Below are 141,674 nucleotides of genomic sequence, written 5' to 3' on the forward strand. Positions count from 1 at the left end.
CTGCACTCCACAGGTCAGGGAGTGGAGTGAACACAGAGGTGAGAAGAGGCAGGAGGGAATACGAAGGAGAGAAAAAGAAGAGGCTTGGGAGGGAAACTTTGAGCTGCTGACCTCTGAGAAATGAAGTCAAGTGATGGAGAGGGGGGCATGAAGCAGTTTATTTTAAAACCAAGAGGTGGCGCTAGGGTACGGGCTCCAGCGTGTGACACGGCCCGGAGGTCCCCTCTGCCCTCACTGGTCATCACATCCTCAGGCCGCTTGCCTCGGAGCAGGGTTCCTGCACGGGCCCTGAAGACCCTGGACAAGCCTCCCCCATGACGTTGCTGCACTGTAGATGCTCAGAAGCTCGGGGTCCCCAGCCGGGACGCACACAGCCAGGCCCTGCCTCGTTCACAACCGCGTCCACTCCCCACCCACAAAGGGCCCGGAGAGGTGAGGGGATGAAGAAGCAGTTATACAATGGAGGACGTGGGTCTGGGGGCGAGGGGGGAGGCCCCATTTGGGGTTGTGGACGCTCCCCCCTTGGCCTCACAGGCTGCTGCTCTCTGACCCAGGAGAGCCCAGACCCAGAGCCAGGAAAGGAGCTTCCCTCCCTGTCATTTTCTTATCCTAGTGCGAGGGGTTGAATGGCAGCCCTGCAAAAGGTAAGTCCGCCCAGAACCTGTGAAGGTGACCTTATTGGAAGAAGGGTCTTTGCAGATGTAGTTAAGGATATCAAGACGAGATCACCCCAGATGACCCAGGTGGGACCTAAATCCAATGACGAGCAGCCTTATCAGAGAAAGGAGAGGGAGACAGAGACACACAGGAGGAGGCCGGGGAAGACGGGGCCGGAGGGATGCAGCCACGAGCTACGGAGTGCCTGCAGCCACCAGGAGCAGAGGAGGCAGGAAGGACTTTCCCCTGGAGCCTTCGGAGGGAGTGCGGCCCTGCGACACCTTGGTTCTAGGATCTCTGGCCTCCGGGACCATGAGAGTACACAATTCTATAGTCTTAAGCCTCCCCAGTATGTGGCACTTGCCACGGCAGCCCCAGGACACTCATGAAACTTCACAGGCACGTCCAGCTCAGGCCACACACAGGTAGCGAGACTCTCCTGAGTATCCCTGGCCCGGGCACGTCCCCCCGACACTCAGCCCAGGCAGGAGCTGATGTGAGAGCAGAGGAACCCGCTAGAGAGGGTCTGGCATCGGCTGAGGGCACCTGGCCCGGGAGCAGCAGGAATGGCATAGGTGACCTGCCCGGAGGCCGAGAGGGTTTCTCGGCGGAGCTGCTGCCCGGTCAGGCCTTGGATGAGGTCCTTTGGGGCCAGGGTGGGGCTCCGAGGCCGAGAGAGGGTGGGAACCAGATGTTGGTCTGTTCCGGCACCGCTGGGGCTGGCTCGGCCCACTCACCTCGTGCAGGAAGCCCATGAGGTAGCTGAGGACGGTGTAGCTGTGTTCTGGAAGGCTCTGCAGAATCTGGCGGCAGCGGGTCACTCGCAGGCTGCTCTCCACACCTGCCACAGCATGAGGGTCCTTCCTGAGCCCGCCCTTCCTGCGTCCCTCCGAGGGCGGGCAGGGGTGAGGGCCGGGGAACAGACTGTCCCTCGTCTGGGCCCGGGGCTCCCACTTCCTTCCTGGCCGCATGGCTGTTCTCAGCAAACCCCCCTTCTCTGAGCTCCGCTCCATTGTCTGCCCCGGGCACTGTCACGGCTCCCCCGCAGGCAGCCCAGGGAGCCAGAACCCTTATGCGTGGGATGGTCTAGGCAGACTACAGGCGAGGGCCAGCGGCCCACTTCTGTCAGTAAAGCCTCATTGGCCCAGACCCACACCCATTGATCCATCCACGAATGAATGGCTGCTTTGCATGACAGGTGAGTCCGTGACAGGAGTCCGGCGCGCACAGCCTAAAATATTTACTATCGGGCTCTTTAGAGCGAAAGCGTGCTGACCCTGCTCTAGACTAACAACCTGCTTAGATTCACAGCTCAGGGGCCACCCCGACCAGGGCCTGGATGTACGTGAGCAGACTGAGCGCCCCCAGAGCTGCCACAACTCCAGCCCTCACTGAGCTCCACAAACTGCAAGTCCAAACGCGCTTCAACACGCATTCACCGAGCTCCCGCTGCAGACACACACGTACACACGTACACACACTCACACCTCAACCCTCCAGCATACCAACCTCCTCCCACTAAACCCTGGGCTTTACAAACACAGCCACTGCCGAAAGACACAGAATTCCCTGATGTGAACGTTCTTGCTGGTTTTTTAATAAAAGTCATTCTTTCCTGAACTCAAGCTGTTGCTGGCTAATTTGAGTGGACCAGGAATTCCCTTGGAATTAATATTTCTGAGGAACCAACAAGCTTGGAGGCCGCCATCTAGTTGCCCTGGATCTCTGCTTTCCAGCCTCGACATCTTTCTAAGGACTGTGGTCCCAGAGTAGATACTGGTGTAATGTCCACCTCCAGCTCTCACTATGGTTCCTTCGAAAAAGAGCACTCACTGGTGAGCAGGGAGGACCAGCTCACTGTCGCAAAGCCACCACGTACAAAGCACTTACTGTGTGCCAGGAACCATGCCAAGCATTTTATGCACATTTAATCCTCAAAGCAGCCCCAATTTTATATAGATGAGGGAGGTGAGCTCAGAGAGGTTAAGTGACTTGCCCAAGGTCACACAGCTAATGTGTGACGCAGCCCAGACTTGAGTCCAAATCTGTTCAGCTCTGAGCCGGTGCTCTTAACCTTGCTATACATTGGGCGATGGTCCCTGTAGCAGTCTCCTTTTTCCCTGGACACCACAGGCCACCTGGAAAGTCCATTTCCTCTAGAGCGTGCCCTGCAAGGACTTGCTTTTGCATCAATTCAAGGAGTCACGCACCCCACCTGAGCAGGGTTGCCAGATAAAACAGAGGACATCCAGTTAAATGTGAATTTCAGATAAACAGCAAATATTTTTTAGTATAGGTATGTCCTGTGCAATATTTGGAACACACTTATACTAAAAAGGTATTTGTTGTTTATTTGAAATTCACATTTAACTGGGGCTCCTGTATTTTTTAACTGCTGAATCTGGCAACCCTATGCCTGAGTCACGATTCAGCCAGGTTGAGCTGTCGGGTGGCAGCTCAGAAGGCAGGGTCTGTATGCTTCAGAATAATAAAGTTGATGGAATGCTAGGCAGCCATTAGAAAGAATGAGTAGAGATGCAAATGAAAAGGAAAGAACTAACTCATAATTGCAAACTTTCTAAAATAACTGCTCTAAGACAGGGTTGGGCATCTCTGCCTATCACCAGGTTTTGGCTGGAATGAAAAGTACTTCCTTGGGCAGGAACTTATTTGGGTTGGAGTCACCATCCTAGGGGTGCAACCTTGAGCTGTTAGAAACAATGCTAGTGCTTAGTCTCTTAGTGTGTGTGTGTGTATGTGGTGGTGGGGACCTTGGTTATGTCTTTTGGCTCGACACCCACCAAGAAGCACACCCAGTTTTCGGGGAACACTGGGGCCAGAGGTCGCCCCATTTGAAAGCGACAATGTTTGATTACGTTGCTTTCCTAGCGTCCTCCAGCATCTCTGATGTGTCATTACTGGGCTGTTAGGAGTGATCAGTGTCATGGCCAAGTGTGTACCTGACCCACCCCAGAGCATCTGCATCTCCATGCCCTAGAGCTGCAGCTTGCGTCACAGCTCGTTGGCATTCTCTACCAGTTTGGGGAGAACTCTAGTCAGTCTCTTCTGAGTTCTTTTTTAACAAGCCCTCAGCTTTTGGGCTTCTATGTTTATCTCTGCATTGTCCAACTTTACCAAGAACCCTAAGTTAGTTTAACAAGAACCCTGATCACCCTTGATATCTGATCGGGTCCTCATCCCCCCCATCCCCTATCCCTCAGCGGATGTTGGACCACTTGGCCTGCCTGCAGCAAGAATCCTGTTGGATCAGTTTAGCCAGAATCCATCCCCCACCCCTGATGCTGCCTCTCAGTAATTTTCCATCCATGGGCCACGCCCCCCCCGCCCCCGTCCCCGACCTGCTCCTTGGCTGTAAACCCCTCCTTCTGCTTGTTGTATTTGGAGTTGAGCCCAAACTGTCTCCCCACTGCCAAACCCCACTGCAGTGGTGCCTACACCTCTCACAATCTCCCCCGCCCCAGATAAGGGCTGCCTCACTGTGCTTTCACAAGGGTCATGAGTAGCTTTTTCTGTAACAGCAGGTGGGTGGCTACGCCCTTTTAGATGAGGGAGCTGAGCTGCTGGAGGTGGGAGTTCCTCCAGAGCAGCACGGGGTGGGGCACTATGACCAGGGAGACGTGCCCCAAATCTAAGATGCCTTCCGAGACCCCCCTCTCGGCCCAGCGGCAGCTGACAACCCCTGACCCCTGTGCCCCGACCACAGACAGTGGTGGCCTGGCTGAGGCCAGCAGGGGTGCAGGTGGGGACAGCCCCTCTCCTGGCCCGCAGTGCCAGCGCCCGCCCCGCCTGGTCCTCGGCCGGCACCCACGTCGGTTACGTACTGGTGATCCCGAGAATCTGCTCGACGGTCTCGAAGGTCAGCAGCGGCTGGGGCAGCTCCCACAGGAAGGTCTTCAGGATCACAGCAGGGAGGTAGATGTTGCCATAGTCGTCAAAGTTCACAGGCTTCCCTAGGCACAGAACATCGGACGTCTGAGTTCTGACTCTGGGCAGGGGATTCCTGCTTTAAAACAGGCTCTGCCACGAAATGGCTGTAAACCTCCTGAGGGGAACAGCCCGACACTGGGACACAGCTGTCCTGTCCTGGAAATAGGGTGTCGCCCGCCCTCCCCTGCCTCTCCAGGGCGTCCGGCCGAGGCTGGGGGACACTACTGATTCTCTGCCCTGTGGCTTAGCCCCGCCTGGGACGAGAGCGCTCTGAGGTCAGGGCCCGGCTTCCACTGTCCCCGGTACCTGGCACGCAGGGCTGAGACGGGAGTCTGGGGTCCGGGCACAGGACTCATCTGGGCCGCTGGCCCCGGCCCTGGGCTATTCTGGGGTCGGGGGGTGACGGGGCTTGGAGGCGCCCGAGCGCTGTGTGGCTGGCCGGGCAGGAGGCTCAGAGTGGGGGTCTCGGGGGAGCCCATCCACCTTGGTTGTAGAGCCGCTGGATCTCGCGGACGGTCTGGACGCTGGCCGATCTCCGGAACAGGCCCTCGGCGTGGAGTCCTGCAGGGGGAGAGCCTCCAGGCATCTCACAGGGCCCAGCACCTGAGGTTTCTAGATGTCCCGTGACTCCCCGCTGCCCACGCATCACCCCGCTGTGGCTGGCAGGAAATGCTCACCAGCCTGGCTCGTCTTTCCCCCCACTATCCTCCACCCCTACCTGTATTTATTCCTCTTAAATCAAACCTTCCATATTCCCCAATCCCACCTGATTCCCCACCTCTGTGGGCCCCAGAGAGGGAGCATGGAAGAGAATGACACTTAAGGCAGACAGCTGGGGTCTGCCCGATGCTGTCTCGTGCCAGCTGTGTGACCTCAGAGAAAGCACTTAGCCTCTCTGAGCCTCAGCTGCCTCATCCGTTGAGTAAGGCCGGGGGCCCCTGCCTCCAAGGGCTGCAGGAAAGATGGACGGATAATGCATGGCACGAGCCCGGCCCCCAGGACACCCCCAAACATGCTGCTTCCTTTTCTTCCCGCGAGTGTCTAGAGCTGACCTGTCCAATACAGTGGCTACTAGCGGCACATGGTGATTTAAATTTTTTCAGTTAAAATTAAATAAAATAGGGACTTCCCTGCTGGTCCAGTGGTTAAGACTCCACCTTCCGATGCAGGGGACATGGGTTCGATCCCTGGTCGGGGAACTAAGATCCCACATGCCGCGTGGTGCAGCCAAAAAAAAGAAATTAAATTAAAAAGAATCAAGTTATCCATACTCAACACACAAGCCACATATTAAGTGCTCTGTTGGGCGACTGCCACAAGTGGCCAGTGGTTACCACCCTGGACAGTGCAGACATAGAACATTTCCAGGTTCTATGGGACCGTGCTGGGCCCCAGACGCCCATGCTTGCCCCTCACCTCGTCCCCAGTCTCTTTTCCACTCTGAAGCTGGGTGAGCTATCCAACACATAACTCATCAGCTCCGGCACGGAGCCCTTCCTGTCTCCATCAGCCAAGGGACAGCTGCCCGTGGCCCCGTACCCCAGACCTACGGGTCTGGCTACTGCCGCCCGCTCTCCTGCCCCACTGCCCCTCTAACCCCTCCGTCCAGCCTCTAGTTGGCTCCATGCTCCTTCCTACCTTCAGCCTTTGCACATGCCGTTCACTCTGCCTGGGGTGGGGGGGGGGGAGGGGCTGGTCCCTCTCTTTTTTGCTGAGTGACTGTAGTAGGCAGAATTCTGAGACGGCCCCCAGATTCCCAGACCCTGGGGTCCCAGGTATTCACTCAAACACTAATCTAGATACTGCAGTGAAGGGACTTTGGAGATGGAATTCAGTTCCAGTGCCGTTGACCTCAAGATATGGAGATTATCTAGGGTGGGCCTGACCTAATCAGGTGAGCTTCTTTAAAGGGACTGGGGTCTTCCTGGCAACAGAGATTCACAGCATGGGGGCAGGGATTCCAGGTGTGGGAATTTCTCCAGGGAGGGGGTCACACGGCAAGGAAAGCAAGCGGCCTTTAGGAACAGAAATAGGCCCCTGGCTGACAGCCAACAAGGAAGCAGGCATCTTGGAAGTACAACTACAAAGAACTGAATTTGGCCAACGATCTGAACGAGCGAGGAAGTGGGTTCTTGCCCAGAGCCTCCAGAAGGGAACACAGCCTGGTCAACACCTTGAGTTTAGCCCTGTGAGACCCTGAGCAGAAAATCCAACCCCCGTGCGCCCGGACTGCTGACCTCCAGACACTTTAGAAATAATAAATTCATGCTGTTTTAAGCTCCTAAGTTTGTGTCTATTTGTTATGCAGCACAGGAAACTAATACAGGGACCTCCGGCCCAGGCGTCAGAGCTCAGGTTCCCCTGACCTCTATGACCAGCCATCCCTGTCCTTGTGAGTTTGTGGTTGTCACACTTACAGCCCCCTGGAAGGCAGAGGTTATGTGTTGCGGTCACCATGGCAAGCCCAGTGCCTAGACCCGGGCTGGATACAGCTGAGTGCCCAGTGAATACCTGTTTAATTCACATATTCATCCAACAAGTATATAGTGAGTTGCTACTATGGGCTGTTTTTTTGTTTTGTTAAGTTTTTTTAAATAAATAAAGGAATTAATATGTTAAAAAAAAAAAAAAAGGAAGACTCCCTTTCACAGTTTCTGTGAAACTGTTTATACACTAGCTTTTTGTCCATTCCTGAAATACATAACAGAACGGGCAGTACTACAAATGAAAAGTAGAAACAAATGTCAAAGGAGAGACAGCTCCAAATGACAACCACAGACCCTCCAGCCCGACAGCCGTTGTCTCAGAGAACTTTTTACGCCTTGAACATACAGTTCTTGGGGCACACTGGGAACCACCCCCAGGGACCCCACTTCCTGCCTGATGCACCACCCCCTGCAGCTCCCGCACCTGCACCTGCAGGGGGCCACTCGTCCCTGGATGCCCATTCCTCCGAGAGAATCATCTTCCTCCTGTTAGGGTAAAAGCAGCCTCCATGCACCTGCCCTGTGGATCTGAGCTCTGGCCTCAGGAGTCTTGGAGGAGCCACAAGGCTCACTTCCAAGTCACTGAGTGCACCCACCCCACTGGCAATGGCATCTACAAACCAAGCTTATCTCTCAGGCCAAAGGAGTCCCTTTCATGGTGGGCCTCTTGCAGACTAGTGCTGTGCGAAGCAACACACACGCTTCACCTCATTTAGGCCCCATGACAACCCCGTGCACCAGATACTGTTATTAACCCCATTGGACAGATGAGGAAACAGAGGCCCAGAGAAGGTAAGTAACTCACCTGAGGCCACACAGCTAGCACACAGTGGAGCCAGGATTCAAACCCAGACAGTCGGGTCAGAGCCCCTGGCTGGAGCCACTGTGCCCGAGCCCTGCCCATCCCGATTACCCTCCCTGCCCAGGTTCCAGCTCCTCCAATTCCCTGGCCTGTGGGGCGCTCAGGATCCCAGAGAGGCCTCCTGGGGAGGTGTACCTGGCAGCCCTCACCTCCCCAGGCTGGAGCCAGCTCTTACTCACCTTCCTCTCTCAGGTATGTCACTGTGTACCTCAGCACAGGGGGGTGAGTTCACCTTGATTTTTGTCTTTGAGACTGAGGGGAGAGAAAAGAAAGCAACAGTTTTCACCTGGGTATGATGGGTGATCGTGACAAGCACAGGGCTCTGGTCCTCACCACACCTTTGTGAAAACACAGGACCAAGATGCCATACAGGGAGAGAGAGATGCAGCCTGGACCCTAATGAAGTAGGTGACCAAAAGAGAGGCAGAAATAATAAAAATGATAATGCATCGTCTGAGCGTTCCACCAGAAGGATGCACGTGCTATGGGGGAGATCTGGAGTTGGGAAGGGCTCCACATGGGGCAACTTCAGAGGTGGGTTTTGAGGGATGAGTAGGAGCTTGCAGAGGACAAAAGAGGGAAGGGCATTCCAGACAGAAGGAAACATACAAAGGAAGGCCCATGGGCCTGAGAAGATCTGGCCATGAGAGCAGAACCAGGAGACCTGATCAATCAAAAAAGATGCTTCGGGAATTCCTAGGGGTCCAGTGGTTAGGACTTGGCACTTTCACTGCTGTGGCCCGGGTTCAATCCCTGGATGGGGAACTAAGATCTTGCAAGCCGTGCAGCGTGTACCAAAAAAAAAAAAAAAAAAAAAAAAAGATGCTTCGTGAAAACCCAATATGTTGCCTCAGACAGGCTGTTAACACTCAGTCTCTTATGTGCTCATTTGATACAGAGATTCACGTAAGGAAACTTGAAAACACAGGTACTAATATAAAAGAATGACCTTCCCAGCCGCATCCCACCACACCCCTCCCCAGCTGGCAGAGTCAGGATCTGAAGCCAGAGCTGCCCACAGGGATCCATTCTACGGACCCCTGGGCTCCCACTAAACACGTCTGTTTCTCTTTCCTCATCTGCTGGATTTTCTTGCCCCGAAGGCAGCATATTTGAGGACTATGCTAGACTGAGGGACAAGGGCTCTGAAGTCAGACATACCTGGCTGGGATCCTGCTCCGCCACTTTTTAATTGAGCAGAATATGTTTTGCTGTTCTTTTTTTTTTTTTAACAGATTTGAACACAATGAAGTATCATTTTCTAGTAGTGCTGAGTGTACAATTTCTTTTTTTTTAATTTTTTAAATTTATTTTTGGCTGCGTTGGGTCTTCGTTGCTGCACTCAGGCTTTCTCTAGTTGCGGCGAGCAAGGGCTACACTTCACTGCGGTGCACAGGCTTCTCACTGCAGTGGCTTCTCTAGTTGTGGAGCACGGGCTCTAGGCACGCGGGCATCAGTAGTTGTGGCTCACGGGCTCTAGAGCGCAGGCTCAGTAGTTGTGGCACACGGGCTTAGTTGCTCTGCGGCATGTGGGATCTTCCCAGACCAGGGCTCGAACCTGTGTCCCCTGCAGTGGCAGGCAGATTCTTAACCACTGCGCCACCAGGGAAGCCCTGTTTTGCTGTTCTTAGGGTGCGTGTTCTTTAAATGTCAGTTAGGTTAATTTGATTGATTGTGTTTCTAGAGTGTTGGTTTTCTGTCTGCTTGTTCCTTCAACTCTACAGAGAAGGGTACTGAGGTTTCCCACTAGGATCGTGTATCTGTTTTTCCTTTGGTTCTACCAGATTTTGCTGCATGTATTTTAAAGCTGTTACTGGTCCATAAATTCTGAGGGTTATTTTGTCTTCTTTATTATTACAAAATGTCCCTCTTTATCCCACAGAAATCAGGATACACTTCAAAATGGTTGTTGTTTGAAGCTGTTAAGTGCTAGGGGAGTTTATGACGCAGCAAGAGATTACGGTAAAACATGGTCACAAATGGACAGAGCCAGGACTCAGACCCTCGAGTCTGAGTCTAGAACCTTCATTCTTGTATATTATCTATTTAAGTTCCACTGTACTTCTGTTAGCCCAAATCAGGGATCGGAGATGGACACTGGGAAAGTCCAGGTGACCAGCTTGAGGACCCGCAGCTGGGAGGTGGCAGAGTTGGAGGCAAGGCCGGCCATGACCCAGATCTATGCTCCTTCTGTAGCGATTCATCGGCTGGACGTGGTATCAGTCCTGCTTTCCATTTTACTCCGAAATTTACAGAGCGCCCAAAATCTGGTCCACATGAATACAATTAAAACTGTATCACCAGTAATGACAGGCCTTTGCATGTCCCAATCTCCATGGAAAGCTGGGTTTCCTGGTGATTTCTCCTATATTATCTTCTAGAAGTTTTATAGTTCTGAATTTTACATTTAGGTTTATGGTTCGTTTTGTTTGTTTGTTGGGATGCGCGGCTTTCGGGATCTTAGTTCCCCGACCAGGGATTGAACCTGTGCCTTCAGCAGAAAGTGGCTTTACCATCTTGGCTTTAGTAGGTATAGAAGACAATGGATTACCATCTTTATTGCTGTAATGTGTTAAGCATTATATGCTCGTAGTATCTAGTTTAATTGTTTCAGGTGGAAAGGATTCTTTGAGTTTCCATTTTGAATGTGTTTGGACTAAACAAACAATAAACTACTGACGTCTGCGCAAAAAAAAAAAAAAAAGTCCTAACCACTGGACCACCAGGGAAGTCCCTCCTGGTGATTTCACCGAAGCTGCCCGTCCAGGACACCAAACAACAGTCCATTTGGCAAAGGGGCCCTGGGGACCGTCACTGCCTTCACGAGGCCATGCTACCACAGGAATGTGACCTGGACCCTCCCTACCCCTGCCCCAACGTGATTTCCTGTGTGTCCCCTCTGAGAGGGAGAAGGTGGCCTGGGGCCCAAGCAGCGTCCAGGTGGTCTCCCTCTGCACCCCTGGGAAGGAGGAACATGGCAGATGGGTCCTCTTCTCCCAGGACGCTCCAAAGCTGCAGTATCTCTTTCTCCTCTGTTTCCTTGGGAACCACACAGACTGCACAAGTCCTGGCCCTGTCCTAGGAGCTGGGTGACCCGCAGCCTGTCTCTGAGCCTCCCCAGCCTCAGTTTTCCCACATGGAAAGTGGAGATGGTGGCAACCTTCCTCTAGGGAGCTGCAAGTCATAAACAGTGAACGATGGGAAAGGTTTTTAAGCTGTAAGTCAAAGGCACTAATAACTAAAATCACTGGAATGCCAAGGGCTGGGCGACGTCCCAGGCCAGACACAGGTGGCCCATTTCATGGATAAAGAATTGGGCCCAGTGTGCTGCAGTGACCTACCCAAGGTCACACAGCCAGAGAGCCTGGGTCTATTGATTCTGAAGCCCAGGTTAGTTGCTATAACTAACCTGGGGAGGGGGCTCTACTGAGACCTTCCCAAAGGCTGGACACCCGTGAGTTACTGAAAGACCTCTTTGCCTATAGCTTAGTCCACATTTTGTTTCTGAAAGCAGACTTCCAGAGCAGGAAGGGGCCTGGAGGATCAGGGGCAGACTGAGGTCGCAGAAGGGGAGGGATGTGTCCACAGACGCAGGGCTCCCAGCTGAGCACGCTCTCTGCCCAAGCACTTAAGGAGCCGACATCCAGCTCACTGCAGAATGGGGGCCCTGGCATAAAATCACTGCTTTCAATAGAGCAGAAACCCTCAATTTGGGTTTCTCCTCCCCTCCCCATCCCCTGCTTGCTGGCTGAGAGACAGGCTTGTTCAATGGACTGACAGAGTCAGTGCAGAGAATGGCAATTACCCCAGGAACTCTGGATTAAAAACAGGGTGTGCGTCCTGGCTGTGTGGGGATGCCCAGGGCAGGGGTGAATCCTAACACACCGCAGCCCTCCTGTGCATCTGTCTCCACGTGTGCGGCCCAGGGCCAGACCCTGAACTGAAGTTCCGAGGTACGCACTGGGCAGGGGTGCTCTCGGAGACGGAGCGCAAATCACCGTGAGCCGAGCTCGCTCTCGGCCAGTCGGCCGCCCCCAGAGGGCACTGGGGATTCTTGACACATCTCCTTGTTTGTATGCCCCAACTTGGGAGACGCGCTTACAATAATTCACAGCATGTTCCTTCTCTGGTTGTGCATGCAAGGAATACAAGTAAGGAGGGACTGTGGGGGCTTCCCTGGTGGCGCAGTGGTTGAGAATCTGCCTGCCAATGCAGGGGACGCGGGTTCCCTGGTCTGGGAAGATCCCACATGCCGCGGAGCAACTGGGCCCGCGAGCCACAACTACTGAGCCTGCGCGTCTGGAGCCTGTGCCCCGCAACGGGAGGGGCCGCGATAGTGAGAGGCCCGCGCACCGCGATGAAGAGCGGTCCCTGCACCGCGATGAAGAGTGGCCCCCACTTGCCGTAACTAGAGAAAGCCCTCGCACGAACCGAAGACCCAACACAGCCAAAAATAAAGAAAGAAATAAATAAAGTAGCTATTAAAAAAAAAAAAAAAAAAAAAAGGAGGGACTGTGGTTTTTAGAGACAGTAGGGACAGGGAGGGGGGACCAGCAACCTGAAATCGCAGTGGTAACAGGGAGTGTGGGCCAGGCTTGCCTTGCTGGGCACCCCAGCTCTTCCCAGCCCTCTGAGATGGTCATTCGTCTCACATCCCCTCCCAGCAGCTCATGTGGACAATCACAGGAAGACTGTGTGCTGAGGACCTACTGTGCGCTGGCCGCACTCCTAAGCCCACTAGCTTCATCACTGTGCCCCTGTTTGTATAGAGGACAAAACTGAAACTCAGATGCAAATTATTTTATCTGAAGTCACACAGCTAGGGCTCAAATCAAAATCTGACTCCGAAGCCCTTGTTGTACCTGGAGCAGACCACAGCCCTTCTTTCTGAGTTGGGGGCTTGGTGTGAGATGGGGGTGCTAGGGTCATCTGTGGTGACAAGGCCCAGGAAGTCTGCAACCCCACCTCTGCACAGCTGGCCCTCTCTGGGGGGTGAATGAAGAATAAGAAACCGCTTTGTATCATCAGCTAGACCAGTCCCCAAAACGCTAATGGGATTGGGAGTTCTGGCAAGTCAGGCTGGCTCACATGACCTAGAACCAGAGCCTGGGGAAGCCTGCTCCCCACCCGAGGCCATTCACAAGTGCCAGGAGCTTATGCTCTCTGGACAGACAGACACCCATGCAGGAGACCACAGATGAGTGTATCTCGAGCTGGCAGGGAAAGAGAACAGAAAGTCAGATGCCCATCTTCTCCTTCTTTGCAAAAGTGGGCCCTGGCCCAGCTGAAGACTTCAGCTCTGGGAGAGACACAGAAGCAGAAAGAGCCGTGCGGCCCTGCTCGTTAATGAACAGCCCAGAGTATTCCTGAATCGGTCACCATCAGATGTTTCCTCCAAACAGGAAGGAAGAAGGGGAGGTGTGGGGAGGGGGACACACACCCACTTCTCCAAAGTGTTTGAAAATTCCACAATCCTTCTATTTCTTTCTTCTCCTCCAACCCACCCTCACACCTCTGCATGAAGAAATAAAAAGCACAGGTAAAGGAAACTCCAGAGGTAAACATAAAAGACAGTGTACATGTTTTATTGTTTGCAACTCTATTTTCCCCCCTCATCTGATATAAAAGACCACTGCATAGAGCAAGAATTGTAAATTGGTGTCAGTGGTCATAAAATAAAGATGTAATTTGTATGACAATAACGGCACAAAGGAGGGGAGATGGAATGGAGCACAATTTTTTTTGTATCCTACTGAAGTTATTATTCATCAGAACTAGACTGTTATAAATTAAGATGTCAATTCTAATCACTGGGGCAACACTAAGAATACTAAAAAATATATAGCAAAAGAAACAGGAGAATTAAAATGGCACACTAGAAAGGTAGTAATGGAGGAACTAGAGGAACAAAAAAGACAAGACATAGAGATAAGTAGTAAAATGGCAGATGTAAACCTACCTTACCAGCAATCACATTAAATGTAAATGGGTTAAATACTCTAATCAAAAGGCAAAATGGGGCAAAAACATGATCCAATTATATGTTGCCTACAAGCAACACACTTGTCATTAAAAGCCACAGATAGATTGTAAGTAAAAGGATGAAAAAGATACAACATGCCAATAGTAACTAAAAAGAGCTGGAGTAGCTATACTAATATCAGACAAAATAGACTTGAGGTCAAAAATTGTGACAATTTTTAAACATTATAAAATGGTATTCTAGTGACAATGAATACCATTTTATAATGGCAAAAAGGGTCAATCAATGAAGAAAACATAAGAATTATAAAAATTTATGCAACTCACAACAGAGCCCCAAAATATCAATATATGAAACAAAAACTGTCAGAAATGAAGGGAGAAATAATTTAACAATAATAGTTGGAGACTTCGCTCCCCCACTTCCAATAGTGAATAGAACAATTGGTCAGAATATCAACAAAGAAACAGAAGATTTGAACCACACTGTAAACCAATAAGACCTAATGGACATCTACAGACCACTCCACCCAACAACAGAGTATACATTCTTCTCAAGGCCCATGGAACATTCCCTAGGATAGGCCATATGTTGGATCATACAGATCTCAATACATTTAAAAGGAATTAAATCATACAAAGTAAGTTCTCCAACTACAATGAAATGAAGTGAGAAATCAATAACAAATACGTGAAAATTTAACAACAGACTGCTAAAAGCCAATGGGTCAAAGAAAAAAAATCACAAAGGAAATTAGAAAACCCCTTAAGATTAATTAAAATAGAAAGACAACATACTAGCACTGATGGGATGCATCTGAAGCAGGACTCAGAGAAATTTATAGCTCTAAACACCTATACTGAAAAGAAAAAAGATCTCAAATCAATAACCAAAACTTCCACCTTAAGAAACTAGAAACAGAAGATCAAATTAAACCCAAAACAAGCAGAAGGAAGGAAATATTAAAGATGAGACTGGAAATTAATAGGGAATAGAAAAACAATAGAGAAAAATCAATCAAACCAAAAGTTGATTCCTTGAAAAGATCACTGAAATTGATAAGCCTTCAGCGAGACTAAGAAAAAAAGGGAGGAGATTCAAATTACGACAGTCAGGAATGAAAGGGGGCACATTACCAGTGATGTTACAGAAATGAAGGATTACAAAGGAGTACTAAGAACAACTGCACACCAACCAATTAGATAACCTAGATGAAATGGACAAACTCCTAGAAAAACACAAACTACCAAAACTGAGTCAAGAAGAAATATAAGATCTGAATAGATTGACAAGTAAACAGATTGAATTAGTAGTCAAAAAAACTTCCTGCAAAGAAAAACTCAAGATCAGATGGCTTCACTGGTGATTTTTACCAAATGTAAAAAGAAGAATTAACTGTAATCCTGCACAAACCCTTCCAAAAAATAGAACAGGAGGGAACATTTTCCAATTCATTCTATGAGGCTAGTATTACCAAAACCAGACAAGGACACCAGAAGACAAGATGACTACAGATCAGTATTTCTTATGAATAGACACAAAATCCTCAATGAAATATTAGCAAAGCAAATCCAGCAGCATATAAAAAGATTACATACCATGAACATGTGTGATTTATCCCAAGAATACAAGGTTTGTTCAACATATGCAAATCAATCAGTGTAACACCATATTAATAGAATAAGGGACAAAAGCAATGTGATCATCTCAATAGAGCAAAAAAAGCATTTGACAAAATCTAACACCCTTTCATGAAAGAAAAAATCCCACACTCAACAAAGTAGGAACAGAAGGGATTTTCCTCAACCTGATCAAGGGTAGCTATGAAAAACCCACAGCTAGCATCATACTTAATGCTAGAAGACTGAAATCTTCTCCCTAAGATCAGGAACAAAACAAGGATGTCCGCCCTCATCACTTCTATTCGACATTGTACTAGACAGTACAGCCAGTGCAACCAGGCAAGAAAAGGAAATAAAAGGCATCCAGGTTGGAAAAGAATAACTATCTCTATTTGCAGATGGCATGCTCTTAGATATAGAAAATACTAAAAAAAAAAATTCACAAAAACCTATTAGAACTAATAAATGAATTCAGCTAGGTTGCAGGATATAAGATCAGTATACAAAAATCAATTGTATTTCTATACACTAGCAATGAACAATCAAAAAATAAAATTAAGAAAACAATTTGATTTACAATAGCATCACAAAGAATAAAATACTTAATAAATTTAACAAAAAAGTGCAAAACTGGTACACTGAAAACTATAAAACATTATTGAAAGAAATTTAAAACATTCAAAAAATTGGCAAGATATCCATGCTCTTGAATTGGAAGGCAATATTGTTAAAATGGCAATACTTCCCAAATTGGCCTACAGAGACAGCACAATCCCTATTGAAATCCCAGTTGCTTTTTTTTTTTTTTTTGCAGACATGGACGAGCTGATTCTAAAATTAATATGGAAATTCAAGGGACCCAGAAGAGCTGAAACAATCTTGAAAAAGAAGAACAAAGTTGGAAGAATCACACTTCCCAATTGCGAAACTCACTGTAAAGCTGTAGCAATAAAGATCATGTGACACCAGCATACAAATCAGTGGAATAGAATTGAGAGTCCAGAAATAAACCCTTACGTGTATGGTCAGTTAGTTCTTTATAAGTGTCCCAGGGCAATTCAATGGGGGAAAGAATAGTCTTTTCAACAGATGATTCCCTTCTGTGTGGAGCCATCAGGGAAGGCTTCCTGGAGGAGGGGATCAGAAGGAGGAACAAGAGCAGGAAAAGCACTGGGCAGCAGGAACTGGCTCACGTTGTCTGCACACCCTATTAAGACCCCATGGCCCTGGAGGGTGCGGAGGGCAGGGTTATACCTACGGTTACACAGGAAGAGACTCGGGTGAGAAGTTAAGCCACAAGACTGCCTTCCCAGAGCTGGAAAGAGCTAGAGCTAGGATGTGAGCTGCCTCCGCTCCCCTGCCCTAAGGAGGCCCCTCCCTCTTTCCACTTCCCCGCAGCTGCCCAGGTGGGGCTGTGCAAAATGCACATGTCCGTTTCCATTGTCCCTCTTCAGGGATGGCAGGCAGGCAAAGACCTCTTGAATCTCTGACTTCCCCTTAATATTTTGCCTTAATTAGCTTCTTCTAAGGTGATGGCTTTCTGTTGTGTGCCTTTGAACTTAACTCAGCGAATTAACACTTGTGAATAGGATTTGCTTATGAATTTTAATGACTTTCATTCATTCATAGTCCAAACAAATTACATATTTGGTGCTTTATTTAATATGTTTATTGCAATTTTATGATAGTCATTTGCAATGAAACAGCATAAAATATTAATTTAAAGAGGCAATCGCGGGGACTTCCCTGGTGGCACAGTGGTTGGGAATCCGCCTGCCAGTGTAGGGGACACGGGTTCGAGTCCTGGTCTGGGATATCTCACGTGCCGCGGAGCAACTAAGCCCGTGCATCACAACTAAGCCCGTGCATCACAACTACTGAGCCTGCGCTCTAGAGCCCGCGAGCCACAACTATTGAACCTGGGCGCCTAGAGCCCGTGCTCCGCAACAAGAGAAGGCACCAGAATGAGAAGCCCGCGCACCACAACGAAGAGTGGTCCCCGCTCACTGCAACTAGAGAAAGCCCATGCGCAGCAACGAAGACCCAACGTAGCCAAAAATAAATAAATACATAAATAATTTATTTTTTTAAAAAAAGAGGTGATCACATGGATTATTTCTCAAAGTGGCACATGTAGAATGTTTTTCAAAGGTTGCCCAATGATACTCTTCATCCCCAAAAGACATAATGAACTGACGTGTACAGTTACAACTGGTCCTGGAATAGGGCTGGACCGCAGCCTTTATAATGGACATTCCTAACACCTGCCTTCCATCTGCTGACAGCTTTGGAGTTCAAATGCTGCGTCAGAACCTTCCGGAAGGCACCTGCTCAAAACACAAGGCCAAAGGTGCCCTGGTGAACCTCATAGGCCCGAGGACGCCCGAATTACAGCCCCCAGCCCTGCAGCCCACGCTGTACTCAGGTGGACGGCTTCAGAAGTCCATGAGTTGGGTGAGTTTTGGGTTTTTTGTTTTTCATTTTTAAAGTTTTGTTAGGGAGACAGAAGTGGTTCTGAACAACGAGACAGGCAACCCAGAAGGCGCTGCTCGTTCTCGGGCTAAGGCACTGATGATAGACATGCCAGTGGCCTCGCATGGTCACCCTGGATCCCTAGGTATCAGATCACACCCAGCCAGGACCAGGGCAGCGAACCTCAGTGATGGGCTCACAGCACAGAGCCGACGGCAGAAGCCTCAGCAACTTTGGTAAAACAGTCACACATGGCTTGAAAATCCTGAGCCTGCTGGCTAGGCCTCCCTAGGACTGTCCTCTGAGAGCCGACTTCTCACCAGCACCCCCCAGAGGGGCCCAGAGGCACCGCAGGTGTGTTCCTGGCCCTGCCTTCCTAGGGCTGCTGGGGGACCAGGTTGTCACACCATACACATGAGTGGGTCACACCAGCACATTTTTACAACGTTTAGAAAAGGAAAAGGACGTGCTGTTTGGGAAACTTTGCTCCAGATGTATTTAGGGAGACCACATTGGACATACACAATATTCACTAAGTGCTTACAAAAATCCTCTTTGAGGGAACACCACTGTGTGTGCCTCGCTTGGGAGGCGGGGCTGAAACCCCACAGTCTACACAGTCTAAGGCTTCACTGTCCACCAGGCAGCCAGTGGCCATCTAAATTCAAATCAGTTAAAGGTAAATAAAATTAGAAATTCAGTACCTCACCTGCACTGCTCAATCCTCACATGTGGACAGTCCAGATCATGGCCATCATCACAGAAAGTTCTGGAAAACAACCATCCATTTTTGCCTGCTGGACACACCCAAGGTGCCACTCCCACCTCCTTACCTGGCCTGGGTGCCACCCAGAGCCTCCTCAGCTCCTAACCTTTCTGTGTTTCAAGATCCAGCATGGGGGGGAAAAAAGCAGAAGGAATTCCCTGGCGATCCAGTGGTTAGGACTCTGTGCTTTCACTGCTGAGGGCCTGGGTTTGATCCCTGGTCAGGGAACTAAGATCTCACATACCGCATGGCGTGGCCAAAAAAAAAAAAAGATCCAGGGACTTCCCTGGTGGCGCAGTGGTTAAGAGTCCGCCTGCCAATGCAGGGGACACGGGTTCAAGTCCTGGTCCGGGAAGATCCCACATGCCGCGGAGCAACTAAGCCTGTGCACCACAACTACTGAGCCTGCGCTCTAGAGCCCGTGCGCCACAACTACTGAGCCTGCGCTCTAGAGCCCGTGCGCCACAACTACTGAGCCTGTGCTCTAGAGCCCGTGCGCCACAACTACTGAGCCTGCGCTCTAGAGCCCATGTGCTGCAACTACTGAAGCCCATGTGCCTAGAGCCCATGCTCCACAACAAGAGAAGCCACCACAATGAGAATCCCGTGCACTGCAACGAAGAGTAGGCCCCACTCGCCGCAACTAGAGACAGCCCGCACGCAGCATCAAAGACCCAGTGCAGCCAAAAAAAAAAAAAAAAAAAAATCCAACATGGGTCTTAAAGATCATCAGATTTTTATGTAGAAACAGATCACATGCAAGTTTCTAACAAGAAACTACTAACAAATGAAATTGAGCATACGCCTCTCCGGGATCCACCACCCTCCAGGCCCTGTACATCGTGTAGCTCAGACCCAAGTGCCCAACGGTGGTTGTATGGTTAAAACAACCCCTTCATCTTCCATCATTTCAGGTGCCTCAGCGCCTGGCCTGGTGCCAGAAGCAGAGAATAGGAGGAGGACAAGGCGCTCGCCGCTGAGCAGGGAAACAGCCGGAGGGAAGCCCCACAGCAGCCTGCTCAGATCCGGGTTGCGATAGAGGCGGGCCCTGTATGCAGTCTAGAGCATCAGGGAAGGCTTCCTGGAGGAGGTGAGATGAGTCTTAAAAGAGACAAAGTTGGCGTGGACAGTTGGCCCAGAATCGTTTCCAGGGAGTGAAGAGTAAAGATCACATCATCCAACTTGCTGATTTTAGAAATAAGGAAACAAGCTGAGAGGGGGAGTGAGTTCAAGGTCATGTGGCCTAATAAGGGTAAGATCAGGCAGGAAGGGTAGGACACACCATGGTAACAAGAGTCCCTAAATCCCAGCAGCTGAACCCCACAGAAGTTCACCCCTCACCCGTGCCCTCCCACAGCGTGGGTGTCAGCGGGAGGCACTCTGTGGTCACACAGGGACGCAGGCCAGCGAGGCACCATCTCCACCCGGCTTCCGTCACCACGAGAGGCGAACTATGAACTGGCCCCTGAAGCTCCCTCCAGGACGTGACCCGCCCTGCGGCCACTCCTGTCTCCTTGGCCAGAGCAAAGCACGTGGCCACACTTCACGTGGAAGGTGGTGGGAGGTGTCCCAGCGTGGCCTGGGGGTCGGGGCCCAGAACCGCCCGGTGAGCAGTGGTGACGAAAGCTGGGCCGAGGACCCCAGGCCCCCAGTCCCCTCTCTGCCCACGGCTGGGTCCTCTGCACACAGACACACACAGCGGCTGGCACTCCGGCCTCAGTGCCAAGCTCACACTTCAGTTTTCCTGCAGGGTTAAGCTCGGTTGCAGAGGCCAAGGTCTGGAGAGAACTCCCCGGCACATGGAAGCATCCCACTGTCCCAGGAAACAAGGGCAGACCACGTGGAGGCGCACTTACTATTGCAGACTGACACCAAACTGCTGGGTGGGCAGAGGGGGCCGCGGCGGGGGCGTCTTTGTGGGAGGGGGCAGCCTGCCCGCCTGCGGGTTCTGAAGCTCCTCGTCGTATCTGTGGGCACAGCGGAAGCACAGCTGTCACCATGCAGGGGAGAAGCCTCGGGCCACAAGGGACCGGCTCCAGGTGCTGTTGGGGGCAGATGCCCCACAAAGGTCTGCAGGATACCTGAGTGTCCTGTCCTTCTGGGCCCACATGCCTTATGGCTGTCTTGCACATGCACACACAGGAACACACACAAGCCAGCAAGGGTCATCCAACCTCTGTCAAATGTCCAGGCTCTCCTACCAGCCCCTGGCCAATACTTCACCCACGTGTCTATGCAAGAGCTTCCCTCTGCAGGAAGCACCTTTCCCTGGACTCTCGATCTAGCCACAGTCCCTTTGAAACTCACTTCAGAAGTCACCTCCTCATGGAAGCCTTCCCTGATATCCCCTCTTCACCAGTCCCCTCCCTAGCTGGGTTCAGCCCCTCTTTCGGCTCCTACTGTCACCAACTCGTGGTCCCACTCCCTGCGAGCGTCCTGTGGGCAGACACACTCCCTACACGGCTCTAATATCCCCAGCGCCTGTGACTTGGTGCCCAGAGGGAGCGTGACACCTCCACTCCCCCTGCGGGGCTGCCGGCCTCACCTGCATGCAGCTTGGCGAGGGCCCTGCTCCCTCAGTGGAGCCCCCAGAGAGGGTGATGGAAAGGGCAGAGGGCGCTCAGGCAGGGCTCAGAGACTGAGCTCCACCCGGAGCTAATGGTGGGCCCGGGACCGACCACACACCTTCCTGGGCTCCCTCCGCCCACCTGACGCCCTGTCCAAGGGGGGGAACCACTGCTGTATAAAACAAAGCAGCAGACACATTAACTAGGCTTCTAGCGGGAAGCACCAGGTTGGCTGTCCTCCAGAACACCTGCAATGGGCCTGGGAACATTTCATGCTGTCCATGGTGTCACCCACACACCCGAGAAATCCCCCCCGTTCTCTGCTCCAAAGCAAGAATGGTAAACACCAAGGCAGCAAACAGCAGTTACCACCGTGGCTGATTTTTTGTTGTTAATCAGTCTTGCAGTGGTGGGTGAGAAAAGCATCTTATCCGTGTACACAACCATCCTCAGCCTTGTTTCTCTGAGTCAGCAGTTAGCATCTTTTACTGCGAATCTTTGTTGAGGCCGCAGATTTCGGAACCAGATCTGGCCGGGCACACGTCTGAAAATTAAGCCTTCAGCGTGAACGGGATGGGACGGAGGCCCAAGGAAGCTCGAGGGCGTAGCCCACGCCTCCCAGGACAGGGTCTCACTCACTGCAGAACCTCCGGCGGGGGGATGATCAGCCGGTCGTATTTGAGGTGTTCACGGAGCTCACTCAGATAGTTGAAATAGGTGACTTTTTTCCCCGAACTTGTGACTAAAAAAAAACAGAAGCAAGAGAATAAAAAAAATGATTAGACGGCAGGAAAGAGGCCCGGGGGCCCGGGGGTAGGGGGCTGGCAGCAGGAGCCCTGGAAGAACAGTGCAGGCATTTCTCATGTTAAGGGAACATAAATGCTGACACAGCCTAAACCCAGAACATAATGGAGGCAGCGCACGTCTGCAGATGTTCCGCTTTCATGAGATCTCAGATGCATCAAACACTCTTGAGAATCTCATCTGCATAAAAATAAATATCTGCCTCCAGTCTGAATGGCCGTGAATTTGCACAGATGTAGGAGAGCGCAGAGCCGGGAAGCCCTGTGCCCACGGCTCCCGGAGGGGCACGCAGAGGGGCTTGCGGGGCCCGGTTTCTGGGGTCGGCAGTGGCTTCACTTTTTTTTTTTTTTTTTTTTTTAAAGGATTTTCTTATTTATTTATTTATTTATTTATTTATTTATTTTTGGCTGTGTTGGGTCTTCGGTTCGTGCGAGGGCTTTCTCCAGTTGCGGCAAGCGGGGGCCACTCTTCATCGCGGTGCGGGGACCGCTCTTCATCGCGGTGCGCGGGCCTTTCTCTATCGCGGCCCCTCCCGTCGCGGGGCACAGGCTCCAGACGCGCAGGCTCAGCAGTTGTGGCTCACGGGCCCAGCTGCTCCGTGGCATGTGGGATCTTCCCAGACCAGGGCTCGAACCCGTGTCCCCTGCATTAGCAGGCAGATTCTCAACCACTGCGCCACCAGGGAGTGGCTTCACTTTTGAACGTCTCTCTGCGAGGGTGGAGTCACATCTTCATGACTGTGGGGACCAAGCAAGACACCCTCTGATTCCTCTCCAGGACGGTCACCCTGGGGCCCACGAAGGAGCGCAAGGCAGGCAAGTCCTGGCCGAATCCACTCACATCCCCTTGAAAGCAGGGGTTCTCCTACACAAGTAGTGAGACTATTTACATACACTGGTCCACTGTCTGACACCTGGTAGACATCACGGCCCGGGACGATTACTAGTAAGGAGCCTCAGTTTCCCCAGCTGCAAAGTGGGGAGAAGAACAGGAGGCTCAGCTGGGTGAGAAGTTCGACGCCAGGCCCAGCCTGCGCCTCGTAAACGACCCACCACCTGACTGCTCCGCTGTTTACAGCTTCACTGACGTATCACTGACACACACGCAGCTGGATGTGTTTCATGTGCACCGTTCGATGAGTTTGGACACGTGCGTACACTGTGATACCATCGCCACCACCAGGTAACAGGCATAACCATAGCCTCTAAAGGTTTCCTTGTGCCCCTTCGCTGTATGTGCACGCGTGCGTGTGTGTGTGCGTGTGTGCGTGTGCAAGAACACGACACGAGATGCACCCTCTCCAGGACGTCTCGAGCGCGTGACGCCGGGTCGTCAGCCCAGGCTCTCCGCTGCCCTGCAGGTTCTCTACAACCCCCTCACCTCGCGTAACCAAAACAGCTGTCTTGTCTCAGAAGCACTGGAGCCCAGAGCCCACGGGAGGCCGAACCGCGGGCACCGGCTCCCCCTAGTGGCCGAGGGGGAGTCAGACCGGGTGCCCAGGCCCCTAGCCACCAGCACTGACAGAGGGGGCCTGGCATGAGCCGGCTGCGGGGACAGAGGGGTCGCCTTTAGAGCTGCAGGGAAGCCCCTCGTGCAAACTCCCGCCCACACAGGAGCCCCCTTCAGCTTTCTCTCTGCGTTTCTGCCTGTTTCCCCTCCGACCCCAAGCCAGCCAGGCATTTGCTGGACACCAGGTTCTGCAGATGCAGGCAGGGCCGCCTTCCTGCCTCTCACACCCAGAGAAGGGCCTCTTCGCAGCCCATCCAGGAGATCCCAATGCGGGTGTGCGGTGGAATCGTCAGCCCCTCCTCCAGAGGGTCTGTGTCAGGCGGCGGTTGGGCAGTGGAGAGCCACTGGGCTCGTCCACTTCTTCTTCCACTGTCAGTGAAGGACTCCAGGGCTCAGGTGGGGAGTCATATGACAGCCAACAGGCAGGGGAGTCCCAGGACCCCCAACCCTCATCCCTGCAGTCCCCTCATGGCAGGATAAGAGGGAGAAGCACACAGGCTTCAGTTGGAATGCCAACCAAGCCCTGACTTGCTGTGTGACCTCAGGCAAACTCCTTAACCTCTCTGAGCATCAATCTCCTCTCCTGTGGAAGAGGGAAAATATAACTGACTTCATAGGATTGTTTTGGGGTGTCTGGCACATAAGGTACATTAATTAATCACAGATATTGTAATTAATACTGTAATTAATCACAAAAAGATAATAAAAAATTTTAAAACAACACTAGCAGCTAACAGTGAACATCTGCCATCAGGCCCTGCTCTAAACATTCCACGTGTAGTAAGTCAGTGAACTGTTACAGGGATAAAGTGACTTAAGTGGCATCGTCAGCCACAAGGGGAAACCAAGGCAGAGAGGGGTGGCATCTATTGCCCAGGGCGACGGATGGTCGAGGGCAGCCCACAGGCAAGCCCGGGAGGTCTGGCTCCAGACCCACCATGTCACCTAGGCTGCCACGCTGCAACACAGCAAAAAGCAGCTGGTTTTTTCCCCAAGAACTTTACAGGTTTCTAGGAACCTTGGAGCTTTTCTAAGGTGAATAACAGCTCCAGTAAACAGAAGAACATCTGAGCTATCTTCTTGGGCAGCAGGGTAACCAGGACGGGCTTTCTCCCTTCGTCCGCTACGGCACCAGCGTGCTGGTCCTGGTTAAACTAAACAGAACAAAAGTCCACCTTCCCAGCAGGTGTGTGTCTGCAGCGCAGGCACCCGGGTGGGAAAGCGGGCAGGGAATTCTAGTGAAACGAAACGAGCTCTCTGGACACAAAAATTGCTCCCCGTGTTAAACAGGAGCTGACTCAAGTCCGCTGTTCCAGGAATTCCCCGAGTGGAGCCTGTAGATCCCAGAATCGTGTGACCCTCTCTTGGGACCACGCGGCCAGGCTCTCTGGGATAAGGACGGGCTCAGACCCCTGGCGGGGCAGCCCTCGGACCTCGACTGCACCACCTCCTAAGAAGCTTCAGTTCCAGAAGGAGATCGGACTTAAGCCTTCCACGGCTTCCTGATCTGGCCTGAGGGTTGCAGCAGGATTTATTAACAGGAAGAGCATCTCAGAGCTCCCCAGAAGCCCTTCCTCAAAGCGGGGATTCTGCGTAGCCTGGAAAATACACACCTGCTCGCATGGGCAGGGCTCAGGAGTCTGCATGTTGAAGGGGGCAGTGGGGGGCACGGGGTTCCTCTCGTAAGTCCCTGCTCCAGTCCCAGAGCTGGCCCAGAGAGCGGAGGGGGCTCGGGAGGCAGCTTCGGGCCCTGGACAGCGATCTGGGGTCACAGAAGGGGTGTGTGCGCACGTGTGAGCGCGGGTACGTGTGTACTCGCTCGCTAAGTGAGAAGCGAGCGGGTCGATGAGACCCTGAGCGGTGCCGGAGTGCGAATGCTGCGAGAGTGGCCCGCGGAGAGGCCAGGTGCGTGAGGGTCCTGGGGCCACCGTAACAACCACAAACCTAACAGCTTAAAGCAACACAAGCTTATCCTACAGGCTTGGGGGTCAGAACTCCAACACAGGGCTCACCTGAGTGTCCCAACCTCCCTCATGCCCCCCTGGGGCCTCCTGCACTGGGAGCCCCTCCCTCTGGCAGGCACAGGGCCAGAGCCACTGTGCGAAAACCACGTCTGTGGGCCTCGTTATCATGGCGCGGTGACGTGCAAACAGTTTGTACCAGGTGCATACAGTCAAAATGGAGGGAAAAGGGACTTCCCTGGTGGTGCAGTGGTTAGGAATCCGCCTGCCAATGCAGGGGACACGGGTTCAAGCCCTGGTCTGGGAAGATCCCACATGCCGCGGAGCAACTAAGCCTGTGCACTACAACTACTGAGCCTGCGCTCTAGAGCCCGTGAGCCACAACTACTGAGCCCACGCGCCACAACTACTGAGCCCGAGCGCCTAGAGCCCGTGCTCTGCAGCAAGAGAAGCCACCGCAGTGAGAAGCCCGTGCACCGCAACGAAGAGTGGCCCCCACTCGACACAACTAGAGAAAGCCCATGCGCAGCAATGAAGACCCAACACAGCCAAAAAAAAAATACATAAATAAATTTATAAAAAAAAAAAAATGGAGGGAAAGAGGAGGTTCCGTGTGGCCCTGGCAGAGCCCCTGTGGCCTCACCACCCCCGCCGCTGCTTCCTGACTCTGAGGAAGAAATCGCCCCGAGGAAAGAGTCAGGATGCGAAGGAAGCAGATTGAAACCACGGCTCAGGCTTTCTGTCGGGCGTGTGTGGGGAAGGGCCGACTCAGCGGGCCTGGGCTGCCCAAACTCGCTCGTCTCAAAGAGAGGACGACCCCTGACCAGCTCCCGGGAGGTGACCCCTATGCCCCTGGGATGTCCTGGCTGATGACAGCATCTCTGTACCTGGGCCTGGGGTTGTTTGTGCCAATGTGACTTATGGCGGGGCCCTGGGCCACACTGTAGCCGTCTAAGTGACGGGACACAGGGCTCAGGCCGGCTTCCGGGGTGAGCAACACCCTGCTCCAGAGGCACGTCGTGGCCAGGGGACTGAGGCGGCCTGCGCGATCCCCCCCGGCCCCCGCAGAAGACGGGGAGCAGCGGGGAACAGGGCCCGGGCTGCCCGCACGCCACCACGTGCCTTTCCCAGATTCTACCCGGATCCTGTCTCTGTAAAGACCAGAACTGTGAGTGGGACAGCTTTCCCGAGTCCTGGGAGTCCTCGTGGGGAGTCCCTGAACCTGAGGGTGGTCTCAGGACCCCCGACACAGGTGCATACATAACGTGGGTGCTCAGGCCGTGGGGGGATTTAAAATACCAGGCGCAGGAGCTGGTGCTCCTGTCCATGACCATCAGCCCTGTGACCCGCCATAGCCACGGGGTAGGCGGGTACCCAGAGACAGAACTCCCCCAGTGCCCGGATGGGGAAGGCCGTCCCCCGCCCCCTGGCCAGATCCCCACGGAGAGTGGCCCGTACCTGATGAGGGGTTTGAGGATGTCCCACAGGACTTTGATGAAGTTGGTGGGCTGCACGACACAGAGGGCCTTCAAGTTCTTTTTGTACCTAAGGTGGGAGAGTGAGATGGTTTCAGAGCACGAAGACACAGACACACCCTGAGCTGAATAACCGCAAAGCCGTGGCCTCAACAGTGAGTCTCAGAACCTTCCGTTTCTTGACAGCCAATTTAAGGACATAGAACCAAAAACAGAAGGAGAAAATCAGGACCCCATGCCCGCCACTGGCAGTGTGCACACGGCACTTTACAGTTTGCAAAGTGTGCAGAGCCCCCACTGACAGGCGCTCACGCTGGGGCCGGGGGCAGGGACCAACTCAGCGGCAACCTGGCAACAGTCCCTCCTCTGCTGGGAATTGACCCCAGGCGAGGGTGGAGCCATGGCCAACAGCACTAGGCAGCCACTTCAACAAGTCCCATCTTAGCTTGCTTCCCTCCCTCCTTCCTGAATAATTGAGTCCAGAGCCATCAGGCCAAGCCAAGAAGGCTGGCATCCACCAGGGCAGGAAGGAGGCAGTGGGCACGTCGGGGCCTGCTAGGGCCAGCAGGGGGCCGGTGGCCTGGCAGGGAGGGAGTCCTTGTCCAAGGAGGGCGGAGGGCGTCCACACTGGGGTCAGCCAGGGACACCCTCAAGCCAGCCCTTCCCACTTACAAGAGCCGACTGTCAGAATTTCTGCAATTTGGGGAGCCAGTTGTGAAAAACAGCCGTCATTCAATAATATCAACTTATGGGACTTCCCTGGTGGTGCAGTGGTTAAGAATCCACCTGCCAATGCAGGGGACACAGGTTTGAGCCCTGGTCCGGGAAGATCCCACATGCCGTGGGGCAACTAAGCCCGTGCGCCACAACTACTGAAGCTTGCACGCCTACAGCCCGTGCTCCGCAACAAGAGAAGCCCCGCAGTGAGAAGCCCACACACTGCAATGAAGAGTAGCCCCCGCTCGCTGCAACTTGAGAAAGCCTGCGCGCAGCAACGAAGACCCAACGCAGCCAAAAATAAATAAATAAATAAATTTATAAAAAAATAATAATAATATCAACTTACAATTAAGTAAATCATATTGAACACAAAGGTCATAAATGTTCCAACCTCATCAATTCCTGACTGTCATTTCCTGACTACATTTACTACTCCCTGTGCCCCTGAGCTGTTTTTTCTGTTGCATCCAAGGGACGGAAGCCCCGCTAAGGGGATGGCCACCCATTTCCTGTCAGTCTCTGTCCAGTGGGGTCATGCTGGCTGCTTGGAACTGGCCACAGTGGCAGAAGTGAGACCATGGAAATCTGCAAACGTTACAGATCGGTCTCCCCAACCCCCCAGGAACTGGTTAGTAAGCCAGACTGGGGAAGGGGGGTGGCAGGGAGTGGCAAAGCCCCAGCAAGAGGCTTCTGGGCCCAGGCAGGGTGAGGACGGTGGTGGCCGAGCCATGGAGCCAGAGGGCTGAGAGGGGACCCAACGTTCGCAGCCACGTGTGGGAGCAGGAAGGTGGCGGTGACAGTGGCCTGGCACGGGCGTCAGCGCAGGGGGCGTGGGCAGGAGCTGTGAGGGGCAGGGCAGCCCGAGCGGTGACAGAGCCTCAGTGAGTGAGAGGCGGCTACGCAGATTAGTCAAATGTGGGCCAAGTAAGGGCAGCGGGAGGCAGTCTCAGAGAAGAGACGTTCCAAATGCAGGAAGGGAGAAAACCAGAACGAGCCCACCCTGCAGGGCAGCACACGAACTAGTATAGATGTCGGTGTGAACGCACAGGTACCAGTAGGAATAGGTGTGAACATGAAGACCAGTGCTGATGTGTGTGTGTACGTATGTCTATGTATGTATACACACACACCCACGCACGCACATGCACACACACACACCAACTGTCCACTGACCAGCCTGGGAGCCCTAAGGCCCCGACAGCAGCTAACACACTGCTTCCAGGGCCAGGTCCCTAGGAGCAACTTCCCCTAAGAGGAACCAGGGCCCCAGAGAAATGGCGGATTCCCAGGCTGGGTGAGGACAATGTAAGGTGTGCCTGGAGCATCTTGTTGTTCTAGAAAGTAAAGGAAGTGCTCGGAGGGACGGGGACATGTCTGAGGGACACAGGAGCCAGGCTGGAGCCCACTTGGCCAAATCTGAACAATTAGAGCATTAAGATAAATATAGTCATGGATTATAACCCATTGAATAAAATGGGAAATCACCTGTCCATATTGACATAAATAAACCAGAAGGGAAAGCTCTTCCTTACAGTAAAATGCCAATTAAGAGTCCCAATCACCGTTTGGCACCCATCTTAGCAATACTTAAGCCAAGAAATGGCAATGGAGGCGACAGCTAGCACATAAGACTTTGATGAGGACTATTTATATAGTCTCAAAGTATCTTCCAAATGAATACTAATTAATTACAAAAAGAAAAGCTTGCGATTCGGAGGAGGGCAGTTTCAGTGACTTCCGGGTGGTCCAGGGACCCAGAGCACAGCTGCCGCAAAGTCCATCCCTACAGGAAGGTGGCCTCCCTCAGGCGCCACCCATGGCAGGAGCTCCTTAGCAAAGGCGAGCACTCCTGGAAGGGGGTCACGTACGTTCCTGTGTGGATGGTTCTCTCTTAAAGGAGCAACCTGGCAGAACAGTCAATGAGAACAGAAGATGAGAGGTCAGCAGCAGAGAGAACAGAAAAGGATGCAGGAAACCCCCCGGGGTGCAGTGATGGCGGATGGAAAATCCTTGCTGTATAAAGCTCATCAAATTCGATTTGGAGCGCCGCTTACATACCTTCACTGATGGGGAACTCACTTCCTCCAGCAGATACTCCACTGTTAGATGGTTTTGAAGCCTAGGATTCCCCTCCTCTTGGCTTCCATCAAGCCAAGGTCTGTAATCCTACCCCGGCCCCCAGACCACCTTTGAGGGGTGTGGGAGAGACACAGAACAAATTCGCCTCCTTCCATTTGAAAATGTATCTGTTTCAGCTCAAGACAGGGCTACATACACATGTCTTTCTGCTGGCAGGCTGAGCTTCTGGAAAGGGCCACTTTGAACATGTCATTTGCTTTTCCTCAAGAACCTTGCTTGGCTCCCCACTGCCTCCCGAACAAAACCTGGCATCCTTAGCACGCCCCCTACCCCTTGCCGCCTCCCTCCATGCTTCCCCGTGTGAATCCTCCAGTCTAGCCCTCCCACCCACAGAGCCTCAGCCCACCTTCCTCTTTCTTGTGTCTGCCACTTAGCAACGGCCTGCCCATTACTCTAGGGGCCACTCAAAGGCTGCCTCCGCCATGCAGCCTCTCTGATTGTCCCAGCTGGAAGGCTGGTACTCACTGCTGGCCCCACCTCTCTCCTCCATCCTTCCTTCCAACATTTAACGAGAGGCTGCCATGTGCAGACCCTTTTCCACGTCCAAGGGATGCAGAGATGGGTCAGGGGGTTGCAGCCAGACACAGGAGGCAGACTTGTTCACAAACGCACTGTTTTGCAGGTACATTGTCTGCTCAGGGACAGTGAGGCCGCAGGGGAGGGGCCATTGATTCTCCTGGGACAACCCAGGAAGGCTTCATGGGGGAGGCCAGAGCTGGGGCCTGGTCGTCTCTGACTGCCCCTCAGGGCCAGCACATACAGTGCCAGATACGTGACTGCAAAGTGAAGCAACAAAACTTTCCCTATGACAGAGGACAGAAAACCAAGAAATTCCTCTAAAGGTTTGATCGACAGTGACAGCAGGACCCGAAAGGCAGTCAGGAGGCAGGGCTTTGGGAAATCAGGCACTGCCTGCCACTGTTTCACTGACTCAAATGTCTGTTAGGAAGATTTCCCATACAGGTTTGAAAGGACTTGGAAGAAGGTAAAGCCAGAGGAATCCAGGATTTCAACATTAACGCCCAGCAGGGCCACCTATTAGCCAAATACACTGCAAAGTTGACTGCCATGCAAGACGTCACTCGGGAAAAACCCCACCAGCTCCAGGCTGTCCCCAGGTGGTGTGGAGCACGGGGTGAGAGAGTAGGAGGGGGGACGGGGTCTCGGCTGGGGTCCCAGCCCTGCTGCACTCCTGCTGAGGGACCTGGGGGAGATACCTGCCGCCTGGGGCCCGTGTATCCTCATCTGTAACACGTGTCCACCTCACTGACACGAGACACCAGAAAGCCCCTTGCAAACTGTAAAGTGCTGCGCAGGTGGAAAGGTACTTGAAGGACAGTGTACTGTTGTATTTCTTTGCCAACAAGTCACTGGGCCAGGGTCAGTAATTTAGGGTACCTGAGCCCAATCCAGCCTGCGCCTACTTTTGTACAGCCCACAAGCTGAGAATGGCTTTACATTTTTAACGGTTGAAAAAAATTAAAAGAATAATATTTCATGATATGTGAAAATGACATGACATTCACATTGCAGTGTCCATAAATAAATAGTTCAGCCTATTTGTTTATGTATGGTCTTCCGCTGCTTCCAGACGTTACGGCAGAGTCGAGAGGTTGCGACAGAGATGCGGTGGTCCCCAAAGCCAAGACGCTGACTGTCTAGCCCTTTCAGAATGTGTGTGCCCACCCTGCCCCAGATGACAATGGTGGACAGAGGCCCCTGGCCCTGAAGGGAGGTCAACCTAACACCCCTCCTGGCCCTCGGTATCCCGCCCTCCCCCACTGCACAGCCGTGACCCGTCCTGTCACCTGAGCCTCCCCCTCACTCGGCCTGCACCCTGATGTCCCCCCCAAAGCTGGAGGGCACCCACCTCCTGTCAAACTCTTTGTAGGCGCTCTGGAGCCAGCCCAGGGACGGCTTGTTCTGGCTGTTCAGCCCATAGTGGAAGTAGACGATGGTATAATCGCTCTCCACGTACTGGTCCAGCGTGTGCTTCAAATACCTGGGCACAAAGCACAGGATGCAGTTATGAAAATCTCACCATCGCTGAAACCAAATATGCCTTCCCCATAATGGAAGCTATGGTCACCCAGTGGGTGCCAGCACCAGGCCATGTGGAGACATGTCCCCACATCCACATGCGGGGGGGCCCAGTCCTCATTTCTTAGATGACAGCTGAGGCTCAGAGACATTAAGTAACTTACCTAAGGTCACACAGCCAGTGAGTGGATGTGGTAGTCTGAATACGGCCCCCGAAAGACATCCTCGTCAAATCCCCAGAACCCATGAATGTGGCCTTACTTGGAAAAGGGTCTTAGTAGATGTGATTAAGATAAGGATCTGGAGAGGAGGCGTTTATCCTGGATTATACCGGAGGGTGCTAACTGCCATCGCTCGTATCCTGAGAAGATGGCTGTAACGAGGGAAAGTCACGGAGGGGAGACGGCCATGTGAAGACAGAGGCAGAGTACAGAGGGATGCGGCCACCAGCCCGGGAGGGTGAAGGGTGGCCGACAGCCACCAGAAGCTAGAAGGGACAAGGAAGGATCCGCCCCTGGAGGCGGAGCTCCCTCTAGGACTGCAGGCCTGAGGACACCTTGCTTTCAGACTCCTGGCTCCCAGGACCGTGGGAGAATAAATTTGGTGTTTCACGCCACCCAGTTTTGGGTAATTTATTATAATGGCCGCAGGAAACTAACACAGAGGATGAACTGGAATTCAAACCCGGGACTAACTCAGTCCCTCCACCTCAGACTCCCTGCTGTTCTGCTGTATTTCTAGAAGCAAGCAATTCCCTCTCTCCAGATTAGCTAACGTTTTTTTATTTTTACTGGAAAGCAGATCCTGGCTCTGCTCGGCTTCTGTCATTTGACCTCACAGGATAAGCTCTACAAATCCAGTGATCATTTCTCAGGGCTGCAGAGCCCTGCTCCTTCCCGGCCACGCCTACGTGACCCGCTTAAAAAGGCCTCGTCCGGCCACCTGTAGCTGAGCTGCAGAAGGGCCATTCCTGAGCCCATCAGCACTCTGGCTCCCGACCTCCAGCTGGTCGGGCCAAGTTCTCGCATGTCATGTCGCCCCCGAGTCATTCATTACCTAGAAGCGCGCATCCGTAATTAATCCGGCCTGGCGCTCCAGGAATTCAGGCCTGGCTTCTCCAAGTCTGTGGCGGGACCACAGCTGCCTTCACTGTGAGCCGTGCAAACGCGGCCCGCCGGAGCTCTGGGGTCCACAGTGTGGGCTGGGTGCTCGGGTGGACCAGCACCCCCAGAACTGCTTGAGGAGAAGACCCCAGCAGCCTCCGCCGTCTGCCAGCATTCGGCCGCCTGCACGGCCGGGACAACGCAGTGGGATCGTTTCCTTGCTCAAAAGGATGTCAGCGTCTCCTTAGCTGGTTTGATTTCTAAACAACGTCAGAGTACCCTCCATCCAAAGCACTGACTATGTGACCTGCAGGCCCTTGCACGTATTTACCCATTTATTTAATCCTCACAACAACCCCATGAGGCAGGTACTAACATGCCCATTTTACAGAGGAGTCAGCTGAGGCTGGCAGAGGAGAACCAGTAAGGGGCAGAGCCAGGATCCGAAGGGAGCGGCCTGGCTCCGGAGTTCACCCTCTGGCCCACACTGTCCTGCCCCCAGAAAGCCACGTACCCCCCGCCATCATTGGCTTTGATGTAAAAATGATGCGAAGCTGACCTCACGCGGTATGTGGTTTGGGTTCAGCGATGTGGAAGCAACTTCAATGCCCAGACTCACCCGGGCACAGGTCCTTTGGACCAAGCCCTCGGGGCACAATTCACTGAGCCCATCCTTCCCTGGACGGAACCCAGATGGAGCTCTCTGACTTCACACAGGGAGTCCTCGAGCCGTTGAGAATGCCTCCTCGTTCCTGAAAGGATGGTCGCTCTTGCATTTCTCAACTTTTTCAAGAAAGGAGAAATAGGAAGATGTCCTTGCCCGGCTCCCTTATCCACACTGGACACTTGTGGTAAGAGCAGGCACTTCTCCCCTGCCCCCGGGTTCTGCCCACAACGTGCCGAGTTCTTCTTGGGATCTCAACATGTCTGCATGCGTGCTCAGCATAGGAAGTCATGAACTAAATCACTGGTTGAGCTTCAAGGACAAGGACTGATGTCTTCACCCATCTCAGAAGTAGGAGCGCACATCTGGCCACAGGAAAGCCACCCACTTGGATGGGGAGAGGGGGGGATGATGTCCATGGTGTCACTTTTTCCCCGAAAAGCCATGGAAAAGACTAAGCATTAGGGCTCATCCTATCACGGCCGAGAAGCCCATAGAGCACCTCTGAGTCAAGTAGAAACAGGTGCTCCTTCCTCCAGGCAGACGCCTTCCAGCGCTGGGTGAGAAGAGACCCGCTTGCTAGGAGCCCTTCAGGTCAATGCCCTTGGGCAGTGAACAACCTACACAACTGTTCACAGCGGCCATGCTTACCACTTCCATCTGGTGGCGAAGGTTTCTGAGGCAGGTGCATGGAAAGAGCACAATGTATCAGTTGTTGTCAGAGGTACTTTTTTTTGGATTGAGGTGAAATTCTTAACGTTAACCATCCTAAAGCGAACAATTTAGTGACATGTAGTCCATTCACAACATTGTGCAATCACGACCTCCATCCGGTTCCAAAACCTTCTTATTGCCCCAAAGAAAGCCCATACCCATTAGGCAATCATCCCTCCTTCCCTGCCCCGCCACTGCCAGTAACCCCACCTGCTTTCTGTCTGTCAGGGGTACGTATGTCTTTACAAGAAAACAAATGCTCAACTCATCCCTGGCCCAGCAATGGTACCCTCAGTGAGAAGTGACCCACAGGTCATGGATTATTTGATGTTGCAAAAGGAATAATCTGACAACGGAACGTGCCCAATCTCAGAGGACCGCAGGATACGAGTTCTCCGGGATTGGGCATCCTCTGTCCTGTGTGCCCTGTAAACACAGAGAGGGCTGAGAGCAGAGTCAGCTGTTTGGGAGGAGGAGGTGGGGAGCGCCTCCTGGGAGGGCAGCTCACCGGCTGGGGTAACCGGCTGCCTGGGATTCTGGCTCGCCTTGCGAATTCCGTGACCAAGCCCATCACGCGGCAGCAGAAGTGGCTAAAGACCCTCTGGGCATCCGCTACCGGCAAGGCTCTTGCTGTCGCCATTCTATCTTCAGCAGCTCTTGGAAGATTCTTTAACAAACGAGGTCGGACGCCTGGGTCAGGGGGATTCTCATGAAACAAGCAGCCCAAAGGCTTCCAGATGCTCCTATGATCCAACTGTGCCTTTGTTCGCTTTGAGCTGCAGGCCCCAGGCCATGGCCGCTGGGCACCACGCTGTGGGTGGACAAGCGGGGCTTCCACGGTCGAGAGGCAAGCGGGTCTGGAAGCAGCCCTGGCAGAGTCCCCGGCGCTGTGGCCCCCGAGCCAGTCCTGCAGCAGGCGAGTCTGTCCCGGGCCAGCCTTTCCTCCTCTCTGTCTCTCACACGGGGACACAAACATTTCCAGGGATGCCCGGACATGGGCTGGGGTTAGGCTGCTGGAGTGAAACGCAATCATCATGTTGTCAGGGACCACAGTCCGAGGCCCGGAGCACCCACACGAGCCCCACGGGCGCAAGAATGTCCCAAACGTGGGACACGAGTCATACGGGCGCCTGGCCTCTGCAGGTAACCTGAGCGAGGACTCGACCCCCAGCAAGAGCTGCTGGGCAGGAGGGCACTTCGCTTGATTTCAAGCAGCCTCGGTGGCCCTGGACCAGGAGCTGCCCTCCTCCCCAGGCCAAGCTTGTCACCAGACCTGAGGTCGCCTGCTCACCCGGGTGACTCTGGGCTGCAGTCGGGACTTTGCCAGCTCTCAGGACACCCGAGGGACCCGGCCAGGGAGGAGGCCCCGGGAGCAGCGTGGCCGCACAGGGCGCGCAGACCCAGCAGAGCGGGGCACGCTTGCTGCCCGTGCCTGTGGCTCGGATGGCGTCCAGCAATCATTTACTGATTGACGGGAGGACTGGTTATAGGAAGAGTATCAGAACTGGAGAAAATAGAAGGGTGCCCCTCCAGAAATGTATGCGATTCTGAACTCACTTTAACTCACAGTGAACAAGTATTCACAACTGTTCTCAGACATTTACTTAAAATGAGAAGAATGACAGCAGAGCATCTTTATCCCCACCCAGCTCTGAAGGGCAAGTCAAGATCACACCCGTGTGCACACACTCACACGTGCAGACACACACACATCACGTGCCCTCGGAGTCCCGCCTGCTGCCCGGCCAGGACAGCTGTTTGTTATTTATGACACGTCGGCTTCTCCCAGGAGCCTGCAAGCCACTGGAACGTTCAGAATTTGACAGTCGTTTCGGTTTCCAAAGACAGCGGCCTTTTCACAGGTTCCTTGAGAATTCTGGTCATGGTTTCTGTCTGTTTAGAAAGCTCCTGTTGAAAGTGCTGCCCTGGAACCCACACATTTATCTGCTTCCCTTGCCAGATGGGCATTTTCGGGCACAAAAACCTTTGATGGCTATGCCTGGAAGTACAAAGTGTTTTCCAAACAGTGTTTCTACCATCTTGGGGGCCAGGGCTCCACGGCTCACCTGGGCCTGTGCTCGTCTGCGAGAGGGAAGGGAAAAGGGCGACTTTGCTTCTGAAGATATGAATTGTTTGTGCAGCTACTGAAGGAACATGGAATTACATGCCCCTGGGGCTGAAAGGGAAGGCAACATCCACGTCGAAATGTCGAAAACAGAAAAATGAGGAGCATTTTTAACACTGGAATCAGACCAAGTGGAGAGTCTCGGGGACGTGCTAAGTGGTTTGGTGAATGGAAGACCAGCTCTGGAGTGAAAAGACCAGGCATGGCCCCTGCCTGGCCCCATGGTCCAGGGGAAAGGACAGGGACGGCGTGGGGGGAGTGTCTGCCCAGCTCTGCGAACCCCTCTCTGAGAACCAGCCAGGACTCCATCAGCCACGTCCACATCTGCAGTGACTTCACAGGTGGGGGCCGCCGTCCACCCCAGGCCGGCCCTCACTTCAGACACCAGCTACGTGTCGGGGGTCCCCAGGCCACCCCGCTTCTGACCAGCTGCCTACAGATTCGGAGCTTCTCACTACCCCCCTCACAACCGATAATTCATCGGCTCACAGAACTCGGGAAAGCGCTGTACTTACAATTAGTTTTCTTATAAAGAATACAAATCAGGACCCGGCAAGAAGGGAGATGCACAGGGGAGTTGGGTGGGGGGTCGGGGGTCCTGGCCATGGAACCTGTGTGCCCGCTCCCCATGCAGTCAGAACATCGACCACACACCATTACCACCAAACAGCTCCACTGAGCCGCTGTGTCCAGCGTAATTGTTGGGGTTTCATTACAGAGGCATGACTGGCAGAATCACGAGCCAATCAATATGCAGCAACCCATGCGTCCACCCATGCATCCACACGTCCATCCATCCACACACCCATCCATCTGTCCATCCATCCACACACCCATCCATCCATCCATCCATCCATCCATCCATCCATCCATCCACACACCCCTCCATCCATCCATCCATCCATCCATCCATCCATCCGTCCATCCATCCATCCACACACCCATCCATCCATCCATCCATCCATCCATCCACACACCCATCCATCCATCCATCCATCCATCCATCCATCCATCCACACACCAATCCATCCACCCATCCATCCATCCGTCCATCCATCCACACACCAATCCATCCATCCATCCATCCATCCATCCACACGTCCATCCATCCGTCCGTCCATCCATCCATCCATCCATTCATCCATCCACAAGTCCATCCGTCCATCTATCCATCCATCCATCCATCCATCCATCTATCCACACGTCCATCCATCCGTCCGTCCATCCATCCATCCATCCATCCATCCATCCATCCATCCATCCATCCATCTATCCATCCATCCATCCATCTATCCACACGTCCATCCATCCATCCGTCCATCCACACATCCATCCATCCATTCTATCCATGGGTACTGCTGATTAAATCATCGAGCTGGTTTACTGAGCTTGGTCTCCAGTGCCCCCGAGGCCACAAAGCCCCAACCCTCTAGTCACATGGGGGGGTCTCTCCTGCATAGCAGCCCCACCCAGAGTCGTCTCGTGAGCGTAACTATCTAGGGGTCCTGCACGAGTCACCCCTTAACATAAACTACCACGAATCACTAAGATACTCCTATCACTTGGGAAATTCCCAGGATTGAGAGGCTACCTCCCGGGAACTGGGACAAAGGCCAGACACATTCTTTACTGCAATGTCCCATGACCCTGCACCCCAGCCCACTGTCCGCTGTGCCAGAGGGGCCTCCACCCACTAGGCTGGAGATGCAGGGAGAGAAGCAGCAGGAACCAAGGCCTCGGATGGGGCACACTACCGACACGACACACCACTCCCAGCTTCGGGGCCCAAGCGAGAGACAGTGGTGGGAAGGAGGGAACGAGACTACTGGGACGAGGAGGGCTAGGGACCCTGGGGAGCCCACAAGGAGGGTCAGGGACACGATCGGGGGGTCACTGGAAGGCCCGCCCAGATGCCAGCTGGAGGACGGCCAATAGCAGGATGTCCCGAGTGGAGACTGCCCGGTGGAAGGAAGTGGGGGGAGGCAGACAGAGACCTGCCGGCCAGCGATGGGGGATGGGGAGCCAGAAGGCCCCCGCGGAGAGCTTGGGTGGCTGGGCCACTCACTGGGGAGGGAACACAGGAGGAGGCAGGGGGGGCACTGGGTGGGGCTGTGGACACGGGCTGGGGCTCCACCGAGGACCCCTCAGGGAGGTGATGATGGCCTGGCGGTGGACGAGGGGCCGGGAGGCTGGTGGGCATGGGGAGCAGCTGCCCAGTGCGGTGGGTCGCAGGGAAGAGTGAGGTGCACTGACCAAAACCACCCACCCTCCATCCTCTCAGCGTCCTGCTGGCCGCGGTCGAGTGCCCCTGCCCTCAGGCGGGCACCTGAGAAGAGGCAGGAAGCTGAACGCCCACACCCCGTGGCAGTGAGAGACGTCGGGAACAGAGCAGCCCAGCGCCCCAGGGACACGGAGAACCCAGGGAGGGAGGCGTGGAGAGCTTCACAGAGATGGGGGGACGGGCATGGGGACATGATGCCCCCGCCAGAGACAGGAAGCATGGCCACCCCTGGGCCAAGGGTGGGCAGCAGGAAATTCCCAACAAGAAGTCTCACGTCAGGCTCTCAGAAAACCCGGGGAACCAGGTGTCCAAGAATGAGATCCCTCTGGGTAACAGCAGGACATAGTAGGTCTCCAGCAGAGGTCAGTGCCCTCCCCATACACTCGGGCCCCGCTTCCCTCCCACCCCCAGTTTCTCAGTTTGCCAGTGGCGGAGGGAGAGGCACCTCAGGCCTACTGTTGATGAGGGGGCCCTGTGCTGGCCAGGGGAGGGGACGTGCTCCTGCCCAGAGAATGGATGGGGTGGGGAAACAAGGGCAAAACAGGCAGGTAAGGGTCAGAATGATGAACTCCCCCCCGAGGAGTCTGGACTCAGTTCAGCCAGCAATGGGGTAGGAGGGGATCTGGCCAGGCTGTGAGCCCCTCCTGCCCTGCCATCTGCAAACGAAAGTAGGGAGGGTCCCTGGGCAGAGCACAGCACGTGCAAAGGCACTGAGGCAGGGACGTACAGGATGCAAGCCCAGCACCCACGTCGGGCCTGGTTCCTTTCCCCTATGAGCATCCTGTTTACAAAAAACACTGATTTCATTCGATAAACATTTCCTGAGCATGTACGGTTTGCAAGGTCTATCCACTTGCACGAGGCTGAGCTATGAAGGTCAGCTACTCTTGAAGGCATTTTACCTCCCCCCAAACTGAAAGGGCAACTCACAGCATTTTCTTTTCACGTCAACAGACTTCTAAATGTCCTGCCAAACTAATATCACAACATTATTCAGATTCGACAAACTTTTATGCAGTTTAGAACAAGTGCCACGGTGGGTACATTGGGTTCCTTATGCTGTTCTCTCTACCTCTGATGCATTTGAAAATTTCCATAATAAAAAGTGAAAAAGGAGGGAGGGAGAGAGGAAGAGCCAAGGCTGGGCGCTCTGCCCATCGGGACAGAACCCCTGCCCCGCGCACCAGCCGGGCAGCCCTGGGCCAGCCTCTCTGCTCATCTACAACGTGGGGATAAGAGAACTGACTCCGCAGGGAGCAGGAAGGACTAAATCCACAGCTTGAATAAAGCCATGCAGAGCTGGCACACAGCAGATGCTCAATAAATGTGACCCGTCACCACGTGTCCAGCAGGATGGTGTGTGCTTCCAGGTGTGCTGTTTCATTTGCAGATGAGGAAATCGAGGCCCAGAGAAGCCAAGTGAGCCACCGGCTGGCTTCAAGGGCAGCACCCCCAGCCCGGCCTCCACGGCCTCCTCTGTCCCTGGGACCCCATGTTCCGGGCGGGGAGGCCTTCGCGCTCCCGCAGCCCCTGCGTTCAGGCCTCCTCCGCAGCCGTGAGGAGCCCCGGGACCCCCAGCCCTTCCGCTCACTGAGCCGTCGCTGGGCATCTGCATTAACAACATCGGTCAAGATGAGCAGATACCCTTGCTGCTCTCTGGCAACACAGGCCAGTGTATCGAAACGGGCTTCAAGATGACGATATATGGGAGGAAATGACAACTATCAATAAAATGCAAATTCTACAAGGCATCGGTTTAACTCACGACCCCTTCTTCTCCCCTCGCTGTTTGCAATACGACATTGTTCACTGTCTCCGAGACAGGAGAAGCCCTGTTTATGCATAAAGAAATGATTCCCTGAGCTGGAGCCCGTGACACGCCCACCACCATCCATCATCGGTTCCTGAGAGTGAAGGACGATTAAAACGCGTAATAAAGGCATCAGCGATCTCACTGGGACTAATGTGGGAGTTTGTTTAGGTTTTTATTTTAAGGTTGCTAACTGTTTTTTGCAGGAGTGAAAGGGGATTTGAAGACTCGTTTTGTCTGTGTCCTGCAGGAAATCCCAGCTGGGGTCTGCATGGTTGTGAGGGAAGCTCTGGCTGTGAAGGTGGTGACTTGTCAGTCACCCAGCAGGACCAGGTCCGGCATGTCCCTCTGTTCTCTCTTCTCTGCCACTTGCCTCTAAGATTATACCTCCCACCGCCTCTGATCCTGGGGCGGAACTCTCCCTCTGCCCACCCTGCTTTCCAACATCTAATGTGCCTCTGAGCTCACACCCAGCCCGGGACCCAGACTGGAGCTTCAGAAGATGACCACCACTCTTTAAAAAAATTTTTTTTTTTTTTGGCTGTGCCGCATGGCTTGCAGGATTTTAGTTCCCTGACCAGGGATTGAACCCAGGCCCTCAGCAGTGAGAGTGCACAGTCCTAACCACTGGACCGCCAGAGAATTCCCTAAAATATTTAAATCAACACTATCATTTTAATTTATTTTTGGCTGCATTGGGTCTTTGTTGCTGCGCTCAGGCTTTCTCTAGTTGTAGAGAGCAGGGGCTACTCTTCCTTGCGGTGCATGGGCTTCTCATTGCAGTGGCTTCTCTTGTTTTGGAGCACAGGCTCCAGGTGCGTGGGCTTCAGTAGTTGCGGCACGTGGGCTCAGTAGTTGTGGCTCCCGGGCTCTAGAGCGCAGCCTCAGTAGTTGTGGCGCACAGGCTTAGTTGCTCCGCGGCACGTGGGATCTTCCTGGACGAGGGCTCGAACCTGTGTCCCCTGCATTGGCAGGCGGATTCTTAACCACTGTGCCACCAGGGAAGTCCCAACACTATCTTAAGACTTAAAATTCTACAAAGTTTCCATCTGGCCAAATAGTCTCTTAAGGTAATAATGAGAGATCATTCAACATTACTTTTTGATAGGAGTCTTTGGCTCTGGCCATGGTCCTGATGTTGAGCCCTGGGGGAGGCGGCACCTGGCAGAAGCCCTTGGTGGGGAGGGATGCCTGGGTACACCTGAAGTGGACCCCTGGGGGGGGGACCTCTGTGGTTTTCACGCTATGGGCACAGCCAAGCTGGAGTGAGCGGCCCTGGTGAGCCCACCACATGCTGCAGGGCCCTCAGGAAGGCTGGCACTGCGGTGTTCCTGGGAACCGACCACCCAACTAGGACTCACCTGCCACCTGCAGGATGCCGTGTCGGGCCACGTCATAGAAGGGGTGATTCATGCTCAGCACAGGGTCCGGGCCAGCCATGGGCACCACCGAGGGCCTTCTCACGGCACCCAGTGCGGCGGCCTCCTCCTCATCTCTCTGCAGCTCTGCAGCAGGCGACAAGGATTAAAAGAAGTAGCTGTATTTCCAAGGAAGGAGGAGAGCGAGGGAGCTCTGACGTCTCCTGACGTCTTTTTACTGGACATGCACCTTGCCTCTGCTGTGCGCCCACTCTGTGCCCGCCTCTGCTGTGCGCCCACTCTGTGCCCGCCTCTGCTGTGCACCCACTATGTGCCCACCTCTGCTGTGTGCCCACTATGTGCCCGCCTCTGCTGTGCGCCCACTATGCACCTGCTCAGTACACTGCACCACGGAAGGAGAAAAATGAGACCCGAGAGCTGGAGTATCTTCCACACTGACAGCAGCGGAAACTGAGGCTCAGAGAGGAGAATGACTTGCCCGAGGTCACACTGCTAATCGGCAGTAAGGTGTGGACGTGAACTTGATTTCCCAGCTCCAAACTCTGACTCACGGCCTTCTTGTAAGATGCTGACACTGGCAGCCGGCAGGAAGCCGTGGCTGGGGTCAAGGGAAGAAAGTGGGGTCACTGTGCTATGAGGCAGTAAGAAAAGGGCTGTCCAGGACATGGAAGCAACCTAAGTGTCCATCGACAGATGAATGGATAAAGAAGACGTGGCACATATATGCAATGGAATATTACTCAGCCATAAAAAGAAACGAAATTGAGTTATTTGTAGTGAGGTGGATAGACTTAGAGTCTGTCATACAGAGTGAAGTAAGTCAGAAAGAGAAAAACAAATATCATAGCTAACACATATATATGGAATCTAAAAAAAAAAATGGTTCTGAAGAACCTAGGGGCAGGACAGGAATAAAGACGCAGACGTAGAGAATGGACTTGAGGACACGGGGAGGGGGAAGGGTAAGCTGGGACGAAGTGAGACAGTGGCATGGACATATATACACTACCAAATGTAAAATAGATAGCTAGTGGGAAGCAGCCGCATAGCACAGGGAGATCAGCTCGGTGCTTTGTGACCACCTAGAGGGGTGGGGTAGGGAGGGTGGGAAGGAGACGCAAGAGGGAGGGGATATGGGGATATATGTATACATATAGCTGATTCACTTTGTTATGCAGCAGAAACTAACACACCATTGTAAAGCAATTATACCCAATTAAGATGTTAAAAAATAAATAAATAAATAAATATGTTTAGCTTAAGCAAAATAAGAGAAAAAGAAAAAAAAAAGAAAAAAGAAAAAGAAAAGGGCTGTCTTCCGAAGTTTAATTTTAGTACAGGAGGTTCGTTCATACAAAACAAATCCAGGTTCCTTCAGAAATGTTTTCAGGGACTTCCCTGGCGGCCCAGTGGTTAAGACTCCGCTCTCTCAATGCAGGGGGCGCAGGTTTGATCCCTGGTTGGGGAACTAATATCCCGCATGCTGCGTGGAGCGGCAAAAAAAAAAAAAGAAAGAAAAAAATATATTTTCAGTTGGAAAACGAACAGAAACTTCAAATTTCAGGTGAGGGTAGACTTCGGCCCCCAGATGTACTGGGATGTATAGTATGACTCCAAAATTCACATCTACCTGGAAACCCACAATGTGACCTCATTTGGAAATAGTGTCTTTAGAGAGGAAATGAGTTAAGATGAGGTCACACTGGGTTAGGGTGGGCCCTAAATCCAAGGACATGTCCTTATAAGAAGAGGAGAGGACACAGACACCCAGGGAGAAAGCCACTCGAAGATGGGGTCAGAGACTGGAGTGACCCGGCCACAAGCCCAGGAGCACCTGGAGCTCCGGGAGCTGGAAGAGGCAGGAAGGATCCTCCCCTGCAGCCTCCAGAGGGAGCACGGCCCTGCTGACACGTTGATTTTGGACTTTTAGCCTCCGGAGCTGAGAGACAATACACTTCTATTGTCTTAAGTCTCCAAGTTAGCGGTGCTGTGTTCCAGCCGCCCCAGGAGACGGACCCAGCAGACTGGCGTCGAGAGAGTCAGAACAGCTGAGCTAGTATCGCCAGAGGGCATGACGGGGTGGGGTGAGCGGTTTGGGAGGAAGCACTGACTTTTCCTAACAAATTCTGAAGATGATCCTGATGCAGAGCCAGGTCTGAGGCCTCCTGATTCAGACCCACACCCCATGCCAGAGAGACCCACCCACGACCCCAGGGTGGCCCATCTGTCGCTGGGGGGACAGGCCCAAGTGAGCCTGCCTCACGTGGTCGGCAGCCTGCCTCCTGTGGCCTCTCACCCACTGGTCCCAGGGCCACCCCCACTTCTTGGTGTCCCCTGAGCCCGTGAAGGCCCGGGGGAGGGCTGGACGGGGCAAGGCCCCTGTTTATCAACAGTGTGACAGGTCCCAGAGCGGGACCAGCGCGGGAGGCTGCAGGGCATACCTCAGCCATCCAGTCATCGAGCAATATGTACTGAGTATCCCCACGTGCAGGGGACAGTTTTAGACAGTAGGGACACAGCATGAAACACAGAGTCCCTGTGGTGGGCAGAATCAAGGCCACCCAATGATGTCCACGTCCTGATCCCCAGAACCTGAGACCATGTGACCTTAGATGGCAAAAGAGACTTAGCAGGTGTGATTAAGGTAAGGATCTGAGATGGGGAGATGATCCCCCGGAGCCCTCCCTCAAGGGAGTGCGGACCGGCCCAGCGAAACGCATTTCAGACAGTGTTGATTTACCCCGCTAACTCGGTGGGACGTTGTTACAGCAGCCCAAGGGGACGCGTGCACTTTGTCCTCAAGGGCGGCCTTCTGGTGGGGTTGGGAAACAGACAAGAGAGAAATGTCAGGCGTCAGGGACAAATGCTGATGAAAGATCAAGCTGCGTGAGGGGGGCCGCAGTGGGGGCCGAGTGTGTCAGGTCTGAGCAGAGGCGGGAAGGAGGGGAAGCAGGGAGCCAGGCTGGAAGCTGCTGGAAGGGGAATCCAGGTGGAGGGAACCACGTGCAAAGGCCATGAGGAGGCTGCAGGGAGGCCCCGAGGAGAAACAGAGAAGCCGAGCAGGGACCTGTCATCCTGAGGAGCCGGAGCTGCTGGGGGCTTGGTCAGCGAGGGGCATATGCTCCATCCCCACTAGGGTCCCTGGGCAGCTGAGTGGAGGGCAGGTGGCAGAGGGCAGCGGGCTGGTCCCATCCCCGTCCCGTGCAGCCCACCGAGATGAGGGATCGGACCAGGCGCTGTGCCCCAGGGTGGGGGGAGAGCAGGCTTCCCCAAGGAGCTGACGATGGACGGGCATAAAACAACCGGCGGGGCGAGGACTGAGTGTCCCAGAAAGAGGAGAGGGTCCCCAGCGGAGTGAGCGTAACAGGTCACTGTGGCCAGAGGGAGAGCAGGGGTGAGCGGCCAGGGTGAGCCGGACCACGGGTTCTCGAAGCCGTGGTGAGGAGCTGGGTTTTGTCCAGAGAGGCCAGGAGGCCACTGGGAGGGTTAACAGAGAGCTGGAGGGTGTGAGCAAATGCCAGGAATAGCCTCGCGCAGAGGCAGAGGGGAGTGTGTGTGGACCAGGCTAGAGCCCGGCAAGGCCAGGCCGTGCTCGGGGCTCGGCTGACCTGTGTCCACTGGGGCTCATCCACCTCTTTTTACAGGGTTAGATTTTTTGAGCCACATAAATATATTACCTGTAAAAATAAATGGGCACCAACAACCTCCTTCTCCCGGGATGGGGCTGGGAGAGAACGTACTTTACCTGCTTCGGCCAGCTCCTCCACCTCCAGCCCGGACATGCTCTGCTGGGGGGCAGGGCGGCCCGGAGACACCGTTGGGATGCCACCTCCTGAGGATCCGGGCATGGGGTCCTTCCAACGCCCTGAGGGAGAAGCACACGGAACCCGGGGGGGGCATTTAACACAAGTGCACCGGGCTTGAGGAATGAAGGAATGCCCTTCACGTGGCCCGCGGGCTGTTTAATTTCCCTTCTTGACAAGAAAAAAGGCAGCCACGTCTGATTCACCCAGACCTCAGATCACTTTGGCGTTTGGTGCTCAGCCTGCCTGGCCCTGCCCCCTCCCCCGCCCCCCCCCCCCACGTGGGAGAATGGACTCTCAATGAACAACTCGAGGTCCCGGGAGCCAGACCCCTGGACGGTGGCATCCACCCCACATTTGAGCCCCTATACCTGATCTCCTCCTCCGCAGGCTCTGCCCCCCAATGGGTGCACCTAGACGGGGCTCCCCCTCCCCAACGGCCCCACGTCCCGGGGGAGCAGGGCACGAAGGGCAGTGGGATGGGGGGGACATGTGGAGTGAGAACAGCACTTCCAGGGCCAACGCACTTGGAGGACAGCATCGTTCCTGCTTCACCACGTGCCTCAGAGATACGCACACTCACTCCTGTACCCACTTCACGGAGCGGGTACCTGAGGCCAGCAAAGATCACTTAGAGCTGCTCATGCCCGCAGAGCTACTAATCCCAACTATAGCTAAGGGTCACCACCTGGTTATCCCGGGCCTGGGATGCTGCTTCAAAACCTGTGCAAATCTTTACAAAACTCTGTAAGTACCCAAACAATGGACTATTATTTGTCCATAAAAAGGAATAAAGTACTGACACCTGCTACAACACGGATGAACCTTGAAAATGTCATGCTAAGTGAAAGAAGCCAGCCACAAAAGATAACATGATTCCATTTATAACGTCCAGAATAGGCAAATCCATAGAGACAGAAAGCAGATTATTGGCTGCCAGGGGGTGGAGGGGGAAGGGGGGATTAGGGAGGTGAGAGCAAAGTAGCATGGGTTCTTTTTTTTTTTTTTTTCTGGCTGCATTGCATGGCTTGTGGGATCTTAGTTCCCCCACCAGGGGTCAAACCCGTGCCCTCAGCAGTGAAAGCACAGAGTCCTAACCACTGGCCAGCCAGGGAGTTCCCTGCATGGGTTCTTTTGGAGGTGAAGAAAATGTCCTAAAATTGACTGGGGTGATGGTTGCTTATATCTGTGACTACACTAAAAACCACTGAACTGTATACTTTGGTGAATTATATGTTATATGAATTATATCTCAGTAAAGGTGTTTTTAAAACTTAACAATGCAGGGTGAAAACAGCACGTGTAGTTTGGTCCAGCTTTTTAATAGTGGAAAGAAACATAGAACAGTGTTTTTGAAATGCTGGTTTCTATGAGTTCTATGATTAGGGTTTATAAATCCATTTATTTTTCCATGTTTGTCCTTTTTCATTTTTGCAAAAGCCTGTATTGCTCTTAATATAAGATTGTCATTTGAAGTAAAATAAGAATGTTTTATGAATATAGAAAAGTTTTAAACCTTCTTAAAAACTCCCCATTAGCTAAGTGCCATTTTCCATGTCCATTTCACAGATGGGAGAACTGAGGCAGAGGTCAGGGGGTCACTTGGCGGATACACAGCTCACTGAGGGCAGGGCTGTAGAACTCCAAAGCTCTTACCCAGGACATTGGCCACAGATATACAAGAGCAGAGAGGGACTTCCCTGGTGGCGCAGTGGATAAGACTCCACGCTCCCAATGCAGGGGGCCCAGTTCGATCCCTGCTCAGGGAACTAGATCCCACATGCATGCCGCATCTAGGCGTTCGCGTGCCACAACTAAGGAGCCAGTGAGCCGCAACTAAGGAGCCCACCTGCTGCAACTAAGACCCTGTGCAACCAAATAAATAAAATAAATAAATATAATAAAATAAAAGAGCAAAGAGTCACGGGGACCCAGGGAAGGAGAGGTAAGTCCCCTTTCCAGGGTGGCCACTCAGAGCTAGCCCATCGAGGCCGCACCTGCCCACTTTGGGGGAGAAGTCAGAGTCTGTGCTTGTCCGTGACAGCTGCCAATGCTTAAACAGTGCAATCTAACTTAAAATGAAAAAACCAAAATCTGTATGCCCCAGACTCCACAATTCCACTCTTGGACACACAGCCAGCAGAATGTGTACATCTGTGCACCAAAGGACATGGGCTGGAATGTTCTGAGCCGCAGCACTGAGACAGCCCCAAACTGGAAACGACCCAAGTATCCACAGCCAGTGAAGGGAGCTAGAGGCCGTGGAGGGCGCGTCGGTGCAACGCTCAGCCGCCGTGCGAAGGGGCTGCGCGTCCCATGATGTCATCGAGCAAAAAGACTCGAAAGAAGATACACAGTACGATTCCATTTCTACACGTGCAAAGCCAGGCCAACTGAGCCCACGGTGACGGAGGCCGGGGAGGTGCGCACGCTGGTGGGGGGCGGAGGGGGAGGGGCACCGGTGCCGGCCACGCTCTGTCCCCGCATTGGGGTGCTGGCCCGTGTGCTCATGCTGGGAAAGCTCGGGGCATCTGGGAGCTCTGATTTGGCCAGGCCGTGGGGGAGGGCTGCCCGGAAAGGACAGCAGTGGAGTAGAAGGGCTTCGAGGAGGGGGTGGGGGAGAAGAGGTGTTGCGTAGAAGGTGTGGGGGTGGGGGGAGGGGGCTTGCGGGCCTCAGCCACTCACCTGACAGCCACATCCTGGGCGGAGCCGGGACCCCGACACAGGGGGATCAGATCTGTGCCCTCAAAAGTGCTCGGGCACCAGAGGGGCCCAGATGATCACGGAAGGGAGTGGACATCGACCGGACACACGTGGAGACTGACAGAGGCCAGGAGCTGGCTGAGGCCACACACGGAGGGAGGCCGGTGTCAGGAGACACCAACGGGCGTCAGAGGCACAGCGCCCCCGGCCCATGCAGCCCACGCTGTGCCCAATGGGATGATGCCATAGACACAGGCTACGACCAGATTCCAGGCCTGCAGCCCCACAGGAAGGGAGCTCATGGCCAGAGAGAGTGGACTGCTGTCCTCGTGGCCACCAGCATCCCCTCCCCCTCTGCCAGTAAGTCACCCACTTTCTCTCTCACACACATGCACACACGCATGCATGCCCACACACGCACAAACATGCACACCACATGCATACACGCACACACATACACGCACACACATGCCTGCCCACAGGCACACACATACATGCACACATGCATGCCCACACACACAATACATGCACACACATGCATGCCCACACGCGTTCATGCACACACATACACGCACACACATGCATGCCCACATGCCCACAGGCGTGCACACATACATGCACACATGCATGCCCGCACACATACACACACACATGCCCACAGGCGTACACACATACATGCACACATGCATGCCCACATGCGTACACTCACACACATACACGCACACACGCATGTCCACATGCAGGCCCACAGGCGCACACATACATGCACACATGCATGCCCACACACGTACACACACATGCATGCACACGCATGCATGTGCATGCGTGTGCGTGCATGTGGAATGCAGGACTTTTGCCCGGCCAATCACAGCACCAAATTCCCTGAGCCATGGGGACTGGCTCAGGAGTGATCACATGACCCAGCCGGTTCAGTCAGAGTGACTTCTAAGATGTCTATAAAAGCTACTGAGATACTTTTTTAAAAAATAAATTTACTTATTTTATTTATTTGTTTTTGGCTGTGTTGGGTCTTCGTTGCTGCGCGCAGGCTTTCTCTACTTGTGGGAAGTGGGGGCTACTCTTCATTGGGGTGCGTGGGTTTCTCATTGCGGTGGCTTCTCTTGTTGTGGAGCACGGGCTCTAGGCACGCGGCTTCAGTAGTTGTGGCGCATGGGTTTAGTAGGTGTGGTGCACGGGCTTAGTTGCTCCGCAGCATGTGGGATCTTCCCGGACCAGGGCTCGAACCCGTGTCCCCTGCATTGGCAGGTGGATTCTTAACCACTGTGTCACCAGGGAAGCCCAGGAGAGATACTTTTAAAATTTCTTCTACTGGACCCAAACTGGAGAGGATGTGAGCCTGGAGTTACCCAAGGTCACCACATGGAACTGGAGGAAAATGAAGCCCATGGCAGAAGACAACGCAAGGGATGGAGAAAATGTCCCTAAAACACTGTGCACCTGGATCCAGCTGTACCTGAGTGCAAAGATCCAATAAATGCTCTTTTCTGCTTAAGCCAGTTTGGGTTATAGATGACCTGTCACTTGTAACAAAACGAGTACTGATTTTTTTTCTTTGAAAGATCAGTGGTATTGAAACACGATGAAATCTTCCTCAGTATTCTCTACTTTAAGAGAATGAAACAATCAAGCCCACACTGGTTTTCTTTTTGATTGCGGCACAAGAAAATGAACTTCATTTCTGAAAACTCTTTGGGGGAGATCTGGCTTAGAACAGAGCTATGACGGGCACCAATGGACATCAGCCCTGCCCTGCACTCAGTCCCGACCTCTCCCCTGCAGGAGAGGCAGTTAGAAGTGGCGACACCAATGCTAACTCAGCAGGGCCCCCGAGGACGCCACTCTCCCCTGATCCAAGCTTCTTCTCCGTGGCCAGCAGATAACACAATCTTTCAATGAAACTGGTCCACTCCATGTTGCCTGATTAAATCCCCCCGATCTCCCCCTACTCCACAGTTCATTTCTAAATAGCAAAACGGTATGACAACAACATGAAAGGACTTAAGTTTATGGGGTAGCGGGGAGTCTCCCACTACCCTGTGTGCAACTTTTATTTCTGCACACTCTCCTCCAGTTTTGCCCACACGCACCCACATTTGACAAAGTCGTAACCAGACTGCACGCCCACGTACGTTTTGTAATCAGCTCTGTCTGCTCACCCACCACCCCACCCATCAGCCCAGAGCACCCCAGACCCCGGAATATTCAGCCCAACGCCCAGGCCACCAGCAGCATGGGCAGCACCATCTGGGATGGGAGTTGGTGTCTCTTGCTGCAAAGAGGAGGGAGATTTGGGGGCAGGAAAGGGGTGTGGACAACACGGCTGTGTCCAGGCACAGGTGACGTGCTCCCCATAGACTCTGGTGGCCACCACCGCAGTCAGGCAAGCTCAGCACCACAATGGCGGGACAGCCTGACCTCGGCACCTCCAGATGCGCTGCGATATTCGTGCCCAAAAGACCTCACCTGAATCTAATTAAGCCTCTAGCTTTATTGTTCCAGAGGAAGCACCCCAGGGGACCAAAGAACACAAGAAATGACACCATGATGGGGGAAAACAAATCAGACAAACATAGGGGAGTTTCCTGGTGGCCTAGTGGTTAGGATTTTGTGTTTTTCACTGTTGTGGACCAGGTCGGGGAACTAAGATCCTACAAGCCACGCAGTGTGGCCAAAAAAAAAAAAAAAATCAGACAAACCTAGAATGAGAGCCATTCTACAAGGCAATTTACTGGCCTGGTCTCTTTAAAAGTTGATGTTATTTAAAAAAAAAAAAAAAAAAGCAGGGGAGGGGGCGAAATGGGGGTGGGTGCACTGTTCTAGATTGAAAGGAGACAGAGAGACATAAGGACCCAACACAGCACTTGATGGTTTATAAAGGAGCAGTGAAGGGACTTCCCTGGTGGCTCAGTGGTGAAGAATCCGCCTGCCAATGCAGGGGACACAGGTTCGAGCCCTGGTCTGGGAAGATCCCACATGCCGCGGAGCAACTAAGCCCGTGCGCCACAACTACTGAGTCTGTGCTCTAGAGCCCATGAGCCACAACTACTGAAGCCCGTGTGCCTAGAGCCTGTGCTCCGCAATAAGAGAAGCCACCACAATGAGAAGCCCGCACACCGTAGGGGAGAGTAGCCCCCGCTCGACACAACTAGAGAAAGTCCACGCGAGCAACAAAGACCCAACGCAGCAAATAAGTAAGTAAATAAGTAAGTAAGTAAATAAATAAATAAATAGAGCAGTGAAAACATTCCTGGGGCAACTGGCACAATTTGAATGTGGCCTGAATGGTTGATGACATTAAAGGAATTACAGTTAATTTTCTTAGATGTGAGAATGGTATTGGGTTATACAAGAGAATGTCTTTACACTCAGATGCTAAAATAGTCAGCAGGGAATGGCAGGAGGTCTGCCACTCACCTTCCAGGAGTTCAGCTAAGAGAGAGAGAAAGACAGAGACAGAGAAAACCCATAACGAATGGTACCAATTTCCAAATCATGGTAAAAATGTGTTTTCTTACATGTTTCTGTACTCTGAACAATTTTCTTTTTTTTTTAAATAAATTTATTTATTTTTTATTTTTATTTTTTGGCTGTTTTGGGTCTTTGTTGCTGCGTGCGGGCTTTCTCTGGTTGCGGCCAGCAGGGGCTACTCTTCGTTGCGGTGTGAGGGCTTCTCATTGCGGTGGCTTCTCTAGTTGTGGAGCACGGGCTCTAGGCGCGTGCGCTTCAGTAGTTGTGGCTCACGGTCTCAGTAGTTGTGGCTCGCGGGCTCTAGAGCACAGGCTCAGTAGTTGTGGCGCACAGGCTTCGTTACTCCACGGCATGTGGGATCTTCCCGGACCAGGGCGCAAACCCGTGTCCCCTGCATTGGCAGGCGGATTCTTAACCACTGCGCCACCAGGGAAGCCCCTGAACAATTTTCTTAAAGACAGTTGGAGACAGATGGAGGGAAGGAGGGAGCAGCCCTGGCGTGGCTCTATCACCCCATTTATCAGAGAACAAAACCAAGGCCAGTGAGGGGCCTACGGTGGCTCAAGGTCACACGGCGAGTCAGCCCCAGGACGCCCCCTAGGATTTCTGCCTCTACGGCTTCTCTTGGCACAGGTAAGCCTGGGGTTTTGGTGTTTCCCTTCTGATGGCTCTCCACTGTCCAGGGGCCATGTCGCCAGTGACCGTTGCCTGGCTCGTGTCCAGTTTCAATCAGCCTCCTCCCTCCGCCCCCTGCTGTGCTCCGCACCCGCCAAGCACTCTTCCCAGCCCGGGTCACCTGCTCCCTCAGGGGGACTCTGCTGCCACAGAGGGCTGTGTGGCCTTGCCCAGGCTTGTGCCCTCTCTGGGCTGAGGTAGAGCAAGAGCCCTGCTGGCTGCTGGTGGGAGACCCTGGGCAGGGTACAAGGGGGGCGTGCAGGACAGGGGCAGGGACGGGAAAGGGGGGCAGAGACCCCAGGAACAGGAAGGCGAGGTCTCAGGGGTCACTGGCACAACCTTCTACACCGCCCCCCGACACGCCCTGTCATTCCACTGACACCCCACGACAGGTGAGAGGGGGGTCCCGAAGTCTGAAGACGGGGGGAGGCCACCCTGGCCCCACCCCACCCTCGGCCCCTCCCCCCAGCCCCCAGCCCCCAGCCCTGCATCTCCCCCTTGGGTGCGCCAGCCTGGATAAGCCTGTCACCAGCCTGTTAACAAACAGCTTGACAGCAACCTTCTGAGGGCCCCAGGGGCCCCTGATTGAAAAGGCAGGGGCACCTCCTGGGGGACCCGCCCGCCCAGGGGCGGGAACACGTCTGGAACATTCTCGCTTCAAAGCCTCTCAGGAGGCACTGACCATGGGGGTGAACCCCTGAGGGGCCCCAGGCCTCCTCCTCAGCCCCCGGGGGGATGGGGGGGGTACTCCAGATGCACTGAGCCCAGCAGCACAGCCTGAGGCCCCAGAGCCTCTGAAGCCAAGAAGGCTTTGCTTTTCCTCCAGACTCTGCTGTAACCAGAATGCTTTGCACTCCTTTTTTTTCCTCTGCAAGCTCAGAGCCTTTCCCCGACCGCCTAGCCCAAACAGCACGGGCAGCACTATTTGTTTTGAAGCTTGTGTGCTTGGGCCTGAGCGTGTCATACATAATCTGTGCTTTGTTGTGGCGACGAACGGCTAGCTGGGGGGTAACTCTCAGGGGAGCCCTGTGAGCCCCCAACCCCGCAGGCGCATAGTCGAGAGTAAAATAAAGCTCTTCTCCCGTCGTGGGTTGCTCCCCTGGGCTTGGGTCAGAGCCTGGTGGCCTCCCCTGGCCCCCTGCTGCGTATGGCCAGCAGGACCCCCCGTGCAGGACGGGCACACGGCCAGGGCAAGGGAAGGAAGCCACCCCCGTGCTGCCCAGGCGATCCTCGGGAGGCCAGTGTCCTGCTCCCACCAGGCACCACACAGCTGGTCTGTCCTCTCCAGGCCCAGGAGCCCCAAGGGGCTCTTACTGGCTGGGAGGCCCCCACGGAGCGGAGGTCTCCTGCACCTGGTCGGGCTGGTCCCACCGGCCTTGTGATGGTTGACTTTATGTGTCAGCTTGGCTGGGCTACGGTGCCCAGTTCTTTGATCAAACACCAGTCTAGATGTTGCTGTGAAGGTGCGTGTGGATATGATTAACGCTTACAATCAATTAACTTTGAATAAAGCAGATTACCCTCGATGGTGTGGGTGGGCTTCGTCTAATCAGTTGAAGGCCTAAGAGCAAACACTGGGGTTTTTCGAGAAAGAATTCTGCCTCAACACTACAACACAGAGTTCCTGCCTAAGCTTCCAGCCTGCTGCCCTGCCCTGCAGATTTCAGAGTCGCTGGTCCCCGCAACTGCACGAACCGATGCCTTAAAACAAATCTCTCTGTATAAATGCCTCCTATTTTTTGTTTCTGCTTCTCTGGAGAACGTGACTGATACAGGCCTCTTACACACTCAGATTCCTCCTTCCCACGAACTGTCAGAATCACAAAACACTGGCACCGAGAAGGATCACAGTGAACATCTTGTGCTGTCAACTGTCATTGTACAGCAGGAAAACTGAGGCCCAGAGAGGGGAAGGGGCTTGCCCAAAGCCACACAGCAAGCCCATGGCGCTGGATCTTGAAACCAGGTCTCTTGACTCCAGCCAAGAGCCAAAATGACTCCAAATTATGGTAGGAAATGTCAAAAAAAAATATTTTTAATGCAAGGAGGAAAGTAACCATGGGCACATCCCACCATCCGGCACCAGCCATGGTTGATTGACTTGGCTACAAATCTGGGGGATCCCATGACCCACCCTCTGGTTCAGTAATTTGCTAGAATGACTCACAGAGCTCAAGAAAGTGCTTTACTTACGATTACCAGTTTATTTTAAAGGCTACAACTCAGGAACCGCCAAACAGAAGAGATGCACGGAGCAAGGTATGGGGGCAGGGCTGTGCACGGAGCTCCCAGGCCCCGGCTGGGTGTGCCACCCCCCAGCACAGGGATGTGTTCACCAACCCGGAAGTCTCCTGGTTCCAGCGTTTTCACCCGTTTCATTACACCGGCATAACTGATTAGACCACTGCCATTGATTAAACTCAATCTCCAGCCCCTCCCCGCTCCCTGGAGATTGAAGCGGGGGCTGACAGCCCTAACCCTCTCATCAGGAGGGTGGGTCCTCTGGCCGACCAGCCCCCATCCTGATGCTATCTAGGGGCCCCACCTTGAGTCATCTCATTAGTATGGCCTTAGGTAAGGTCAAAAAGGGCTCATTATGAATAAAATTCACTCCTATCATGCAGGAAATTGCCACGTTTTAGGAGCTCTGTGTCAAGAACTGGGGACAAGGATGAAATATATATTCATATTATACAGTAGTCCCCACCTTCAGGGCAACTCCTGTTCATCCTTTTGACCTCCCTTTCCAACCACAGTGTGTCAGGCTCCTCCCCCACACACTCCCAGCACCTGGACCCATCATTCACCCCTGTGGTACCCATCATTTGCACCTCTGGTACCCATCATTCGCAGCTCTGGTACACATCATTTACCGCTCTGGTACCCATCATTCACCACCCTGGTACCCATCATTCACTGCTCTGGTACCCATCATTCGCAGCTCTGGTACCCATCATTCACCGCCCTGGTACTCATCATTCACCGCCCTGGTACCCATCATTCACCGCTCTGGTACCCATCATTCGCAGCTCTGGAACCCATCATTCACAGCCCTGGTACCCATCATTCACCGCCCTGGTACCCATCATTCACCGCCCTGGAACCCATCATTCACCGCCCTGGAACCCATCATTCACTGCTCTGGTACCCATCATTCGCAGCTCTGGAACCCATCATTCACCGCTCTGGTACCCATCATTCACAGCTCTGGTACCCATCATTCACCGCCCTGGAACCCATCATTCACCGCCCTGGTACCCATCATTCACCGCTCTGGTACCCATCAATCGCAGCTCTGGTACCCATCATTCACCCCTCTGGTACCCATCATTTGCACCTCTCCACCAGGTATGAGTGGATAGCTGGTTCTGTGATCCTTTAGTTAACATGACTAGGGGGCTCCCTCACCGCCCCCCACCCCCCCGAGGTGGGGCCTGGACTTGATGAAACGGGATCCCTGAGCACCGGGCCCGGCATATACGGGCCCATACGGGCCGTATGCGTATACGGCATATAAATGCCGAAATAAAATGAGAATAAACCAGACATTACAAATGGACCATTTTTCCTCGGCAGCGGGCTTCAGAGCAGCAGCTCCATCACCCCCGACCTGCCTTGCCCTCCACCTGAGTCCACACACGCCTCAACTCCTTCCTGAACCTCTCGCTGCCAAGCCCTTTCCCTCTGAGCCAGGCTCCGTGGCCCGAGGATGGGGGACGTGGGCACCGAGGAGCCACCAGCATCGCGAGGCCGCGCCGGCTAGAGCCATGGACCGGGGCAGGCGCAACACGGCCGGCGCGCAAAAGAGGCTTAAAATCACCCGACAGTTCTATGTATAATTCATAGCAAAATGGTTTGTTGCTATGAAAATATATTTGCACATTACACAAATAGACCCTCACAGCAATTATCTTAATGCTGTAGCTACAAATTATCACCTACTTACCTCGGGCAAATTAGCACCAAATTTAATTTGAGTGGCGCGGACGATGTGCGGGCCGCACGGAGCAAGAGCCCTCGGCCGCATTTGTAGGACCTGGCTCTCGGCATTAGGCTCAGGATGGGGCGTCTGATAAAGGGCTCTGCGGGGAAGAGAGGTGGGCTCAGGACCATCCACGCCTAACACTATATTTACAGGGAGGTCACGGAGACCCAGAGAGAAGGGGGCTGGGACAGGGTCCCACCTGGGTAGGGGGGGCAAAGTCAAGGCATAAGGGGCAGGGGCTGAGAAGGGGGCCACCTGAGTTGGGATTCCAGAGTCTCCGGGTTGCACCCCATGAAGAGTAATTTTCACCCTTTTGTCTCAGCTATGTCACAAATTTATTTATACAGACCCCACTACCCACTCTTGATCACAAACACCACTGGGTCCCTGACACTGGCGAGAAGGCAGGTGTAGATCATTTGTGCAGGTAGCGGGGCCAGAAGCCACTGGAACCTGGGCGTGACACCCAAAGGTGGCAGCAGCAAGGTCCAAATGAGCTGTGACCTGCTACGGGACTTTGTCAGAGGCCTGCCCACAAGTCCCAGGGACAGTGGGCACTCTGAAAAGACAAGAGGGGTCTGCAGAGGGACCTGTGGTTCTTGTAGACACCAACCTCGAGACTTGGGGCCGTTCCCCTCCCCTGCATCCCTGTGGCCCTGCCCACGGTACCCAGGTGCTCGCTCAGGTGTGCACCCCTCACCTGCACAGCCCTCCAGCTGCAAAGAGCTGACCCACCCCACCTCCCAGCCTGCCTGGTTACCTAAGAGGAAGCCTATCTCCCCTCTCAAAGGTTTGCTGAGGAAGCCAAGTTGAGCCAATCAACACATGGCAACTTTCCTGGCCACAGATATGGGTTCATTCAGGCCTGTGAGGTATCAGGAAAAGCTTTCCAGGTGCTTCTGGGAAAGAAGATCACTTGCTGTCCTTAGAGGGCCACTGGAGGAGTTTCTCTCCACACAGCTGCGTATAAAGATGAGGCCTGGAATGGCTGGAGCCAATTTGCTGCCACCCCGAAGATCCAGCAGCCCACAAAAAGGGCAGGAAATTGCTCAGCCTTGATCAAGCCATACCTGATCTCCATAGCATCCCCAGACCATTTCAGCTACATGGGCTGATATGGCCGCTTGGACTTTTGGGCTGGTTCAGAGCTGGGTTTTCTGTCTGTTACAGTCAAAAGCGTTAGGATGCCCCCAGACCCCCCACCTACCACAGGCTGGGAGAGGGGTTTCCTCCAAACTCTGGCAGCCCTCATCAGCCTACACCAGGTGTCCATGTGTCCTTCTTGACCCATCACCGTGTGTTCCCTGACAGCCAGGGCCATTTCTGACTCACGCTTGAGCCCCAGCACTCATCCAGCCCGGGACATGAAAGGAACTTGGGGTGTCTGTTGAACAAGAGAGCAGACAAAGTGTACACAGCAGAGCCTAGCATTCAAAGCCTTCCTGGCCCGTCTCACCAATACCCCCACCAACCCCAGGTCACTCCCACTGCCCACCTTGCTCACTCCACTGTCTGCCATCCCAGGCTTCTCTGTCCTGGAAGAGGACACAGCTGGGGGCTCTTCCATAATCTCCATCATCCATACTCAGACCTGTCGGGTGGGGGGACCCTGGGTCCTCTCCTCTCCTCCCTAAGGGATATTAAATTCCAGGCTCTCCACCCCCAAACCCAGATCTCAGGCCCAGACCTCTCCCCCAACTCTCAACTCGAATATCCCAACTACCTACTCCACACCTCCCATGACACCCTCTGAGTGCCAACAGTGTCCTGTAGTTCTTGGAATAAAATTCAAACCCCTACAAACACCTGAAAGACTCTTGTGGCCTGGCCCCGCCGCCCTCAGGAACTCATCTCATACCGCTCCACGCGACCCTCATTGTCTCTGTTCCAGCCACAAAAGCCTCAGGGTTGCTCCTCAAACATGCCAAGCTGTTCCTGCCTCAGGGCCTTTGCACATGCGGTCCCCTCTAGCTGGAACACACAGCTTCTGCAGGGAGTAAATGATCCCTATGGTTTCTATTACTACCATTGGCTCAAGTCCAATTCAATAATTCAGTCTGAATCCAAATCTACCTCCTCACTGGCCTCCTTGGAAAGCGAAGTGGTATCCACAGGGCCCCCATAAACCAACACTCCACCTTCAGATGCTTCTGTATAGAAAGATCTGGTTACAGTTTAGCCGGGTCAAATAAGACTTGCCCCCGATGAAGCCAGAGAGAAAAACACCCCAAGTCCCCGGGGAAGGTCAGGCCACTTGTACTTTGCAGAGCCAGGGATCTGGTTCTGATCCCCTCTATACCCGATCCACAGACCCCTCTGTACCTCTGCAGCGTTGGCCCCCAGCCCCTGCGCCAGCGCTGTGAGCATGCAGCACAGATGAAGAGTCAGAGGAATGGGTTCCAGCCCATGTCCCCCCCTACTCAAGGTGCCTCCTCAGTGAGGCCGGTCTGCTCTTCTCAGACCCCACTCCCCCATCTGTGAAATGGGCACAAGCCCTGCCCCACCAGCGCCACAATGAGGATCAAATAAAGGGCAGGTGTGACATCACACTGAAAGGTCGGGCACCCTGGAGGCAAATGCATGGTAACGGTCACCAGGGCTGTGGAAGCCACGTACAGACCACTCCTAAGGAGGCCAGGCAATGGTCAGAAGACAGATTAACCTTATTTGGATCCTGACAAAAAATATAAGAAATGTTTATATTTGAGGCAATTGGGATTCTGAATATTAACTGGGTATTGGATATTAAGGAATTATGGTTCATTGTTTTAAGTGTGATAATAATATTGCGGTCATGTTATAAAAGTGGAGGCACCCTGCAGTATTTATGGAGCACGAGTATTAAAATAACAGGGGAGCAGGGGGTAAGCGGGGGGGGGGGGGAGGTGAGCCGAGGCGGGGAGTGGGGAGGGGAGAGCAGGTGGGGCTGAGCACAAGCCAGGTTGGCTGCAGCGTGGTGGCGGTTTATGCTAGGATGTCTGCTTCCTTTTGAACATCTGAAATTCTCCATCACGGGAAAAACTTAAATAAATCCATCAGCCCTCCTACCTAATCTGCAAGGTGTTATAACAGCACAGACCTGGGAGCTTTAGGGACATGGGTGGGAGCAGAGACCCTCACAGCTGCAGGGGCCTCAGAGGCCCCTAGAACTTGATGAGATCGTGGCCCAGAGGGGAGGTGCTTTCCAGAAGTCCCACACACATGCCCTGCTGGTCCACATCCCAACCACAGGCCGTTTTTCTGTGGATGACAAACGCCCCAGCCCAGACAGCCTCCTGGCCACCGGTTTCCTTTGCTTGTTTTAGTTTTATGACCAGGTAGGGGGAGGGCAGGGGCAGCTCCCCAGAAGCTTCTGGACTCCTGACCTGCCAAATCAGTTCCTTCAATGGAACAGTCACAGGCTCCAACTGAAACAAACTTCTCTTGCCCTCCTCTGTCCAAGGTCACTGAAGAAAGAACCGTTTGGCCCCCGCCCCGCGCAGGACCAGGTTCCACACAAGCTCGGTCCCCACACGTCTTCCCTGGTTGGGCGCAGGGGTCGGGGGGAGGCGGGACAACGAGTACCACTAAGTGTAAACACCTATAAAGGTGCCCTGCCCTGTTTTAGGCACTTTGCACACATTAACTCATTTGTTTCTTTCTCCCGGGAACCCTAGGAGTAGGTGATAACACTGCCCATATTTTACAGGTGGGGAAACCAAGGCACGGAGTGGTCAGCTCCTCTGGTTAGCAACTCACGGTCACATGGCCGGGATGGGGGTCGGGGCGTCAGGCTCCAGCGCCAGCTGTTAACCAGCGCACTCTCTGCCGGCACTGAGCACCCGTGTTATTCCCTCTGAGCTTCAGGACACCCTGCTGCTTGATGCCCATTTGAGAGGTGAGAAAACGAGGACCCGACTCGGCCTGGTCGCCTGCCTTCCAGGGGCCCAGAAACCGGGACAGTGGCCAGATCCAGCTGCCAGCAGCTCTGGGAGCCTCCAGGAAGGTGGCTGGGACGGGACCCTGCAGCTGAGCCCCACACGGACATCTCTGAGGTCATGCCCCTCCCTCAGTGCCGGGCCCAGAAGGGGACCCTCAGATGTACCCTGGGCGGCCCGGGAAGCCTCTGGATACATGCAGCACATCTTCCTTAAGCATCAATTTTAATCAAAGGATTGAGGGAAAAGTTAAGTAATTTATCTGAAAAGAAACTGAAAGCATCATTTTCATATCCCAGAGCTATTCTCACATAGATTTGAAGGGCAGTCACTGGCAGGCTTGGAATGTCTCCACCCAGGAGACAGACCTCAGGGCCCTGGGAGGCGGCTGGCCCAGTGGGGAGGGCGTGAATGCTGCAGCCACTCCATTCACTGGCCATGTGACCTCAGAAAGTCATCTAAACATCCCTGCCTCAGTTTCCTCATCTGTAAAAGGGGACAGTAACAGCCTCTGCCTCATGAGGCTGGTGTGAGTGAGGAATGAGGCAATCAAGTGGACAGTTAGGGCCTGAGAGCCATTAGCAAAGGTGCCCGTGATGCTTTTGGGGAAGGATGGCCAAGGGCGGCCACTTTACAGGTCAGGAGGCTGAGTCCCCAAGAGGGAAAGTGACCTGCTCCAAAACTAGGTCTCTGACTCCCTCTGTGGTTCATTCTCCCCCTCCTGCTGCCTCTGTGCCTTGGTTTCCCCATCAGTAAAAGAGGGTAAAATCAGGGAATGGGTATGCACGCCAGGCACTTCCAGGGTGGCTGAGCTCTTGCTGGAAGCCACCATCCATGGCGTGCCCACAACCGACTCAGCTGGAACTGGCTTGTTAGGGAGATGCCAAGATCCATGGGATGTTTAGTCAAGTTTCCAGACCTTAAAACATCTCGCTGCAGCACCCATCAGCAGAGGAGTGGATAAAGATGTAGCATATATACACAATGGAATATTACTCAGCCATAAAAAAAGCATCAAATATTGCCATCTGCAAAAGTACAGATGGACCTGGAAGGTATTATGCTTTGTGAAGGAAGTCAGAGAAAGACAAATACTTTTTCACTTATATGTGCAATCTAAAAATTAAGCAAATGAATACAACAAACAAACAAACAAAACATCTCACTGAGGGTGCACTTCAGCGACTCAGTGACAACCAAGTAAATTCCTACCGGCTCCACCTGACCACCTGTCAGGTACTCTACAGGTATTTCTACCCCCACCTCACATGTGACTTATCCCCAGCCAACTACAGTCCCCCAGCCTCTGTGTAACCTCAGTGTGCCACACCCTTCCCTGCCTATCTCTCACCCATCTTCCAACTCAAAGGTCACTTCCTCCAGGAAGCCCTCCGTGACCTCCCACAAGCCCCTGGCTTCCCTCTGTCACACAGAGGCTAGACTTTGAGTCCTCCGTGGGCAGGGGACTGGGGAGGTGGCTGTCCACAAGGACTAGCCCGGCTCAGGCCAGTGCACTGTGTCCGTCTTCACCCCTCGGCCCCTGCCCTGCTGTTGGTTTGAGAAATGGTTTAACGTCACTGCATTAAAGGAGAAACTCACAAACAAGACCCTAAAACCGCCAACAGAGACCGACCAAAGGATATTTACTGCTGAGTCTTAGATTTTGAGTTCTCACCAGGACAAATATCAACACTGCATTTCACCATCAATAAGCACCGCGTGCTCTGGAATCCACACAGCCTCCGTCACAAAACCTCAAAGTCTGTGGCCTCCAGACAGCCAAGGCCAGGTCCCCACCCCGCCGACAAGGACTGAGGAACTCCTCCCCTCCCACCCTGCTTCCTTCTCCTGGAGCCTTAGCCTCCACTCTTCAGCCACCTGCCAGGCCCTGGAGAACCCCCAAGCCAGTGCTGTTGACAGTGGCGCAGGGCCAAGGTTTGGGAAAAGTGAAAGCATCCAGGGCCTCTCCCCTAACTGGCGATTTTGGAGGCTGATTTAAGTTTTGGGCATATTAAGTCTTGGGGGTCCATCCCCTGTGATGAGCGGGCCCGCACCCCCAGCCGGAGCCTCTGAGTCTGAATCAGTGCAGCAACTTCTCAGCCTCAGTTTTCACATCTGTGAAGCGGAGCGATGCTTCCCGCCTCCCAAGTTGGAGCTGAGGGAACTGATGTGTCGGCACAGTGTGCGGACCCGGCCGGATCGGAGACCCTGAATTTGGGGAGGAAAATGCGGGAACGGTGAAAGTTTGGGCTGAGACGGCCCAGCCGCACCAAACCAAGACATGAAAAGGCGGGAGAAGCGAGGGAGCAGGGAAGGAGGGGACGGGGGTGCAGGGAGGGTGCGGGGGAGCAGGACTGGAGGAGTGGGAGAGGAGCGCGCTCGTGCAAAACGGGGCGGGGTAGGGTAGGGGTTGAGGTGTAGGAGGGGCCGGGAACCCGCGGGGGCGAACGCAGGCACCGGGGTCCCCGCCCGTCTCCGCGCCGCGTCATGTGGCCCCGCCCCCTCCCCGCCTCGGCTTGCCCGCCTGAGCAATGGGCCCAGCCCCAGAACCCGCGCTGCGTCCCCACCTGGGCCCAGGCGGGAGGCCTTACCTGACTGCAGCTCCGCCGGTGCCTCCCCTGGGCTCGGCTCGGCCTGCGACCCACCTGGCCCCGCCCCGGACGTGGCTCCCGTGCAGGCCCCGCCCCTCGCCCCGCCCCGCGCGCTACCCCGCCAGCGCTGTTTCCCTGGAGCACAGGACCTGAGTGGCCCAGGGTCATTGCGGGCTAGGCCTGCATTTCTGCGCATGGGCAAAGTCATTGTTCCAGCCCTGAGGCGGGGGTCATGTACTCGGGAAAGACCAGGCTGGGGCCCAGATACCCCTGGAGGTGCCACTGACGTTCCGGGGCCCCAGGCAAGAGGATGACTGGTCCTCCGATAGGATCGCATTCCCACCCGGAGAGCCGCTCGGGAGGTGGCGTTCTAAGGGTGGATTTCTATCAGGCCCGGTGTCTGTCGCCCCCTTCTGGCTGCAGCTCTGTCTCCGCTGCCTCCTCCCCGTCTCCCTGGTTTCTGAAGGTCGGCGCCCGGGGACTGGGTCTGCACCTGTTTTCATTTACTCCCCAGCCTCCTGCTTTCAATACAGCCTATACCAGATGGTCCCCAACTAACGTCTCCCGACTCCAGCCTCCTGCCTCTGACCGCCCACCTGACATCCCCACACGTCCACGTGGGCTCCTCTCCTGGGCTTCCCATCTGGTTCTCCACCAGCCCCTTCCAAACCCGTCGGGGCATCCTTGGCTCCCCTCATTCCCTCACACCCCATGCGTGGTCCCTGGATGAGCCCCGATAGCTCTTCCTTCAAAACATTTCACAGTGCCACCACTTCTGTCCACCCACACTGGCCCAAGTGGTCCAGGCCACCAGCATCTCTCACGTGGCTCAGTGCAGCAGCCTCCTAACGCATCTCCTGGCTTCTGCCCTTGCCCCTTTCCATCTGTGTCAACACAGCAGCCAGGGGGATCCTTTCATGAGACCCTGCCCTGCCCCTGCTCAAGTGTCCCTCCCCCTCCTGCTCTTGGGGGAGGAGGCTGGCACTAGCAGCTACACAATCCCAGGCTGCCTTGCGTGGAAGGTGGCACGGCTGCTGGCAGCTCTGGGGTCACGTGTGGTGGGCTCTGTGTTCCCCAGTGGCCTGTGTACAGCAGCCAAGACAATCAAGTGTGTTGACCCTCCCCATTTCTAGAGGGGGGAATCTGATTGCAGAGGCCAGCTTGCATATCACACGCTGCTACAGTGACTGGTTCCGGTTCCAGAAGTCACTGGGCCTAAGCCAATCACGCAGGCCTTCGCTGGGCCACAGTGAGCAGTTCAGGACACTCCAGTTGGTGGGAGGAGCTGGACTTTGCCTGGAAGTTTGGGGAAGAACAAATACTGCTCTGTCCTTTCCTCTCCCTCAACTTAGGTGAGAAGCTTAGTGCGCTGGGAATAGCAAGAAGCCATCCTGTGACCACAAAGGGATCTAGGCTTAGGATAAAACAGAGATGGCAAGGAACTGGGTCCTTGGTGACCTTGCAGAGCCCCTGGATCAAACCCACCCTGGGGCCCACACTTCCTCCAGACTTTCTCATTAAATGCACCAATAAATTCTCTTATTGTTTGAACTAGTTTGAATTTTCTATTTCTTACAACCAAAATGCCCTCGGATAAAATATCTTTATACCTTTTAGCCAAATTGCAAAGAGTTTCTCTCCTGACAGCATTAGCGGAAAAAAAACCCCCAGGGAAGCCCTGGATGGCTGAGCCCGAGACACATGACCATTCCAGGGATAGGAAGGGAGTTAGACCAAAACTTTGTCCTCCCCAAAGTCAAGACAGTCAGCTTCAAGCCAGTCGTGCTAATGGCAGCCATGAGCCCTGAGGCTGTTTGCTCGCTGCAGTATCTCCAGTGTCTAGCCCTGCGTCTGGCATATGGTAGCCACTATCCCCAATCAGTATGAATGAATGAATGACCACTGTTTCTCTCTACCGTCACTCAAGCAGCTGCCTGTTTCTGTGCAAAGAATTTGTAACCATCCTAGCACATGGGCCTGTTCACCTCACACAGCACACTTGCATGTTATTATTTGTACCTTCCTTGCTCCCAAAGGACTTTGGTGGTGAGAAAGCAGAAGCATCTATGGTGCTGCCTGACCTCTAAGTCTCATGCATACCTGAGCCCCCAGATGGATCAGGAAGGGGGCCTATTTCTGGGTCGAAACTCTTCTTCCCTCTCAAAATTTGACAAGGAAATCGAGAGGATGCCTAATGCCAGGGACTCACACTTGATGGGTTTCGTCTAGTGCTTTGCGCTGGTTTCTCTTTTCCTTTTGTGGCATGTAAACACCTTTTATTATCAATGTCAGATCGGTCTCATGAAAGCGGGACAATTTGCAGGTTTTCTGGTTCAAAAAGCGACTTTGGACAGAAGGAAGAGAAAACACCCCCCAGCTGGTCTACGGCTGGCAGTGTAATTTCATGGTATTAAGACATGTCAGGGGGAGTGCCGCCCTCCTCGCATTTGTGTTTTGTGAAAATCTCATACAAATTCCACTACCATAGGTTAGTGATATTTAAATATATACAATAAAGCAATCATACAGAATGATTGTCAGGAAAAGAATGCAGGTGTATCCTGCCTTTCATAATAAAAGGAAAAAGAAGTAGAAAGAAACTGTGAGACCCAGGCCAGCTCCCTTTTTGGTTCTTCTGTTTTTCCCCAAGCACGTCTAATCAATAACCCACCAGTTAGTCATTTCCTTTTGTAGCTATAACAATAACTCCTTGCATTTCAAATGCTTTGCGATAGAAAAGAAAGAATAATAATGCAAAATGAAGGAATTACATCTGAATGGTATTATTCTCAGCTTTATTAAATTTGCTCTCGGTACAAATGTTTATGAAGTCGGAGAGCTGCTTCTCCCCCAAGCAGCAAATTCCACATCAATAAGCAGTGGGGGATGGGAGCTTGAAGGAAGGAGGAAAGAAAGACCCCTGGTCCCTGGTCTTGGGCTTCTCATTTGTTTTTTTCCAAATTAACTCTCCCTGCCAGCTGCTTGAGCCAAGACGTGGTCTGCTTTGAACCTTATTAAAACCATGAAACCAAAATAGGTTGAGCCAAAAGGCATCTGGGAGATCGTGTTCCAACCCTCCCCCTTAAGGGCGCAGACCAGCGAGGTAAGGGGTTTTCTCTGCTGCTGTGTAGCCAGGCCAGGAACCCCAGCCAGGTTTCCCGACTCCCTGCCCTCCTATCACGTGCCCTGGTCCAAGTTTTAGAGCAAATGCATTCGGTTGTTAACATTGACTGCAAACTGAGTACAACCCATATGCACACTCCACGATGTCTTTGATTGCTTGGACCTAATTGTTGAAACTCTTTTGATTTGAAACTGAGCAGGTGACATTCTTGATGCCTTTTTTTTTTTTTTTCTTGATGCCTTTTTGACATCAGGCTGGAGCACTGGTTGTGTCCTCTGACACCGTGCACCTTTCAAATGCCCTTGCTGTATTGGGATTCCCTGCCTTACGAGTCTCTCCACCCGAGGTGGCCAGACCACGGGTTTACCCAGAGTCTTTTGCAGCCAGGACCCAGACATTGACTAGGCTCCACCATTGAGACCTACACCGTAAGAGAGGAGGTGGCCCTGCAATTTATTATGGGAAAGGGCAGCCTCGGATGTTCAGCTGAGGGGGGAGGGGGAACACTGCAGTGGGTACAAGTTTAAATACCTGGGACATGATTGCTGTTGATGCTGGTGACAGTTGTGGGTTTGGTCCAGTACAACTGGAGCATCCTTGTGTGGTGGGAGCATCTCTGCGGGGTGGGAGCATCTCTGTGCCATAGCAGCCTCTCTGGGCAATGGGAGTATCTCTATGGGGTGTGAGTATCCCTGTGCAGTAGCGCAGTAGTGGCAGTTTCCCCACCAGGCCTGTCATATGCGACGGTTTGAGGCATTGTTCCTGCAAGGTAAGCCTCGAGCTTGGCTCTCCCACCTCCTGACAACTCTAGGAACTCCCAACATCCTTTAATAAACTCCTTCTCTGGGTAATCAGCCAGAATCTGCTTCCATTGCTTGCACATAAGAGCCCTGCCTTATCCTGCATCCTCCTATTTCATGCTACCCTGTCCCTCCTCCCTGGCCAAACACAGGCTGACATAAATCCCCATAGTGAAAAGAGAAATGCCAACATGAGAAATTCTTCTTGTGATGATGTCGATGATACTTTACATTTTTATAGCTTTTTACAGTCTGTTAAAGCAGTTCTGAGTTTTCTGCAAACACGTCCGTCAATGAGGAGAAGGGTTCTTGGGTGAAACCATCAGTTTATTAAGTCATTATCACCTTCAGGTCAAAATCCATTAAGTGCTTGTCGGGCCCCATACACTGTCATCTGCACAGAGCTTCTTAATCAAGGATGCTTGGTATCTCAGGGTTTGTGATCTTACAGCCCCTGCTCTGCGTGTGTCCATAGTGTACAGACAAGCAGAGAAATATCACTGGTCACAGAATATTACATCTGGAAAGATCCTCACTACGGATGAGGAATCTGAGAATGAGTGACTGGCCCAATATTACACAGCAAAGTAGTGACCAGTCCAGGATCAGAACCCCGGGTCCTGGCTCTGCCCACGATGGGTATGCAACACACATAAATAAATAAAATGCCATATCCCAGTATCAGCCTTCTCCCCATCCACAGATGACCTTCCTCTAGAGTGTTTGGGAAAGAAGAGTGTATCAGTTAGTCATGCCAGGTTATGCTGCAGTAACAAACATCCCCAGTCTCAGGGGCTTACACCAAATTAGGTCTACTTCTCATGCACGCTGCCCATCCACAGCCTCCTGGGACCTGGCCTGCTGGAGCAGCCCCATCTGGATAGTGCCAATCACCACACAGAGAAAAGGAGAGCTCTGGAGGGTCTCTGCCTGGCAATGAAAAGATCCAGCACCAAAGGGGCCCTCTGCTCAGAAGTCACTGGCCAGAGCTGGTCACAGCACCCCACCCAGCCCCAAGGGGACCAGGAAGTGTGGGCCTTCTGTGTGCTCGGGAAGCAGGGAGCAGAAGACCATTGTGATTTTAGGGACTTATCTTGAGTCTGTGCCCGGTGCATCCCTGGCACATGCTCCTGTGCCCAGCAGCCTCCCCACTTCTCCCAGCATCCCCAAGAGTACTGCCCACTTCACTGCTGGACACGCCTGAGCTTTGGGAACACGATTCCCTGCTGGAATGCTGCTCCCCTCCACTCGGGCCCTTGCAGAGGGGCCCACATGGGCCGTCCACACTCCCCACGGCAAGCGCTGCAGAACTGCAAGGAGAAAGGGAATTCTTCATTTCCCCTCCCTCCCTTTCTTCCTTTCCTTCTTGTGTGTGTGCATGCGTGCGTGTTTTAATGTAGTAAAATATATGTAACATAATATTTACTGTCGTAACCACATCTAAGTCTGCAGTGAGTGTTGTTAAGCATACTGACATTGCAACACTGAAACTCAGGACTTCCCTGGCAGACCAGTGGTTAAGGCTCCACGCTTCCAATGCAGGGGATGCGGGTTCGATCCCTGGTTAGGGAACTAGGATCCCACATGCCGTGTGGTGTGGCCCCCCTCCCCGCCAAAAAAAGTCTTGTTTTTTTTGGAGATTGGAGTTTATTTATTTATTTTTGGCTGTGTTGGGTCTTCGTTTCTGTGCAAGGGCTTTCTCTAGTTGCGGCAAGCAGGGGCCACTCTTCATCACGGTGCGCGGGCCTCTCACTATCACCGCCTCTCTTGTTGCGGAGCACAGGCTCCAGACGCGCAGGCTCACTAACTGTGGCGCACGGGCCTAGTTGCTCCGCGGCATGTGGGATCTTCCCAGACCAGGGCTCGAACCCGTGTCCCCCGCATTGGCAGGCAGATTCTCAACCACTGCGCCACCAGGGAAGCCCCCAAAAAAAGTTTTAAAAAAAGAAAACTGAAACTCTGTCCCCATAAACGCTGACTCCACATCCCCCTCCCCCTGCCCCTGGCCCCCACCATCTACTTTCTGTCTTGATGAACTTGACTCCTCTAGGTGCCTCATGTAAGTGGAATCCTACAATATTTGTCCTTTTGTGACTGGCTTGTTTCACTTAGGAAGGTTCATCCCCGGTGTAGCACATGTCAGAATTTCCTTCCTTTTTAAGGCTGAGTCATATTTCATTGAATGGATGGACCACATTTTGTTTATGCATCATCCATTGATGGACACCTTCCCCTCCTGCAGGTATACATAGTTTCCATTGCTGTCCCATCACAAGGACTGTGTTCCCAAGAATACAGGTCCTGGGGACACACACACACACACACACACACACACCCCAGCAGCCAATTTCCCTTCCTCCCTCCCCCCCAACCCGGCAGGAGTTCCAGACTCTACCAGCAATGTTCCTGAAACCAGCTATCCCTTGAGACTGTGGGGAGGCTCTAGGGTGGCGGGCAGGGAGCCTGTATCCTGTGTGCCCATCACTCCCTGAAGGGCTGAGTCCAGCTCCTCTGGTGGGGAGAGGTGGCCAGCAGGCCAATCAACCCCACAGTGCCCGGAACAAGTGGCCAGCAGACACTGAAGGGCTTACATGGCCCCAGCGGAGGGGAGTGTGGAGTCCCTCCTGCCCAGAGGTGGGCGGCAGGGTCTGGAGTGCAGCTCTCAGACTCCCCGCTGCCTGGGGAAAAAACTTGGCAAAAACGACAGCTTTGTGCTCGCTAACTGACCTCGGAGTGGCGGTCAGCCCCTCTCTGACAAATCGGCTTGTCACCAGCAGAGGTGGGGACTGTGCTGACGTCACACCCAGCGGTTGCTGGTGCCACTCATCGCCACCCCGACCCCGGTCAGCAGGTGACCAGCAGGAGATCTGTTTACTGATGAGTTAATAAGGCATCACCACTCACACATTTTAAAGAGCCCTTCAAGGCTGTACGTCAGCATAGTTGGTTTCCTCGTCATCCTATGCATTTTATTGTGAAAACACTATTCTAAGACTGCGTCCCTGGGCTTCGTGGGACGCCCTAAGGAGATACACAGGGCAGGTCAAGACCCCCCGAGGTGGAGAATGGCCCCCACTCAGTGCTGACGGGGAGTCCCCAGGTGTGTTTTTTTAATAAAATCTTTTTCACTTCCCCCAGATCTCCTGGACGTGCAGCTCTCTGTGGCCCCTCGTACCCCCCTCACCGTGAGCACATCCTCTCCACAGCGAGTGCCCCTGCTGCAGGTGGCTGGACGGACGGGGCGGACGTCCTACTCTGACTACAAGGGATGTTCCGCAATCTGCTTTTTGGCTGTTTCGCCTGAAGTGCTGTTGACTTTGATTATTTAGCGGGACCTTCCATTTCAGATGCCTTCGGAACACCCGCCTCAGAACCTGAGCACAGCCAGCGTAGCTCACAGCACGCAGACCCCCAGCATCTGGCTGAAATGCAGATCCAGCATCAGCAGGCGTGGACTGGCCTGAGACTCTGCATCTGAGAGGCAAAGGCGAGCGTGGTCATCAGGGTCCCCTGGAAGACCTACAACAAATAAACCAGAAAAAGACAAAAACAGTGAGCTGGTCTCTGGCACCGCAGCCCTGGAGATGCAGGCAGACCATCCTCTGAAGAAGGCGCCCCTGCTGATGCCGAGGCCGGATCAACCTTCAATTAACTGAGTAACCAGCGTGTGCTGGGCCCTGACCTGGGGCTGAGGGCTCAGTGGGACCAGGGCAGGGGGGGCCTCCTGGCCACATGGGGCTGCCTTCTAGTGGGGAGAAAAGCTAATAACAAATTCATTTCTTCCAGAGGAGTCTCCCATGAGCTAAAACCTCCCAGCCTCTCTCGGGCTCTGGTCCCTCCGAGACAGATGTAGTTTATCCACTGTCTCTTTCCACTCTGCTCTTAAAGAAAACTGCACTGCATAAGCTTCTGACCCCACAGTCCCTGTTTCCACCCTGAATTACAGAGTAACAAGTGCCGTGAATGGGTGGGGAAACAGGAAGTGGAGGTGAGGTGGGGAGAGGACTCGGGGGTGGGAGGGGAGTAGGCCGGTGGGGCAGACACAGGGCCATAGGCCGGCCTCGGCCACAGCTAGCTTGGGGCTTGGCCTGAGCTCCCTGGTGGCCAAAGTGAGACATGGTCGGTGATGTGACCTTCATTGTAAGGTTTGATTCTTGGATGGGACACCTGGGTTTCATCTTAAACCAAGGCCCACATGTCTGTACGTGAAGGTTCTGTAGATTTGGGGGGACCAGCAATAGCTGGTTTTCTATCCGAATTTATGTGTTCCCTGGTCCTGATTTTTCATTTATAATTTACCAATTTATAGCAAGGTGTTTTGATGTAGAGTACCTCAAACATTTTTCGAACAAGAGTGGGTTCAACACATGGACACACTCAAAGCCCACCTCGATGGGCTACCCCTTTATGGGGGGAGCGGGGGCAGCCCCAGCTGGAGGCCCCGCCTGGGTGTCTGGAGCTGCCGCGGGACCCAGGCTCAGCACCCACCCCCTGGGTTCTGTCTCCTCACTGCTGGGAAGGCACGGCTGGCCCGTGTCTGGGGCTCTGCTTCCGCCTGGGGTGGGGGGATTGGTCAAAGAGCTCAGGGCCCCCCACAGACAAAGGTCATGCCTGGGCGTGGGGCCGTGCCAGCAGGTGCCAGCAGAGTCCCCAGGGATCAGAGCAGGTCCAGCAGCCCATGAGGTGGCAGCGCTCAGACCTCCACGATAGAGCCCCCGACACTCGGGAGGTGAGGGCAGGACAGGGCCCAGTGCCTGGGGTGGGGGACAAAGCCCAGGCAGACAGCCCCCTGCTACAACCCCCATCCTTTGCCTGGTCCTTCCGTCCCGAGGGGACCCTGCCCATAATGCTCCCCACCCCGCCCCAGGCTCAGCCGGTCCCAGGCCTATCCCGGGTTCCATAAGGGAGCTAGGAGCCAAGCGGGGCGGTTCAGGGATCTCAGCCCCATCAGCAGAGCTGAGTGGCCACATTCTCGTTGGTCCTCAGACCAGGGACAGGCTTCGGGCCCCATCCCCCAAGCCTGGTTCCGCTGAGGCTGGCTCACTTCCGCTCTCGGCCACTGCCCCTGGGCACCTTCCCGGTGCTGAGCAGCCACGGGGCCCCGTGCGGTCAGTACGTCCCCAGATCAGCCCACGAAGCTTCGCTCCTACCCTGCCATCCCCTGTGCACCCCACCCTAGGCAGGAGCAGGGGCTGCTGGCTCGCTTTTCCCACTAGACAGGAGAAACCTGTCCCCCCAGGGGGCTCCCCCTGCAGACTGCCGTGGGCTGACGCTTCTCACCAGGCGCCCACCTCCCTTCCCCGACCACCCGACTCCCAGCAACCCCCAATCACCGGCTCACCCGCCCTGGGTCTGTCCTGTTATCTGCTCATAGGGCACCCCCTCCCCACCTACAACAAAAAATTAACTCCACGAGAGGGGAGCCCTGGGAACGGGGTCAGGGGTCTCCCCAGCCAGCCCGGAAGACCCCCTCCAGAGGCCCAGAGCCGGCCCTGGGAACCTGCGCCCTCTGGGAGCGGGAAGGGGAGACCCCGGTGAAGCCGGGTGCAGCCCGAGGGTGAGGACCCTGGAGGAACGTCCTCGGGGCCTGGCGTCACAGACACAGCTCCAGAGCTGGGCAGACAAGCTTTATTCCACCCGCTCCCCGCCCACGGCCACCCCAGGCCGAGCGAGGACAGGCTGCGTGGAGGGTCTGGGACAGAAGTGCACACAGGAGGTCACGCTGTGGCCCGAGGCGAGCGGGGGGCGGGGAGGCAGTTCTGCCACTGACCCTGGGGGTCACTCTGGGGGCCTGGCCGAGCTGAGGGGCTCACAGTCTCCATGGTGCGGACACTGGAGGGCAGAGCAGGCTGGGGCGCAGGGAACGGCCGGGCCTGCTCCCCGCACAGGAGGCTGCCCTGCTCCTGCTGAGCCCCTGACGCCCCAGAACAAAGGCGCCGGGGTCTCGGGCGGCGACGGTCTTTTCCACAAAGACTCAGGAATGCCACAGTGGCGGAGGCCGACAGGGGACTGGACGGGACAGAGTAGAAAACTCTCGCACTCACGCACCGCACAGGCAGTAAAAACACAAGGCCTGGGTCACACGACGCTCTGCCGGCCCCCTGCCCCCTCAGACTCAGAAGTGCCACGGCCACCGCCCCGGCCAAAGTCAATGAAGATCCCTTCCGAATCCGAGTCGACCGACTCCAGGATCTGGTCCACCAGGTTCTCGGGGCTGGAGGAGGCCGGGGAGCTGCGGGCCGGACCTGGGCCAGGCTCAGGGGGCTGCGCCGGGGGGTACAGTCTGCTGGGGCAGGGCCCCGAGGGGGGCGCCGGGGAAGGTCTGAAGGTCCCAGCAGGGTCCTGGCCGGGTGTGTCAGCAAAGCCCTGGGGCTCGGGGCAGGACGTCATCTCGGAGACCGAGTGCCTGCGGATGCCTGTGCCGCCGGCCACCGTGCCCTCGGCCTCGTGCTCCGCCACGGGGTTCAGCAGCGGCGTGTTGTAGCTCTTGGACCGCACCACCGGGTTCTTGGCCAGGATGTCCCCCGATCGGGAGCGGCGCAGGAAGTGCTTCTCTGCAGACAGACAGACAGACAGGGCATCAGGCATGGGGCCAGGGTGGGGCTGGCCAGATGCTAGGGAACACCCACTGCAAGCACCTACTACGTGCTCAGCTCTGCATGAAGGGACCGCTACAGGGAAAAGCCTGACTGGTGTAGCTCCTGCTGGGGCAGCCTGGAAGGGTCGGGGTTTCCACCCCAGCTGACACTAGGTCCATCCCTATGTGACCTCCTTCTCTCCTCGGTCCGGCCTCTCAGCCTGGAATGGGGGCGGGGGGCCTCAAGTCAACCGCCTGGGTTCAAACATGCACCTCGCCAGTGACCTGTGCATGTGCCTCAGTTTCCTCACCTGCGGAAAGTCAACAAACCCAAGCACTTGCTACGTGCCAGCACTTTCTTAAGCAGACACAGCCCCTGTCCTCAGAGCTGGAGCCCTACTGTGTGGGTGTGGGACTAGAAACCCCTCTGGGTGGGCCACAGGTCAGGCAGTGGCAAGTGCCTGGATAGGGCAGCACGTGAGGTCAGGGCTGGGGTTTATTCCGAGTGTGGGGGGTGACCCGGGGGTGGGAGAGGACGGATATAGGGGCAGGTCTCAGGCTCCCACTCAGGACCCTGCAGTTCCAGAGGGTTGACCACCAGGTGGCAGGGCTGAGAGGGATGAGCCAGGGCCCACCCTGGACCACGGGAGACAGGCTTCCTCTCCGCCTGGCAGGAGTCTCGGTGTCCAGGGCCACACAGACCACAAAGTTCCTCCAGCTGCTGGAGCCCCGCCTGAGCTGGGACGTGCTAGCTGGGCAGGCTTTATATGTGCAGGTGGGCGGGCCCTCTGGACGAGGGAGGGGATACTCCTGATGAGCCCTCGTACCGCTGCCCCTTGGTTCTCTTCATGCGTTTCTTCCCAGGCCTGGATCCTCCATCCTTCAGCTCCCAGTCTGGCCTTCCCTGAGCCCCCCGCCCATGGCCCTCATGCCACCTGGGCACTGGTCCCCTTGGGCACTCATCTGGGGATGGTTTACTCATCGGTCTGCCTCCCCTGGTGGTCAAGAGCTCATGAGGGTGGGGCTTGGTCTCTGCTGAACCCTCAGGACCAAGAACAGGGGCTGGCGCACAGTAGGTGCTCAGTTTACAGTGCTGAACGAACCGACGGGGCCAGGCAGCCCGGGGACGACCAGCCATGGCCACCTCACAACCCCTCCACACCCCCCGTGAGTCCCCAAATAAGCCAGGACTTCTCGGGCTCCGGGCCTTTGCACGTGCTGGGTCCTCTCCCTCGCCAACTCCTGACTTTCAGGATTGAGCTCGGATGTGACCTCCATGGGGGATGCGGGGGCCTCTGCCGGGCTCTCAGGGGAGTCACCGCAGCACCACTTGTGACGTCAGCCCTTGGAGGAGGGCCCCCACGTGACCCACCCCCTTTGCCCAGGGCCCCGCACACAGCACGGCCGGTGGATGCTCAGGACAGGTTTGCCGTGGCTGCACATCTGGTTCTGCGCGACTCCCCTGGGAGGCCTGGGCCCCCGCCCGGGCAGAGGTGCACAGGGCCAGGGGTCCCCCGCTCCCACCCACGCCCAGGCGACCCCTACCCAGGATGCAGGAGTGTGTGAAGGCACCCTCGCTGGAGTAGAGGCCGTAGGTGCCCAGGTAGGGCGACACCACCTTCTGGATCAGCGTCTCCAGGCGCAGGTAGTCCTTGGTCACTCCCCGGGACTCGTGCACCCCCTGCAAGAGGGATGGGTGCGGGGGTCCGCCGGTCGGCCTGTTCCCCGCCTCCCTAGCCCAGCCGTGCTTAGCTCAAAGGCCACCACGAACAGCGCCCTCCCCCTCCCCCGGGGTCCTGGCCCCCATGGCAGTGGCCTCGCACCCTCCCTTCCCAGCCGTCTCTCGGGTTGGGGCCTCTGAGCCACCCTCCTGCTTTAACGCCCTCATGGCTGCCCGCTGCACACAGGAGCCGGCGTGGCTGGGAGACCACGCTGCCTGCGGGAAAGGGGTCTGTGGCCAAATTAGCCTGGGCACCCTGCACCTCCCCCTCGGGACAGTGGTGTGTCCCTTTCCGTGAGCTGGCTTCCCAGAGGCTCTGGGCAGTCCTGGGGGGCCAAGCTCATTCACCTGGACCCGCACCCTCACTCCCTCGCCCCATGGAGCACTGTAGGCGGGGAAGGCTGCCCCCTGGGCCAGGCCCAGGTCCGGGTCCGTATCCAAGCTGGGCGCTCAAGGCCCGTCCATCTGATGGAGCCGCCCCTCCCCCTCCCACACTGCTTCCCCTGCCAGGTACCGTCCAGCTCCTCCCAACGCCTCCCCTCATTCAGAGCTTTGAAGGGTTTTCCACCTCCTCCCATTTCACTGGAGCCAAAGCCTGGAAAATGAGGCTGCCCACGGGACAGCCGTGGTCTTGCCCACTCAGCTGTGAGCTGACCAGGGGGCAAGCTCTGGGTCCCCAGCACCCCCGGCAGAGGGCCGGGCACACAGCAGGTTTCTAGTGAGTGCTTGCTGAATGACTGATGTCTCTGAACGAATGAATCATCCTCAAGGGGCTGCCAGCAGTTAAGAAACAAGATACACCCAGGTTAACGTTAGATGACAGTTCAAGACAGCGAGAACCCAACTCTGTGCTGCCTACAAGAAACCCACTTAAACTATTAAAGACACACACAGACGAGAAGTAAGCGAGTGCAGGATTATACGTGATAACACGGATCACAGATCATGATAACACAGATCACAGCGGGAGTAGCCATGTCAGTTTCAGACAGGACAGACTTCAGACCAAAGAAATTTATCAGGGATAAGGAAGGTCATTACCTAATGATAAAGAGGTCAATTCTCCGAGGTGACATAACAATCCCTAATGTGTACGCACCTAACACAGAGCAGGAAACTACGGAGGCAAAAAGTGATGGGGCTGTGAGGAGAGACTGAGAAATCCATTCTCCTAGTTGGAGACTTCAACACCCCTCTCAGAAATAAATCCAGCAGGCAGAAAATCAGGAAGGACACAGATGAACTCAACAACACCATCAACCAACTGGATATAATTGACATCTATAGACAACTTGTCCAATGGCAGAATCCATATTCTTCTCAAGCTCACATGGGACATTCTCCAAGACAGACCACATTCTGGGCCATAAAACACACCTCAACACATTTAAAAGAACAGAAATCGTACAATGTCTGCTCTCAGACCACAAAGAAATTAAACCAGGAATCCATAACACAATGGTAACTGAAAACCCCCAAACACATGGAGATTCAACAACTCACTTCTAAATGACACAGGGGTCAAAGAAGAATTTTTAAATATTCTGAATTAAATGAAAATGAAAACGTAACGTCCAAATTATCGGGATGCATCGAAGCAGTGCTTAGAGGGAAATTTACAGCACTGAATGGATACATTAGAATATAAAAAGTCTACAATCAGTCATCTAAGCTTCCACATTTGGAAACTAGACAAAGAGCAAATTAAGTCCAAACTAAGCAGAAGAAAAAAAAAAAGAATCAGCAGAAATCAACGGAATTGAAAACAGAAAAATGGATGGAGAAAATCAATAAAACCAAAAGCTTTGAAAAGATCAATAAAATCCACAAGCCTCTAGCCAGACCAACTAAGAACAAGAGAAGACCCAAATGACTAATATGAGAAATGAAAGAGGGGACATCACTACAGACTCCATGGATCCAGCTGTGTTTGGACAAGGAGGGGGTGCCCCTGGAAGTAATCCAGATGAACCTGAAGGAGGCGTCCCCGCCCCCAGCAACAGTGCCGTGGATGAGCGTGACGTAACTGCTGAGCTGTGCCGGGCGTTTCACAAACTTCATGTCCCTTCATTCCCAGAATTTGTTTCTGATGTCTGGTCTCTGCTCCCCATCGCACAGTGAGGAAATGGGGGCCCCGGGGCTGCATTATTTGTGTACGCTCAGATGCAGGGCTGCTACTCAGCTTCTGGGACCCCGGTGAGAAGGAACTGTGATTCTGCAGGTGAAGCACGGAGCACACAGTAGGCCCTCAACAGATATGCTGACCAGTAGCTGTGACCTCAGGTCCATCTGGGACTTGAAAACAGTGGGGACAAGTTCACCGCAGGGCTGGGACAAGGCCATTCAAAGTGGAGGCCAAGGCGAGAGCAAAGGGTTGAGGTTGGGGGTAGGGATCGCACCCAGGAGGGGCAGAAGGGGACTCTGGGGGAAAATGGGGCCAAGCCCAGAAGCTGCATGAGGCACAGCGACCACCAGGGGGCAGCACCACCCCGGCCTGGCCGCCACCCAGGGGCTGTTCATGGGATCAATATGAGACCTTATTCCTTGGCTTGAAATCCCAGCCTCATCACTTCCTGCCCCCAAGAGGAAGTGCACCATGGAGGACTTTGTGTCCACTTCTCCTCATTATCCTTGGACCTGCCCTGCCAGGTAGGTGGTCTTACTCCATCACACAGATGAGGAAATAGGCCGAGGGATGCAATGTCCCTCCAGTTGCTGCCCTGCGTGGCCGCCAGGATGACCACCGGCTCCCACCGAGTGTAGCCCCTCGACCCTTCTAACGTCCACGTTCATCAGCCCCTTCTTTGCTCTGGAATCTTCAACCAGCTGCCCTGGGCCCCAGGACCAACCTCACAGACATAAATTTAGAAGGAGTTCCACGTGCATGGGTGGGTTCAGGACAATGAACAGGGTTTGGATCCTGTCAGCCTCAGGGAAGGCCAGGCTCCCGGCCATCATAGCTCCAGGCAAGCGAGGACTCTACTTCCCCACCTGTAAAATGGGGTGGTTGATGGTGCCCATCCTGGTGCTGTGACAGTGAGATAGGCTGGCAAACTGTAGAGTGCTGTGCCCGTCACAGGGCTTGGGGTGCAGCAGTTTGCAGAAAGGTCCATCAGAAATGTCTGGAACTGCTGTGGGCAGTGGGAGGAGGTGGCCCCCAACCCCAGTGACTGACCGATGGGGGAGTAAAGGCCTGGCCCCGCTGCCCTCGAGGGACACTCCGTCCACACTCCTGAGCTCCCTGTGGGCTCCCGGGCCGGCCTTCTTGTGAATGAACCCACACCTTCGTCCAGCTCCTTCTCAGCCCCCGCTGCTTCCTTCTCCCTCCCAGGTTTCTCCTGAGAGTCCCTCTCCCCGCCCTCCCCCACCGTTGAGAAGTCACGTGGCCCCACATCCACATCTCAGGCTCTGTCTCCGGGGGAGCCTGGCCTGAGACACGCTGCCTGTGCCCGGCACCAGGCTGAGCGCAGCCCCCACGGGCCCCGCCCACCTGCAGCACCAGCAGCATCTGCACGACGGCGGGGGGCACGCGGGCGTGGGCCCGGGCCAGCGCGTCCTCCAGCTTCACACTGAGGGTGATGATGTTCCGGAAGTGCAGCAGAGCCAGCTGGCGCACCGACGGCTCCTTGCCCTGCAGACGTGGGGGCCGCCGCTATCACGTGAGACCCTTGCTCCCCTGCCCCCACCAGTTCTGGGGCCAGATACAGGGATGGACCACTGACCCCCAGGCCCCCTTCCACCCTGTCCTCCTCCCCAGATGACCCTCGCTCTGCGGGGAGAGGGTCCCACGCGGCTCGCTCAGGCAAGGGAAGGGTGACTGTCACGCACAGAGCCCCTACTGCACGCCGGGCACGGCCTACTGTGTGCTGCTCAGGGATTCCCAAGGCTCTGAGCATGGAGCCGTCCTTAGGCCCACCTTGGGGATGGGGAGCAGGCTCTGGGAGGTCGGGGGCGAGCGCAGGCGCAGACGGCCCGCACGGGGCAACAAGGGCAGAGGTGTGCCCACCTCCAGGCTGGGATGGGCTCTCCCTGCGGCCCAGGAGCCGCTCACCTGCACCGGATAGAAGACGGCCTGCAGCGTGGGCAGCACGTCGCTGAAGAAGAAGTCCCAGGTCTCTGCCAGCGAATCCAGCAGCTTCTGTCCTGTGGGCACAGGGACCGTCACCATTACCCCAACGGGCGCTGGCAGACGCTTCCCGCCTTCCCAGGTCGCGAGTCACCTCTCCTGGCAGCAGGAGGATGCGGGAGCTGAGGGCCGGGCCCTGGAGGCCCCCCCCCACCTGCCGGGGCGATGGGCCCAGACCCCCAGCTTCACCCCCCTGAGCCTCAGCTGCCCCACTAATACAACGGGGCTGTAGCAGGGCGAACCCCTCAGAGCTGACAGGAGGAAAGGAGATGAAGCAGCGCCTGGGGCAGAGAGGTGCCGGTGGGCGCGTTTCCTCTGCACATGAGCCCTACAGGCACGGCCCGACAGGCACTCCACTCACCCCCTTGTCTCATTCGCCCTCCCCTCCTTCCGCCCACCCATCGGTCTGTCCCTCTGTCCACCCGACAGACATTCACGCAGCAGCTACGCTGTGCCAGGCCTGGCACTGGGGACCCAGCTGAGCCCCAAACTGCCCCAGTCCCACCACGTGACAGGGCAGCAGGACAGTGAACAGCCACCCTGGCGAGGGAGGAGTGACCCCCACCGGGCAGATGAAGTGCCTGGGCCTCGGAGAGGTGCGGGTCTCTCCCTCAAGGGCCTGGGTCCCCACCACCCAGGCTGCCTGGGGTGGGATCTGGGGAGCCAGGGAAACCGCATCCAACAGCAGCTGCTGTCCCAGGTACGAGGGGGTCACGCAGGGAGAGCTTCCTGGAGGAGGTGATATCCAAGCTAATTCAGGTGGACCGTTTTGCCTGGTGGACACCCTTGGCACATGAACCATGGAAGCACACGTGTGGAAAGCAGGCATTTGGACAAGCTCTGTGGGCCTTTCTGCCGGCTCTGGGGAAGCAGCAGCCCCAGTCACAAGGTGGACAGACCCTGGGGGTGGGGACAGCTGAGGTGCCCCCAAGCCGGCTCTGGGCTCCCCCAGGAAACGCCAAGTGCTGAACCCTCAGCCCCTGTGCCTGGAAGGAGCGGAGAGCTGGGATGAAAGGCTGCTGGGTCAGGATAAGCAGGCCTCCGGGACATGTCGCCGAGGCCTCTGCTCCTTGGCGGGACCCCACCTGGAAGCCAGACTAGCAGCTGGCTGGAGAAACATGGCCGTGGCGGTGGGCATCTCCAGGAGTGGAGGGGCCAGGGTCACGGGCTGGCCAGCCTCCCAGAGCGCACCGCCCATGCCCAACTCCTCAAGGTTTCCATGGGAACCAGGAGGTCGGTCAAGGGCCTTTGCCTCTTGTGCTCACTTTTCCTGGGCTCTGAGCCCCCCGCCCCCCTCCCCCCATAAAGCCCCCGGGTCTCTAGGTGCCGGGCTCTGGGAGGGGAGCCTGGTGGGGGTGACCGTGGAGAGGGCGGGTCCACCTTTCCATGCAGCCCGTCTGCTGGCACTGGAGCACCCTGCCCGGCGGCCAGCTCCTGGTCCGACCGGGGGCCCACACCCCACGCCGGGCTCTATGGAACCCAGGACGGTGCGTGCCCCCCACCCAAGGAGCTCTGCCTGCATACAAAGGTCCCTTGAGGTCCCCGCCGTCACCGGCGAGAAGAAAGGCGGCTCAGTTCCCTGGGCGGCCGTGGGGCGGCTCTGGGCGCGGGCCAGGCGGCGTCTGCGGAGCGCAGGCTGCTCTCCAGCCCACGGGGCGGAAAGGGGATGTCGTACAGTCCGGGCCCCGCCAGAGCCACACGCCAAGGGGCTAGGAAGCTCGGCTCTGTCCCCTGGCCAGGCTCTCTGTTGCCAGGGAACTGCGGTCTGGGGGCGCCAGGGTCGGCAGGGGTGAGTCAAGCACACGGCGTCGAAGCCCCACCCTGGGGCCCCAGGGAGTCCCTCAGCCCGAGCCTCAGTGTGGTCCTCAGTAAAATGGGCGTGATCAACGTGTCCACACTCAAAGGCCAAAAGCTGCCCCGTAGCAAGTGCTCAGCTGTTAGCCTGGCGCTGACTAGCGGGCCCGCATGGTCTGAGGCCGCGCTGACGCTCAGCAGGACCCAGGCCACCCAGCAGCCGTGCCCTTGAGCTGGTTCTCCCAGGATGGGGTGTGGGTCAGCCTGTCTGTCTTCCTTTCTTCAGTCCGACTGTGCAGGCCCTGGAGACAGGAATGCACCAGGCTGATCTCAGCTCAGATCTCAGTGGTGACCACAGGGCAGTTGGAAAGGCCACAGTAGGGGCTTGGAGGAGGGTGGCCAGGCTCAGAGGCGAGCGTGTGAGGGCGGTCGCAGTGCAGTTTGGTGGCCTGACCTTAACAGGCTGGCATTCCTGCAGGACAGGCAGAGCCCAGAGCCCGGAGCCTGCAGAAACCCCGGGCTCCCCCTCAGAGTCCCAGAGCGTCTGGCTGCTGAGAAGCTAACCCCACTGCAGCCGAGCCCACCGAACCACCACCTTGAATGTGGCCCCAGGGAGGGAGGCCTCCACCTCCAGGCCCCTTCAGGCCTCCCACTTCCAGGAATCACTGTGCTCGGGTTCAAGGCCTTGCTGGAGGCTGGAGGGGGGCAGGTGGCAAGGTCCTGGGCTGCCCCTCGTGGGGCTACCCACCACCTCCAGCAGAGACACAGGCTGAGGACATGGCTGGCTGCAGGGAGCAGTCTTAAGGAAGAGCTCTCCCTGGGACCCGGTAGAAGGCAGAAGGGGGAGGCTCCCAAGGCAGCCCCTCGGAGTGTGATGTCAGCCACTGTCCCCACTGCATTGGTTGAAGGGGGGGCAGATGTCCTCCCGAAGACATGTTTCGAGGCCTGACTCAAAGGCCGCCGCTTCCACGCAGCCCTCCCTGACTGCCAAGGTGGAACTAGCCCTTCCTTCCCCAGGGCTTCCCTTCACTTTGACATTCATCACAGTGGACTCTGTCTGGTCCATGTCTGTGTCCCCAGCTGGGCTGTGAGCCCCCGCCAGGCAGGGCCTAGGTCCATCTCAGGTGCCCAAAGGCTACCTGGGGCCTGACCTGTAGTGAGCACATGGGTGGAGCCCGTCTAACTCCCTGTGCTAAAGTGGGGACAGAGGGAAATGACAGTCTGTAGCCGGATGGGAACTGGAGGCCGGGCCCTCTGGCCCCCAGCCTGGGGCTCTGTGCCTGTCCCTGAGGCCAGGGGCGGTTGGATGGGGTCGGTGCTCCCTCCTGGGTGGCCTGGCGGACACGGCCACTGCGGGCAGGACTCCACACCAAGCCACACAAAGCACCTCTTCTCCAAAGGTCCCAGCTCCCCTGGGCCGGAGCTGGTGGGAGGGCAGGCACTGCCGGAATGTGCTGAGTCAGGAGAGGGGCGTGCGAGGGCATCTCCGCCAGCAAATCCTCCTGCTGGCTTGGTGCTGCCCCCTCCAGGAAGCCTGCTCAGACCCCCAACGGCCTGTGCCTCCTGCCCCCACGCCTGTGGTTCTCACAGCCCTTCTCAGGCTCCTGCCTTGGCTGCTTCCACCCGACGCACGCAGAGGCGGTGCAGGAGGAACACAGGACACGTGGCTCTGAGTTATGCTGAGCAGCCCAGGCCTCGGTCTCTGCCTCTGTGAAATGGGCTAAGACCCGTGCTTTCCGGGGTCATTGAGAACTCGAGGAGGAACCTGGAGCAGCAGAGAGGAGTGCAGGCCCGGGAGCCGGGCTGCCAGGTAGGGCTGTGCGGCTCGGGCGAGTGACTCAGCCCCTCTGTGCCTCGGTTTCCCCAAGTGTTCAGTGGCTACAACAATGGAAACTTCTTCACAGGGTTGTTGGGTGATCTAGGAGTCAGGCAATGGAAACTCTCGGGACAAGCCCAGCACAGGGTGAGGACGTGCGGGGGCTGGTGCCTGGCACACAGAGGGAGGGTCGTGGCCTGCACGGGGCCTGACACACAGCGGGCCCGTAGCAAGATGTGTTGGTTTGAGCTGGGTTCCCCCCATAACTTGATTTCTCTCTACACCAACTCACTCCTGCCAGGAGGTGTACACACAGTACTTGTCACCCCCAGCCCATGGACACAGGGAGCCCAAGGGTTCCGGGACCGGGCACACCCTGCCAGGGCTCTGGGCCTGGCAGAAGGAGACAGCGGCCAGCCAGGACCCTCCCTCTCCTTGCTGAGGCCCGAGCTGGGCAGCGAGGCCAGCTGTGACTTGTGGGCCTGCCCCTAGAAGGGCAAAGGGGGTGCACTCTGGAGTCAGGATGCCCTGTGTTTGAATCCCACCTCCACCCCTTACACGCACCGTGGCTATGGACAAGTTGAGGGCCATCGCTGCGTTGTCCCCCAGCTGTGAAATGGGTACAGTGACCCAAAGGCCTCACAGGGTGGGTATGAGCATTAAAAGAGAACACTTGCCCAGACGGCCCCGCACCAAGCCTGGGCCCCAAACCCTGGCAGGGAGCCCACATCAGCTGGTCCTCCAGGCGGCAGCTTCCAGCTCTACCTCTTCCCCCGGGTCTAGACCAGTTCCCCTCTGGTCCTCAAAGATCCTGATGGGGGTTCTCCCAGGCTGCTGGGATGGGGTTCACGGGGGCCAGAAGGCCTCACAGTCAGTGAGGTGAAGCAGGGGGCTGCTCCCAGACATCCCTCAGCCTTCCTGGGCCCCAGCAAGAAGTGGGGCAGATGCTCTTCCCAGCAGGGTCCCCTCCCGGGGTCAGATCTCAGCCCTGCTGCCCTCAAGGCATTGCTTCTGCCCCTCTGGGCTCTCTCGACCAGAAGGGCCACACCACCCACCCAGAGCCCCAGGTGGAGCCCAGGTGAGGCCACAGTTCCCAGCGGCCACACCCACAAGCAGCATGGCCTGGCACCTGGTCCTGGCAGTGGGCCACCAGACTCACCTTCGTAGAAGCGGATCTTGTCTCGCAGGATCACCATGCCTTTTGTCAGCAGCTGGTTCTGCAAGGCACACGTGGAGATGCTGTCACCGCCCCGGGGGTACCCAGGGCCCCCAAGGCTCCACCAACAGGCAGCCGAGGCCCAGAGGGGGAAGGACTCACCGACGTCCCAGTCCAGTTGTCACAGAGCTGGAACCTCAGCTCCCCGGGCGCACGCGGGCAACTGACCCAACCAGGCTGCCCCAGCTAGGAGGTGGTGCAGGGACCCCACCCTCACCACCCCCAAGAGACAGGCCAGGCCTGGGCCTCCTGCTCCAGGCTGAGCGGGCGGGCAGGCAGCTGCCCCCGCATCCCACGAGGAAGGAGGGACTTTCAGGCAAGAGGGGCCCCGGGACCAAAGACCTGGCTCGAGTGCTGCCATCACCCACTGCCATGAGGCTCAAACGGCAGCCCCCCTGCACTCTCACCCTGGGCGCAGCTGAGTGACACCACGTGGTCTCAGCAGCAGTCATAGCAGCCAGAGAGTGGAAACAACCCGGGGACCACAGACGGACAGATGGATAAGCAAGACGTGGTCTCGCCACGCAGTGGAATATTATTTGGCCGTAAAAAGGGATGAGGTCCTGATACAGGCACAACATGGATGAACCTCGAAAACTCTGTGCTCAGTGAGAGAAGCCAGACGCCAAAGGCGATGCGCTGTGAGATCCCACTGACGTGAAATGTCCACACAGGTAAATCCAGAGAGACAGAAAATAGACTAGTGGTGACCTAGGGCTGGGGGAGAGGGGAATGGGGACTACCTATCTATAAACATGCGGTTTCCTTTTGGGGTGATGAAAAAGCCCTGGAATTAGCGGTGACGGGTTGCCCAACTCTGTGAATACACTAAATACCACTGAATTGCACACTTTCAGTGGGTGTGCAGTATGGTAGGTGAATTACAACTCAATAAAGCTATTAAAAAAAAAAACAACCTTAAACCCATAGGATGGGAGGGGCCGCAGGCTGGTCCTCACCTCACCCTCTCCCAGGAGGCTGGGCGCCCCGCTCCGAGCCTGCGTGAGGATGCCCCCACCTGCAGCACCTCGGCCTTCCTGCCTGTGCGACCTCGGGGGTCCTCTCCCCGCCCCGAGCCCCAGGGTGCCACGTGCTCATCCACCGTGCAGGCCTGTGGCCGCAGCGCCTGGGGCAGCTCAGCCCCGGCGACACCAGTGCCACGCTAACGTCATCGCCACGCGGCTCAGGGCCCTGGGGTTTGTAGATGACCCGCCCGCGGGCTCTGGGGACCCACACTCATGCTCCAGGAGGAGGCGGACAACTCATCACAAAACTGACCTCGAGCCGCGCCACGTGCCAGGCAGAGCGGTCAGTACTCACCTGCATCCCATCGTAGTACCTACCCAACGAGCCACACTGGCTGGACGGGGGAAACTGAGTCGTGGCCAGGCGGAGACCTTGAACCCGGAGCTCCACGTACCCACCGGGAGCCGGCGGCCCCTCCCCCCGGCCAGCTCAGGAAGCAACCCCTCAGGAGAGCAAACAGCACCCACCTGCAGGTACTCCGTGAAGAAGGACCCCAGCTCCGTCTTCAGCAGCTGCCTGTGGGCGGGAGTGCAGAGCAGAGGGAGGGCAGGAGTCAGAGAGCCCACGGTGCCAGCGAGGGCTGGGGGCCGGGCTGGGGGCCGCCTGCAGCGGGGGACCAACCCCCTTAGCCCCGTGACGTGAGGACGTCACTAGATGTTCCTCCAAAGATACACAAATGGCCAATAAGCGCGTGGGAAGAGGCACCATCATTAGTAACCAGGGGAACACAAACCCAAACCCCGAGATGGCACTCTTCCTCCACTGGTGCCGTGAGAATCGAAACCCCAGGCAGGAAAAAAAAAAAAGCCGGGCAGTAACAAGTGTTGGTGAGAAGGTGGGGAAACTGAACCCTCACACACGGCTAGTGGGAATGTAAAATGGTGCAGTCTCTGGGCACAACAGCTGGGCGGTTCCTCAGAAGATTAAAGGTAGAGCCGATACATGACCCAGTAATTCCGCCGCCAGGTGCAGACCCGAGAGCAGTGAAAACGCAGGTCCACACAAGGTCTCCTACACAGAGGCTCCCAGCGGCACTGCTCGCAACAGCCAAAAGGCAGAAGCCACCCGAATGTCCATCAACAGGTGACTGGATAAACACAGTGGTGTTGTTCACACAATGGGATATTATCTGGCCATAAAAAGAAATGAAGCGCTGATACCTGCCCCAGCCTGGATGACCCCCGAGTATGGAGGACCATTACGCTGAGTGAAAGAAGCCAGATGCAAAAGCCCACACGTATGTAGTACGACTCCATTTATATGAAATGTCCAGAACAGGCAAATCCACGGAGACAAAGTTGATCGGTATTGGCCAGAGGCTGCTGGGGCGGTGGGGGGCGGGCGCGGGCGGGTAACAGGGAGTGACAAGGTAAGGGGTACAGGCTTTTTTTGGGGTGGGTGATAAAAATGTTCTGGAATTAAATAGTTATAGTTATACAAGCTTGTGAATGTACTAAAAACCACTGAACTGTACATCGTAAAAGGATAAACTATCTTAAAAAAAAAAATCTATATCTATCTGGTGTTAGCCTGGCGCTGGGGGGAGAGGGGAATGGGGACTACCTGTCTATAAATATGGGGTTTCCTTTTGGGGTGATGAAAAAGCCCTGGAATTAAAGACAGTTGCACAACTTTGTGAATACACGAAACTACACACACACACACACTCACACACACACGTATATAAAATGGCAGAAAACAAGAACGATGGCCAGACATCAGAGTCCTGTTACTCTGCACCATCCCCTGCCCTTCCCATGGCTGGGCAAAGCCGAGGGATGCAGAGGCATATTAGGAAAATGGGGCTCCTGGGGTCCCACCCCTGAGTGGCCACATGAGCCCGAAAAAAGCAGGACCCCCTGGAACGGTCACACACATCAGGCCTGGGAGAGGCAACAAGGCCCTGCTGTGACCTCAGGCAGCCCCTTTCCCTCCCTGGGCCTCAGGTTATCTGTCTGTAAGGGCCATTTTAGCCATTTAGGGTCGGAGTGGGGGGGACCCTGCCCCTATTACCCCTCTACTCCTGCCCCAAGCTGATGAGGAGGTTTGCTGCCTATTTTTCCCAGATATTCTTTTGCTGTAGGGACGGGGTGGCACAGGCCAGGGCGTGAGGGAACGGGCACACAAGCAGGAAGTGCCTCCTTGCGGCGGCTGTGACCCCGGGCAAGTCTCCCGACCTCTCTCAGCTTCAGCCTCCTCCACTAAAATGCAGGACTAATGCCTCGGCTTCGCAGATTCCCTCGAAGCTGGTCCATCCTGGGCGCCTTCACAAGCGCTCAGTTCTCAGCTATTCACAGGAAATGAGGGGTACTCAGCGGGGCTGTGATTGCTTTTCTGGGAACAACACTCCCATCATTAGGCAGGTGGGTCCTTCCTCTTTTTTTTTTTTTTTTTTTAACTTTATTTATTTTTGGCTGCGTTGGGTCTTCGTTGCTGCGCACGGCTTTCTCTAGTTGTGGGGAGCAGGGGCCACTCTTCGTTGTGGTGCGCGGGCTTCTCGTTGCGGTGGCTTCTCTTGTTGAGGAGCACGGGCTCTAGGCACGTGGGCTTCAGTAGTTGTGGCACTTGGGCTCAGCAGTTGTGGCTTGCAGGCTCTAGAACACAGGCTCAGTAGTTGTGGCGCACGGGCTTAGTTGCTCCGCGGCTTGTGGGATGTTCCCGGGCCAGGGCTCAAACCCATGTCCCCTGCGTTGGCAGGCAGATTCTCAACCACTGCCCCACCAGGGAAGTCCCAGTCCTTCCTCTTTAACGGAATAAATACGCTTTGTGATGCTTAACACCAGCCGGGCACGTGGGCATTATCTTGAGCCACCGTCCCAGTCCCTCCCTGTTTCCCCTGAAAAGGAGTCTTCAGGAGGGTGGGGGTGAAGGCCACGGGTCAGGGCCTGGGGTCAAGGTCCACGTGGTGGTCACCGCCCACCTGGGCTCTAAAGGCGGAACCTGAGGCCGGTGGACCAGCGCGGGGTCGGCGGGCCTCCCACCTGGCACAGCCCTCCCACCACTTACAGACCCAGGCCCGGATGGGACAAACGACCACTCACCGGACGCCCTCGTTGAGGCTGAAAAGCTCCTGGTCGGGCAGCCCCTTGCGCTGGAAGACGGCGATCACCCCGTTGTGGATGCTGCGTGGGGGAGGGAAGAGGAGCGTTGCCCCAGAGGCCCCAAGACCCCTCCCCTCCTCCCACGGAGCCCCTCCTGCTCTCCTCGAGGAACAGAAGGGGCCCGGTCAGAAGCAGGGCGCCAGTCCTTTCGCTTCGAAGGCAGGCCTGGAGCACAGGGACCGGCCGCCCCATCGGACCCCATCAGCCCCAGAGCCTCAATTCCCATCCTGAGCGCCAGACCCTGTGCTCCCAGCCCCAGCCTCCCTGGAGCCCCAGGCCTGTCACCGGGCTGGTGACCTCTCCAGGCTGTCCTGGGTTACCTTCCACACACTCTGTCTCCCTTCCCATGTTCTTGAACCCTCTGCCCCCAGGCCAGAAACTAGGGGACACCCTCTGATGGTCTCTCGCACCCCCAAACATAACCAAGTCCAACTGGCTTTCTCACCCTGTGCTTCCAGGTGCCTGTGAGCTGGCGCCTGCCTCACTGAACTGGGTACCTGTGTTATCTGCACCTGGCCCCACTGGGGAAGCTGCCCTCACCACAGGGCCTTTGCACGTGTCCTTTCTTCTGCTTGGTCCCCACCCTCACCCCCCACTCCCGTCTACGTGGATCCTTCCTTCAGGTCACAGGAGGTCACAGCATTTACAACACTTGTCAGTGTGCACCTACATGTTTATCCGTGATTCGTTTGATTGACTGGTTGCCACTGCTATCCTAAATCTCGGCGCACAGGCCCTGTGCCCTTTATGGCTGTGTGCTCTCACCTGGCTCAAAGGGGCAGCCTGGTAGTCATCTGGTGAAATTCATCCTGACTCTCCCTGGCCCTCCAGATCCAATAGATCCTGAAGCCCCACCAGTCTCTATCCCCTAGATCTCTGCTGCACCCTTCTCTCTCCTCCGTGCTCGCCTGACCTCTGATCGTATAGGTACCTCCTCACTGCACTCACTGCCCCCTGCCCTGGGCCCTGCAGACACAGCCCAAGGCCTGAATGTGGCATTCAAGGCTCGTCTGGAATGGTCCCTCCCCGCATTCTTGGGCACCCACTGGTCACAGAGTACTGGAGCTGCCAGGGGAACCACACCTCAGGGTCTTTGTACCCGCTGCCCTTCCCACCTGGGGGGGCCTTATGCTATCTACTAGGCAAGCAGCTATTCATAGTGGAGCTCTGGCTCAGAGGCCACTGCCTCCAGAAGCCCTCCTGACCGCCTCCCTTCCCCGTGCAGACTCAGGTCCCGGCACTCTGCCGATTTACTTTCATGTTAGCCCTCACCACCAGCCATGAGCTCCCAAGGGTGAGAACCAGGTCTGGGCAGCTCCACCGCCCTCCGCTCAGGACTGGGTTGCTGCTCTGAACCCACCACCGCAGACGAGCTGTGTGATTCCTGGTGTACAGGGACAGCCGGACACGTGCTGCCGTTCACATCATGGAGGAGGCGGGGGCCACCAAGCTCCTGCTGCCCCCGTCTGCTCTCACCAGCTCCACCCTTCCCAGCAACGTGGACTGGCCACCCACTTTGCAGATGAGGAAACTGAGGCTCAGAGGGACCAAGTTCTGGGAGGCCACAGAGCTCACACAACAGCTGCCCCCTCTCCCCACGGAGCCAGGTGTGGGCAGGGCTTCCAGCTCCGCACCCTGGAGGGGGCAGGGCAGGGTCAGGGCCCCGCATCCCAGGTGGGTGAAGGCAGCTCGGAGCAGTGCAGGGACGTGCCCCAGGGGTCCTCAGCTGGTCCCGACCCGGCCAGGCCAGAGGCCTTGTCACCTGACCCGACGATGCCTGACTACCCAGGCACCTGGTGTTGAAATGTTGGTTATTTGCATGTCCAGGCACACACGCCCTCTAACTTCTGTTTCCTGCCTGTGAAATGCGGGCCACGAATGTGCCCGCCCCCAGGTTGCCGCCCCCAGGTTGCCGTCAGGATGAAAGCCCGGCCAGCGCCGAGCCTTGGTGTGTGGTCGCGGCCGGGACTGAGCTCAGCTCTGTCAGAAGTGCCTGGTGGGCTCAGCGGAACAGTCACAGTAAGGCTGTTCCCCATTTACAGACTGAAAAAAGGAAAAAAGTCTGACGGGAAGTCTAATGGCTGCCACCCTGAAATCCTAACAGATGGGGACTCGCGCCCAGCCTGGGGGCTGCTGGGGGCAGAGGTCAGGCCCTCCCAAACCCGCAGGAGCCTGGGAGCTGGTAAATGGGGCATCCTGAGCATGGCCCCGTGGGCCCGGCCCCTCCTGAGGCTCAGAGGGGCCTTGCCAAGTCCTCCCTGGGGACCAGGCCTCCATCAGGCCGAGGGGACAGCGTGGGGGACCCTCATCAGCCTGCCAGGCCTGGCCCTGCTCTTCTCACCAGCCTTTCCAAGTCCCTCCTCCCTCCTCCTCCAGTAAAGCTTCCGGAGGGAGCGCAGCCCACTCTGGTCCCCCGCCCAGAGGCACCTTAACCCACAGTTTTGGATGGGAAGACAGGCTCTTTGGACGAGTCTTTCCCCGAGGCCCTCAGAGGTCCATCGCCATCTGTGTCACCTGAACTGCCCCCGCCCCTGGGTCTGAGCAGCACTGGCCCCCTCCTGCCTCGGGGCCTTCGTCCTTGCTGTTCCCTCTCCCTGAGGCTCACCGTGAGGTCAGGTCCCTGCCCCCTCGCAACTGTGTGCAGAGAGCATTTGATCCCGGCTTCTTTTGGGAGAGGGGAGGTCTATTTGGTTTACCACTTAGGCCCCGCTCCCCCCAGCCCGGGTCTTGCACCACCCTAGTGTATCTGAGCGGCGCCCCGGCCAGCCCTAGGGTCACCCTTGAGCTCTCCCATCCACACCCCCGTGCAGCCCAGCCTCCACCCTGGTGGACCCTGATCCTGCCCTTCCCACCTCCAGCCCCGAGGCTCGTTCAGGTGCGGGCCTGGGGTCGAATCCCAGCTCCGGGCTTCCCTGCTGCCCGCCTCTGGAGACCGGCCCGTGAGTGCCTCAGCTTCCCCCTCCGTACGATGGGACTCGTAATCACAGCCCCTGTGGGGTTACGTGTGCCGTGGTATCATCAGCAGTGACTGCGGGGGGCGGGGGACAGGATATGTGCCCCCGGAAGCAGCCAGCACGGCTCAACCATCTGCCCCGGGCTTTCTTATTTTTTATTTTTTTTATTTTTATTTTATTTTTTTTTTTTGCCCCGGGCTTTCTGCATCTCCTTCTAACCACACCATGAGGTGGGGACTGTGACAGCCCAGGCTGCAGAAGGAAACACTGAGGCTCAGAGAAGCCAGGGGACGGCCCAGAGTCACACAGCTTGATGCCTGGCAGGACCAGAAGGGAGCCCGGGGCCCACAGTCCTCCCACCCCACACAGCTGCCCAACCTGGGGTTGGTGGACAGGCAAGGCCCCGCTCCTTCCCGTTTCTCTGCAGCCGAGGTTCCACCTTCTTTCCAAAGTCCAAGTTGGGTCAATAACAAAGCCCTGCTGTGAGCCGCCCGACAGAGAGGAGGAGGGGTGGGGAGAGGAGAGGCCCTCATGTGACTTATCCCCCCAAACAGAAGTGAAACTCCGGCCCGGGGGCCTCCCACACCGAGGCCCAGCCGGGGGCACTGGCAGCGGGCCCCCTGGAAACGGCAGGCGGCCCGGGGCCCCTCTGGGTGAGGCCCAAGCGGCAGCTGACCCATCACCTCCTCTCTCCGGGCCTGTCCCTCCGCCCCATGTAGGGAGACAGGAGGGCAGCGACAAGTCTCAGCATCTGTCACCTGAGCATGGGGTGAGGGGAGATGCCCAGGACCCTTAGTGGGGACCCAGGGCACCCAGGACGGTGCCGAGGCCTGCTGCCACCAGGGCTGGCCGGGGGCCCCGTGGTCCGGCTTGGCGAGGAAGGGCTGATTGTGAGGCCCCTGGGGGACCCGCCTGTGGCCGCCCTGGCTCGGCTGGGGCCGGTGTGGCGCTGCGAGCAGGTGGGACCCCAGCGGGGCGGGTCCCTGGCCCACCGTCACCAGTCTCAGTGTTGCCCATCTGCCCACACAGGAAGGTCCGGCAGAGAGTGAGTGCGTGGGGGACCCCAAAGCCTGGCCTCTGGGGGGTCAGACAACACACCTCCAGGAAGCCCCGGAGAGGCGGAGAGGCCTAGAGGTGGAGCTCTGCCCTTTCTCAGGCCCTACCCTGCTCTGGAGCTGCCTCTGGAGCCTCAGAAATCAGAGAGGAGGGCAGGCCTCCGCCAGGTGCCCCTCCTCACCCTCTTAACTACTCGGTGTCCCCAGAAGGCCGACCCGGACCCCGAGAGGGGCTGGCACTTCCTCGAGCCCCTCCCCCTGGGGTCGAGGCCTGGCTCTTTCTCAGGACCTGGCCTGTGGGCGGGGGTGGACGAGGGTGGGCGGAGGTGCTGGGCTCCACCGGGTCCCCACAGTGCCCACCTGGGCTCCCACCCGAGAGAGCCCAGGCTCTAGTCCCCGCTCTGCCCTGTCCATCCAAGGGTGATCAACCCTTGGGTCAATAACAAAGCCCTGCTGTGAGCCGCCGGAGAGAGAGGAGGTGGGGTGGGCAGAGGAGAGGCCCTCATGTGACTTATCCCCCCAGAGAGAAGTGCAACTCGGGCCCGGGGCCTCCCACACCCTCATCATTATCCCAGGGGGCCACGGCCAGCCCTGAGACATGAAGGCCTGCTTCGCTCTGCTCCGGTTGCCCTGGGGGGAAGCATCCACGGGCCTCCTCTTCACGCCCAGGTGAAGGCACAGGGGAGGCAGGCGACTCGGAACCCAATCCGATCCCCTGCCGGGCCTCAAGGTGACCCTCTGGCAGATGCGGGTACCTGAGGGTACCACTCTCAGGCCTGCGGGCCCGTTCCCCTGCTCCTCAGCAAACCGGCATCATGCTCACCCTACTTTCGGTCCCGTGGCCCTGGCTCACACCCCCCCCTAATTCCCTCCCGGGCTCCTGGCTGACCAGGAGGAGCCCCACTCCCACCCCTGCTCCCCTCTGGGCTCCAGGCAAGAACTCAGAGCCTTCCTCCAGAGCCCCACCTGCCCAGGGAGGCAGACGCCTGACTGCGCTGAGCCCCCCGTCCCGACAGGCTGCAGGGGGACAGCGGGGTGTCCACGCCGCCCCCATGGCTGCCTGGCTGCACGGTCCCCCCCGTCCAGCTGGAGGCCAGGTTCTGGATGCTGGGCTGGGGGTCGGGAGGTGGAGCGCGGATGGCCCTGAGCCCCGACTGCTGGGCAGGAGAAGTGAGGGCCCAGGGCGCAGGGCGGGGAGGGAGGGAAGCCCAGCATACGAGTGTCCTCTGGCTGCTGTAACCAAAGACCACACACAGTGGCTGCAAAGCAGCCAAAAGTTGGCTTTTTACAGCTCTGAAGCCGGAAGCTCTGTCAGTGTCACAGGGCTAGAATCAAGGTGCGGCTCCTTCAAGGCTCCAGGGGAGAGTCCGTTTCCTGGTCTTTTCCAGCTTGGTCAGGACTCCTCCCTCCATCCTTACAGCCAGCAGTGCAGTGCCTTCAACCTCTCTGTTCCCATCCTCACGTCTCCTTCTTGAACTCTGACCCCTGGGCCTCCCTCCCATTAGCACCCTTGTGGTGACACCGGGCCCACCTGGACCACCTCCCCATCCGAAGATCATTTCCTTAATCACATCTGAAAAGTCCCTCTTGCCGTGTAAGGGAACGTATTCACAGATTCCCAGACATCTTTGAGGGCCGTGACTCTGCTGGCCACACCCAGACCGCCTCAGAGGGGCAGGGGGCTCAGGAACCAGGCCCGACTCAGAGCAAGTTGTTGGTGAAGGTTGGCCGGGAAGCAAAGCACTGGCCCCCCACCGGCCTCCACCCCCAACTCCCAACCAACTGGTCACCCTGAGGGCTTCAGCCAACCCCCCCCGGGCCCTGAGACCCCGTGAGGTGGCGGCAGAGGCTCTGGACTTAGACCTGGGCAGTCCCCGTACCTCTGAACCTCAAGACCCTTATCTGCAAGATGGAGGTAGCAAGTCCCACCTCGAAGGCCGGTGCAGGGATGAAAGCAGCTCTTCCACGCCTGGGGTTGGGACAGGGCCCGGCACGGGTCGGGGTCGGTGGGCACCGCGTCCAGGGGATAGAGCAATCACGGCCCCGGAGGAGATCTAGGTGCAGGACGCCCTGTGGGGCTTAGGCCAGCAGTGGCCCCGTCCAGGACCAGGGATGGGCAGACGAGGAGGGAGGGCTGCACCTCGGGCTCTCACCACCACCCCCGCCTCGCCCGGCCCTAGCAGACACCAGCTTACACGTGTCCCTGGGCAGCGGCTTCAAGTCAGGCCAGGGTTCAGACTCAACGTGAGCAGGGGCTCTTGGTCAAGTCCCTCTCCTTCTCTGGCCTCAGTTTCTCTATCCGGATGCTAAGGACCATCAGCCCAGCCTCGGAGGTCGTCCCGTGGGAACAAGAGGGCGCGCGCTCCACCTGCGCGGGGCCTCTGCTCTCACAGCCAGAAGGCGGGTGGGCGCCAGGCTCGCCAAGCCTCAGGCATTCGGGCAGATCCAGGCCTGGCAAGGAGTAGGGCTCCATAATGGTCTACACCCTCTGGCCCAAACGCAAGTACAGGGCACTCCTGCCCGCCCCCCAGCTGGCCCCTCAGCTCAAGAACATGACCTTCGTGCAGCTGGAGGCCTTGCGTGGGGTGCACACCCGGCGAGGAGCTAACTGGGGCCAACACAGGGACAGACAGGGACACAGCATGCCATGCCCGGGCCCTTCGGGAGGGAGGGGATCAGGGGCTCCAGGTGGGAGTGACAGGTGAGCCTTCTAAGTCACCCCTGCGTCCTCCTCTCTGCAGTGCCGGCACGGGGCCGGGCACAGGGGACAAACCCGCCCCGTAAAGCAGCAGCAGGGGCTTAGGAAACAGCTTCTGACGATTCTGTTCTAGTTTCCGGTTTGTGAGCGTGGCCCAGCCGGCCGGCAGCCTGGCACCCAGCACTCAAACCTGCCCTGCGCACCCGCAGGAGAAGGGAGCCTGGGCCCCCGCTGTGTGTGGTCAGCACCCGCGCTCCCCCGGTTTATCCTCTTCCCAGCGCTGAACTCCACCTGCTCGGACCAGTGCCGGAGAGTGAATGAATGAACGAATGAATGAATGAATGGCTAGGTGAGTGCACGGATTCCACTATCACAGGAGCAAGCTATGTATTTTGCCCCATGTCCAGATGAGGAAACAGAGGCACAAGGAATTTAGGGGATGGACCCAGGGTCCACTGTAGTGGGTTGAATAGTGTCCCCTAGAAATTCATGTCCACCTGCTACCCCAGAGCTTATGTGGAAACAGGGTCTTTGCAGATGCAATTAGTTAAGAATCTTGAGACGAAATCATCCTGGATTTAGGGTGGGCCCTACATTAGGTGGCCCAATGACTTTCTAAGAGAAAGGGGAGGGAGGTTTGGACACAGAGAAGGCGGCCAGATGAAGGGAGAAGCAGAGAACGGAGTGATGCAGCCACAGGCCGAGGAGCCACTGGGAGCTGGAAGAGGCAGGAAGGAGCCTTCCCTGGAGCCTCCAGAGGGAGCGAGGCCCTGGCGACACCTTGATTTTGGACTTCTGGCCTCCAGAACTGTGAGAGAATGAATGTCTGTTGTTTTAAGCCACCAAGTTTGTGGCAATTTGTTACGGTTGCCCTGGGAAACTAACGTGGTCACATGGAAAAAGGGGGTTCATCTTGGACTAAACATAAGGAGTCTACAACCTAGCAGGGCAGGACCGGCACTGCCCCGCCCCCCGAGGCTGTGTCCTGGGGGGCCCTGGCGGGGACCACTGCAAGGATCGGGGCTGGGCAGCGACCAGAAGAGGCCCCGACCTCCCCACCGTACCTGCGGAACGCTGGCGGGGAAGGCACTGCCCCTCCCTGGCTCAGGGCCCCCTCTGCCCAGGAGAGCAGTGGCTCTGCTCTGCGGCGTCCACACGGGCAGGCTTCCTGGTCCTCTCTGCGTCCCCCTCTGCACCTCTATATGGGGGGTGGTAGTCATAACTCCCTCCCTGGGCTACAAAGTGCACCAAGGGCCATGAAGGGGCCCGGCACACAGGAGTGCGGCACGGCAGGCGGAGCTGACGTGGGTCCAACGGCTGGGCGGCTCGGAGCCTTAGAGATGCCGGCTGTGGGCCGGGCCGCTCCCCTGCGGTCTGCCCGGCCAAGGCGCAGAATAGCACTGAAGTTTGAAAGTTCCTTTAAGTGAGAAGCAGTGGGGGGGCGGGGGGGGACCCAGGTGGCCTCTCCCTACAGGTACCTCCCTGAGCTCCAGAAGACTCCGAGCCTACCCCAGGGTTCCCCACCTCTGCCTGGAGACCCCCCAGCAGGGCCGACCACAGCAGGAGAAAGCTGATGCTGGAGAAAGCTCAGGAACCAGCAGACGCCTGAGGGGCCCCCCAAACCCTGTCCCTACAAGCCCTCCCTGACATGAGTTTGTCCCCAGCATGAGTTTGAGCTTGAAATATGAGTTACGGAGGCCCTACTACGTGCCAGGCACGTGCTGAGGACTTTAATACAGATCTTCACATTTAATCCCTACAATGGCCCATTTTATGGAAAAGGAAATTAAGGACCAGGGAGGCTGAACAGCTTGCTCAAGGCCACGCAGCAGGGAAGAGGCAGAGCTGGGATTTGAGCTAAGTGTGTTTGGCTCCTTGCGCTAAACCACAGCAGGGAAACGAGGAGGGAGACTGCTTCTCTCTCCGCAAGAGGAGGAAACGCCTCCTAAGACAGTGTGCAGTCATTGGGCTGATGAGATTACCCAACGAGAGTCCTTCCTTCTCTGTCCCCACACCAGTCCTGTAAGAAGGAATGTGCATGCCCGCTGACCGATAGGGAAACTGAGGCAGGCTCGTCCCAGCACTCAAGCAATTCGCAACTTGGTAGGGGATAGAAGGCAAGCACGTGACTGGACGACCGCGTCCTGCCTAGTGCACAGAGGAGGGTCTCAGGCTGGCAGCCCTGTGCCCACCATGACGCTCATGAAACGACTGATGAACAGAATAAATGAGTGTCCACATTGACAGCTGGCTTTCTGGTGGCCAAGACCGCTGACGGTGAAGCATCTGGCGGGGTTTCACTGCCAGGTGTGTGTGGTGATGGCGGCAGCATCCACAGCCCCCTGGATAGCCTGCCCCACTCTCTTCTCCTGCCCTCCCATTTTCCTTTTGGTGGAAATATCTATTTTTGAAAAGGACTCATGAGCAAACACGGTGGGGAAATCCCACTAAATAAATCGTCTCTTTTCCGGATCCCAGCCTTGCTCTTCAAACAAAGTGGGAGGAGGTGGTGGGACTTCCCACGCCCCTGCTTGTCTGGGAAAGGCCCGCGGGGGGAGGGTCATCTAAAGAATGCCGGGCAGCTGCTGCACCCCTGCTGACAGCTGGGAGGGCAGGGGGCCGCTCAAGGGAAAGCCACCCGCCCACCGCCGACCAAAGGGACCTAAACGCAGAACAGGAAGCGCAGCGGCAACCCACCGACTGCGCCCGCGAGGCTCATCTGCGAAATGGGATAAATACTTCCTGCTCTATTTACCTCCCAGGTTGCCATGAGCACTGGAGCGAAGACGTGGGAAGACCCCGGGGGGAGGGCGGCGGAGGCGGGCTCGCGGGATCCAGGCCCACCCCACCACCCACCAGCTGGGCGCGTTGGGACCAGCCCCGGGTCCGCGGTCTCGTCCCTCCGTTCTAGAAACACGTTGCACTAAACTTCCCTCCCCGTCCGCACAACTCCGGCGGAGCAAGTTCTCTACAAACTGTAAAGTGCCGCGCTGCCCCCATCACAGTTCCTCGCTGGGGGCTGGCCCTTGCCCGCGGACCTGCTCCAGGGCTCCCCCTCCCCTGGCTCTGGGACCCGGGGCCAGCGGCCCGCGGGCCGGCCGGGAGGGCGCGGCCTTACCTGTTCCAGGTGGCGTTGGCGCAAGCCCGGCGCTGCTGCGTGCCCCGCTCGTCCGCGGCGGCGGCCGGCTCTCTCTTGCCCAGGTCACTGAGGCTGGGCGAACTCATGAACTTCAACCTGCGGAGAGTCCTCATGGTGACCCCGGCGACAGGCTCCGCGCCCACGCGCGCCCGGCACCTCGCCCTGCGCCACGCCGCGCCGCGCCGCGGGCCCCGGCCGTTGCGGCGCCCTCTACGAGGAGACTTGGGCAAAAGCAGGAAGCCGAGCGGCCCTCCAGGGTCCCGCCCCGGCCCCACGCCTCCGCCCCGGGCCCCGCGCCGGCCGCCCCGCCAGGTTAATCATTGCTCGGAGCGGCCGCAGCGTGGAACTCCCAGAGCGCTGGCGGTAGCGCGGACTCGGCGCTAAAGAGGCCCGGGGGCGGGGTTCAGGGCCGGAGGCGGAGCATGGGCGGTCCCGGGGGCGGAGCAGGAGAGGGGCGGGGCCGAGGCGGGGCCTCAAGAAAGAGGGCGTGCGCAGAGGCGGGACCAAGCTGGGCGGGGCCACGAGCTGGGGGCGGGGCCGCGGCCTCCGCGGCCTCAGCCGCCGCATCCCACTCGCCCCCCCCTCCCCAGGCAACCTGAGTCCGCCCTCCTGGGGTCGCACTCTGGCCCCCTCTGTCCTTCCAAGGGCCACTAGTGCCCACAGGAAACCAGCACGGGACGACCGCACAATCCAACCCCAAGCACCCACCCAGCGCCGGCTCCTGCGGCCACACCCACACGGTGCTCAGCTTCGTGCCCCCTCCCAGACCCCTAGTGCAGTGGTTATCTTCCCCCTTTTCGCCATCCCCCCCCACACAGGCTGTGCCCACACAGATCCCTCAGGGCCCCGCCACGTGGACACAGACTCCTCCGTGGTTATCATGAAGACTGGGTGGAGGTCTTCAGCCCATTTTCCAGTTCAGGAAACTGAAGCTCAGAGGGTGAAAGAACTTGCCCAACATCATGCAATCAACAAATGGCAAGGCTGGGCCTGACTCAGGCCTCCTGAGCACACCGCAGGACACCCCTCCAGCTTCCGGGATCCCCATGGGGCTCTCCTGCCCCCTGCCCCCTCCATCAGACAGGGCAAGACAGTGTTGCCGCCCTCCTCCACTTCCTTCATTTCTTTCCTGAAGCAATGCCTGTGTCACCAGAGCACCGGCCTCATGTCTTCCTATAAATGCTTCCCGCGTGAATCAGAGGGGGAGAGGAGGGGCCAATCCTAGAACCTCAGCATGGGAAGTGTGCTCAGAGGCCCCCCACCCATGCTGTACAGAAGAGGGAACTGAGGCCCAGAGGCCACTGGGTCCCTGGGTCCTCTATGCCAGGGTGTGTGCATGAGATGCTCCCCCCCAAGGGCAGAATCAAAGCACCTGCCCCCCGGGCCTTGTGGGGCTTGCTAATTCAGTCTGACACAGCATAGGTCGACATTATCGTCCCCACTCAGAGACACGGATCTGTTCCTCGAGGTGGAGGAGGTGGTGGAGGGGGCCTGGCTCAGCCCCCCAGGCCGGGGCTCTTTCTGCTGAATGCCCCAGGCAGGGTGGGTTGCCAAGGCCAGGCCGAGCGGCCAATGAGCCTCTTTTGTGGCTCCAGGAACCAGGAGAACCGCATATAAGGTGTACGAGACCCTGGTGAGGAGACGTCCAGTGAAAATCAACCAGCATTTTCCAAGCACCTACTGCGTGCCAGACATTACCCTCATCCTAGGGGGGCAGAGTCATGCCCGGCAAACCCCCTGACCCTGAGCTCCAAATCGAGGGAACAGAGACCTTTGACTCCCCCAGAGCCCATAATCCCCAGGGCTGAGACCTGCGTGACCCGGTGTGAGTGACAGACCAGGAAGGACTGAACTCCCAGTGAAGCCCCTGGTGGTTTCTCACCCTTTTAGAAACTTCTGTGGACCCCGTCTACTCCTTCCACCTCCACTGTCACCTTCCCAGGCCAGGACAACCGACACTCCCTGACCGCTCTCCCTGGGACCACACAGGTCACGGGACAAGCCCATCCTCTGGGTGGTGGCTGGAGTGATCTTTGGCACACACACGCGCCCCTGCGCTTAGAGCTCCTGCGTGTTCCCACGGCCCCGAGGATCAAGTCCAGAGCCTGGAGGCCAGAGCCAGAGCTTGGAGGGCCTTCCCTGCCTCTCCTGGCTCCCCTTTCTGACTGCCTTCGCCCTGGGTTAGGCTCAGGGGTTGCCCTCTGGTCGTCTGGTGAGTTTTCCATCCGATGCCATAAGCCAGGAGGGCCGGGACTGTACTAACTGGTTCGCCACTACATTCCTGAGCCCAGCATGCAGTAGACACGCAGTAAATATTTGGTTAAATGGATGGATAAGCATCTGTCTCACCGGCAGGAAGGGATTCAATGCTTTGTAAAAGGTGCCACACTGGACAGAGATAGAACCACTGTAACTGCCGCTGGTGTAAATGCAGCAGAGAACCCCCGGGGTTGGCTCAGACCCCCGGGGTGGACGGGATGAAGGATGGCTTCCCGAGCTGGAGGCAGACTCTCGGGGGAGGGGCTGGCTTCATTGGCTTGGCACCTTCGGGTGCAAAACACTCAGCCACTGGCAGGGCCTGGCTGGCCAGAGCGGCCAGCTGAGTGCGGAGGGAGGCTGGACTGCTCCGGATGGGGAATCGAGGGAAAAATGGAGGTGCGTGGTAAGGGCAGCCCACGGTGGGAGGGCAGGAGAAGGAAAGAAGAGGAGGGGCTGGGAGAAGAGGCCAGTGAGAAATGCCGGAGGTGGGGATGGCTGAGGGGTTTAAAAGCCATGCACAGTCAGTGTTAAGGAATTAGCTTTAGCTGCCCCCTGAAGCCAGCCACAGACTTCTGTAAGATCCGTCTACACCCAACAGCCCAGTACTGGGGGTGGAGTGGAGACCCAGGCAAAGGTGCCGCTGCCCTGTGTTTGGGCTGGTGACAGGCAGGGAGGGGCACGGGGCGGGGCGGGGGCCTGGACAGCCAGGGGAGCAGCCAGCCCCCAGGGCCAGAATCTGAGGCCGAGGCCAGGAGGAGACAAACCCTCCCACCCCCCCAAAGGAGGGGGCAATTGGGTGGCCGATGGCCAAGTCCAGCCCTTAAACGTGTTCCGCACAGCCGGCAGTGTGGGGAAAGAAAACAAAAAACCCCAACTGCGTGCAGCCAAGGTTTTACAATGGAGAGACTGACATAGAAACCCTGATTTCTGGCTTCCTGGGAAGCATCAGATGACCGGGCCTCCGGGGCCTGAGGCCCCACGTGACAACTCTGGCTGAGCTGCTGCCCCGCAGGCAGGCCCGGGCCCTCCACTCACTTACAGAGCCTTCCAGGCCAGATAAGGGGTTGGGGATTGAGCAACCATATGGGGGGAGGGGGGCCGCTGGGCTGGGCCCATGTGTGTCTGGCACTCAGGGAAGGGAAATGCCCTCTATTTAAGGGAAAGGGCAACGGGGGTACCCATCACGCACCCCCAAAGCTGCCAGAGTAACCCTGCTCCAAGAACCGCGCCAGGCCTGACGGCATCAACCGTGTCTTCTCCTTCAGGATCCAAACTTCATTCCAACCCCACTCTGACCAGTGGGGTGTCAGGAGCTGGTACAGGACCCTGGTCACTAAGGGGGACTGCCCCCCGCAGGGCTCTTCCTTCTGTTCGGAGAGGGAGCCCTCGGTCGGGGGGCCAGAACTGGTGTCCACTGGCCCTGCCAAGTCAAATGACCTCTAGGGCCTCGGTTTGCCCATCTGTGAGATGCATGGGGTTGAGGGTTGAGGGACAGGGGAAATGAGACCCCATAAAGCCTTTCAGAGGCCACTTGCCCCCCGTAGATGTGGCAGGAGATGGTGACCTAGGTGTCTTTGGTCCCTGAGGTATGACTGTGCTGGGAGCTGGTCAGAGGTTTTGTCTTCATGGGCACCGTGCTAGGACTGGCAGTGACCTTTAGGATGGGCTCAAGGCACTGGGACTTTGCATCAGGAAGTCCCCTGGGGCCGGTTCAAAACCCCAGTCAGGCTCGTTGGGATTGGGACCTGGGATTTCTCAGGAGCATCTCAGGGACTCTGGCGTGATTCCCTGGGGTCTGCAAACCCCCGAGCCTGGCTCAGCCCCTCACGTCACGGATGGACAGCCTGACGCCTGGGGACAGGACTGCAGTAAGTCCGTGCAGCTCTGGAACCCAGGCCTTCAGACCTCTAGGCCACCGGGGTGAGGACACGAGCGGGGAAGAGACAGCCGCCAGCTCTGCCAGCTCTGTCACCCTCTCGTCCCTCTCTCTGGCGCTGACTCCAGCCGGCTGCTCCCTGCCCGCCCCAGGCCTGCCCACTCTGAGGGGGCACTTCTGCCCCCTGGTGGCGAAGGCTGGTGCTCCCCACAGCTGACCGGGAAAGTCCCACCTGCTGGTTGGGGACCCCCGGGGCCTGGACACCCAGGCAGGGGCTTGACAATGTGCCGGGCGCAGGGAGCCGTGGGGGGAGTGCTCGGCCCATCCCTCCCTTCTCTGGGATGGCTGGGGATGGGGACACACCTGCCCCACGATGGGCTGAGGTGGGACGAGACCATTCACGTCGTCATGGGGTGCACGCCAAGGGATTGCTTACTGCCGGCTGTGACGGTCGCACTGCAGGAAGAGATTCCTGAGTCAGGGTTAAGCCCACGTCACCCACGGTGACTCCAGCCTGATCATCTCCGAACGCTTTGCAACGCGCCGGTTCTGTGCCAAGGCTGGACGGCCGGTCCTCAGCCAAGGCTGGATGGGTGTCGGCCCACCAGAAGCAACATGTGTGTCATGTCGTGAATGGGGGGACTTACAGACGCTCCCCGTGCCAAGCCTGGGTTGAGGGCACCAACACCACAGGTGGGTGGGTCCTGCCCTCACGGTGCTCCAGAGGAGAAGTCCCTTCCAGTGGCTTCAGAGCCAGTACCAACCGTTATTACCCCGATTTCACAGATAGGGATAGTGAAGCTGAGTGGGGTTAAGCTACCTGCTCAAGCTGTCAGCCAGAAAGCGCGGGAGCAGGGACACTGTGCTGCTGGGGGGACGAAGCCCACCTCCCCAGTGCTTTAATAAACGCTGAGCACCTACTACATGCCTGGCACTGTTCTTGGTGTCGGGAATATAGCAGGGGACAAGAAAGACAGGGTCTCTGCCATCACAGGGTGAGCTTGCCGTCCCATCCTAGCTCTGTCGTCCGACATCTCCTGACACGTTCATGGTCCCCTCAAGTCTTCTACCAGCTGAGTCCCCACTCCCACCCCACGGCCACCAGGACCCCTCCTGGAGCCCCTTCCCCACACTAATGGTCTCCGTCCTCTGCTCTCAGAACACTCCCCCTTCCTTTCACTCTGGATCCCACTCCTGGGGTGGGTGAGGGGGCTCGGATCAGCAGAGGCCCCTTTTCTTAGATCCCACAAGAGCATCCACAGGAGACTCTTTCCAAGCCTCAGTTTCCCATCTGTAAACGAGGTCTCAAACAATCAGTCCTCAAGGCCCCTCCCGGGCGGGTGTTGTGTAACCCTGGTTCTGGTCTATAAATAGGTGCCCCGTGGCACAGTGAGGGGAGTAGAGCAGAAGCACAGCACAGCAGAGATTCCAGGCTCCATGGCCCCCCAAACCGGGTCTGCTCCCTGCCCGGCCACCTCCCCTGCAAGCTCCTTAGCCCCCTGAGCCTTGGACTCCTCTGCAGAATGTCCCTCCCAGCGTGACGGTGAAGATCCAATGAGGGCAGAGGTGACAGTCGATGCTTGTGTAGTCCTTACTGTGACCTGGCTGTGTCGCGGCACCCACCCTTCAATTGCCATAGCAGTTCCACCGGGAGGGAGCTGCTCCCATCAACCCAGTTTACCGGTGAGCCAGGGGCGCCCCTGGAAAAAGCGATGGGTCCAAGGTCACGCGGCCTGGCCAGGGATTCAAACCAGCTGGCTTGGGCGTCTGGACGTTTGCTCAGTGCCCTCCTACGCTAATGAGGATGCGCGTGTCTGCCCGGGACCCAGCGCGGAGCAGGCCCCGAAAACCAGCAGCCACTGCTTCCTTCCTTTCAGCGATGTCACAAGAAGAGGCAACACTGGCGTAGGGGGGCCACCACCACCCAGGTGCCTCCTGTTCGGAAAAGGACCCCACCTGCCCCGTCCAGCTCCGCACGATCAACCTGAAGACAGGAGAAGCAATCTGCCTGCTGGGCTGAGTCCTGGGGTACCCAGATTGCTCACCTGTTGTTGTGGCCCCCAAAAGACACGCTGGAGTCCTAACCCTGGTGCCTGTGAACTCATTTGGGTGTAGGTCTTTGCAGCCGTGCTCAAGCTGAGATAAGATCATACCGGAGTAGGGTGGGCCCTGCAGCCAGTGACTGCTGCCCTTATGAGAAGGCCACCTGAAGACACAGAGATCCAGGCACAGAGGGAAGACAGCAATGTGGAGGCAGCTGCCAGCAGAGGCTGGAAGAGACGAGGAGCAATCCGTGACCTGCTGACACCTTGATTTCAGACCTCCAGCCTCCAGAACTGTGAGAAAATCAACTTCTGTTTTAAGCCACCCCGTTTGTGGCAATTGGTGAAAGCAGCCCTGAGACACCAGTATATTGCCTTTCCCCAGACAGGGCCTGCACTGCCCCAGACTCTGGCTTTGACCTCCATGTCCAGAAAACTCCCACATCCAAATGTGGAAAGGTCAGGCCCCAAAGCTCAGCAAACTGGAGACGCCCTCATCCCCCTACTCCCGATTTCTCTAACAGGAGCACACAAACTCCGGGAGACGGGCGGTGACAGGTTACTTCTGGCGGAGGCATCGTGGTCCGGCCCCTGAACGCTCACAGAGCCAGGTCCGCATCTGCCTTTCCTGACCTGGATAAATGCAGCTGCCCTGCAAGGCGGCCCTGCCACCATCCCCACTGTGCAGACAGGTGGACTGAGGGCACGCAGGGCAGAGCTGGGTGGACTGGGCTTGATGTCCAGCTTTATATCCTCCCGAGGCACTTTCCTGGCCAGCAGCCTTTTCTTAGAAGAATCCTTGGAAAGAACAAGTACCGCTCAGGACTTCAGAACTCACACTGATAATGAAAAGCCCCAGGAGGAGGAGCCTGAGATCAGGACCAGGTTGGTGGACGTGGGAGCTTTGGAAGTGCCTTTTCGTGTATTCTTCCAAACAGCCCCGTGAGGCAGGAATGACTAGCTCCAGTGGGGGTGGGGGGTGGGGGGTGGGGGTGGCTACGTTCTTGACTTTGTAAACAAAGCGCAAAGAGCCCAGAGGGGAGGTGACGCGGGGTCAGCTGGGCTCTGCCAAGTCTAAGGCTTCGCTCCCAGAGGAGGGCCATCCCCCCAGGACGGCGCTCCACTCGCCATCCTCCCACTTCTCCAAGGACGGAGCTCACAGTACACGAAGGGATGCATTTAATGCAGGAGAAAGTGTTGCGGAGATTCGCTGTAAGGTTTCGGGGGGGGGGGGCCCATCTCCTCCTAGGGGTGAGAGGTACCCCTTACTGAGGGCTCGCCCCGGCCAGCCTGGCCCATGGTCCCCACGGTAACCCCGCCAGCTGGGTTGCCTCATCCTCCACTGCAGGTGGACGTTGAGGCCACAGATCCTGTGTCACCTACCAGGTCACAGGCTGAGAGGGGCAGGGCCAGCATAGATGCAGGGGCCCCTATTCCAGTCCCCGGCTTCTTCCACGGTGGGCTGTGGACTGAACCCAGGCCCGCTCCTGGAGGAGACTGGGACCCTCCCCGCCCGAAGCCTGGGCAGGTAGCACCCCCGTGCTGTCCCCCAGCTCCTGCAGGGCCGGCCAGCGTAGGCCCCGTCCCTGTCCCTGGAGCCTGCCCACCTCTGGGCCTCGAAGGCTCCAGACTTCACCACCTCCCCCGCCCCAGACACGGCCTTCTGGCCTCACAGCCTACGGGTCTCCACCCTGCTGCTGGCACACCCACTCTGCCACCCAGGTGTGACCTGTCCGTCTGTTCGGAGGCTTCAGCCGAGGCCCCTAGCCTGCAGGAGGAACCCCACGTTTCCGGCAAGGTGACCAAGACCTCCGCGCTCTGGGCGCGGCACTGATCCATCTCCGCTGCGTCTCCCACTAAAGCCCCTCCAGGCCCCGTCCTGCCGCCCCCAGCCCCCGAGGAGGCAAAGCAACCACTGTTCTACAGCCTTTCTGCCTGCTTCCCACCTCCGGGCCTTTACCCAGCCTCTGCCCTCTGGCTGGATGCCCTTCCTCCCTTCCCTCCAACTAGTTTCTTTTTCAGTGATTATATTCATAGTAAAAGGCAGTAAAGAACTGTGATTCGGGGCATGGGCTCTGGAGCCAGATGGCCTGGGCTGGATTGTGGCTTCACTAGTTGACAGCTGACCACTTGGGGCTGAGTACTTCTGTTGAATTGTGCCTCAGTTTCCTCATCTGTAAGATGACAGTCAGAATAATACCTTCCTCCCTGGGAGATCCCAAGGCTGTAAATGTATTCAGAGATGTCAAATGCTTAGGATGGGCCTGGCACACAGTAGGTGCTCAGCAGCCTTAGCCATTATCACCAGCTGGCCTCCCGCTCTCCACTCCCAGTCCTCTGGCTTCCCCTGGGCACTGGGGCCCCACCCCAGTGATGCAGACCTTTCTCCCCTCGACCCAGCTCAGCCAACAATCCCCAGGCCGTCCTCCCTCTGTCTTGCGTTAGGATCTCGGGACGGGCCTACCTTCTCCATCAGATGCTCTCGGAGGCCGAGGCTTCTGCAAGCTGAGGTGAGAGGCAAACGCCCAGCGGACACGGACAAAGACTTTCTTCTTGACCTAACTGTAATCAGTCTCCTTGGAGCCCTCGGCTGGACGAGGCCTGACCTTGGGCTTCCCTCTCTGTCCTTGTAGGATCCACTGTGAGCAAGAATCCTAAGACAGTTTAGTGAAAATCCTCCACCCCCACTGTCAGACCACCCCGCTGTCTCACCACACTGGCTGGCCTTGAGCAAGGATTCGGCTGAGTGGGTCAGCAAGAATCCTCCTTCCCCAGATGTTTCCTCTTCCTACTTTCCCATCCACTGACCCCCGCCCTGCTCCTTGGCTATAAATCCCCACTTCTCCTTGTTGGAGTGAGAGTCAAGTCCAATCCCCCACCCCGACTGCAAGACTCCATCTGTGATTCAGAAATGCAAAGAGCTCTGAAAACTCAGATTCTTCAGGGCTCATTTGGCCACAAAACCTGACCTGACCAGAAGTGAGGTTATTTAGAGTCTCTGTCTACCCTACTTAGTGGAGATCTTGTGCAAAAACTTTCCCCAGGATGCCTCCCTGATCCCTTCTACAGGGCAGCAACAGACTGCATTATCAGTCAAAAAGAGTAGGAATTCCAAAGTCACAACTGGTCCTGAGGGTGTCAGTCGGATAAAGGACGGAAGATTTGCACAGACCACAAGATGTGTCACAGAGCTGGCAGGTATGTGGCTGAGCTGGATTCCACCGGACTCCAAAGATGGCCTGCAACTTAGTAGGAGAATTAGAGACAGGTATCTACAGGCTCTGAAAGTGCTTGGTAAGAAGTAGTAATACCTGAAGAGTATGATCATTATTTTGCATTAACCACTGAAAGGTCAATTTAGAGAACTACACAACCTGAAAGCTCTTTCCTACATACTGCCTAGAAATGCTGGATAAAAAATTACACACATCGGGCTTCCCTGGTGGCGCGGTGGTTGAGAGTCTGCCTGCCAATGCAGGGGACACGGGTTCGAGCCCTGGTCTGGGAGGATCCCACATGCCGCGGAGCGACTGGGCCCGTGAGCCACAATTGCTGAGCCTGCGCGTCTGGAGCCTGTGCTCCGCAACAGGAGAGGCCGCGATAGTGAGAGGCCCGCGCACTGCGATGAAGAGTGGCCCCTGCTTGCCACAACTGGAGAAAGCCCTCGCACAGAAACGAAGACCCAACACAGCCATAAATAAAACAAACAAACAAACAAACAAAAACCTATGATAAACCAGAATGGAAAAGAGCCTTAAAAAAGAGAATCTATACATACGTACAACTGAGTCACAAAAAAAAAAAAAAAAAATTACACACATCTAAATGCATAACTGAGCTTGTAAGAAAGTGAGGATGATCACCAGGGGCCAGAATAATACTAGGATTATCATTAAGATAATCTTATCAGTGTACTTATATCATATTTAATATTAATTTTACTGAAGGCCAGTATAATGCTTGCAATATGCAATAATTCAATAGGGAGTGATGTTCTCAAGTGTCTTAATGTGTCAAGCCCTTGTGAAAATTAATAAACAGAAACCTCATTTAAAATGGATTTGGGAGGCCAGAAGGGGGAGCTCTCACACCCCATCACTGCTGGTCAACCACAGACCCCACAGGAAGAGACATACCTTTGCATCTCCAACAGGAAGAAGGTTACTACTTTACTAGCCAGCAGGAGGAAGAATTTCTCCTCGCCTGGCAACAGCCCAGCCAATGAGAGACTGGTACAATTCAGCCAATGAAAAGCCACTACACTTCAAACTCCCAGTTTCCTCCAATGGACTCTTTGCTTATAACAGCCCCTCCCAACTCCCCTTCTCTCTTATAAAAGAATGGTACCCTGGACTCGCCTGTGGTTCACCACAGATTGTGCATCCTGAATTGCAATTCTTTGCTGTTCCCAAATAAACCCATTTTTGCTGGTAAAATAACAGGTGTTTTACTGTTTTCCGTCAACGCCCTCTAGCGCTTGCAGCAACCCCAACTACTGCTATTCCCATTTCACAGATGAAGAAACTGAGCACATCTCACGCTGGTGGAGCTGGGATTCAAGCCCAGGCAGTCCAGCTCCAGAGTCTGTATTCTTAACTATTACACTCTACTAGCGGTACTCTAATTAGCATAACATTTAAGTCACAGGAAAATACTGTGAACTAAAAACCCAGACGTTAAATGAAGGTGCCTTGTAGGGTAGGGAGAGGGATGTTGAGACAGAGAGGTTAAAACCAGCAGTCGGGAGATAAGACACCAGCAAGCAGGACGATGGGAGATGCAACTGACCTCTTCACAGAAAGCCAGGGGTCTCGAGGGGCTGCACCCCTAATAAATGGGTAGCCGGGAGAAAGATCTCCCCATTGACAGAGATGACAAGAAAACTTGTCTCTGACCACCTGAACTCGAGGTAGGAAAAAGCATGCACGGCTCCTGATAATCTGTAGCCAAGAGCCTACCTTCACAGGCTGCTGGGTTAGGGTGGAGAGAGCCTAAACTGATTAACATAAACGTGGCCCCAGGCTGTGACAGCCTTAGGCTGCCAGGCAGAGCAACCACAGAGAAGCTCTGGAGGGGTAAGCGCACAAGCCAGGCCTCCTGGGGTTTCCACAGATAAAGCCTGGCTGGAAATAAACTCATGATCTCAAATTATGCGACACACGGAGAAACAGCCGCTATGCGGGAAGGAGAGCAAACGCTACAAATGTCAGGATGAAATTCCTAAAACTTCAGCCACGAAACTATTGGAAAGAGACTGTAAAATGAATTTGCTTAACATAATCAAAGACAAAAGACAGCATGAATAGAACAGGATGTTATAAAAGCCAGGTACCAGTTTACTGGGCACCTACCCAGGTGTAAAAGGGGATGGGACCCAGGACAAGGGAGCATCGTATGCAGTCTCAGCGTTGATTTCCCGGTCCTTCCCTGGTGTTCTGCAGTCAGTGTAAAAGTCCTCACTGACTCAAGTGCCTGGCGTGTCCAGGAGGGTGTTAGGCACCAGGTCTACTCCTGTTTGGGCCACAGTGAAAACATCTGGCTCTGTAGAGAATAGACAGCCTCAAGACAAATTGGAACTTTCTGCTGCTCCGTGTCTAACAGAAGCCCATCTGGGAGGAAAAATTCTCATGAGCTTGGTCCAGAAGATATGCACTTACCCCTGTCACCCCAGATCAGAGCCTGTCAAGCCAGGGCCCTGGAGGCCCTGGAGTTTTTCAGGATCTGTGAAACCCTGAAATTGTCTGCATAACTCCTGAATGTGAGCGTGCCTTCTGTTGGGGAGAGGAGTGTGGCTTTCATGGGCTTCTCTAAAAGGGCTGGGGCCCCACCTTCTGGCAAAGCCAAGGAATGAGCATGGCCCATCTGTATGGAACGTCTGTGGTACCCAAAGATTTTGAGTGGAGGAGGGAAAACATTATTTTTATAGTTAATACAGATGCCTTAATTACAGACTGAGGTGAAATCCTCATGGATTTTGAAGATAACACATGAAGCTTCAGTCATCTCAAGGTTATGGGCCTCACTGGGTCCCCCTTGCAGACCACCTGAGGATGCCCCTCTCCATCTTCCCTGCAGTTAGGAAAGCCTGAGGGTCCTCCTCCAGATACTAGGTCCTTGGATCAAGCCAGGATGCTGCTCACCACATCACACAGGGAGCCCTTTACGATGGCACCTAGGAGGAGTGATCCTCTTTCCCTCTTTGCTTTTGTTGCCAGGAAGCTCAGAGTAAAAAAATCAGTCCTTATCTCACACATGTACTAGATCTCCTAGCATGTTTTGTTTTTGTTTTTTAAAATCCAGGAACATCTTGATAATGATTATAGCAATAACACAACCACAGTTATTACATTATAAGCATTTAATAGCCAAGCACAGGCCTGAAGGGTGTACCGTACGATCATACAGTCTCAATACCCTCTCACATAGGTATTGCCATTCCTGCTTCCGCAGACAGGGCTAATGAAGCTGCAGGAGGGGCGGTGATGTTCCCGCAGCACCTGGAGGGTGAGATCAGAGCAGTGGAGCCTCAGACAGGGCATTTCCCCTGGCAGCCTGCATAGCAGGGTAGCAGCAGCAATCAGCCTCCGCTTCCTCGGGAGGGGCTGGGGGCAGGGGTGGACGGGGGTGGGGGGGAGCAGGAGACTGGGAGGATTCCACTCCTAGAGGTGTCTGGAGGGAAGGGACCCAGGACCCTGGAGTCCCGGACCCTCCAGCCCTCCGTTACTCTCCCCTCCTTACACACCTGAGTCTGCAGTTCTTACACTTTCCTGGCCGTGAATGTGGTTTAAGTTCGGTAACTGACACAAGCATCTAAGAAAGAGCATTTAACAAAACCCACCTGGCCCTCCTTTCCTACAAGAAAGGCTGGTCAATACAGTAAACGCAGGGGGAAGTAAGGGAAGGGGATTCCCAAGAAAGGGTGCTGGGTGACCTGGCTCTGACGCTGCTTCCCAGGCCCTCTGCACCCCACTCTCTCCCACAGGAGGCCAGGTCCAAAGGTCCCCGGAATTCGTGTAGCCCAGCTGTCCATTTTACAGACAGAAAGACGGAGGCCGGGAGCAGGGGTGGGACATGCAGGGTCACACACAGAGCAGGATTGTCCTAATGTGTGGCAAAAAGAGCAAATACTGGGGTCCTACTGGGTGCTGGGTCCCCCCACTCCCTCCCTCCTGGGGCAGCCAGGTCAGAATTTCCACCCACATTTTTCTCAGGAGGAAATTGAGGTTCTAAGGGAAGAGATCTACCCTGTTGCACGGCAGCTAAGTGGAAGTGCGGAGATCGCGCCCAGCTCTGACCTGGAGGGCCCACACTACACGCTGTCACTCCGGGGGACCCCCTCTCCCCCCATCAAGTCATTAGTGATCGTGAGCACCTACTGCAGGCCGGACCCTGTCCCCAGAGGAGGCCACGTTTGCCCTTCCCTGGAGAGTCGCAGGAGGCCGGGAACAGAGGAGGCAATGGGTGGAGGGTTATGGGAACCCCGAGGACACCAACTGCCTAGGGCGGCTCCGAAGTGCCTCCAGAGGCAGTGACATTTCAAACGAGCCTGGAAGGATGACCTCGCCTAGCAGGGCCGGGGCGGGGTGCAGACTTGGTGGCAGGAATTGGACGGACCGCGGCATCGATGAGGACGCGGGCTGAGCCATCAATAGAGGACAGGCCCTGCACTCAGCGGTCCCCGGGAGGGACTCTGGGCTCTGGAGGGGACGGTCAGGGCAAAGGCAGGAGGTGGCCCTCTGGCCTCCCCTTCTCTCCTCAGCACTCCTCACCCCCCTGCAGCTGCAGGCCCCAGACCTGCCCCGGGCATCTGGGTGGGGGGCGTCTGGGGATGGGCCGTGGCTGGTGCTCAGATGGGCCAGGTGTCTCTCCAGGCCGAAGGGGAGGGCATCACAGAGGGAGGGCAGAGCACACACAGAGCAGAGGCGGGAGATGCAGCCCGGGGAGGCGGAAGCCAGAGCTCCAGGGGCTGTGGAGGGTGTGAGGCCACCAGACACGGGGCCCCAAAGGCTGCGAGGACAGTGGGCGCCACGATGCCGCCTCGGGGTGCGTGAGGGGGTTTGGGGGGAAAGGTTTCAGGAAGACCCCGTGATGAGTCCGAGGTGCCGCCCAGGGATTTTACAGTGTGACCACGTGGCTCACGCCCAGAGATTGGACAGTTAGATAAGGGCCTGAGCTTAGGATTCCGCCCCGAGTTCCCGCTTTGCTTTTCCAGGGGCTCTGCTTTCCCCGGGGCACTTAGAGTTGAGGCTGAGAAAAGCCAGCGGCCTCTGCCCCAGACGCCTTCTAAGTCACGGAGGCTGCTGCCCTGCTCTCTACATCCTTCTCGCTGGTGACCTGGGACAGGGGCTGCCCTTCCCCTTCCCCCCACTCATTATGCTCCCCCGGCCCCATTTCTGGGATCTGTAAGTAATGACTCTTGTGACTTTGCTTTTTTTGTGTGAGTGTATTAAAACTGTGCCTTCAGGGGTCCTGGGGCGCAGCTGGGCTTGGGCTCAGGGAGGGGACTCCCCACGGGCCCATAAGTCGCCCAAGTGACAGGGCCTGGGCAGATCAATGGCCTGACAGGGCCAGGGCCAGGAGCTGGCACAGGGACACAGCGTCCTGGCACCTATTCTCCCTGGAGCCCCCCTCTGGGGTGCTGGGCGTGGGAGGGCGGCCCTGCCCAGCCCCCGGCCTGACCCCCAAGCGGCTCAGGTCTCAGCAGTTTCTGTTTTTGAGTCATGGAGGCCTGGGCTCTTTCTCTGTGGTTCCTGGTGTGGGTGGCAGATCGGGGGGGGGGACCGAGATGAGAAGTCTGCCTGGGAGCTGAGGCGGCCATCTCCACTGTAAAGCTGCCTCCTGCACTGGCTGGGCCCACGGGATTTCCCCAGACTCGGGGGCAGGTGACAGGAGCGGGGTCTCCTGGGCTTTGCCGCAGGGATGAGACAGAGGGTAAGCAGTCAGTCACAAGCTCCCAGCCCCTTACAGGGAGGCCGTCAGCTCATGGGTTGTCTGAAGGGAGAGGAAGGGGAGCCAAGAGCCTTCCTGAAGCCTCCCAAACAAATGAAAGCAGAAGTCAGCTTCTTGGTGGAAGGTGCAGTCCTTGGAGGCCAGGCCAGTTCACGTCCACATGCTTGCCCTTGTCCCACTGTCTGGGATAACCTTTCCCTAAGCCTGGTCTGCTTGGCCAACTCCTATTCATCCTGCAAAACCCTGCTCAGGGTGACATCACCCACCTAAGCCTTCTCCACAAGCCCCACCCGACCACACATACCCGTGCATTTGGAGGACAGTACTGCCTAGGCCACCTGCTGCAGTGGCACTTTCCCCAGGAGGCTCAGAGAGTGAGATCCCTCACTATTAAGGACATGCTCCTGTCTCTTTCCTTAGCTGGCTCCTGTGGTCTTAACCTGGCTAGCAGCTTAGTACTCCCCCAACACCAGGCCTGTCTGAATAACATTCCTGGGTGGGGTGGGCCTCGGCAGCCCCCTTCCCTGAGGACACAGGGACTGAGAGGGCCACACAATTTGCCAAAGGCCATGTGCACTTTTTCTCCAGTAAGTATTTCATGCGAATCTAATATGTACCAGGCCCTGAGCTAAGCGCTGGATTTGAACCTGACCTTGGCCAAATCTTCTACCCTGTGGCAGCCTCAGTGTCTGTCTGGCCTCATAACTGTTCTGGGAGCAAGCCAGAATGTGGGGGAGGGAGGGGGCTGTCCTCATTTTTCCAGCGGGGGACAGAGGCCCACACTGGGCACACGTCCAGGCCCCTGGGGGTCCACCCCACACCGCCTTCTCTGCCCACCTTGCCCGCCCAGCTGAAAGCCACAGGGAGCAGGGGACCCTCACCCTCTCCTGGTGAAGCAAAGGAAAGAGAATGGTGGGCCCTGGCTGGGGCCTGGGCGGGCCTCTCCCTCCCCCCTCCTCCCCTCTCGCCCACCTACTGCCTACAGCACCCGTCAGAGCCCACTGTATTAGCATACATGCAGGGAGGAAACCCATCTGAGCTCAGCGACATCCCCCCTACCCCTTGCCCGGCACCAAGGCCTGCAGCCCACAGACCAAGGTGATGGCCGGTGACCGTGACCATCAGCACGGAGACCTTTTCCCTTCGTTGGCTGGTTCTTCTCTGCACCTTCAGGTAAAGCAGAGGACACCTTACCTGCACGGGGGCCGCCCCCTCTGTGGCTCGGTGGGCAGCTGTGTTCCCCACCTACCTCTGAGTCCCCAGCTGGCCCGGCCCAGAGCATTCTGAATTGGCTCCCTCTCCAACCGGCCTGCTTTGTTTCTGCCACCCCCGCGGCCCGCTGCCCACACTCCCTCGGGTCCACACCTGGGGCTGTCCACGTTGACCTCCTTTTGGCTGCTTGAAGTTCTTTCCGGTTGGTCTTGTGAAATCAAACTCATTTCCCATTTCTGTGGGTTCTCCTCAGAGCCCTGTCCCCTAGGTGCCTCCTGTGCTTGTGTCTCGTCCCCCTAACCTGCCACCCTGGGTGATGCTCTAACCGTAGATGACAGAAATCGTGAACTCAGTGAATATTCAAGGGGTGGACCTGACCATTAGTTATAAGAAGGGTGCTCATTTGGTCTCAGATGTCAGGTTCTAATCCCCACTCTACGGATGACAAAACAGAGGCCCCAAGGCTCAGCGACAAGCAAGGGCTGCAGGAGAGGCCAGCTGGTCCCAGTTGGGCTCTGGGGACAAACACACCTGGATCTGAAGCGCAGCTTGGTCACTCACTGTACTTGGCCTCAGTTTCCCCATTCTGTAAAGTGGGAACACAGCAGTGCCAGTCCCATAGGGTCCCTATAGGGGTAAGGGTCGCCTGGGCTCCTTAGGGCACAGTGCCTTCCCCCCACCCCAAAGGCTGGTGGGTGGACCCTCAGGGCATGCAGCCATTGTGATTCTAACAGGAGCACCCCTCCCCCCATCCCTCAGGATCTGGTCCACACCCTCTCCTTGCAGGGTCTCTCACCATCCTCACCTCACCGTCATCCAGGTCTCCAGCCAAAGACCACTCCCCAGCCCCAGCACACCGGCCTCCCTAGCAACCTACCCACCGCGCGCCCCCCACCCTCCCCCCCTCCCCAGCAAGGTCCCAACTTCACAAGCCTGCAGGCTGGGCCAGGGGCCTCCTCTGGGCTTCCCACCATGACAGCTCCATCACACCATGGGTCTGAGTCCCAGCAGCCTCCTCCATCAGACCATGTAGGGTCAGTCCGATGGAGAAGGACTACCTCTCTATCAGACTGAGTGTTCCAGCAGCACGGGCTCTGTCGTTATGGCTCAGTTGCCTCATAGAGTTCAGCACAAGGCTCTCAACACCCACGCAAAGTCACTGAATGAACTTGAGAAAATTGGAAAAACACAAAAAAGTTGGAAGAGGAAACAAACCACCAGAGAAAGTTCCTGCTACCATCTTGGTGCATTTCCCTCCAGCCTTTTTTCTGTGCCGGTTGTGTTTGTCGGACACCCCCATGAGCGCCCCATGAACGCAAGCCTGCCGCCTGCCCGCTTCTCTTCCACGAATAAATGCTGGGTTTGCAGAATGGACGTGAGGCCTGACAGAGGGGCTGAGTTGCTTGGGGTCATGCAGCTCCAAAAGGAGGGGCCCAGCCCACCCGACCCCCAGGGCTCAGCACCCCCTGCCCCACAATAGTCTCAGCTCCAGAAGTCCTTATTTCCCGCTGTCTAGCTGAACGTCCATCGTCTGTGAAGACCAGGAAAACGGGGGTCCCTCACAGAAACACAGGGAGTTCACACGTGAAGCATACCTTACAGGTTTGCGGCTGCCTCCTACCACACGTTCCTAAAACCCCAGCCCAGCCCTGATGTCCGACATTCACTCTCTCGTTCCTCAGGCATTCTTGGGGTTCCACTCTGTGCCAACCCCGAGCTGAGCCCTGGGACCCAGAGATGAATCCAGCAGAGTTCCGCCCTCGGAGCCCCAGGCTGGAGGGGAGGAGACTGGGGAGCAGATCCAGTGCCGGATCAAAGATTCCAGGGTAAGGGGGCACGGGAGGGGCGCCTACCCACCCTGCCTGGGGTGGACGCAGGGCAGCCAGGAGGGCTTCCTGGAAGAGGAGGGTATCTTCCAGCAGGGGCTTGAAGAACCAACAAAAGCCTCCAGTGAAGAAGGGAAGAAAAGAGTTCCAGACAGAGGAACGGCAGGAAGAGGGTCCAGAGGAGGGAAAGGCGGACAGCAAACAGGAGTATGAGATGACCTGCAGGCAGTGAGCGGGGAGATGACCCGGGCCACCCACAGGCCTCCCTCTCACAGCTGCGGGCAGCGAGTGCAGCTCCAGAGGCCAGTTCCCTTCAGAACCAAGCTTGGCAAAAACTTCCACCTTCAACCATCAGACCTGCAAGGCCCCTGGGGCAGTGGTTCCGGGTTATTTCCTGGGAGAACCAACCTCAAGGCCTGCCGGGATCTCTCTGGAAACCAGACCTGTCCCAAAGGCCAATCGATGTCCGTCAGGTCAACGTGAAGATGTGACGGAGAACAAGGACACAGGTGTGATCCTCACTTGAGAAAGCAGATTCTACCCCCCATTCACAAATCGGAGACCAACCCACCAGAGGTCACAGAGCACGTAAGCAAGCAGTTAAGTGGGCTCGGGCGCAGAAGCCAGCCATCTCTGGCTCCGAGGGCGCCCCCAACCACGGCCCAAGTGTCCCCCATTGGTCCCCAGGGCCTGGAACGCTGGCCCCTGGCCAGTGCACCCAGAATGTATTTTATGAATGAGTGAACAAAAGAATCCGAAAGCCCTGTCCTTCCGCCCACACCTCCGGCAGCAGGAAGGAGCCATCTGCTACTGGTTTTTGTTGTTGCTGTCACTCTGAAAATCAAAAGCACAAACCTGAAGTCACAGCTGTGTCACTTCGGGGCGGGCAGAACCCCCAGCCCCTGACCCCGGACTAGAGCAGAGCCCAGCACCTCGGCGGAGGGGTCAGACAGCTGCTCGGCCACTAACAGCATGAGACTGGACCCGTCGCGCCCCTGCTCCGAGCCTCGGTGTCTCCGTTACTAAACGGAGGTGCTGAGGACCTACCTTGCTGGGTGGGTGCAGTGAGGACTAAGGAGCTGGGACCCCGCAGGGGTGGGTGCGGGGGAGATCCCGTCCCTCTGGCCTCCTCTGCCTATGACCTTGGCCGCCGAATGAGCTCTGAAACCCTCAGCACTAACCAAGCTGGATGCCCTGGCCCTGCGTGCAGCCGAATGGCTTACATATTATGAGGCATCCACGTGGCCAAAGGGCAGAGGGGCTGAGGGGGGCGCGGGCAGGTGGCTCACCGGGCTCACGCGTGACTCAGCGGGACTCGTCGAGGCTGCAGGTCTGGGGTGGGAGCTGCCCTCAGCTGTACGCTGTGCAGGAAAGCCCGGCTGCCGGCATCTCTGATGAATATTTTATCACTGCTCACAGAGCAGGCAGGCCCCAGGAAGGTGCCTGCAGCCTCTGATTCCACAGAGCACCCCTTCCTGCCCCGACAGAAGGAAGTGGCTGGGTGGGGTGCCGGTGGGGTCAGAAGCCCAGACAGCTAGCTCATTCCTGCCCTGCTGTCACTTCAGGTCAGCTCAGCCCAGCAAATGCCCCTGAGCCTCAGCCACAATCTGCCTTGCACTGTGCTGGGTGCTGGGCTCCACTCTGCCCTGGACAGCTCCCAGGCTCCTTTGCACTGCCCCCAGAACACCAGCACTCTGCACCTTGGTCTGGTCAAACACCCCTTCCTGTTGGCCCAGAGCACTGCCACCTCCTCCAGGAAGTATTCCTGGCTTTTTTTCTTCCTACTGTGTGACCTTGGGCAGGCCCATCACACTCTCTGAGCCTGTTTCTAAAATGGGGCTGGTGGTCCCCACTCATGGGGGACCAGATGAGACTGTATAAACAAAGTATCTCCCATCTCCTTGCCCACATGGACTCATTCTTTTTGGAGGGACCTGAACATTTGGAATCAAATCAATAAATATTATAGAGCATGTCTAGGGGTGGGACACAGGAATGTATAGAGCCTGGCTCCTGCTTGCAGGGCTCCACAATTTAACTGTGGAGATAGGACCTAAATAATAATACTAATAGTAATAATAATAATAACAGCAACAGTAATAACAGCTACCACATTTCAAGCCCCCACTACTGCCAGATAATTGACATCACATCCCCTTGTCTACTCCTCCCAGCAGCCCTGTGATGTGAGGTTCCAACCCTCATTTCATAGCACGGCAGGAACCTGAGACTCAGAGAGGGGCAGGACCCTGCCTGAGGTCACACAGCGTGGTGGGGCTGACCAGCTGTCCTGCTGGACCTCTGGGGTGTGCCCTCGGGGTCAACACCTGCTTTTCACATCATTGTCCATGTGGGGGCTCCACTGAGACGGGGATGGTCCAAGTCAAATGATGAAGATACACAGGATACAGTGCAGCCAGTAAAAAATCGTCACTGCTCTTTAGGAGCTACTGGACTATTGAGGGAACAGGGGAAATGCTAGTAGTATTACAGTAAGTGAAAAGGAACAGGATACGGAACTGCGTGTGGTGTGATGACATCCTATGAAAATAGTTCTACATCAAGATGTATTGATTCAAAAAAGACTGGAAATGATACACAAAATGATAATGTTCAGAGGCTGAGGTTACGGTGAAATCGGAGCCTATTTTGCAGACTTTGTACCACATGGCTATGTTGGTTTTATAATTTAAAATTTTCCTTAGAGATAGGATTGGGGGACTTCCCTGGTGGCGCAGTGGTTAAGAATCCGCCAGCCGGGGCTTCCCTGGTGGCGCAGTGGTTGAGAGTCTGCCTGCCAATGCAGGGGACATGGGTTCGAGCCCTGGTGTGGGAAGATCCCACATGCTGCGGAGTGACTAGGCCCATGAGCCACAATTGCTGAGCCTGCGCGTCTGGAGCCTGTGCTCCGCAACAAGAGAGGCCGCGATAGTGAGAGGCCCACGCACCGTGATGAAGAGTGGCCCCTGCTTGCCGCAACTAGAGAAAGCTCTCGCACAAAAACGAAGACCCAACACAGCCATAAATAAATAAATAAATAAATAAATAAATAAATAAAATTAAAAAAAAAAAAAGAATCCACCTGCCAATTCAGGGGACACGGTTCGAGCCCTGGTCCGGGAAGATCCTACATGCCGCGGAGCAACTAAGGCCATGCGCCACAGCTAGAGCCTGCGAGCCACAACTACTGAAGCCTGTGCACCTAGAGCCCGTGCTCCGCAACAAGAGAAGCCACCGCAAGGAGAAGCCCGCGCACCGCAACGAAGAGTTGCCCCGGCTCGCTGCAACTAGAGAAAGCCAGCGTGCAGCAAGGAAGACACAACGCAGCCAAAAATAAAAATAAATAAAATAAATAAATTAAAAAAAAAAAGAAGTAGGATTGGTCCACCACAAGGATTTATTGAGCACCTAGTGTCTGCCCTCCCTTGCTGAGAGTTTTCTCCTCTCTCAGCCTCAGATTTAGTCAGTGGGAGGAATGAGATGGACACCAATGTAAGTAACGAAGAACTTGAGGCCACCCTCCCCATCTCTCCATGGTTGGGCCTGTCAGCAGCTCAAACCCAGCACAGCCAAAGCCAAGCTCAGGATGTTCTCCCACATTAAGTCAACTGTACCAGGGATCACCACCGCCACCTACTCAAGTCCTAGACTAACAATCACAGGGGCTCACGAGGTAGTGAGCTCCCTGTCATGGGAATAACCAAGCAAGGAGCGTCATGTCTCTCCACCAAGACGTGGCCTCAATGGCTGTCTTTCAGTCCATCTTAATTAGACCCAAAGTCTTACCAGCTGTGTGACACTGGACAAGATACTGACCTCTCTGTGCCTTGCCCTCCTCATCTGTACAATGGGATCATACAATGACCTCATAAGGCCTCAGAGGGTTAACAGAGAGCAAATATGTAAGATGCCTTCCAGGTACCTCTCCAGGACTATTATTATTTCACAGCTTTACCTACCCACTTGTGGGAGCTAAGTGGGACAGAAATAAAAATTCCTATTTCACAGATTTGAAAACTGAAGCACAGAGAGTAACCCCCCTCAGACTCAAAGGGGTGTAAGTGACTCCAAGCGGATTGTTTTTGCTGGAGAAACTGCTTTGGCAACACAAAGAAGGCCTTTAGCCAGCCCAGCTGATGGCACAGAAAGCAAAACCTTAAGAACCTTCCAGAAAATGAGCAGGACTTCTGCTGGGGTCAGAGGAGCCCACGGTGGCAGCTCCTGACAGTGAGGCATCTTGGTGACATTCCCTCACCTTAAGGCATGTAGCATCGTGGAAAGCGGACGCGCACACCTCATGCCAGAGACCCTGGGGTTTGAGCCCCAGCCCTGCTCCTTGCTGCTCTGTGTCTCTGGGCAGCCCTTGGCCTCTCCAAGCCTCAGTTTGCCCATCTGTTAACTGGGCATGGCCACGATCACCTTCTGGGCTGCTGGGAGTAGTAAGTGGGACGGTGCCTGGGGAAGACTTCACACAGGGCCTGGCACACAGCAGGTGCTCAGGGAATGGCTGTCCCCTGCTTCCTTCCAGAGGTAAACCCAGGCTTTGGAGTCAGAACCGAGGAGAGCAATACTCCCCGCTGCAATGAACTACATAGATTTTCCTGAAAATCTTTTCAGAAAGGAGCTGGCCCTGGCCCCTCCCCACTTGCGCCTGGGTGTAGTACGTGGTAATGCAGTAGCAAATGTCACCTCTGTCCTCTCTGCTCTCCCTAGAGGGTACAGATGGGCGCCAGCGTCACCTGAAGGCTTCCTTGTGCACCAAGGGGCCCTGTACGTGGCTTCACTCATAGTCATCACGTGACCCCACAAGTGGGTTTCCAACAACAACATTAACACTAATACTGATAGGAACTCCAGGGCCGGTGCCAGGCCAGCCTGACTGCAAGCCACTGTCACTGCAAGACCACACGTCACTGCACGACCACTCTACCACACCAACACAGGGCACTGTCCTTCTGGAAACCTTCCATGAGGCCACGTTGTCCTCACAAGCACCCTACGTGGTAGGTGCTACGATAATCGCCACGTCATAGATGAAGAAACCGAGGTGCACAGAGACGTTTGGTGACTTGCCAACATCACACAGCTGGTGAGAGGTGGGGCTGAGATTCGAACCCAAATAGCCTGGCTCCAGAACCCAGGTCTTAATCACCTAAGTGCGTTTTCCAATCCACTCTATACAAATGAGAGCACTGAAGCTCAGCAGGTGGACCTGACTCTGGGGTCTCCAGCCTTTGCGGCCCCTCCCTGGCCCCCGCTGGCTCCCCTTCCAGGTCACCCAGAGCCCAGGGTCTGAGGTCAGAGCCAAGTCCTCTAAGGCAGCGGCACCCGGGCGGCTCCCCTGAGACATCTGGATTCCTGAGTCACTAGAATTCTGCTCACACAGAGTTTCAACGTCCCTGTGCCTCTAGGTGCTCCCCCACTGAGGTTCGATTTTGAGACATAAAAGAGGGATGTGGTTAAAAGAAAAAAAAAGAAGGTTATACCGTCACCAGGAAGTCACCTCCTTGTCCCACTCTCCCACGTCTTCATCACAGCCCATGGTCCTAATTCATACCTCCCGACTCTAACTCTCGTCCTCCTCAGCAGCCGTACCCCTGAGGGCCACCTGGGCTATGGGGTGAGCCCCGCAGCAGGACGTCCTGACTCCGCTTTTGACCTGGAGGACCACTGACAGCACGTCTGACCCAATAGCTCCCCATCCAGGTTGCTTCTGTGGCCTCCCCCTTTCTGCGTGGGTCTCTCTGCCTCCCTGGGGACACTTGCCATCCTCCAGGCCTGAAGAAGGCCTGGGGGAACGAGTGAGTGAGAGAGTGAACGAATGAACGAATGAATGAATGACTTTTCCCGTTCCTCTCTGGGCGTCGCGAGAGCTCTGCTCTCCTTACAGATGTCCCAGAAGATGATTTTGTTCACGTCCATGAACGTCCACAATTTGGGGAACCTGGTGAGGGTCCAGGGCTTTCGCCTTCCTTCTCCCATCCCAGCCTCTCCAGAATCTGCCGGGAGTCGCCCGGGGACAAGGGTGTTGTCTCCCAGTGCCTGCCTTGAGCAAGAGAGCTGGCACTGGCACGCAGCCGGATACCATAAAATGCCGCCTGAGGCTGCGAGGCAATTCCACGTGGCCATCCTCAGGCCTTTTAAGCCACCCATTAGAAACAAAAAATCCATCAGCTAACAAATGTTTCTGCACAGACCACTTTCCCTGCTGATGAGAAATTAAGTTCACGTGACTGTCCCCATCACCAGACAGTTAAAACAGCCGAGACACACGGAGTGCCAGCCACTCTCATAACGGGTACCCACCCCCACGGCCAGTTTGCGGTGAGCTTGTGGTATGTCGGGCGTTGTGCCTCTCTGGATCCTGACTACCCACAAGGAGCTCGTAATATTAAGAGTCACAGTTTTCAGATAAGGAAACTGAGGCCCAGAGAAGCAGTGACTTGCCCAAGGCCACACAGCCAGCCAGTGGTGTATGCTGACCCAGGTGCTAGCCCAGGTCAGCTTGATTCTATAGCCCTCACCCACCCCTTACCGCCATTTAAACAAATGGCTCAGAATCCCAGACCGTTTGGCAGGAAAGACCCTAGGGAGGCTCTAATCTCCTCTGACTGACGGGGACTTGGCCTCAGAGAGGGGAAGTGGCTTGCCCAGGGACACAGCAAGGCCATGCCCCCAGGATGGACTCCTCTTGGGTCCGCTCCACTGCCTGCCAGCCAGAGGGAGCTAATATGACCTTGTCCGATCACCCAATGACACCACCCAGCGGCACTCACACTTGAATGTGCACCAGAAGGGGGGAGTGGTAAGATGCAGATTCCTGGTGCCCCATCAGAGGTCAGGATAGGAGCCCAGGAATCCGCATTTTATCAAGCCCTGTCATTAAAGAGGACAGTCTGGTGGTCCCAGGCTCCTCTCCCAGAGCCCCCAGCTTACCCCTCCACGGAGGGTCTTGGGTTGGGCCTGGTGCGGCAGGTCTGAGAGGCCACAGAGAGCTCGCCCTCCCCCTCCAGATGCAGCCCAGCGACCGGCCTTTGGGATCCCTGGGAACTCAGGCACAGCCACGCTCTTGCCAAGAGCATCGCTAATCACCTGGACACGCTGGGTTCTCACAGCAGCTGCACACAGCTCTCAGGGCTGCCCTGAGCCACGGATGGGGAAATGGAGCTCGCCCTCAGGAAGTGGCCTGGCCGAGCAGGGCTGAGACCACACCCTGTGACCTTCGGGCCAGGGACCCTCCCCCAGCGCAGCAAGTTCTCCCCTACCTTGGCTCCATCGGAGAAAATCTTAGAAAGCGTCAGGCGCTGCTCATGGGAACGGGGTCTCCTGCATGATGAGATTCTGCCAGAGGCCCAGACCCTGGACGGGGCAGACCTGCCCCGTGTGCCACCTCTCAAGGGATGGGAGGGGGCTCACCAGGTTGAGGGCAAGAACCTCTACAGGCTCCGCCTCTGCCCTCAGATGTGCCTGATGCCCCAAACGCACCCGCACAGCCCTGCAGGGCCAGCTCCCCGCAGGAAGGTGGCGGGCGGCCCAGGCCAGAGGCCAGAGGGGTGGGGCCGCACGCCGAGCCAGGACAGGGCTCAGAAAGGAGGTGTCTCCCTTCTGACCATCTTTGTTTGCTCTATTCAGGGGGGAGCAGTGGAAAGACAGGGGGGAGCTGCGATGGGGAGGGGCAGTGTCGGGGGTGGGGGAAGATCAGGAAACAAGGCAGCTGGAGAAGCGGCCGGACGGACACGCAGAGACCCACCCACGGAGACAGACAGAAACTCAGAGACAGAGAAGAGAAGGGGGGGCGGGGGGGGCGGGGCGTGGGCGAGAGAGAGACTGCGAGAGAGGATGCGCTCCGGAGGTCCCAGGAGACGGGGGTGGGAGAGGCTGGACCCCCAACCAAGGGGAAGGCCCGACCCCCGCCCAACCCATGTCCCCGCACTCGGCGGGGACACGCGCGCGCGCGCGCGCACACACGCCACTCCGCCGGCGCCGCCCGGGCCCCCGCCCTCCGAGGGGCGCGCGTGCCGCCCCCTGCCCACCCGGACCCCTCCCCCGGCGGGGCCTCCGGGACCCGTTCCCGCCACTCACCTCGGTCCCCGCGCCACCTCCGCCGCCGCTGCCACCGCGCAGAGCCGGAGCCCGGGGCCGGGGGAGGGGGCCGCGGAGGCCCCGCCCCGCCCCGCCCCCCGGGCCCGCGTAGGGCACCCCACGCGGCCGGAGCCACCGGACTCCTGGGCTGCTGGAGACGCGCGGCAGGCAGCCACCTGGGTCGCGGGTACGCCCACCCGCCGGGGCCCGCCCGAGCTGGGAGCCGGGGGCCGGAGGGGCCCTCCCGGGATCCCCCCACCCGGGTGCACTGCGCAGGCTGTGGGCGGTGCCCGCCGGGGAAGGGGGTGTCCCCGGCCACCCTGGCGGCCCACATTGGCTCTCCGGCCAGCAACGCATTCCTCCGCGACCCTCTAACGCCCACGGAGCGCCCCTTCCCCAAGCCCCAGCCTGTGGGGGTCGCCGGTAGCCGGGAGGAAAAATCAGACCCTCTGATTCAGTCCCTGCCCTGGGGCTTGGGGTCTTGAGGGAGGCCGAGGGGTCAGGGATGGGACAAACAAACGCTTCCAGCATCTAAATATCCCAGGGCCGTGGTTGTCAAAGGATGGCCCGACTGCTCCGTGGGCAACACCCTGGAACTTGGTAGGACGGAAATTTTCGGGCCTCACCCCAGACCTACAGAAACTGGGGATGGGGCCTAGGAATCTGGGTTTTAACAAGCCCTCCTGGTGATTCCCAAGCTCCCGTGAAGTTTGAGAAGTTCTGCTCTGGTGGAAATAGCCCACACCCCATGCCCCACACCCATAGTAGGATGTAAATTCCCTGAAGGGGGGGATTTGTCCCTTTTCTTCCCCCAGAGGGTCCCCAGTGGTTAAGACAGTGTTTGTCTGTTGAAAGAACACATGGATGAATGGCCCCATCGTGAGCAGCGCTGGTCACTTTTCACCTGTGGCATCCCCTGTCCCCCAGATCCATCCGCTGCTGGCTCTGCGCCGCCCCTGGTGGGCTGCATCCCCCACTGGAGCCTGGTTGGGTCTGGCCAATGGGGGCAACAGCTGGAGATCAGAGGGACAGAGGATGGGGCATTTCCTCCCACTGCCATGTGCTGTACACTGACGCTGTCGGTGCCCCTGAAGCCGAATCCAGCCTCTGTCCCCTGGCACCGAATTAAATCTCAGAGACAGAGTTTTCGGTGAAGTAGAAAAGAACAGCTTTACTGCTGCCAGGCAAAGGGGGCCAAGCGGGCTCCTGCCCTCAGAACTGTGTGTCCCACCTTGGAGAGGGTAGTGAGAAGTTTTATAGTAATGGTTCAAAGAGGGCCCCCCACCTGTCATGCAGGAGACCGGGGTTCGATTCCCTGACAGGGAGCCAAAGGGAAGGGATGGGAGACAAGAGAGAAATGGTCAAGAAAAACAATAGGGCAGCCTTGGGGCAAGGTCCTGGGTCCCCATCAACGTATACATACAACAATATCTTTGAGCTGTTTTGCGGATACTGAAACCCCCTCCAGGTGGGAAGAGTGAACCATTGACCAAGGTATGCTGCCCACAAGCACGTAGACCCCAGACCAGTTGGAACCTGAAGGTTGATGATGCCGACTCCTACTTACCTCACCATCAACCAATCAGAAGAATGTCCACAAGCTGATCACACCCTCTTTGAACCATTACTATAAAACTTCTCACTACCCTCTCCAAGTTGGGACACACAATTTTGAGGGCGTTAGCCCGCTGTGGCCCCCTTTGCCTAGCAGAGCAATAAAGCTGTTCTTTTCTACTTCACCCAAAACTCTGTCTCCGAGATTTAATTCAGTGTCCGGGGACAGAGGCTGGATGCGGGTTCACCTCTCTATGACCACAGCTCCTGCCGGGAGGCCCTCTGTGACTCTAGCTCCCACCAGCTTCCGCTGGAAGCATCATCTCCTCTGCTAGTTCCTCCAGCCCCAGGGATGGTAGCACCTTCCCGCCATTGCCAGTCTCTGGGTGCTCCTGAACCTGCCCGCACCTCTGTAAGCAGTCCCTTTGGTCACGTGCCTTATTTGGACCACCTGGGGTAAATTCTGTCTTCTGCTGGGACCGTGACTGAAACAGATAGATATGATTTTTGCCACTTTACAGAATTGGAAACTGAGGCATGGAGGGGTTATAAAACATGTCCAGCCAGAGATCTTAATAGACACCTCACCAAAGAAGATATACAAATGGCAAATAAGCATATGAAAAGATACCTTACATCTAATGTTATTGGGGAGATGCAAGTTAAAACAACAATGCGATACTATTATACACCTATTAGAATGGCCAAAATCCAGAACACTGACATCACCAAATGCTGGCGAGGATGTGGAGCAACAGGAACTCTCCTTCACGGCAGGCGGGAACGCAGAATGCTGCAGCCACTTTGGAAGACAGTTTAGCAGTTTTTTACAGAACTAAACATACTCTTACCATATGTACAATCCAGCAATCACTCTCCTTGGTATTTACCCAAGGGAGTTGAAACTTATTTCCATGCAAAACCTGCATACAAATATTTATAGCAGCTTATTCATAATTGCCAAAAGTTGGAAGCAACAAAGTTGTCCCTCAGTAAGTGAGTGGAAAAACTGTGGTATAGCCATACAATGGAATATTATTCAGTGCCATACAATGGAATATTATTCAGTGCTAAAGAGAAGTGAGCTATTAAGCCATCAAGACAGAGGAAAGTAAATGCATGTTACTAAGTGAAATAAGCCAATCTGAAAAGGCTACACATTGTATGATTCCAACTCCATGACATTTTGGAAAAGGCAAAACCATGGGGTCAGTAAGATCAGAGGTTGCCAAGGGTTGGGGTGGGGGGAGGGAGGGATGAATAGGTGGAGACGGGATTTTTAGGGTAGTGAAACTTCTCTATGATATTGTAATAGTAGATACATGTCATTATGCATTAATCCAAACCCATAGAATGTCCAACACCAAGAGTGAACCCTAATGTCGACTATGGACTTTGGGTGACAGTGTGTCAGCGTAGGTTCACCAATTGTAACAAATGTGCCACGAGGCATCTGATATTGATAGTGGGAGAGGCTATGCATTGTAGTGGGGGGAGGGTGTATATGGGAAATTTCTGTACCTCCCTCTTAATTTTGCTGTAAACCTAAAACCCTTCCAAAAAAATAAAGTCTTAAAAAAATGTCCAGGACCACGCAGTGAGGAATGACAGAGCCAGTGTCCCAACCCAAGACCCCTGGTTTAAAGTCTATATCTGGCTTTTGAGGGATTTTGAGCTCTTCTCCTCTGAAGGGCCCAGGACTGTGGGGTAAACATGAAGGGGATGTGGGTGATGCAGAGGCAACTGAACCCCAGAGCCCCATCCACCTCCTCCAAGCAACCGGGTGAGAACTGTGTGTGTCCCCGGGCCTGGCAGGAAACCCCAGCATGCACATGTGTCACCTCCGAGCTGCTCTGTGGGTCACGAGAGACTGTGGGAAACCGTGGGAGGTTCAGGTGAGGCCCCAGCCCCGCCATGGCAGCCAACTTTCTATTTCCTTCCCTGCGCCCTGGTGGAGGCCAGCCCCACTGTGTGCCAGGACCGTCCCAGTGCGGAAGGGCACAGGCTCTGCAGCTAGCAGACCAAGGCTGAGTCCCTTGTCCAGTGACCCATCCATTCTGAGCCTCAACCTCCTTGTTCCTACAGTGGGGATGGTCATACCTGCCAATTTCACAAGTTTGTTCTTTTATTTATTTATTCATTGGTTGAGTCACTGAACATTATTTAGTGAGCTTTTGCTCATTGCCCGGCATGTAAGAAAAGCGCTTTGCAAATCTAAAGCCCTGGACAAAGCTTAGTTCTCTGATGGGTGAGTCTGGCTATTTCCAACACCGCCCCTGTGGATCTGGGGTCCTTTCTGGGATCTCCTACACCCCACTTGGCCAAGAGGGGCTCTGGTGCCCTTGCGGGATGGGGTAATAGCCCAAAGATTCCGAGGGCTCGCTGAGCCTCTTCTCCATGGGGAAGACCCTTGGAGACACCTACCCAGTGACTGCCCACAGGGAGACGGAGGCCAGCAATGTGCAGTGACTTGCCCCAGGTCACCCTGTGTGCCAGGCTTGTAATGGCCCCCCAAAGATGTCCACATCCTAAGCCGCGGAGCCTGTGGATATTACCTTTCATGGCAAAAGGAACTTTTGATTAGATGAGATTAAGGATCTTCAGATGGGGACATGATTCTGGGTTACCAAGTGGGTCCGATGTCATCCCAAGGATCCTTATGAGAAGGAGGCAGGAGTGAGAATAGGGTGACATGGCAACAGACACAGAGAAAGAAACTGGAAGGTGTTGCGCCTATGGCTTTCAAGATGGAGAAAGGGGTCACAAGTCACGGGATGCAGGCAGCCTCTAAAAGCTAGAAGAGCAACGAGATAAATTCTGCCCTAGAGGCTCCAGAAAGAATGAGGCCTGGCTGACTTCTGGACTCCAGAACTAAAAGGGAATAAATTTATGTTGTTTTAAGCCTGTATGTTTGTGGCCATTTGTTAGACAAGCCATAGGAGGCTAGTACGCCCCGCGAGGCCAGGGCTGGAAGCCGGGTCTCCTGCAGCTGGGCCTCACTCTGTGCCTGGCCTGGATCCCCATTCCATGGCCTTCCATCCAGGGGCTCCCAGGCTGTGAGATTGGCCGGGTGCTTCAGGATTGATTTTCCTCTGATGGGGTGCTTAAAATGTCAACAAGAGTATTATATACATAAAATAACTTAAGCACTAATGGAAAAAACAAAACCCCACCAGTGCCCCCGGTTTTGAAGCCCATGTGTCCACACCCACACCCACCCAGGGCAAACGCCCCTCACTCCTCCCAGAGGTACTGACTCACCTTGCATTTTAGCTTCTCAGACTTGACCTTTTGTCTGGGGTCTTGTGTTTGATGGCGTTGCGGGAGCACGCGGACGCTCCTGTCCCCCGGGTAGACGCCTCTTCACTAAGGAGCTGGCGTGGCCGAGCAGCCTTGATAAACAGGTGTAACTGTTGGGGTCCCTTCCTTACCTCCTCCTCCTCTTCCCTGGAATGGAAAGTCTTCGAAAGCAGGGAGCCTGGCCTTCAACGCTGGGTCCCTAGGGTGCAGTGCAGGGCTCGGCCCATCATAGGTGCTCAGTGAACAGCAAATGATGGATGTACCTTGCAGAGCGCGGGGCAGAGTCGGCACCCAAGAGACGTTTTGGTAAATGCATGCCTCACCTGGGCACTACATCTGGGCATCACACCTGTGTACCAGGCACAGGCTGGCAAGTAGGAAGGACCCAGACTCAGTCAGGCCTGAGGACCTCACACTCTTCTCCCCAGCCCAGGCTTCACCCTTGACTGTGTCTCTCTTAGAAGGTTCCAGACTCTTCCTTTGGACTCTGGAAGTGCCAGCTCCACCCCAGGGGTCATGGTCCGGATGGAACCCACCCTGACAAGCTTGTATCAAGAGGCTATTTCCTAGTGACAGAACCTCGAGCCTCTCATCTTGGGAATGTCCAGCCCTGCCTCTTGGCCTGTCCACCCAGGGTCCCTGGGGCTTCCGGGCGGCTGCTACACTGCCTGGCAGTCCCTTTGCCTGGCCCCCGAGCCCTACAGGAGACCCAGGGGCCCTGGGAGACATCAGGGCAGAGCTTGGCCCCTCTGCCTCACCTGCGCCCGAGCCCTCCCACCCCAGCACGAGATGCCTTCGGGAATTTTCCTGAACATTTAAGGGGCCTTGCTCCACACAGCCCTCCCCCTTCCCTGGGGAGCCCTCCCTCTCCAGAACAAACAACGTGTGCTCCCGTGGAACATAAACACTTGCACAGAACACCAGACAAAGCTGATCAAAAACGAGGCTTCCGGCCTGGTAACCACTGAACACAGGCGACGGCGTGAACATCCACCGGGCCATGACATGAACAAACCTCCCCCTTCCCGGCTACAGGAGTGATGCCTCATGCCAGGCTCCCCTCCCTGCAGACAAGGTTTCCTAAGATCCCTGATCACAGAATCACCCGCCCTTCCTGAGAGCACCCAACCCAGGGCAAAGCCGCCTCCTCAGGCCCGCCTGTCACCCAGCACACTCCCAGCGCCCTGAAGTCCTTTCTAACACCCTCTTACAAGCACCCAAGGTTCTCGGGTGCGCCCTCCCTCTAGGCAACAAGCGAGGCACCCACGCTGTTTTCCCACAGGGCTGCTCCTGGCCGTCCTGGCAGGGAGGACTTTGGCAATGGAGACCCTCTCCCTGGGCCACCACGAGACAGCCCCCTCCTTCAGACCCTCAGACCGAGAGGGACAGGGCAGGGCGAGATGTGAGAGGTGGAGCCGGGCCGGTGCTGGTGTCAGCTGGTCAGCAGACCATCTGCCCCCGGTATCCCCGTGGTGACGGGGCCAGCCTGGGGGAGGTGACCCCGCTCGGGCAGTGGGCAGCCTTGCCAGGCTGGCTGGGGGCTGGGGGCTCTGGCAGAGAGCTGCGGCCTCCTGACCCCCACCCGCTGATTCTGGCTCCAGCACTAGAGTCATCTGCGCCCCACTGAAAGCCAGGGGTCCCTCTGCCTTCCGTGCTGGCCTGGCCTGCTGGCCCACGGTCACAGGGGCCGAGTCTGGTTCAATTCAAGGAGTGTTTCCACGTGTCTCATCCGTGCTAGGCTCTGAGTTTGGGCCTGGATGCACATGGGAGCCCTGGGGAGCTCCGAGGTGGAGGCAGGGGAACCAGAGCTGGAAACCTATTCTGCCAGGTGGTGGCCGAGGATTGTAGTACTGGAAGCCCAGAAAGGGTCTTGGGAGCTGGAACTGGAGGTACCCCCCGCGCCCCCTCCTGGGAGTTGAGTGGAAGCTTCCCCCCCCCCCCCCCCGCCCCCCCGCCAAGGGCAGAACCAGGCTCGGGACTCTGGGACCAATGCGCGTCCCGCAGGCTGCCACCTGGAACATCGCACAGGCCTGGTGCCTGCCTGTGGCGGTCTAGGGCTCAGGTCCAGGTGCTGAGCCAAGGCAGGGGTGCCTGAGAGGGTGGGCTCGGAGGACCCAGCCTGCCAGCCCTGTGGGCCAGATTCCTCCTCCAGAGACCCACTCACTCACCCCTCCCTCTGGGAACAGCTCTGACCACACAATTGACACTCCCTCCCCTGGCGGGAATGATTTGCCGATGAAAGGGTCTGGGCTGAGGCCTTTCACACGCAGCCAGCCACCAAAACCCCACTCCTCTAATGCACACTCTGAGAAGCTGGCAGCCAGCCCCCTGCGCTCAGCCAAAGCACCCGGGGCCGGCGAGCAGAATTAGTGCAACCCCGCAGTCCCGCCAAGGATCTGTCTTCAATTGCTGCTTTCGGATTTCCCAAAGAGAACAAGCCTGGCCTCTGCAGGAAACCCAGGCCCAATTTGCCTGGAAATAACTCAGCAGAAACGGCGCCTGCGGCCCTCTCCCCAGGTTCAGTCTTCCTGGGTTCCCCCAACTCAATGCAAGGACCGTACCTCCCTCACTGGGGAGAGGCCTCGGGGGCATTTTGTGGATTCTGCAGGGTTTTCAGTGTGGACCACCATGTTGCTGGCACACAGAGGTGGGCTGTGACCACAGGACAAGCTGGATGGAAGCGGGGACAGTGGACATCCTGTCTCCCTGCTGGTCTTTTGGGAAAAGCCTCAGTCTCCCCGCTTCCCCTGTGATGTTAGCTGTAGGTTTTCTTGCAGTTTCTTTATCCGGTTGGTGAAGTTCCCTCCTATTCCCGCATTGCTGAAAATTAAAAACATCTTTTTAGCATGAATGAGTTTGATCATGTGATTTTTGCATCTATTGAAATCATATGATTTTTTAAATCCTTTATTCTGTGAATTATGTGAATCATTATTTATTTATTTATTTATGGCGTGTGGGCTCAGTAGTTGTGGCTTGTGGGCTCTAGAGCGCAGGCTCAGTAGTTGTGGCACACGGGCTTCTCATTGCAGTGAGTTCTCTTGTTGAGGAGCACGAGCTGTAGGTGCACGGGCTTCAGTAGTTGTGGCACGTGGGCTCAGTAGTTGTGGCTTGCGGGCTCTAGAGCGCAGACTCAGCAGTTGTGGCGCACGGGCTTAGTTGCTCCGCAGCATGTGGGATCTTCCCGGACCAGGGCTCGAACCCATGTCCCCTGCACTGGCAGGCGAATTCTTAACCACTGCGCCACCAGGGAAGCCCATTGATTTTGTTTTTTGTTTTTTTGCTTTTTAAAATTTATTTATTTATTTATTCTTGGCTGTGTTCCATCTTCGTTGCTGCATGCAGGCTTTCTCTGGTTGAGGCGAGCGGAGGCTACTCTTTGTTGCAGTGCGCGGGCTTCTCACTGCAGTGGCTTCTCTTGTTGAGGATCATGGGCTCTAGGCACACGGGCTTCAGTAGTTGTGGCACTTGGACTCAGCAGTTGTGGCTCGCGGGCTCTAGAGCGCAGGCTCAGTAGTTGTGGCGCACGGGCTTAGCTGCTCCGTGGCATGTGGAATCTTCCCGGACCAGGGCTCGAACCCGTGTACCCTGCACTGGCAGACGGATTCTTAACCACTGTGCCACCAGGGAAGCCCTCATTGATTTTGAATATTGAACCAACCTTGCATTTCTGGAAAAAAGCCCACTTTGTCACATTCATTATCCTTTGTATATATTGCTAGATTCGATTTGCTAAAATTGTGTTGAGGATTTTGCATATATGTTCATAAGTGATACTGGTCTGTAATTTTCTTATAAGGTCCTTGCCAAGTTTTGTTATCAGGGTAATTCTAACTTGTTAAAATACTTTTTTATTTTTTTATTTTTTTAATTTTTTCTTTCTTTCTTTCTTTCTTTATTTATTTATTTATGGCTGTGTTGGATCTTCGTTTCTGTGCGAGGGCTTTCTCTAGTTGTGGCAAGCGGGGGCCACTCTTCATCGCGGTGCGCGGGCCTCTCACTATCGTGGCCTCTCTTGTTGCAGAGCACAGGCTCCAGACGCGCAGGCTCAGCAATTGTGGCTCATGGGCCCATTTGCTCCGCGGCATGTGGGATCCTCCCAGACCAGGGCCCGAACCCGCGTCCCCTGCACCGGCAGGCAGATTCTCAACCACTGCGCCACCAGGGAAGCCCTAAAATACTTTTTTAAAAAGTATAAATGAGTGCAAAACCAAAAGGACATCAACAACCTACCAAAAACCCTAAATCAAACCCTAGACAAGAATTGTTTCCTTAAATAAATCTTCCACCCTTTCTGTTGGATATCAGAATACACTTACCTGAAATGCAAAAAATAATCTGTGAGACACAGAGGCATCGTGAGGTGTCCTTTTTTTTTTGCACCTGGGTGTGGGCCTGGTGTGGTGTGAGCTCTGGCTGCCGGACCTGGAGTCCAGGGGCTTTTCTGATATGCCCACAGACCACCCTCGGAGCCCCATTTTCTTAGATGCCCATAGTGGATGGGGAGGGGCTTGCGCTTATTCAAGGTGGATAAAAATGCCTGTATGCAAAACCAGCCAGCGGCACTTCTAATGCTTTCCTCACTTTATTTTAGGTTATTTTATTTAATGTTATTGTATTTTTAACACCTGAGTAGAGGTTTACATATTCTGTTTCTAATTCAAATAACATGCATCTTCTTATTTAGCACTTGAAAGACTTTACGTGGCTTTACGTGGGCAGCGTTTCTCTCCAGGGACCTTCCTTTTCTGCCTCCATTTTTTCCTGGCTCCAGTCTCTGCACCGTCCTCCTGGCCCAGCTCCTGTGCCCAAGCAATGGACACGAGTTCTCCTGGAGAAGGGAGGGGTGAGCCCAGTAGCTTTATTGGGGTGTTCTGTGCCTGGGCTGTCAGAGGCTTTGCACATTCATTGTGCCCATCTGTCTGCTGGCGTGTGTCACTGCAGCTCCTGGCAGCCCCTCTCACACACGCCTGCTTATCTACCAAGAAAGCCCAGGCGGTGTAGTCAAGTCCAGAAGGAGAAGTCAGGAAACTAGTGGGCATCCATTTCTCCTCTGCCAGTCCTCCTCAGCGTGGCCAGGGGCAAGCCACTTGCCTCTTGAGGAGGGGGTCTCCCTGTCTGTGGGATGGGAGGAACCTGGGAGAGCTGGGTGGAGAGCAAGACCCCGGGCAGAGACTCCCACTGAGCCATCCAGACTCAGCCTGCAGGGGCTGGATGTTGGGGCCCCCCATGTCCTTCCCTGGTGCACAGGAGCTGGAAAAGTAGACTCAGGTGGGAACATCCTTGTAACCACCAGCAGAAGCCAATCGGGAGAATTTTAAGAGGGCAATGCAGCTTGCGTTCTGGGGCCCCGAGCCCTACCTAGATGGGCAGGGGGCGGGGCTGGCCCCTCCAAGCCAGTCCTGGGAGTCAGGTTTGAAGGCTCAGGGAGCTAAGGAGGGTTAGTGCTGCCATGGTGGGGCTATGGGAACAGCTGCAGGGATCTGAGGCTGCGAGGAGGTTGGGTGACGCTCCTGCCCAGTCCCCTGCTTGCCTGGGCCTCCCCTGGACCACCTCTGCTGGCCTCCCATCCCTAGACAGGAGCCCTGCCTCTGAGCCACGCCCCAACCCCAAGACAGAGTGAGCCCCCGGATGTGAGGGCCAACACCAGGCTTGGGGCTCTGTCTACCTCAGAGGGCCTCTGGGGGGAGGGTGGGGACGACAGGACCTCAGAATCCTCTCTGCCAGCGGGCTGAGGGGTTTACCCCAGAGGAGAGGGCAGGACAGCGTGGGTCAGATGGAGGAAGCAGGGTGAGCTCAGGGGAGAGGTGTGGTCCTCAAAGCCTGCAGCCCCAGTACCGGGACCTTGTTAGAAATGCAGACTCTTGGGCCTTCCCTGGCGGTCCAGTGGTTAGGGCTCCATGCTTCCATTGCAGGGGGCACGGGTTCGACCCCTGGTCGGGAACTAAGATCCCACATGCCGTGTAGTGTGGCCAAAAAAAAAAAAGAAATGCAGATTCTCAGGCCCCACCCAGCTTTCTGAATCAGAAGTGTCCGGTAGGGCCACAGTCTGGGTGGTAAGGGGTCCTCCCTTCAGGTGATTCCGAGGCACACTTGCAGTTTGAGGTGGTGCATGGCGCTAGATAGGGGGCCCCTGGGTAGAAGGGTAAACGCACGACTCTCATACAAATATTAAATGAACATGCACCAAAGATTGTATTTAGCTCATTAATTAGTGAGGAGACCAGTAAGATGTTACAATCAATTCAGAGGAAAAGCCAAGAGCAGACACACGTGTAGGCAATCAGGAAGGCGGAATTGAATTTGCTAACAGATGCAAAAGTGGCTACTTCCATGGGGTAGGGGACCCAGTGTCCCTCCACCTGATGAAATTCATTTGCATCTTTATGGATAAGAATCTTGGCATTACTATCAGTTTTTTACAACTTACAGAGTTGTGAACTCGCTCCAAGAAATGAAAGATACAGACGCTTATAGGATTAGCTAATGTGCTTAGAATATACCCAGCCGTCTCTTGAAAGGGCATCTAGTGATTCCCTCCCTCCCTTCCTTTTTTCCCACCTCCCACTCCCCCCATCCTGCCCTGTACCACCCCCATTTTACCTGCATGGCTACTTTCGAACTGTAGATCTGCCTCTCTGAGCCTCTGGCTCCTTATGTGCAAAATAGGCAGATGTCACCTTGTTATGGGGATTAATCCAGATCCCGGCTGCAGAGCCTTTGGTGCAGTGTGTCTGGCACCTGGTGAGGGCCCCGAGCGTGTGGGACGAGTGGGTGGGTTGGCTGAGTGGAGCTGGCGGTCCCCCGCACCAGCACAGCCGTCACACACACATACTGTGTTGTACCTGCCAGCCTGGGAAGCAAGACGGATGAGATCCCTGCCTTCCCACCGAAGAGGTGGCCCCTTTTCAATTTTTTAGGTAACATGTTGACCCGACAGCTCTTAAGACGATGATGGAGATCTTGAGGGAAGTGGTGTGGATAGGAGGGGCTGTGTTACAAATGCGGCTGAGTTTTCCGCCGTCAGACAAGAGACAAGGGGAGGAGATGGTCGAAGGATGCTGCTTGTGAAGAATACGCTTTTTGTCCCCGGCAGCAGGGGCGTGAGCCCTGCCAGACCCATCTGGGCCCCAGCAACGTCCACGTTTCCTGCTCTGCCCAACCTCTCTCTCTTCTGCTCTGACCTCTCTTTGATCAGCGGAAACTGGGCACGAACTCCGGAGGCCGTGCCTAGGGCTGCAGTTCGGCAAACTGACTAGCCCTGCTTCTGACTCACTCTTGGCCTTGGGGGAGCCCCTGCCCTTCTCTGAGCTGCCAGCTGAGAGGGCTGGGCCCAGTCTTTCCAGCTTTAAACATTTTGAAATCCACAGAAGCTTTTCTTCAAACAATCTTCATTGGAAATCCCATATGTAGCAATGATATGATATAAGCGTTTAAAATTTTTCTTATTAGCTGGTAAAAAACTTCCTATACAAGGAGGGGGGAAATGCCACGGTGAACAGTTGGGACAGAGGTGAGACCCCCGCCAAGGGCAAGAAAAGGTGGGTGGGTCTTCAGTTCTGATGAGCAAATGCATCACGGGCCTTAGAGACGACCCTCCGTGGGTTCCCCACGGTTCTGTGTGTGTTGCGATCAAGACACCACTGCCCTTTGTTCCTGACCATCTTTTCAAGGCTTTTGGGTAGTGATGTATTTGTTCCCACGGTTCCTGTAATAAATTACCACAAACTGGGTGGATTAAAAACAACAGAAACTTATTCTTTCAGAGTTCTGGAAGCCAGAAGTCCAAAATCAAGGTGACAGCAGGGCCACATTCCTTCTGAAAGTTCCAGAGAAGAATCCTCCTGGCCTCTTCCAGCTTCTGGTGATGGCTAGCAGTCCTTGGTACTCCTTGGTTTGCGGCAGCATCCCTCCAATTCCTGCCTCCGTCTTCACATGGCTGCCTTCCCTCTGTGTGTCTACGTCCAAACTTCCTTCTTCTTACAAGGACACCAATCATATTGGATTAAGGGCCCACCCTAGTCCAGTATGACCTCATCTTAACTTGATTTCATCTGCAAAGACCCTATTTCCATATAAGAACAGGTTCACAGTTTCCTGATGGACATGAATTCTGGAAAGATACTATTCAACATAGTGTAAGTGAACAGCCTGGAAAGATAGAGCTCCTTTCTCCGTCCAGAGCAAAGGGCAGGCATGCTCACTGCCTCCCAGGAAAGATTCAGGGTCCCTGAGGTCAGGGTTCCTCTCCTATAACACAACCCCTGAGTACACAGGTGCCATCTGACCCTCTGTGGGGTTCGGAGCTTGGGGACTGGCCCATGACAATGCTGATATCTGGCTCCTGCTGCTGCCGTGAATCGTAAACCATCCTTTGCTTCTGATCTAGGCATCTCACGTCTTTGCCGTGGAACTGTGGCGGCTCACTTGTCAGCTTGCAAGTAGGGTAAATCTCCAACCGTCCCAGTTCCTGACGGGGTGAAACTTCCAGCTGAGTGAATGGCTCAGCATAACACAGAGGAGGGGAGTGTGCAAATCGTGCGGTGAGAATCAAGGAAGAGAGTAGATGATGCAGCAAGGCGAGGGCTGGGAGGAGAAAGGAGGAGAAGAGGATGCCCCTGTGAAGATCTGCCCAGGAGGGCCTGGGGGCCCAGGTGCCCAAGGAGGCAGCCCCGTAGCTGAGTGGCAGGCAACGCAAAGCCCCTGCTGGCCCCCCCCCCAAGTCTCAGTCAAGCTCTCACTCTCACTAGTGTTCGTGCCGGTGGACAGAGTGCGTTGGGGTGGGGGGGGGGGAAGGGAGGGCAGCGAGCCTGAGAAGCGGCTAGAATCTGCTTCCAGGTGGACGTGAGCATAGGGTGAGCCCCCCAAAGCTGGGGGACCTGGGAAGAGCTGGTCTCTGGCTTACATGTGACATGGCCCAGCGGAACTATTTTGCTGTAAGAGGGACCCAAGAATCCCCTGCCTGCTCCCTCCACCTTTGGGACCCCCAGAGCTCCAGGGGGTAGTATTTGGACCCAATGGCCTCTGTCTGATTCTGATGTTCTGAGTTTTGAGCAAAAAATCTCCTGGGGACAGGAATGATTGTGGCGCCAGCCCTTGCCCAAAGCCTCCCACTTGCTTCCTTACCGACTCCATAGAGCTGTTGTTTGTCCCTGACTGGTTATTGGGTGTGAAATGCTTTGACAAACATTCAATGCAGAAGATGAAAAACTGGTGCCTCACTTTCCTCAGCTGTAGAATGGGGTAACAATCCCCCCAACATGGGCGTGGAGTCCGTCCGGGGTGCCAGGGTGTCTATAGGGCTGCTGCGTGCTGCAATCTTGGCACCAGTCCTGGCAGGCCCTTCTCGGGCCCCCTCCTCACTGGAGCCCAGCATCGTCTCCCCTCTGGGGCTGTGGTCCCGGGATCTGATTTAGCGGCTGGTCAACTCCCAGCCCCCACCCCTGGGCCTGGGTCAGTGAGGGAACGGATGCAATTTAGGAAGGAGGAGAGAAATGGACTGAATATTCTGGTCAAAGTTTGTTGAATACAAGAAAACGTAAAGACATCAGCAACCTAGGCAAACATGTGAAATGCTCTGGCGAAGTCAGTGAAGAGAGAGCCTGGCTCGGGGGCAGGAGGAAGAGCGGCACCTGGTCGGTTCCCCAGGGACCCGCGTCGTCCTGGGACCCAGCACTGGGCAGCCGCTCCATGAAGATTTCTCAATTGAATGATGGCTGCAAGGGGAGAGCTCCGCCCAGCACTGGGTCAGCCAGACCTGGGTCCATATCCTGGCTCTGCCCCCAGAGGGCTGTGTGATCTTTTTTTTTTTTTTTTTTTTTTTTTATTTATTATTTTTGGCTGTGTTGGGTCTTCGTTGCTACGTGCGGAGTTTCTCTAGTTGTGGCGAGCTGGGGCTACTCTTCGTTGCGGTGCGTGGGCTTCTCATTGCAGTGGTTTCTCTTGTTGCGGAGCATGGGCTCTAGGCGCGTGGGCTTCAGTAGTTGTGGCTCACGGGCTTCAGTAGTTGTGGCTCACGGGCTCTAGAGCACAGGCTCAGTAGTTGTGGCGCATGGGCCCAGTTGCTCCGTGGCATGTGGGATCTTCCCGGACCAGGGCTCGAACCCGTGTCCCCTGCATTGGCAGGCGGACTCTCAACCACCGCGCCACCAAGGAAGTCCAGGGCTGTGTGATCTTGAGCAACTCATTTACCTCTGATAAATGGAGTACTTCCTGCCTTATCAGTAAACAAAGGATGTCACAGTCATCAGCGATTGTAGCCATCGATTAGGAGCTGGTGAGCCCTGAGGAAACTCAGGAAGCAAAGAATACCTGCCATCTAGCCGCCGCCGTCAGACTGCAGCCACTCCTGAGGGTGAGCCCTGAGGAAACTCAGGATGTGAAAACACAGGATACTGGCCCCGGATAGCTGAGGTGCCTATCAAAGGAATGATTTCAGTGAGCCCAGACTCTCCCATCTTCCCATATACGGAAAAGCACTAAATTCCTTAACTTGACATATCTGGTTTTCTTTAATTAACAACAATCTTTTGATGTTCAGACTACCTACCCTTTGTTGCAAAACTCCTATATATCCTAGCTCCCCCCTCTCCTCCTCGGAGCAGTTCTCTCAGGGTTACTTGAGATGCTGCCTCCCAGGCTTGAAGTCCTAAAAAATTCCCACCGAATAAAGCATAACTCTCAACTTTAGGTCGTGAATAATTTTTTAGTCGACACCTCCTTGGTCCTCGGTTTCCTTATCTGTTAAGCGGGGAGAGTAATCCATGCTCTGCAAGTGTTGACATGGTTTTAGATGACAGCAGAACTCCTGGCTGCCACAGGATCAGGCCTGTGGCAGTTGCTCACCCTTTATTGCTGTTTCCGGTGCCTGGGCGGGCTCCTGGGGTCCTCACCTGGTCTATCTAGAGTATTCAGGTGTCTCTGATCCCCGCACACAGTACTGCCCACAGGGGACCCCTTGATACCTTGTTACACACACCCCACCCCCATACTTATAGGTGCCTTCCTTGGCTTTCTGGCCCCTGAGCATCTAGGAGCAGCTTGATTGCTTCTAGAGATGGTGGGCTCACTACACTCAGCCGTCGCTTGAGCTCTCATTGTGGGGTTCAGGTTGGAGAAAGAGCTTTCTTGCCCACCTTTCTGGTCCTCCTCTGCTGTCTCAGCTGGACTCTCCACCCAGGGGCTGGGTTCTTGGGGGCTGGAGGCTGGGTGCCTCAGTTTGGAACAGAATTAAGGCAGGAAGATGGATCTAGCACACACGGAAGTCAGTTAGGGAAGAAACCCTGCCAATTCTTACTCCATTTTCTTTTCTTTCTTTCCTTTTTTTTTTGGCTGTGGCATGTGGCCTGTGAGATCTTAGTTCCTCGATCAGGGATTGAACCCGGGCCCTCGGCAGTGAAAGCTCAGAGTCCTAACCACCAGACCGCCAGGGAATTCCCTCTTACTCCATGTTCTTTAAAAGCTGGCCTTGGTATTTCTGTGGTGGGCTTGTCTTTCTGTATCCTGCACCCTGTCTCCCTAGAAATCTCCATCTCGTCCTCCAGGACCGGCCACTGGTACACAGCCACCCCTGAGAGGTGCTCGCAGCCTCCGTGCCCGCCAGCTGTCACCTCTTGTGGCCACTGGGTTGGAGCAGGTCAAGAATGGGGCAGTGACTGACCAGCGGGGACCATCAGGCCCTGGAGCCGGGCTGGGCCTCAGCCACTGTGGTTCCACGTGGCGGCAGAGTCCCCGCCCTGGGTTCTCCCCAGCGGAGGGTGGGCTGTGGAGGTGATCGCAGCCCCACCGCCTCCCAGCTTCCCACAGCTGCTTCCTGCCGGGGCTGCCTGCAGAAACCCAGCCGTCCCCGTCTCCCCCAGGACAGGTGCTGTCACATGTTCTTCTGGCTGACCCTGCCCCAGGGGCTCGGGGGCCCTTGTCGGTGACATCCTGGCCTCCCTGCCGGCCCCACTGGAACATCGGGGAGCCAGAGAGGCTGGTCTTGGGCTCCTGCTGGTGGCTTGGGTCTGACCCTGGGCGAGCCCTGGCCCTCACTGGACATTTATCTGTCCCCGCCAGCAAGGACCTGGGACAAATTCAGTCCCCAGCTCACAGAATTCTTACAATGTGACTCTCCCATAAGTGCTCAGAAAATAGATCTTCAACAACGGTCTGAATGTAATTACATGTTCCGGCGCCC

The 141,674-nt window shown here is 55.9% G+C and overlaps 2 protein-coding genes across 4 annotated transcripts; both read right to left on the reverse strand.

Annotated features, from left to right (window-relative positions):
- Positions 1–1,132: 1,132 nt before the first annotated feature.
- On the reverse strand, positions 1,133–63,321 carry ARHGAP8 (Rho GTPase activating protein 8). The gene is given in 17 exon segments (XM_057556540.1): positions 1,133–1,300; positions 1,395–1,498; positions 4,500–4,628; positions 5,089–5,166; positions 8,133–8,177; positions 8,180–8,205; positions 20,653–20,763; positions 22,003–22,094; positions 22,096–22,105; positions 27,096–27,182; positions 31,842–31,973; positions 38,512–38,572; positions 38,884–38,943; positions 42,070–42,213; positions 45,833–45,952; positions 62,714–62,867; positions 63,251–63,321. Coding segments are annotated over 15 exon segments (1,350 nt in total). The 5' UTR covers positions 45,936–45,952; positions 62,714–62,867; positions 63,251–63,321.
- A 9,452-nt stretch (positions 63,322–72,773) lies between these two features.
- Positions 72,774–98,769, reverse strand: PRR5 (proline rich 5). Of its 3 annotated transcripts, XM_057557463.1 has the most exons (8): positions 98,376–98,769; positions 88,491–88,571; positions 85,917–85,965; positions 84,367–84,424; positions 79,523–79,614; positions 78,962–79,102; positions 75,297–75,432; positions 72,775–73,728 (listed from the first exon to the last, which is right to left on the reverse strand). In XM_057557463.1, exons 1-8 carry the CDS (start codon positions 98,507–98,509, stop codon positions 73,253–73,255), a joined length of 1,167 nt encoding a protein of 388 aa, XP_057413446.1. In that variant the 5' UTR covers positions 98,510–98,769; the 3' UTR covers positions 72,775–73,252. The 3 variants fall into 3 exon arrangements, with proteins under 3 accessions (XP_057413447.1, XP_057413446.1, XP_057413448.1); XM_057557464.1 differs by lacking the exon at positions 78,962–79,102 and having other exon boundaries at positions 72,774–73,728; positions 79,478–79,614; XM_057557465.1 differs by lacking the exon at positions 78,962–79,102.
- Positions 98,770–141,674: the final 42,905 nt, after the last annotated feature.

The sequence above is a fragment of the Balaenoptera acutorostrata genome, chromosome 11, assembly GCF_949987535.1.
Source record: "Balaenoptera acutorostrata chromosome 11, mBalAcu1.1, whole genome shotgun sequence".
In the NCBI taxonomy this organism is placed as follows: Eukaryota; Metazoa; Chordata; class Mammalia; order Artiodactyla; family Balaenopteridae; genus Balaenoptera; species Balaenoptera acutorostrata.

Bases quoted from the DNA above. Each gene is read 5' to 3' on its own strand.
- PRR5 (XM_057557463.1), bottom strand. From the start codon at position 98,509: ATGAGGACTCTCCGCAGGTTGAAGTTCATGAGTTCGCCCAGCCTCAGT. The intron at 84,425-85,916 runs GTGGGTGCTGTT...TGTGCCTTGCAG, and splicing joins TCTTCACGGAGTACCTGCAG to AACCAGCTGCTGACAAAAGG. The intron at 79,615-84,366 runs GTGAGTCTGGTG...CTGTGCCCACAG, and splicing joins CAAGATCCGCTTCTACGAAG to GACAGAAGCTGCTGGATTCG.